This window comes from Camelina sativa, chromosome 5 (genome assembly GCF_030686135.1).
Source record: "Camelina sativa cultivar CO46 ecotype springtype chromosome 5, ASM3068613v1".
Classification (NCBI taxonomy): Eukaryota; Viridiplantae; Streptophyta; class Magnoliopsida; order Brassicales; family Brassicaceae; genus Camelina; species Camelina sativa.
The window spans coordinates 27217037-27354714 of NC_141884.1; the positions used below are offsets into that span (position 1 = coordinate 27217037).

Genomic DNA, 137678 nt, shown 5'->3' on the forward strand with positions numbered 1-137678 from the left:
TTTGTGGTGCAACCTTCAAATACACCATGTCTCCAACTTCGAATTCCACTTCTTGCCTCTTACGGTCTGCGTACTTCTTTTGGCGATCTTGAGCCTTCTTCATGCTCTCTCGAATAAACTTGATCTTTTCTGTCGTCTCATCAATTAACTTGTGATTGAAACTTGTCCGCTCTCCCACTTCTGTCCAACATAAAGGCGTTCTACACAGCCTTCCGTACATGGCTTCAAATGGCGACATGCCGGTGCTCGAGTGATAACTGTTGTTATACGCAAACTCCACCAATGGCAAATTCTTCTCCCAATCTGACGACCACTCCAACGCACACAATCGAATCATGTCCTCTATGGTTCGAATGGTTCTCTCCGTCTGCCCGTCAGTCTCTGGGTGAAACGAGGTGCTAATATGAACATCTGTTCCCAACGCCCTATGTAAATCTTGCCAGAATATTGACGCAAACTTTGGATCACGATCCGAAACAATATTCGCTGGCACTCCATGGAGCTTCAAAATCTCGTCTATGTACTTCTCTGCCAGAACTGGCGCTTGATCCGTGCTCCTCACTGGAACCAAACGGGCTACTTTGGTTAAACGATCAACCACTACGCACACTGCGTCATTGATCCTCCCTTTTCTTATAGGTAGGCCGGTAATAAAATCCATAGAGATAGAGTCCCATTTCCACGTCGGTATGGGCAAGTTGCGAAGCAATCCTGCTGGCACTTGATGCTCTACCTTGATTCGTTGACATGAATCACATTGGCTTACCCATTTTGCTACTGCTCTCTTCAGTCCAGGCCAATGATAGTACCTACGCACATCTTTATACATCTTGGTGCTCCCTGGATGTATACTCAATGCTGAGCTATGGGCGGCTCCTAATATCTCTTCTCGCAATCCGTTCCGGTCAGGTACGGTTATTCTCCCATTGAGAAGTAAAGTGTCATCATCCGCCAGATGATATCCACTAGCATTTGGTCCTTCTAACCCTTTCAACTCTTCGATGATCTTCTTCAGATTCTCGTCTTTAGGTTGTTCTTCACGAATTCGTTGTAGTAGGCTCGCTTGAGTTACGGCTTATAAACCCAACGGCTCACTGGATTCTCCCTCCAAGGCTAAAAGCCTTACCTTCTTCAATTCCTCAGTTAAGGACTCCACGTCCTTCTCAACATCCACTTGTGCTTTTCTTCGGCTTAGCGCATCCGCTACTACGTTTGCTTTGCCTGGGTGATACTGGATTCTTAAGTCGTAATCGGCTACGAACTTCATCCATCTCCTCTGACGCAAATTAAGATCCGGTTGCGTAAACAAGTACTTAAGACTTTGGTGGTCCGTAAATACTTGAACAGCTTCTCCATACAAATACGATCTCCAAATCCTCAATGCAAACACCACAGCGACCATCTCCAGGTCGTGTGTGGGGTAGTTCTCCTCATGCTTCCTTAGCTGTCTAGAGGCGTAGGCAATCACCCTATCCCCTTGCATCAAAACACATCCAACTCCAACTCTTGATGCGTCTGTAAACACAGAATATGGTTGGTCTGGTTCGGGCAGAGCTAACACCGGTGCGGTTGTCAGCGCTCCCTTCAACTTTCTGAAAGCCTCCTCTACTTCCTCACTCCATATGAAAGGTACAAAATAAAAAACTAGAATCATTATCAACACATGGGCATATATACATCATAGATTGCACTCAAGTATGTAAAACACTTACATCCTTGTATACACGAGAGAGAGTAGGATGAGACTTAAATGCATCAAGGCCCTCACTTCCACCAAATCCCTCACTTCGACCAAAACTATTTTTATACTCATAAAGACGAACGGATATCTATGATATAAGAACAAAATCGAGTGAACCACCGTACAAAAAGATTATACTGGATTGAAAACAATTAGCAGAAATACTGAGACACAGTTTAGTTTAGAATACCTGCCCTAGAGTTGTCTCATAAGCCTCAAAAAATTGAACCCGTGCCAGAGCATCAAGATCAAAATGATCCCACCTAACCAATATGTCCCTTATCGGGCAAATGAAGCGAGAGTGGAAATGGAAATTGAAATCGCGGGAACGAGAACACTAATATCAAAAATGCAGATGTTAATAGTTTGGTAGACTTTAAAACAAAACAATGAAAGTCAAATTTATATATACCACAGCGCAGTAAGAATGGTGACCGTGAACATGAGAACTCAAATGCTTGAGGAACACGAAGAGGCTGAAAGACGAAATTCTTACATCCACATACAGGACACGATGACATATCCATCTGTAGAAAGAGAGATGAAACAAAAACTTATTTCTCACTAATATCAAGAATGATGATCATGACTTGTATAGACTAATAACAGCATTCGTTGGCAACACAAACTCTCATTAAACTTCTTCAGCTACACAGATTGAACAAAATCACAAGCATAAAGGGAGACCGAATTGAATTTTTAGAAACACAGTAGATTACACCATCGTTAACAGGAATTGGTCAAATGATGCAAGTGTTGGGTTTATTATATACATCAAAATCAAAGCATACTCACCATTTGGTTAAACTCGTAAAACATCTGTTTGTGTAGCATAACTACAAAACCATAGAGGAGAGAAAGAAAATGAAAACTTACGTTTGTAATCTCAAAAAGCTCCAAATCAATATCTTTAGGGCGGATAAGAAGACCAAGCTCACAGATGAAAGACAATGGTGTGTAGAATGCCTGCAGCAACAAATTACACCTTCTCAGATTTAAAGTTTCACAAAGTAAATCACACTAAAGAACTAAATTAAAAAAAAAAAAAAAAAAAAAGACAAATCAGACAATAAGAATTGCTCGCATCTTCAAACTTTTACTCAAGCTTAGAAAGAAACCACAGATTTATGCATAGTGTTGTCCAAAACTCTCAATTCGACCCAATTTCTACAGGTTTTTAAATCAGTGAGAAAAACCTAATCTCGGATCCAAATCGACGTAAAACCTTACGAGATCGAACAACCACCAAACAAATCCAGATAATAGAAACATGGACTCGATGACTACAAGGATTGGACTGATTTTTTAACCAAAAACAAACAAACAAAAAAAAAAAAAAAAGAGGACGAAATATTTACAAACCTTGACCTGACAAACTTCTCCGAACCAAACTCGAATACAAGAGAGATTTCTCTTCGATTTCTTCTTCTGATTGATTCTCCTCTCAAATCAAACACACGATCTGTCTTCTTCGTTTCAATGTCGGAGATAACGAGACAGAAAGAGAAGGAAAAGAAACCAAAAAAATTAACATGTTAAAAGCAATAATAACGGGATTATAGATTTTTTTTTGGAATAGAGTTTTTGCCTTTGCCACGTGTCAAACTAAAAATGAGTTTCAAAAAATCTTATGTGGATGGGCTGAGAAGTCTCAAAATCTGATGTGGATGGATTAACGTTAAGCTGAAAGAGAAACCAAACTGAATGAATAAAAGAGAGTTTAAACATGAAACATAATAAGAGTATCATAGACTAAAGACGCAAGCAGCTGCCATTCCATAAACAGTTGCCACTCCATAAACAGAACTTAATAAGAGCTTGTTTATCGGTGGGTTCATACCCGGATCTTAGTGTTTTGTTGCTAAAAAAATAAATCAGAACAAAATAAAAAAGGTAAGGGAGTCTCTTATATAGTATACTCAAACTTGGGTTAAGAGACGCTACGTGTCACGGTTCTGTTGGACGAAGAAAATAATAGAAGAAAAAAAAAATTTATGCCCGATCGACGAGTTTTGACGAAGAAACTTTTTTTCTCTCTGTCTCTCTCTCTTTCTCTTGCGGTAGAAGATGGAATTGAAGAATATGGAATCAGAGAAGGTTGGGGTCGGAGGTGATGCGTATCGGAGGAGATCGAATCGATGGAGGTGATGCGTTGCGGAGGAGATTTCGCGATTAGGTAAACAAATTAGGGTTGTTTGATTTTTGATCCCAATTTAGAGTTCTTTGATTTCTGATCCTCTCTCAAGGTATCCCTTTCTCATTCTCCCTCTCTATCTCTTTCATTTGATCCCAGCTATCTTTGTTGTTGCTTCGTAGATTCCTGATTGGTGAATGACGATTTTGCTGATGTGAGAGCAATAATGGCGAATGCGGGTTCTTCATTGATGGAATAGCAACTGCGACAGGTATGTTTGGAATTATTGATATTTGTAAGCTCTTTTGGCTCAAATTGCATAAGCACCAACACCAGATGTGTATCAAAGTAGTATAATAGAACTAACCAGCTAGTAGATTTGATGTGGCAAAGAAACCAGAGTGAGGTACTCAAAGTGACGATATAATATTCAATGTTACTCAACTGATGTGCATCTATGCCATGATGTTTAAAGAAAGTCTTTTAACTTGACCTTCGTTTAGGAGAGGTTTTACTTTGTTTGCTTTATGCTGATTTTTTTCACGTCACTGGTAATCAAACAGGAAAGAGTCGGGCAAGAGATGCACTGAGAGAGCCACTTTGACAAAGCTAGATGGTGCTGCTTTGAGTCTCAAGGAGGTTTGTGTTCTTCTTCTTTGATCAATTATTTCAGAGAAAGTTACTTTTTCTCCAAAAGATGCAGAACGAAGAGGGTCAAGTCACTTTTTTATTATTATTGTAAGGAAACTTAATCAATTGATTGTTCTTGTTTGTTTTTGGATTAATAATGCAGCTTGGCTACTAACAGGTTGATCACATCAAAGGATCATGCTTCTGTGCAGCTCAACATTGGTCATCTCGATGCTGATGGGGTGTATACTGGTCAATTCACTACATTTGCTCTTTGCGGTTTTGTCCGTGCTCAGGTTTGTCAAGACAGCTTCTTTATCATAAATCTTGAGACTTGTCTGACTTTAATCTAGTATAGCAATGGAATTGGTTCTGGATCATTGTGTTAACTAGAATTGGTCATGTAATGCTTGTGTTAGTACATGAAATTGTTTAACACTTTCTTGAAACGATATAGGGTGATGATATAGGGTGATGCCGACAGTGGAGTCGACAGGCTATGGCAGAAGAAGAAGGTTGAAGCCAAACAACAGTAAGACCAACAAGCTTTGTTTTCTAGTTTCTAGATTTCTTTTTGAAATCTAGATGTGAACCTTTGTCTTCATCACAATCTTCATCACAATCTATTTCTCTTCATCAAAATCTTCTCTTTTCACCTATGTAACATATCCATCAAAAGTTAAATCATGATTCATGATGACTCTTATTTAGTATTCTCAACTACTATATCTCAAGTTTGAGTTTCATATTTACTATCTCTGGTTTAACAAGTTTGAGTTTCATATTTACTATCAAATTTCAAAAAACAATTTTTCAAAAATAAGAGACCCAAAATTAGAACTTACCATTGGATAAAATTTTAACTAAGAAATCATAGGTTCTTATTTACAAAACAATACACAATTAATTCTTAAAAAATTCAAACAGTATATAAGAGACTCCAATTATGATACTACCGATAAACTTGCTCTAACGGGTTAAAGATGTCGTCTGGCCCCACTCCATAAATAGTGTCAAGATGTCGTCTGGCCCCACATTGTAATGTGCAAGTGACCTGTTGTCCTTTAACAACCCAACTTTTCCACTTAACTTCTGTTTGCTTGGTGGAATTCGGGTCTCCCCAGCTATTTTCTTCTTCAAAGTTGCCACGGTTTGCGATAGCGACTCCACTACGATGTCTTTGACATGTAAGTTTTCAACAAAAACCGTAACTGTAGAAAAACCCTGCAAACGTACGTATGTTACTGCTACTCAGATACAAGTCAATTAAGAGGAAAAAAAAAAAAAAAAGGAAATGCAAGAGTCGGAAGAAAACAATCACCGGATGTCGTGCAAGAAATTGGTCTTCTGGAACAAGGACTGACTCTGGTAGAGGTAGTGGTGGAAGAGGAGTCATTCCGGCTATACGTGAGGCATGTTGCGCCGCATTGATTGAAAGGGGCGGATTCACAATGTCAGGTTCCTCCATTGAAGGGGGTGGAAGCTGAACGTAAGGCTGAAGAAGAGCAAGCTGAGATCGCAGTGACGGACGGCATACGAGGCGGCAGTCTTTTTAGATGAAAATTATTACATTCTTCGTCAGCCAGGGGAGAAAAACCACCCAGATAAGTATACATACCCAATTCCTCGAGACGAGGAAGAAGACGGAAAAAACCCTCAATAACAATGGGCATAGCAGGCAGGTCGTCGTCGTCTACGGATGGCTTTACTATACACGCATGCCAAACAACCTGCCGATCGAAATAATTAAACAAGCGATGACTTGGCTTCAAAAAGTCAAACAGAGGGTTCTTCGTCCTCGTATCCTCCTCCATTCTCTTGTTCAAACCCAAGTAAAAACCGATACCATACCGAATTACAAACTGCGCAGTGAGGTGAATAATATCAATCTCCTTCTGAGTGACCCCTTCAGGGAGTCTATACTCAGGGAGTGGAAACGTGACCACAGGGAGTCTATACTTGGGAGGTGCGCCTGGAGGGGGACCCCTGACTAGAGTGGGAGGAGTAGGAGGACCCTTAAGAAGATCGGGTGGTCCACACTCAGTCTCAGACTCAGCTTGAGTATCCTGAGCTCCTCCATCCTCCTGAGCACGGTATTCTCCATCCTCCGGATCTAGAGGAATCTCCATGATTGAACCATCTGCCGCCGGATCTTGTTTTGAATCATTCTGCGACATTTTATATTTTTTCTACAATTCAGAACCAAAAAACACACTAAAATCAGATTCTAAGAAAAACATGAATGATCAAATCTTAAGAACAAAAAACAAACCCCAACAAAGGCGCAAGTACGTACTGAGAGATAAGAAAAAAGAAAAGAAAAATATTTTCAAGGAACAGCCCTTACCTCAGCAACTCGACAAGGAACAGCCCCGCCGCGAGAAAACAGCCTTAACTTGACGCACACGATTTCAAAACCTAAAGCTTAGAGCACACGATTCCAAAACCTAAAGCTTAGAGAAACCCTCCTTTTATATTTACGAACGAAACTCGTGTTCTTCTTCCGGTTTCCAGTGGGCCATTTACTAATTGGGCTTATATTTTCGATCCATAAAAAATTGATAAACCACCGACTGAACTTGATAGAAAAAATAAAGCAAACTTTTTTTTTTTGTTTTGACATCCTCAAACCGCAAACGAGATGTATATGATTCAAATAATGGCCACTTCTAATTAATCTTGGACACAATTAAAGCTGGCTGCTGGTACTGGTGATCATCAGTCTCGTTAATGAAACTTCATGCATGCATGGGTATACTCTACTTTTGGAAACGCTTCTCTCGCCATATAATATTTCCCACATACAAGAACCCTCACCTATCAACGCATTTGCTAATAAACTATCGCCATTCTGAAAGCCTTGTGTGATTCAAAATGATTTGAAACTATTTCTAATACAATTTTTCAATTTTATTACTTTTCAGAGTACATTTTCATCCTTTAGATAACTGTATCTAAGGCCACCAATTCAGATACATTTAGATTTCGCATATACACTCGAAGGTCTATCTAGTCTAGCTAGTAGTGTCAGTCTATAGGGTTAGTTTTTTCGTCATATGTTTAGACTTATTTCTATTCATGTGGGGGATTGTTGGAACTGCAGTTTTCTGTAAAATTTGCAGGTTTTGGGACAATGATTTTCCGGCAAATTTCCGGCCAAATTCCGGCCAAATGGCTGATCGGACTTTTTCTGGTCGATAGTGCAATGGAAAGCTGGTAACGAGTACTACAAGATGGTATACTCATACGTCCAAAACAGAGTTGATTTGAATGAGAAATAAGAGTGTGAAGTTAGCTACTTGGGATGGTTTGGGAAATATCCCACATCGAAAATATGGTTTCACACTCTTCTAGTTTCAAAAGTGTGTAGAAGGAAGAAGGAAGTTCCCACACGCGCGCCGGACCGAACCAAACCGGGCCGGGCGCGGGCGCTAGCGCGTGGGCTCGTGGGAATTCTCGCCTCGCCGATCATTTTTTGGTCCGCTGTAGGCCCATTTAATTTTTTGGAAAGACTTGGCTTAAACTCCAAGTAAACTTGCGCAGTACTCCGAGAATATTCAGAGAATATTTTCTGAATATTCACGCGAGACCACCTCCTTCCATTATATATAGAGATGCAGCCTCTCATTATTTCTCACACTCGAAAAACACAAACCCTCCTTCTAATAAGTCCAGCCGCAGAGCTCTCTCTCTCCCTCTCCCTTGCTTTAGTCAGAGTAAGTTCTTATAGTTAGTAGTCTCGAGAGTATAACGTAGATCTGTTCGCTTGAGTTCTATTACTAGTGTGCTACTGTAATAGTTCGTGATCGGTTGTATCCTGGGATTCATAAATTGTGATTGTCCGAAAGCACTTACGGCCGATTTATTGAATTAAGGAAAGAGATATCATATCTCGCCTCCGTGATTTATTTACTACTTTATATTATGCTGTTGTGCTGTTGTAATTTGTTCTTGATTTCGTTATTTAAATATAATTCGCATATTTTCTCAATTCGATTTTTGCGCTCCCTACAGCTATGTCCGGCTTTGCTTCCGGCATGTGTTGGTCACCTTGATGATGCTATGTTCGGCTTTGATTCCGGTATGAGTTGGCCCCCTCGGCGACGTTAAGACCGGATTTCGTCTAGGGTTTCACCATCCTATTTCTCGGTGATTCATCTAGCTTTTGCATCCAGCTTATTCCGGTCAAGGGAAAATTTCTTATGGCTATGAATTCTGGGACGCTCAATTCGAAGAAATAGAGTTTCTAAGGGCTGTGCTTTGTCGGAGGAATATCAAGCTTCGACTTCAACTTCTAGTCGAAAGAAATCTCAAGATCTAGAAATCAATCAAGGCTTGGAAGTTCAAAAAAGTGCAAGAAGATCTGAAATTCATAAAAAATCCGATTTTATGATCTCGTAGAGAATATTCAAGCAAAAAAGAACTGAATCGTGTATCCTCAATAGGAATCAGAGAAGATTGAGGTTCTGATTTGAGAATCATTTAGTTCTTCATATGTTTATCATAACATTCCATATGTTTCTCTCTTTTTCCGGCAAATGATTCGTACGGCGTAGACAAGACGGTGATGACGAGCTGCACATGTGTCGGTGAAGTTCGTGAGGCAAGCTTCCACGTTCGAGAGATGTGTCATTAAGCATTTTAGTTTTCTTAGCCTAAGGGTTTTTTTTGTTGGACTTGATTTTCATTTTAGGTCCAGTTAAAAATTATGGCCCATGTTTGTTTTGGTTTACACATAACCAAGCTTTGTATGGTTTTTTTGGCTTTAATAATAATAGCACACCAGTTGACAAAAAAAAAAAAAAAAAAAAAAAAAAACAGTGAACATTTTAGCTAAACATAAATATAATTACTAATGATTTGGTCTGGTTTTTGTTTCCGAGTGGATTCAGATTTTAGTTAAAATACGTATATTTCTGGGTTTGTTTGGATTCGGTTTCAGATTTTTGGGTATAAAAGCAATTAATCCTTTTGAATCATACCATTGGTTTATTTGTATTTTAACATACATATAATTTAAGTTTTAATTTGCTAAGAAGCCTAAGATTGGCAAAAAACTCCTGGTACACTTTTGAATTATTCCAGTGAATTTTTATTAGGAAAATTTTAGTACTTTATAATTTATAAAAACATAAAAAGTGGAGATGCGGGGGATCGAACCCCGTGCCTCTCGCATGCAAAGCGAGCGCTCTACCATTTGAGCTACATCCCCATCTTTGCTTCATAACAGTTCACTTTTACTAAATTTCGAAAAACACAAACTAGTATGAGCTTTACCTCTTCTTATCTCCTCCAACCCAGCCGCTTAAGAGTGGTCGGAGCTAGATCTCCGGTGGACCGTCGCCGGAGATCGCTTGAGAGAGTGAGTAAAGAACTCTCGAGAGGCAATTACGAAACTGCTCTCTCTCTCGTCAAACAACTCAAGGGCAAACATGGCTGCCTCACAGCTTTCGGCTCTGCTAAACTGGTCTCTCTCTCTCTCATCTCTATCTCTCATGCTTTATTTTCACAAAAGCATGCCTAATCCCATTTTTTTTTTTGTGTGCTTTAGCTTCCAAAGAAATTAGATATGAGTAGCAAAACACATCTCCGGTCGTTGATTGATTCGGTCTCAAGAAGCATTGAATCTGTTTATGTTGAAGATTCAGTGAGAATATCTAAAGAGGAAGAAACAAAAACTTCACCTGAAGAAGATTGGTTCGCTGTTGTTCAGGTGAACAACATCTTTTTGAGTTTCTTTGTCACAAATTAAAAGTATGTGATTGCAAATTTATCTAAGTAGCTCTCATAGCTTCGAACTTAATATTGCCTTAATTTCTAACTTAACATTGTTGTCAAGTGATGATTGGAGAAAATTATCAAAAACGTTGTTTGTTTTGGTGATGAGATGATACAACTTTCTTGTTTTGCAGCATGAATCTGGTCATTTTCTGGTTGGTTACTTGCTTGGAGTTCTTCCAAGACACTATCAAGTGCCAACATTGGAAGCTGTTAGGCAGAATATGTCCAGTGTGACCGGGAGAGTAGAATTTGTGGGCTTCGAGTTCCTCAAACAAGTAAGTGGTTTGTTTGTTTTTCATATTTCAAATTTGTGAGCTTGTCTATGTTCCAAACCACTACAAGTTATGTTATTACCGCAGGTCGGTGCTGCAAACCAGCTAATGAAAGATGATATGGACGGCCGAATGAATCTATCGGTATCTGTATGTTATATACTTGTATATATAATATCTCTGTTGTGTATCTTCTTAACTTGACACTCTTTTGTTCTTCTACAATGTAGGATACTCAAGGCAATATCTCATCCAAGGTAACATTTCCTCAACCGCAACTGTAATGAGTGATTTTCTTTGTTATAGCTCAAAGTGTTTCTGTAATTGATTGGTGGGATCTGTTGAATGTAGACACTAAACAACTTTTCATGTGTGATACTTGGAGGAATGGTAGCCGAACATTTACTATTCGGATACTCAGAAGGTTTCTACTCAGATGTTGTCAAGGTTCACACAAACTCAAGTCAATTCTAGTGTGAGACGACTAACCATCTAGTTCTAATGTGCATTTGTGAATTGGTGTTGTTGCAGTTAAACGATGTTCTAAGATGGTTAGGATTTACAGAAACAGAAAAGGAGTCTCATATCAAATGGGCTGTTTCAAACACTGTCTACATATTACATTCTTACAGAGAAGCAAGAGTTGCACTTGCAGAAGCCATGGCTAAAGCCAGACCTATTGGTTCTTGTATCGAAGCAATTGAATCTGCTTCCACATTTTGATCTTCTTAATGAAGTAAAATAAGTATCATTCAAACCATAATCATTACTCAATTTGCAAACACATTTTTAAAAGTAATATGAAATCTCAAAACTGTTGGGAGAAGAGAGAGACCAGTCTATGTTACAAGATTAAAAACTCAAACTCAAAGAGAGAGTAAACATCATCAGATTAAAGAATCAAAACTCCTGAGAAGCAGATCCGATATCTCCTTTGTTCTTTCCAACCTTTGATGGGAGAAGTGTCTGATGAATGTTAGGCAAAACACCTCCATTAGCAATCGTAACACTTCCAAGAAGCTTGCTAAGCTCTTCATCGTTCCTTACAGCGAGCTGAATGTGACGTGGTACAATACGTGTCTTCTTGTTATCCCTTGCTGCGTTTCCAGCTAGCTCTAATACCTATATGATCATATCAAACCATCATATTAAAAATCAGACTAGAGAGACCCTAATAATCCATTTAATCATCAGTATCAGCTAAATCATGAACAATACGCAAAGATCAAGAAATCAGAAGGTTAGCAAACTTCTATTGATATAGATCAAACGAGTAATTCTCTTAAGTAATTTACAAAATACGAAACTCGATTTCGCAATTCAAATCAATATTCAAAAACAGTAATCACATCATTAAATATTCTCATCATTGACTATATATACTAAACACGATTTTGCAATTGAAAAATCAAGGCAACTAAGAAATCGAAATCGAGAGAAATGAGAAGATTGTTCGTTACCTCGGCGGCGAGGTACTCGAGAACGGCGGAGAGATAAACAGGAGCACCAGCACCGACACGTTCGGCGTATTTACCGGCTTTAAGGAATCTAGCGATCCTACCAACGGGAAACTGAAGTCCGGCCTTGGAAGATCGAGAAACGGACTTTGTAGCTTTTGGTTTGCCTCTGCCACCTTTGGTTGTTCCACTGCCGCCGCCGGAACTCATTTTTTCAAAAAAAAAAAATCGGAAAATTAATTTGAAGAGGCGATTGATTGGAAAAAAAAAAATGAAAAGGCTGGGTAATTTGTGAGTGGAGTTGATTTTAGGGTTTCTTATATATAGTGTTGAGAGAATGGATTGTCATTGGTTAGTGAAAAGTCACGCGGATTGCCAGCGTAGCACCATTGCTTTGGTTCTCGCGGGTTTTTTCTTTTTATTTTTTGGTTTGGTTACGCGTCTTTCCAAAATAGTGGGTGCAAATGGAACGAACGGTTACGATTACAGAAAATACCAAATTTTCAGTTTAGTACCAAATTAAAATTTGGTACTAAACATTTTTGTGGTATATTAAAACCATGATTTTGAAGAATTCTATGAGATTTAGAAAATTTGGAATTTTGATAGATTTTAGAGAAAGTTGATATGATTTATGGTAAAAAAATTTCAAATTCCACCTAAAACCTTGAGATTTGGATTTCTGTATTTTTAACTAAACAAATCCTCTCAAATCCTCTAGAATCCCTAAAACTTATTAAAATCCAAATCCACAAACTGTTTTGAATAACAGTGGATTTTAAAGTAGATTTTTAAATCATCAGTTCAATAACAATAGATTTCATGAGACTTTTTAAAATTCATGATTGAATAACATAGGATTTATAAATTTTACACAAATCACTTAAAATGTTAAATTGAATACACTCCCTTTATCTAAATTATCCAAATTGAACCGAGGATATCCAAAAATTTACACTGAAATGTATATATTTTTTTCAACGAAAGTTAACTTTTATTATTCAAGAATTAATATTGTCAATATACAATTGATCTTTTAACCAGAAAATAATATATATATGTATATACATCCTACTATATTAATTGAGAAGTACAAATATAAAACTAACCTTAAAATGTGTAAAAAATTACATTCAATTGCCATTAGAAAAAAATAATTAAGTTTAATTAACTAATTTAAATAAATATAATTAATTAAAAATAAAAAACACTTACGGATCAAATATTAAAAAATCTAAAAAATAATTTTCTCTCTCTAATAAATTATGGACGAAATTACTAATTATTTTTTTGAAAAAAATATATAAACCAATCAGAATTTTAAAAACTAAGAATTTATATCTAAGTATACAATACAATTATTTTTAATAACTAAATTCGAAGATTTTGTTAAGTTTTCAAATTATGATTCTCCTATCATCTTTATTTTATTTTATTTACAAATTGTTTGGAATTTTCATATAATACTTATAACTTAAAATGCATATTTTTTTCTGCATATGTTGTGATTTGATTTTTTTAAAACGAAGATATATTATTTATTGTATGAAATGTGTGTTTTAATTTCCACATTGGCAGGTTGGTAAAACTAAATTTATATAAATAATAAATTAATAATTTTTATTTACTCACAATTATAATATTAAAATTACTATTTTATATTTCACATAATAATGATGCAAATATAACAACAAACAATATAAAACTGTAATAATACATCAAAAATAAAATACTATAATATTCTAAAATAATTAGTATTCAAATAGACTAATAAATTTACATAACAATTTTAAATAAATATTATCTCAAACAAAATAATTAAAAAAAAATAATAATTTTAATTATTATATTATAATTTTTTTTTAAAATGTTGACCCGTGCTTTAAGCACGGGATATATCCTAGTACATATTATTTAACAAGTATTGGGAGTTGATCCCTTGCTATGTAGTCGCTGGAAGGAATAATTAATATGTTACATTTGGCCTTTTAAAAGTATTATAAGAATGTCATCGCATATATTTGTAAATAAATAAAAAAATCGATGAATATATTTTTAGATTTAATAACAATTAGAATTTGTATATTTTTCAATATGAACGATTCAACTAATTTTCTGTTTTGTGTGAACATAGATGATACATGGCATCCAATATCCTAACCAACAAGAAATTTCAAATTAGATTTTTTCAAAAGTTCATAAACTAAACGAAGGATATGTATAAATATCATTTTAACATTAGGCTTCTACTGGTAATCATTAGAGGAACAAAAAGAAAATGAATAAAATAACAATGAGGAACAGAATAAACAATTTTTGAGGAATGAAAAGAAAATATGTAGAGAAACAACAAAATAATAATTGGTAATAATAACAGTATTTTAAAAGTATATTAAATATTAAATAAATCAATCAATAAAAATACTAATACTACTTTTAATGTATATAAAATAACTTTTACATTTGATTTTAAAATAAAATTTGTGAATTAAGTTTTAGAGACATCATATTACTAGTAATAGTTAATATTAACCTACCATAAAATTTAATTTAAAATATTCTTTAGTTTTTATTTACGATATACACATCTTTAAATTTATTTTACTATTCATACAGTTTCCAAATAAAGTTTTCAAATTAATTTAACATGGAATTTTGTATCAAATATATTTTTTCTGCCAATATACTGTGAAAATATGAATATTATTGTATTATAAAATTAAATTATTATTAATAAACATAATTTTTATTTATTTTAAAATAAAAAATGAATTTTAATATTTATTATTTTTTTGTTCCATTTGTTCCTCATCAATTTTGGGGAGGAACATTTTTGTTCTAGTGTTCCTCATTTTATGAAGAATGTAGAGGAATGATGAGGAAATAATATTCATTATAAATGGTAAAAATTTTGAGAAATGAAGAGGAATATCATATTCCTCCTCGTTCTTTTCCTAAATTTTCAATTGAAAAAGAAAAATCGATGTCAAATTGGATGAATTTAGAAAAGTAAAAATATTACCATATGTTCTTCTTATTCAAAATTTATGATGGATGCTTAACAACACTAACCTGAGTTATTCATCAACCAATATTTCCGAATTAGGGAATAAACCATTGAAAAAATCAAAATCAATGGAAATCCTCCTCATAAAAGTTTAAAAGTATTCAAAGCATAAAAATCTACTTTGTTAAAAAAATAAAAACAAATTGATTCTAAGAAGAAAATGCGTTAATAATTAGGAAAAATACAAATCATGATTATGAATTTCACAATTTGTATAGAAAACGAAATTCCAATTTAAAGAAAAGAGGTAATTTCAGTTTCATAAAAGTCTTATGTGATTTGAAACTCAATTATCTCCCACTATCCACAAAATAATACTAAGAAGAACCCTTAACTCCACTCAGTTAACCAAATGCATAAGGCATGTTTTTCGCTCTTGAAACTAGGATTTTTCCTAAGTACTTATGAATGAATGATTGGTGCAATCAAACAAACATACATAAGTATGAATGATCATAATGGATGCAAGGTGTTTCAATACACTTATGTAGTTGTAGCATAAAAGATGTCAAACCATAAAGAGTGTGATATGTAAGCAATCAAGATGTGAACATGCATTCAAGTTAAGCCAAGTATCAAAGATGGATTTGTCACTAACAACCTACTGATCAGAAATGAAATGCAATGAACTAGACAACTTAAGCAATACTAATGCAAGATTAAACTATTGAATGATGACAATGACTAAACAAATGTAGAGACTACACTAAGCAGAGCAAGTACTAAGCAAACCATTTTTGCAAATGCAAGAAAATCAAACTAGAATGAAACAGTGCATAAACAAAACAAACAGGATGATGCTCGATCAGACACTCGACCGAACTCAGTAGAGTGTGGTCGAGTGTTGCTAAACGATGCAGAGAAGCTATTCTAAACAATTTGAACAACCCAGAGAAGCAATAAAACAACACATGAAGCAAATATAAGTGATTAAATAGACAAACAATATGCAAAACAGGTCCTAGAGATGGGATTTGTGGGTTGGTATCAAGCTACAATTACCTAGACTATTCAACAAAAATCAATCAACAAGAGCTAGCCCTAGAAAATGATCTCAAATACTTGCTAATCCACTCTCATGACAATAACAATCAGGTTTAAACACTCCTAGACCTAGTTCTCACTAGCTAAGACATGAATAAACATGCATAAGATCCAGATTCTTTGTCAAAAACCACCCTAGACAACTAATCTCTTAGGCTAGACATATTAATCTCCAATATTAGTTTATTCTAGCATCCTAAACATCTTTTGAATGATAAGAAACTTGAGATCTATCTTTAACTTCTCAGAACAAAGATAGCATATAGATCTCCTAATCTGGAAGGGAATTATAAACAAACAAGCTTGAACAGTCTAGATAATCATATATCTCTTAACCAACATATCCCATCTCTAAGATCCTAGTTCACTAGTCAGATCTACACATGGTGATGAAGAACACAAACCTAGAAAATGATGAAATAGATATAAATAAATAGATGATGATGAGATCTACAACTTAATACAAAGAAGCAAGATCAAATATTAAACAAATCAAAAGTTATGAGAATTACAAAGTGCTAAAAATACTAAAAGATGCAAAAGGAATAAGAACTCTAAAAATGGTAAAAACTAGGTTTTTAATGCTCTTTGGGTCTGACTCTCTCTCTCTCTCTCACGGCCAGAGGTACAATGTCCTTTTATAGGAGGAAGGGGAAGCCCTACTTAGCTAGAGGAAAAAATACAAAGTTGGCTGGGTAAGTGCTCGACCATGTGATCGGTTGAGTGCATCCTAAAGCTCTGATGCCCCTTGGTCGAGTCCCTCTCCTTGCTCGGTCGTGTGCCTGGTCGAGTGGGGTGGTCGAGTGACTTTGAAAGCTTGCTTTGTCCATCTTATTGGCCTTGATCAGCTTCACTGGATATCCTCTCTTCTCTTGCAGCTTACTTCCACCTTCTGAAGGACCTAATTAATCACCTGTTTATACAAACAAATATGCAAATGCATTGCAAATTCTATCCTAATGCACAAACAGAAGCTAAACTGCATTAAAATGCTAAAAAATAATTAAGGTGGTAACCAGTTCCATTTTAAACTTCCAAAGTTTTGATCTAACTCTTACTATAAAGTGATGATTTTGCTACATAAAATCTTTAAGTGGTTTTTATTCGTGGGTTCACAAAAATTAGCAGGCAAATTGATTTGATGGTTTATTGTGAAAATAGTTGCCACCTTAAAAGTTTTTTGTGAGATTTTGGTTCTGATTGGGAGAGACTTTTAAGGCTTTAAAATTAATTTAAAGTCTTAAAAGCCAAAATTTTACCAATCATGCTTTTATTGCTTTATTATGTTTAAAAGCCTTAAAAGTCTAACTGCCCATCTTTTTAGTTTATACATACAAGTTTTTAAAGTCACATATATGAGACTTATTTGGCTGTAAAAAATAAAAAAAAAATAATAATAAAACTGTAGTTATTTTTCTCTTTCTTATTATCCATGATGATTAAAACATTCATTTTCAATCTATGTATAATTTATCACAAATATATTATAATTCATTAAAAACAGATTTTTTATTTCTGTTATTTTGAGATCCATTTTTCATAATTATTTTTGCATCAACAACCATTATAACACATAATCAATTATGTCATATCTTTATATTTTTTAATTTGTTGAAAATATTTATCTATTCATTTTTTATGAGTTTTTTAGGCCTTGAATGGCATTTGATTTTGCAGTGGTTTTTGGCTTTAGATTCTACAAAATCCACTTTTGAAGCCATTCACGATTATGAAAAAATAGATTTCCTAAAATTTAGGAAAACCAGTTTTTGGAGGATTTTTGAATTTCCTTCATAAAATCTAAAAACCACATTTTGTGGGTTTCCACCGTGACTTTTTTTTCTTTTTTCTTTTTTCTAATATAAATATTTATTTTAATTTACTTATTATAGCAAAATGATACTCCGATGCAGTATATGGAAGGGATTCAGGATGAAATTTCTGCATCATTATAGAGTTTTCGATGATGATGATAGTAATTTTGCAATAATGTGTTTTCTATTTGCAATAAAAGTATTTTTTTTTTCTGCATCATTGTATTTTTTTTTATCTTTAAATAAAAATTTATAATCTTTATTTTACTATTTTTAAAATAATTATTATACATAAAAACCAAAAACTAATTAAGTTACCATTCAAGATTTTGCAAAACTAAAATCTACAGCAAAAATCAAAAACTTAAAAAATCAAAATCCAAAATCCAAAATCCAAAAACCAAAATCTAAAAACCAGTAAAAAACCAGCAACCATTCATAGCCTTAGTTTTTCAAATTTTTTTTTTTAAAATAAAATTCATTATGTTGCCACATAAATTTATTCTTAGCATAATTTATATTTATGAAAAACATACAATAAAAATAACAGTCATTAAAATTTTAACAGATAAAGTTTCTACAACAAAAGTCTCTACAACAAAATCTTTACAGTCAAAGCATCAGTGTGATATTACAACACTGCAGTGTGGAAAAAAAAACACAATGCCTTCGAGTAGTAAAAAGTAAAAACCAAACGAAATAAATCTTTATTTATTTTTTTTTTTTTTGTTGCATAGCTTTTTTCCTTTTTTCTTTCTTTTCGATGAATGAATAGAGAGAGTTACACGTGAAAAAAAAAAAAAAAATACAAAGAAACAGTCCATGGAAATCGAGAGACTGTTGATAATGAACAATTCATTTACAAGCATTTACAGAAACAGATGATAAAAGGGAATTGGTTTTAAATTGTTTTTTTCTTTTAGGGTATTAAGATCATCAGTGAGTAAGTTGCAGCAAACGGGATTAGTACGAGAACCCTTCTCCATTTGAGCTTTGAAAGCCCATAATTTCACGAGACTCAACCTGCAATTCATCCAAAAAATGTTGACTATATAGCGATAATACTATTTGCGGATTCACTTCATTCCAAAGTTACGGGACATGGGTTGGATTCTTCTTACCTTCTTCGGAGAAAGCGAAAACACCACCAAGGAGGTCGTCATCATCATCATCATCGTCATTGAGTTTTCCATCAGATGGAGAATCCTTATTTCCTGCCTCTGTAGCAGTTTCACTGGAGACTACCTCCTTGAAAAACTGCTCGAAATTAGGGGAGTCATCTATGGGGCCTCCTTCACCCTCGTCTGCTGCACTCATGCTCATATCAGAACGGTTAGAACTTACATTTGAAGCTCCACTTGTCCCGCTGCTGTTTTCAATTCTTGTTTCAGCGGGTAGGGAGGCGTTCTTTGGAAGGAGATGAGCGCCGTCTACATAATCACCGTCTTTAACAGCAGAAGAGATGGACACTACAGGTTGTTTAAATGTTACAATTCCGCTATGAGGATTTTGGTTTGGAGTTGGTGCAAAATGGGCACTTCCTCTCCTTTCCTCATTCTCGGGGTAAGCTATACCTGCTAACACTTCAATTTTAAGATTTGACAAATGCTATAACGCTCTCGCTAAGCAAGTAAATTTTGCTTTACCTTTGAATGGATGAATTTCTTTAACTTGTCCAGGATCAGAAGAAGAAGAAGAATCTGAATCTCTTTCCCCAGAAAATCCCCTGCAAGCATAAGAAGGAACCACTTCCCAATTGCATCATCGACAGACGCAATGTGTAAGATGTATGCAGTTAGTGAGGTAACTAACCTGTTGCGCATACTGGAATACACACTCTGAAAATTATCATATACTGGCAGCAGATCCTTACGCCTAATATCAACCTCATTTGCAGACACTTTCTCAATTTCTCTCTCCCCGCCACCTTGATCCATATTCAGGTTCTTGCCATTAGTGTCTGGTGAAAACATCGGATAGAACGATATCTGGAATTTATAAAATTCAAGGGCGTGTCAGACATTGTACATTCTATATAGGAAGAACACATGACCATATCGTGTTTCATCATGGATAGTAAGGAAACAGAAAAGTAGATGGTGGCACCTCTGAATTTTGCCAGATTGGTTTTCTTCCAGAATTTATCAGCACCTCTGCATTGGCAAGATAAACGTGGTGTTTCTCCAGAGGCTTTGTGAGATCTTCGCTATCAGAAGTATCAACAGTTAGCTCTGCAATTTTTCGTCCACCATAAGTAAGCCCGCATATGTTCTCCTCTCTCTCTGGCCAATCTGCTCTACGACAGACGTCCCAACACTGAACTGGTTCAACTTTCACTCTCAGTTCCTCTTCAGAGGTCAGCACAGAAGTTGCTCCACTTCGCGTATTGCTCTCAGCCTGGTCTCCTCCAAGAGATGGAACGAGTTTGTATTGAACTACGTGACCTGATGGTGTGTAAACCAGTAGATAGTCCAAGGCATTAGCTGAAGACTGCAATTCATGTGGCACAGATTGATGGAAAACAGCAGCAAGACAGCCAGAGGGAAAGGTCGGTTTTCCGACAACGGAACTTGCAGCATGGAAGAAATTGTTGCATTTGATTCGGCTAACCACAGATAGAGTAACCGAAGCTGGTGGTGGATATGAAAAATGGGTGGTCATAAATGATGGACTCGACCACCATGGCAGGGACAATGTTGGAGCAAGTGTTGGTCCATCAAGATGGGAGTTTCGTATTTCAAGAACATTTTCTCCGCCAAAAGGGGACAAAACATAAATATGGCAGGTGCCCTTAGATGAAACAATTGCAATCCACTGACTGTAGCTGCTAAAGCAAATATCTTGTATTACCTGAGGGAATATAGCACAGCAGCGTTTACAGTAGCATAAAATGTCGAAATGAAACATAGCCACCAGAGAAAAAGGAATAATAAACTTACAGCTGATGTCATGCCACGATGTAGTTTGTAAAGAGGCACATGGGAGGAGCTCCAATCATAGCTTTGAGCACCTTGTCCATTCTTTGTAGGTGACGGCATAATCCGGAAAACGTTAATATTGTTACCATGGATTGAGGCTGTTACTAGTAGAGTGCCACTTGGGTCGAAACAGAGAGCAGAAATTGGACTAGTGTGAGCCCTGAATTGTGCTATGATAGCTCGGGACTCAAAATCTTTGACAATAACCTGCCACATGTCATATTGATAAGTGGGTTATACTCCATGTCTTGAAATACGCGAGTCTAGAAACAGGTTTAAATAACCTATATTCAAAACGTTATAACATATATACTATCCTAAGCTAGGTTCTGGGGATACAAATTTGACATTCCACAACGCATACCATTTCTAGGTAAACGAACAAAGAGACCAGGTTTCAATATAATCCTAAGCTAGGTTCTGGGGATACAAATTGGACAAGTGCTTTCTCTACAAGACTAACCATTCCAGCAACATCTGAGTCTGCTGAATGAGATGCGAGCCGACCAACTTTCCGGCCAGGGCTGGACGAAAGAGAAGGACCAGGAGCGTCATGCTTGAGATCCTGACAGTACTTAGATAAAGTTTTGTAACCCTTGTCACCCAAATTGAGTAACCCAGCTGCCAGATGCTTACTAGATTCCATCGCGTATCTTGCCACTAGATTACCATTGCTTGGCGAGGTAGATGGACTGACCCCAGGAGGAGTAACATTCTGAGGGCTCAGACGACCTATACTAGATGACAAAGGACTACTGGAAGCATAAGCTAACCATCTGGGTCCGACAGCCATTGGACCATATCCGACATTAACCCCAGATATCCCTTGGTTTCCAAGCTGGGGTACAGGATACGAGAGGACGCTGAATTTGTTTTCAAGAGTTAGAGCATCAAAACAGTATATCTGCAATAAAATGAAAAAGCATTACTAGATATGCCTGTCTCAATTAACAGAAGAGTCTAAGAAAATACTAGATTACGCGTATTCAAATAAAACAAACTCTCTACCCAGCAGATCACGGTGCTACCAAAAAGAAAAATGTGTACTCCATGAAAAACAGGTAGCACGAGAAGCTAACCTGTGAACCAAGGCCAACAGCCACAATCCGAGGACTGCATCTGACCATATAGACAGTAGATCGGAATCTCAAAACATGAACATAGTTGTGAGATCTAAGGGAATAGAATCGGACAACAGTGGGGGAGAGGGCAAGGGGATCCTCATGACCATTTCTAACGGATCCATCTCTGCCAGTGACAATAGGAGTTGAACCCTTGGCCTCATCAGCAACTGCTAGAAGTATAGGATGTGATGATCTAAACCCTTCAACTCCATCACATTTAGCAGGCAGGGGCTGCATCTGCAAAAACGTAACCGGATCATCCCGCCTTGACACAAACTCGCTGACATCACTTGCATCATCGATGTCAAGGACTTGAAACCCGTTGGTATAACCTAGTAGAAGAACGTTCTTGTAGGAAGATTCACTAGTGTGCAATTTATCAAAGGAAGACCACAACACCTGCTCGACAAAACAAAAACTTAAGCATCATTGATCAACAATTTCGCATCAAATCACATTCAGAAACAACACGAGTTAAAAACTCGATCGAAATCTAAACCAGTATTCATCTATAAACAATCGAAAGAAACAGTATTTGGTTATACCATGGTTGGATCCATGAGCTAGCTCATCTACACATGTATAAAAAGACACATAACCCTAGATCTGTAACAATCATCACAATAACAAACACTTGTGAAGTTTTCAAATTTCACAACTCTTTGCCATGAGATCATTCATTCTCATAGAAGTCAAACGTATGGACTTGAATAAAAAAAAAAAAAGTCTTAAAAAATTTCCTAATCTGATCAAAACCCAATTGGAAAGAGCAAACTTCAACAGGCACTAAATTCCAAATCCAAAATCACGAATTGGGAAAGTAAAAAAAAAAAAAAAAATGAAAAATTGGAGCCAAACCTGATCCTTAAGCTCCTGAGAATCTGAAGAGAGAGAAGCAGCGACGGAGGCGCTAGCTGAGCGAACACCAGAGGAAGCAGTTCTGATACAAGTCGAGATGAATTTTAGCGAATTAGGCAAAAAGCCATTACTACCATTCTTCGTCTGATTATGATTATCTCCGTTGTTATTGATGTTGACCTTGGAGTTACTCTTCATAGTAATTATGAATTCGTCGTCGAAGAGACCACCGGAGACACACCGGAGAATAAACAACGATCGGAATCAGCATACGCCGCCGGCGATTACGTAGAACAAGGGTGAATAACTATAATAGATCGTTTAATTTAGAAATTTTCAAGCTTCACCATTATTTTTTTTAATTCGATTAAGCGGTGGCGTGGTTTTGACCTTCTTCACGGAAGAAGAAGACGAAGCGAAGAAGAAGATGTAGAAGAAACGGTTCTTTGCTTTTTTTTTTTTTTTCCCTGTTTGTTTGATTTTTTTTGTTCTCTTTGGGTTTGCTTTTTGTTTTGTTCTTTGGGCTTTTTGTGGCTTTTAAGTTTTGTTTTGCTTTTGTGTTTTTTTTGGCTACTTTGGTAATCTATCTCTACTATTAAAGCAGAAGTACTCCCTCGACTCAAAATGGACCATGACTTGGTAGGTTTTTCATTAAAAATAATTAGAAAATCACAAAATTTAATATAATTAACCTATAGTTTCATTTTTGACAAATGACCATTATGCCCTCGATCGATCACTTAAAAAATTATGGGTCAGGACGCGGATCCTAAAATATCCGACAACAGAAGGAAAAAATCTCGCGGATCTATTTGTACTCCAGATTAATCTTTTTCAGATCCAGTATATTATTTCATTCAAGATTAGTTATTTAAGATCCCCAACAGAGTTATTCGTTATAGGCAAACACTCTGATTTCATTTTCCTTTAAGGTATTTAAATGAAAACCATAAATTTTAACTACCAAAAATTTGGATATTTCCTTAATTACCGAGATCCGATCTTAACAAATAATCTTTTAAAAGGAATATTTTCTGATTCTAAGAACCATAATATTATCCTAAATAAAGCATAAATCAGGATAATCTTTCCATATATTTGTTCCCAAAATTAATTTAATAGCAAATGGAAACCAATATTGCATATTCTTAATCATTGGTATATTACTCGCATATTCCATATATTGCTAATCACTCACCTACAACCCTAGGATCTCCTTATAAGTCTATAAATACTGCTCATTCACCAGAGCTCATAACACCAAAAAAAGTGAAACATACAAGCAGAAAATTTTAATTATAATCATTTTGTTTTTTTTTTTTACTTTTCTAATACGTTCGCTCAAACTATGTTTTGATTGTAAGGATTATTTATTTCATTAATTAAGTTATTGATTTAAGTTATTAGTTAAGTTATATACTATGAGTTATTTTATTCAGCAACAATCAATTTTTTGTTTTTTTTTTCTAGCAACAATCAGTTTACATTTATGAAATTTAGAGTTTTATACAACTTATGCAATGAAAATTGGTTATTAACTATTGCATCCCTAGCTTGATCAAAATTATTGAGCTATTACGGCTGATTTTGTTGTGTATTACCGGCCACCTATCAAGCATATGCATTTTACTACAAAACTACTATCTAATATTGCAGTGTGTCTGTTTCCGTGAAAAACTACATTCTACAAACTACTTACTCTATTAGAATTTCCAATTTACTGTATAACCCCAAATATATAAATAAACACTATATAAACAAAGAAAATAAGTCAAAATAAAAAACTACATTACAAAAATATAAATTACAAAAAAAGTAACTAACAAAATATATAATCTCGTGCTGTAGCACCGGGTATCACCTAGTTGTGAAAGAGTTACTGTAGTGTTTGGCGTCTACGGATGTGTTAAATTGCTGTGGAAGCAAACAATTTTTGTACATTTGGTCATGGCTGTTTTGTGTTCACATTATTACCTATTGTTCTTCTGGTTTATTGGCATCTGAGTTTCATTAGAACCGTATAGAATCTTTTTTTGGTTCCTTGGCATCTGAATTTCATTGGACCCATAAGGAATACATATATGGATGACAATAAAGATCTTACCAGAATAGAAAGCCCAAATTAAGGAAGATAAAAGCCGATAAGTTCAAAATTTCTAGGACCAGAATATGTTCATCTATACTAATTGATGTTTTTATAGGGTTTGGTTTTAAAATATTGTGCATAGGTTGCTTGCTTTGTATGTATGTTCATGTGATTTTTAATGTCGTTATGTACTTTATTTCAGGTTTTGGATCGGATGATGTCTTTTATGGGATCATGCTTTGATGGAAACGCTTCTTCAACGCTTCTTCTCCGTGCTAACGTCTTCTTAACGGTTTTGGTCTTACTCATAAGTCTTAACGGTTTCTTAAAATTTGTTCTCTATTTTTTTCTCATCTAGTCCAGTTTCATGATTCGATTTCCTGCCTGGGGTTTTGGAGGAAGAACATCTGATGGTTCTGTGTCTCCTCATGCTTTTTACAACGTTATACGGCGACGAGGTAACGTACTAGACATAAAAAAACTGTTCTGCCTTTTTTTCTTTTTAATTGGAACTGTTATACTATATGTGTGCATACATAACATACTGATGTATAATACATTATACGGAAGTTTTTGTTTCTTTTTTATAATTTCAGAACCATGAAACATTGCATTCACCAAATCGCATGTTAAGTTGTCACATAGATTCATAGTCTCTTTTCTTTTTCAGGTTGTTGGAGTTTATGCAACGTTTCTCCAGCGGGATCCACAATTTGTACTTGTGGCACTGCTTATCCTGCTTTAGCTCAGGTTCTTTCTCAGATTCCTTCTTCTTCGGATAGAATTTGTATTAGTTTGAAACTGATTTTAGGTAGACACTGATTTTTGAGCTTGTCCTTGTTTGTTCTCGTTGTCTGTTTTTGTAACAGGAGATTTCTTGCTATTTGGCTCTGGAGCTTGGGATAATCAAAGATCAAACGTTTTGCTGATGCAAGAGACTGTAAGCTTGGGATATGATATGAGTTTCTCAATTGTGTTTCATTCCTTTGTCCCCATTTACTTTCTCGTTGATGGCTAACAGACTTTCCATTTATTCTACAATTTTTTATTGTAGGCTCAAGGACAACAACGTCGTGTCCTTGCTTGTCATCTTCACTCCGAGACAGTCTATGGACTGCTTTGATTATGTTTATGGCCAGTAATTACCTGCCCAGTAAGCTTGCTTTTCTGACTTTGTATTTTCTTATCTCTACTTCTTTTTCTACTTTATTATTCATAAACAGCCTGTGATATTTCATTATAAGTAATAAGGCCACACCCACTGATGATTTGGTGGTAGTTTCACTTCATGTTGTTGGTGTCGCGCGAGGGCTCGTCCCATAATCTTTCGCAATGCTTCAGGTTTGCATCAATCTCTAATTTTCCTACTTGCAAGCCTAATTTTTTTAAGCTATTTGCTTCACTTATTAAATTTATTTGGTTGATAATATGCCAGAGCTGGCCTGTACGTATGCCTAGGCCAGTTGCTTCAAAGCTTGCTGCTGATACTCCTCTACTTACTGGGCAGGTAATTACTCAATTAATATTTTTTTTACAACCAAGATAGTCAATTGAAGATGTGTGTTGTTGATTGCTTTCTTTTCCTGTTGTCAGCGTGTCCTTGATGCCCTTTCTCCTTCTGTTTGTGGTGGATTTGCGCAATTCCTGTTGCTTCTGGCTGTGGGAAAATTGTTATCAATCATGCACTTACCAAGGTGTGACACTTTTGGTTTTGTTCCACTTAATTAATTATTTTTAATTTCCAAATCTAATTTGTTCTTTTCTATATAGTACTCTAACTCCGATGTTGTAGGTGATGAACTTATTTGGTGATGTTAAAGGGAAAGTAGCTATAATGGTGGACAACATGATCGACACAACATGTGAGTTATAAGTTTGTATCTTTCAGTGTCCCTGCATGTGATCATGTTTTAGCTTTTATATATGTCTCAAGCTTGATCCAAATGTTTACTAAACTTAATATTTGAATTTGTTTTTTTTTTTTTTTTTGAATAAAATGTTAAATTATATTCAAAAGAAAAATAACCTTTTTACAACTAGTGCAACACTTTCAGATCATTTCCCCTTATTTGTTAGGACTGAAATAAAAATTAGAAAAGAAAGCAAAAAACAGAGGCTAAGAACGTGATTGAAACCAGAGTTGTAAAGCTTCGTCGAATCGTCGATCCCCCAGTAATCCAATAGATAGCAGCCGGTCCCTCACTTGCCTGTCGATCCAGGAGATAATAGCGACAGCAGTCTGTGGTGTGTCTCCATGCCGGCGACCATTTCGTTCACGCCATATCGTATAAACTTAATATTTGAATTTGATGTAATGCATAGTAAAAGTCTGCTTGAAAGAATAGTTTGTTTTTTCCTTCTTGATATTGCTTCTGGTTCTGGAAGTGCTGCGTGTGGGGTTATTTGTTTATTACGTTTAAATGGTGGCAATGCAGGACCTGTGGTCGCAGCTGCAAGATTTATTCCGGAACAACAGGTTAGCATAGACCCCCTTTTACATTAAATTTATAAAATGAACTTGTCAACTATTTGTTCTCATGGTTGAAAGTGTTCTTAAACGGTAACATTTTTTACCGTTTGAATTATAATATTTTTGTTGAAAAAATTAAAATACTGGAGTCTATAAATACTCTTTCTTCGGACAGAAATCTGAATCCGCTTAGTCGGTTCTTTATTTACAAATGTCAAATACACTGTTTATTATTCTCTTTGGGATTTGGTGATGAAAAGATGAAAGAGCTCGTGAGGCTTTACATCACTATCCACAGGTCAGTATTAATTTCTCCTAAAACAAGCTTCTTGTGTTTATTGTTGTTGTTTTTTCATAAAATCTGCCGCCATGATATCTTTGTTTTTCTACTGTTTTATTTTGGCTATAGTAATCATGAAGGTGAAAATTTGTTCAAGTCTTCAATCTACGTCAGAGCTTCATGAGTTTTTTGTTGTTGTTTTTGTCTATTATGTAGGTAGCGTGTGATAGTTTTATAATACAATGATTAGTTAGTTGGTGAGAACAAATTCTTAGACTCTTATTTGTCTTGTTGCAACAGGAAGTTCTTTGGATCAAATCAGCTGTGAAGGAATGTATATATGTAAATGTAATTAAAGAAAACTTATATCTATAATGCAGTAGAAGTAAAAAAAGATGTGAAATAATGTTGGTGGTTTCTATTACTCATAACTTTCGTATTTAGTTTTAGAAAACAGTACAAAAGACGTTGTTGGTTTTTCCTTTATTTTTCTTACTGGTCACAATTTTCCTTTTTCCAAATCTCATTTATTTCTTTAGGGTCAATTGCACTTACACCCACTTTGGATCAAAGTTCTTACACTTACACCCACTTTGAATGGAAGGTGTACTTTTGGATGTGTTTTGCATATGTGACTTAATTTTTTGGACAATTTTGACCTTGTATTTGATTTGGAGTAAAAACAAAAATTGGTGGAGGATAATTTGTTTTTTAATCGATTATTTCACTTTTTCTCTCCCTCTCATATTTCTCTTTTACTCTTATTTTTCTTTTGTTGTCACTTTAAGTAGTTATTATCAAAAAATTATCTTTTTATTTTTATACAATAAATTATGATTTTCTATTTTCTATATTTTAAAATCCATATTAATATATTTTAGATGAACTACTCTACATTATGATACAACGACAACATCAATTCCATATATTCATGGTCATGTGGATACCAATAGAATTTATGAGTTCTAGAGATTTAGGGTTTAGGATACAAGGACAACATCAAATCCATATGTTCATGGTCATGTGGATACCAATAAAATTTGTGGGTTCTAGAGATTTAGGGTTTAGGATACCACGACAACATCAAATCCATATGTTCATGGTCATGTGGATACCAATAGAATTTGTGGGTTCTAGAGATTTAGGTCTTAGGATACAACGACAACATCAAATCCATATGTTCATGGTCATGTGGATACCAATAGAATTTGTGGGTACTAGTAACACATGACCATAAATGTGGGTATTAGTAACACATCAAAGTTTGTTATCAATACCATAACACATGACCATAAATGTGGTACTAGCAACACATTAAATCCATATATTTAATTGTAGTCATGTAGATACCAACCGAATTTGCGAGTTATAGAGATTTAGGGTTTGGGATACAATGACAACATGAATCCATATGTTCATGGTCATGTGGATACCAATAGAATTTGTGGGTACTGGTAACAGATCAAAGTTCCTTAAAACTTATCCAAATGAATAACTACTTATGAATGCAATATTTTGTTAATCCATTATGCATCTAATTTAAGCTTAAAGTATGTGAACAAACAGTCTATTTCATATTAAAATTTTAGTTAAAGAAATTCATTAATTTCTAAATTATTTAATTAATTTAGTTTGGACTAATAAATTGTTGATTTGACTATGAAGACCAATTCAATTGTATTTGATTTAGATTAGTCTCATAAATTATTATTTTTTTTTGTGGAAAGAAAAATATTGAAAAATGTAAAAAATGTTTATTTACAAGTTTCTTAACTTTTTTTTTGTGGACAACTAAAGTTACTAAACTTAAACATAGTAATGAAAAAAAAAACAAGTGTTAAAGAAACAAAATATTAAAAGAGAAAGAGATAGTAGAGAGAGAAGTGAGAAAGAAAAAGAAAAAAAAAAGTAAAAAGAGAAGTTGGTTTAGTGGGAGGGTGTAAATTGTAATTTGACATAAGAAACGTATAGTGATAGTAGAAAGTGGGTGTGTGTGTTAATAGTTTAGGAGAAAGTGGGTGTAAGTGCAAAATTCCCATTTCTTTATTTGATTTACGCGCACTGTGGAATTAAGAAAAATGAAACAACTTTTTTGGTTTTCCTTTTGTTTTTAGATATTTTCAAATTTTATTAAGATCATCTATTTTTTTTAATGTGGTATTTACTGTCATATCTAAAATACAATTGCATCTAACGGCTGTAACAGATCATTTATTGTCTTCGTCCGCTTCAATTTCCACTCCACGGACATCAAAGTGAGTTTAAAAAAAATCTGCTTAAAATTTGATTTTTTTTTCTTTTCTTTTCATTGTTATGATTCAGGTCGGAATTTGATGTTAATTAAAGGAGACTGAGATTTTGGTTTTTTTTTTCATTGTTTTTTTCCTTCTCTAGAATTCAGTATGCTTTCTTCACACTTCATAGTATGAGGGATGATGCACACTATATGACGCAACAACAATTATTTGAAGTTTCAAACTTTGATATTTAAATTAACTAATCATGTGTGCTTTTTTTTATAGTTTGGAATGTTTCTTGAAGGTATGTGTGGAGCCTGGAAGGAGCTGAATGGCTATCAACTCTGGTGTTAGCTAAATCGTGCCAAAAGGTAAAAATGTATCAGATCCTAAGTGCATGTACTGAGTTATTTAGCTTTATTGTCTTTGTCTTACTGTATCAGATCCTAACTAGATTCTCCTTGCAGTGATCATTGTTTGAATTGCTGCAGCGTGGCCAAGTTAATTTGTATCAGATTGGAGCTCAAAGTCCAACAAAATCGTCTTTGCTTCCAATGACAGGAACTTGTGAGTTTCAAGCTTTGATATACTTAGAGAAAATTTCTTCATAGAATCGGGGATGATGCATGAGCAACAACAACAACGATGGAATGGAAATCTGATATCCTTTTTCTTGACCTGTAAGTGATCTCAGAATCCTTTTTCTTTAACCTGTTTGAAGTTAATCCTCAACCAATAATCCGGAGTTATTGAATGTGATGCAGCTTCTGGAATGTTTATCATAGAACCGCTGACAACACTTATGCCCTGTAAGTAATTCCCAATACTTGAAATGCATCTACTTTCACTATTCGTGTCTGTGTTCCTCAAAGAGTCGAAGCTTGTGTATTTCTTTGCTGAATATAGGTATTTACAATGCGCATCCTCGGGGTTTTACCATAAATGAACAAGGCGATGAAATTGACTTTCTGCAAGTGAAGGTATGTGTGGAGCCTGTTATATTAACAATTACCTCTATTAAGTTCTGTCTCAGTTGATCTTTGATCTCTCGGCGTTCCATGTTACCTCTTTTCTGGTTTCTTATTTCTCTCTGTTTCCTTATTAGGGTTTGTGAAAATTTTGATTTAGATCTTAAATTTATTATACTTTGTACTTTGGTAGTAATTTTGTATTGGATGTTTATATGTCTTGTAGGGTCTGCTTAAGGCTAGACCTGTGGTTTAAGATCACCTTTTATTTGAATGTCAGATTACTAACTGGTTTCTTTCCCCTTTATCTCTGGTTGTCTTAGCTCTCGTCATGCGACAGCTCTGTTTAGTGTTTGATCATACTCTCATATGCTTGTGACAGTGGGTTTTTTCTTATGTGAAATACTCTCGTCCTTTATAGGTATATTGAGGATGCATGGGAGGCTAGTTTTGGTCTGTCTCATGACCGTTGTTAACAACTAGTGAGGTTGCTTCTCTATATTTGTATTTTATCTTACTCTCATATGCTGGATTTTTCATCTTTGGTTGATTTAGGTTTCATGAGCTGCTTTTTCCTGGGGTTTGATTCTTGGTTATTTTTTAGTTATAGTTCACTAGTATTTAAGAGAAGTAAGCTTTGTGTTCCTGCTCACTAGTTTCCTCAAGGATTGTTCTCAATTTGGTATTGTTTCCTTTTTGTTATTATTTCTCCTCTGTATGTCTTATTGTATTTTCCATGTATTATTCTTTACTCTCATCCTTTGCAGTCTACTCACAGTCAAATGAGAGATGATCATAACTTCCTTTTAAAATGGGTTGGCACTGTATTTTCCCTCTTATTTGTGATGGATGTGTCTACTAAAGTAGTTTTTGTGGAATACCCAAATTCGGTATCCGGAGCTGGTCAACGGGTTGACTCTCTTTTTATTGCAAAACCACCAGCTAACAATCCAAAACAAATTCTTAACTTAACCAACCTACAAAAGAGAGAGGAATGAACAATTGATAATTACTCAGTGAGGGAAAGCTTCAGGGCTCCCGAAGTCTCCACACCCAAACACGCTTAAAAAATCACAAAGTCTAAACCTAAGACAAGCAACAATCACTGTGTCCTAAATCCTTTGACACACAAACATGCACACACATCACACAAATGGAACTAAGTCCCATAACCACCCTAAAGACCGGTCGGATACAACGTGTCATCACACGCTATCCTCGTGCATTATCAGATCCATCATGTTTTCGCACTTCTTCATGCACCATGCTTACAGAACCTCCATGCCTCATGCACTTCGTCCTAGCATCAATCACTCGTGCTCATGCTTACGGACCCCAAGCGCCTCTTGCACTTGTTCCTAGCATTGCACACACGTCGGCTCGTCAGGCATCCTGATCTACCCGCATTCCGCGCTCGTAGACCACCACAAAAGTACAAGGAATTCTCCTTGCAAGACTCTCTGCGGCTCACCCGCACCTACGTGCCCTTGGCACCTATCTCCTCACACACAAGCACTTATTTTACCACAACAAAAACATGCATTCACGCAACCACATCAATATCAATCAACACACATTCATTTTATATTCTCATATTTATTCTAGTTCTTATATATTATAATAAATATATATTTATGATATACACTCATCCAAATATACATTACTTATATACTATGTAACATATAGGTATACTCAGCTTAACCTTAAATTAAGTAACTATCCAAACATATTTGAATATGTAGAAAACACCAACTAGTCCTCACATTAGCCACATGAATCGAATCCTCGGTTTAGAACAAACACCAACAAAACCCACTTCAACAAGAACTCTCAATCTGCAACGGTTTAAATAGCAACAATCCATCAAACCCGTCCAAACCAAAATCTCCATTTAAATGATTCTGGTAACCTTTTAATTAAATTATTATTTTTTTTTTGACAACTAATTAAATTAATTAGACTTGATTTAATAATTAATCAAACCAAATCTTATAATTTAATAGCAATCATCAAACGTCACGATTGCACAATTCACTTCACGTCCACATGTTAATCACGATCCCATGTTCTCGGTTTAACAGAATCTCTAAACCAGACCAGAATACACGATTCACCAATATTAAATTAACCAACACACGTAACCATGCACGACACCACAAATCAACTCACAACTCATGCACGTACGTTCGATAATCAAGTTTCGGTTCTGGACTTAAATAATGAACAAACATAAATAATGAACAAACAACACAACAACAACAACAACAACAACAACAACAACAGGAGACGTAACGCTTCATCGTTTACCTCTCACGGTGATTAGTCTCGACGCACTGTTAACACGGCGGCAATACTCGTCTACGGACTACGGCGGATCAAGCTCACGGTGGTTAAGTCCTCATGCCACAACAATATAGAACAACACAAAGCGACAAATCAGACAAAGCCAGTAACTTCCTGCACAAGTTACAAAGAAGATCTAGGTTTCCTTACCCTTAACGGTCTTGACGATGACTACGACTACTCCGGTGACAACGGCTGACATCTCTAGTGACTCATCGTTGCAACTCCAATGGTAACTCACGGTGGCTGCTAATGGCGGTGAACGGCAACGACCTCGCTTCCCAACGTTCTCGGATTCCTTCACCTCTTCAAGCACAACACCAAGAAGCAACAACAACAACGACAATGGCTCCGCTGTCTCTCGTCTCTGCCACTCTCGGAGGCTGCTGGTTTTAGGTTTGATAATCCCCGATTCTATTTTGCGGCTTAATGAGAGCACACACCAAAACCCTCTTCTCCTCTGTTTAACTTCAATTGGGCCTTTAGTGGGCTGTTCTTAGTAACAAAACCCAATTGTCAAAATCCGAGATGTTACAATTCTCCCCCACTTAAAATAAATTTGTCCTCGAATTTGTGAACTAGTTTCTCTCCAACTTAGTATCCAACTCAACTGGGAGTGTCCTCCCTCTAGATGTTCTCTTCGTATGTTTCAAACTTTTCTAATCAACAACGAATCACAACTTTCCACTTGGGTTTGTTATTCAACTCTAGTTTCCATTCACTAGAATAATTCCTCTCTGCATTTGCTATTCAACTTTTGATTCAACAAATACAAATCTTTCTCTTATATTGTAGCATATCCGATGTTATCCATATGACCACTTGGAACGTCAAGTGTCATAGTTCCTTTAGCTTTCCTTTGCATAGACATAACACACGTTCTTCAAATAGTTCTAAAACTTGAATAGAATACCCGAATTTTTAATAAAAGGTTTCTCCATTACCTTGAGTTATGAAAATAATTGCTTCAGAAATAAACAACTTGTTTAACAACAACTTGTAGTATAATCGTAACTATAACCTTTTGGTCTCATGTGACATGTGGTTTTATGATCCACCATGCTTCCTTTGTGCTCACTCCTGCTAACATCCGTAGGAAGGTTTACATTTCTTTTTCCTGAAATTATCATAGTGTATTCCTTAACACTTTCCTAACATTACCGTTCTTTTTGGGTTTCACGCTTCGATGCATTTTTTTTTTCAATGTAGTACTTCTCATGTAATCCACCTTCACCACATAATGTCCGTTCTGCATTCATCGAACACCAAATAGAAATAATGTCTCCTCATAATCTTTAGTGGTCTCCATTTCACTATCCTTAGTGGATTCCTATACCACCTATCAAACTTCATACATTGTAGACGTAGCGTCTTCCTCTTCTTCCAATCCTCTATATTTTTTTTCCTTTTAGTACAACATCCATTTTCTAAGGCTCTCTCAAAAACCCCAAAATAAGAATCAACCATTTTTTTTTAACATCTTTCATCTTGACTCATCCAGCTCTACAACTACCCAAGTTGCGTCCCTACTACTAGTCGTCCGTAGCAGCCCACTATCAATCTCCATTGTCACCACACCCTTTTCCATTCGGGTTAAGACAACTTTGAATTATAAACAACATATCTCCATTGAATGACAAGCAATATTTCTTTTTAATCATCTTTAACACACATACACAGAAACGTCATTTCCGGTTCATCTTCCTCACACGATCCTTTCTAAACCTGCAACCCTAATTTGTGCCACCAGTGACTTAATAAGTTGTTTTTCATTGATTTTTTCCCCAGTTCAACTGTTTTTAATGAACAAATACTAGATCCAACATCTATCATCTTATTTTCAGCAATAAAAGTTGTTTTTTTTTCCATTTTTCCGATTTTAAAACCGATTAGAGTAAAATCCCGGCAGAGCACCACCGCCGAGCGATTAAACAGCGCCTCGGCGGTTTCGGCGGCCGCGTTTTAAAACAGGGGTCTCAACTTAGGACCGAATAAATTAATTAATTTATAGAGATTATTAATTTATCGAGTATTAATTTATGGAGGTTCTACTGTATTTCACAAATCTCTTTGTTTATCGGTTCTAGCTATCATTGTAAGCTGTTACAATGTACCGGTTATTTCTTTATGCGACCGAGAACCGTAATCTGCTTACTCGGTTTGATATGAAACCTAAAACTCTAGACAAAGGAAGATAACTTGTCGTGCAAGTACCAAATGTTTAGCAAAGAAACGTGGGAATTTATTAATTTAAAGTCTTAAACACCATAACAATATATAAAAGCACGAAAATTTGTGTATTCTACCTTTGATAGGGAGTTAAATAATAGATCATATTAATATCAAATAAATAAATTATTGACAAAGAAAAACTTAAGACATTGATTTGGTTCATGCAGGTCGATCGAATGACTTGGTAGTTGTCGCAGAGATGGGAGATGAAAAGGAAGGAGAGAAACGCGGGAGTGATGAATAAGAGAAGTCGAAGAGGAACCATATATCCAAAGATTAGAATTTGTGGGATGGGATTTGTAAAGCCGATAACTTAGAATCCTCCACATATATTCACAATCCTTTGTCTTCGTTCTCCTTCTTCGTCTTCTTCATCTTCTTCATATTCCTATTCATGTTGCTTTCATGGCTCAATTAACATGCAAGAGGATCGAAACAAACATGAAACAATGATTCGAGCTTTTTAATACTTTATTTGGTGAGAAATTAGACGATCGAAGTGAAAGAAAAGAGATGGTAGATACCTCACGGGTGTGGTCAGCGTTAACTCGTACTCTACTCCGGCCTCATTATACGAACCGGTTTGATCAGCTCATCTCTCTGCTCTCTGCATCAACGTTTCGAAGCACAACTCGTTTCCTTCTCAGACTTGTTTTCCAGGCAGCTGTTCATACCATCTGGTGTGAGCGGAATAGGCGTCGTCATGGTGAGCAGCCGCGCACCGAGGCTCAACTTATCCACACTTTGGATCGTCTAGTTCGAAATAAAGTCTCCTCTATCCAGCGGCATTGTCCTGACAAGCTGAAGGATGGTCTTCTTCTCTGGTTTCAATCGAGAGTTTAGTTTGTTTTGGCAATACTTTAAAGTCTATTTCAATCCTCTGTTTTTTCAGTAGAAGGACGCATCTATTGTACAAAGGACTTTTTTTGACTTGAATATAATTTCACATTCATTCAAAAAAAAGAAAAGAGATGGTAGATTTAATATTAACTTTATTTTCGAGTGTATGAGTACTGATTTAATTTGGTTTGCATTGATTTTCTAGCAAACGTATAATTTATTTCCGGTTTAGTTTGACTGACCAATGAATACATTTAAGTTGAATGAAAGAAAAGAAAAAAAAAAAAAAGAGGGAGAAATGAATGAATCGAGCATTAGCATAGCAGTTGGCCCTAAGAGGGGAGTTCCTGTGGAGGCGCGGTTTGAGAAAAAGTCGGTGCCTGTGGTCCCTGAAACAGCTTCAACCTCTCAGGTTCCGATCTCGGAGAATGATCAGATTCAACATAGCACAAGTGCTGTGGGACTTACCTTTACTGCAGAGGAGCAAAAGATGCTTGATGATTTTTTGGGTCCTAATGTTGAGGAGGCTGTCGTTACTGGTAACTCTTCTGTAGAATCTTTGTCAGCTCTTGCACAAGGTGTGGACAAGAGGGTGTGTAAGGATTTATTTCCTGCTACTGGTGATGCGAATGCAACAGAGCCAAGTTCTAGGGTTTTGGTGCAGCAGGAGGTGCTTTTTTCGGATGATCTCAATGCTTTGTTAGGGCCTGAGTTCCCTTCTAGGGACACTCATACATTGGGTTTTATGGACGAGATCATGGAGGAGCAAGGTGCGGTGACAGAGGAGCTTTCCCAAGAGGTTATCCTATCGGATGTGCAAGTTGTCGAAGAGAGCTCAGGGGAGGTAAACCTCTCTGATCAAGCGGTAAGTAAACCGGCTAGTGCTGTTGTGGAGGAGGGCTCTGGGGATCAGTCACGTAGTGACGAAGCAGGGGGAACAGTACCGGCTCTGCGGGTCAAACAGGTCAAGCAAAAGGGTGCTCTCCCGGGGGCTAGTACCAAGAAACGGAACTTGTGCTCCTTAACATCTCCACGCAAGAAGGTTGTTACAAAGGGTGCTGGACTGACTGGGAAAATCAGTTCTCACCAAGGAGGAAAGCCTCCAACCCCATCGGTTGATTAATGTGTTTAGTGTGTCAAGGCCTGCAAGCGTTTGTGGAGACCGGTCTTCTCTCTTGGTTGTTATTCCGGCTGCAATTTTTATTTTTTGCTTTGTTTTCTTTGATCTATCATATGTTAGGTTTCTGGAATAAGTGTTTAACGGGAGTCCCGTTTGGTTGTTTTTGTTTTTCGTTTCTGTTTTTTATTGTACCTTTGGTGTGTACTTTTCAGGGTTGTACCCGATGTATCTCTCCTTCCCGAGTAATAACATTTCCTTGCTGGCCTTTTTCTGGGTGTTTTGTCTCCTTCTGTTTCTTGTTTTTCTGTTGGGTTTGGTATGGTTTTATTCAGGTTGTGATCATGGTTAATTTGTGGACTCATGATTACGGGCTTTTAATGGGCCTGCTGAGCCTTGCATTACGGTTAATGTTAAGTTTCACCCGGTTGCTACCTTTGCATGTTTCTTTTCTCATTCTCGGGTTTCTTTTTCACTGTTGGTAGAATTTGTTTTTTTGGGCTTTGGAGGCCTCATGGTCTTCGTGTGGTCTGGTTTTATTGATATGGATTTTGTACATCTGACTTTAGGCCCTTTTGGTGGTACCAAGGTTTTTTCGGAGGTTTTGTTTTTATGGGCTTTATGCAAACTTTTGGTGGGCTTGTTTCTTAATATGTCTTCTTTACGGTGGAAGGAGGCGTTTTTGGGTGTTTTAACTCCCATAATATCATTTTATTTTTCATGAATATTGTGAGTTGGAATTGTCAAGGCCTGGGTAATAAGGCCACAATTGGTAATCTTCGGGATTTATGGTCCAAACATCGACCTGATTTTTTGTTTCTCATGGAAACCAAACAACCTACCCCCATTCTAGAAAAGTTTGTTGGTCATTTTGGGTATAAAAATTTAAAAACAATAGATCCTATTGGTTGTAGTGGTGGTATGGCTCTGTTTTATAATCAGGATGATTTTCAGGTCTCGGTATTATTTGAATCTAACAGATTAATCGACATTGAAGCGGTTTTCAAAGGCCGAATAATCCACTTAACCTTCGTTTATGGGGATCCGGTCCCCAAAAATAGGGATCTGGTGTGGGAACGGATTTTAAGAATTAGTTCTAATCGGTCCACCCCTTGGTTTTTGGTTGGGGATTTTAATGAGATGACAGGGAATCATGAAAAAAGGGGAGGGAAGCTACGTCATCCTTCCTCTTTTCTTTCTTTTAACGGGATGATTCGGGATTGTGGTTTTTTGGAGTTTCCTTATATTGGTGATTGTTTGTCTTGGAGGGGTTGGCGGGATAAGAAACCCATTCGTTGTCGGCTGGATAGAGCTTTAGGGAATGAGGATTGGCATGATTTGTTCCCGGACACGGTAACAGAGTATTTACCAATGATAGCCTCTGATCATAAGCCTCTTGTGATTACTATTGGGGCTAAAAGGCCGCGGGGGAAAAGGAATTTTATGTTTGACCGCCGCTGGATTGGAAAGACGGGGCTGATGGATGCGATTGCGTCAGGGTGGGCCGGGGACAGGGACCAGGATTCAGGTGCTTTTGTGCATAAAATTGTGAGTTGTCGGAAGGCCATTTCAAAGTGGCGTAAATCACAAGTCCCATATGGTAGGGAAACTATTGAGGATTTAAAGCGGCAGTTGGAGGTGGTTTTGGCAGATGATTCAATTCCTCCTGATACAATCTCGGATTTACAAAATTGCTTACGCCAGGCGTATGTGGATGAAGAGATTTACTGGTATCAAAAGAGTCGGAGCAAATGGATGAGATTGGGGGATAAAAATTCCAGATATTTTCATGCCTTAACAAAGCAAAGACGGGCTCGTAATCGGATCACGGGTTTGTTTAATAAGGATGACATATGGTCAACCGAGGACGTGGATATATGTAATACGGCGGTCTCTTATTTTGAGGATTTGTTTACTTCAACAAACCCGGAGAATTTTGAGGAGGTCCTACGGGAGGTCAATACGGTTATTACAGCTGAGGATAATGAGCGGCTGACAACACCCGCTACGGAGGCTGAGGTCAAGTCTGCTTTATTTATGATGCACCCGGATAAAGCCCCTGGCCCAGACGGGATGACAGCTTTGTTTTTCCAAAAAGCATGGGGTATAGTTAAGACGGATCTTGTAGATTTGGTTAATAGATTTTTAGGGGAGGGAGTTTTTGACAAGGGCCTAAATCGAACCCATATTTGCCTTATTCCAAAGGTGGCCAAGCCAACTAGAATGGCAGAATTACGGCCGATTAGTCTGTGTAACGTTGGATACAAGATTATATCAAAGATTTTATGTCAACGTCTTAAGAGGGTTTTACCAGGTCTTATCTCTGAGACTCAATCGGCTTTCGTCCCAGGTCGGCTGATCTCAGATAACATCCTTATAGCTCAAGAGATGTTTCATGGTTTGCGCACAAACCCGTCTTGTAAAGGAAAATTTATGGCCATCAAAACAGACATGAGCAAGGCATATGATAGGGTGGAGTGGGATTTTGTGGCAGCTCTGTTACAGAAGATGGGTTTCGCCGAGTCATGGGTTTCCTGGATAATGTTTTGTGTCACTTCGGTAGAGTATAGGGTTCTTATTAATGGTCAGCCGAATGGTTTGATAGTTCCACAGAGGGGGTTGCGACAAGGTGATCCTTTGTCTCCTTATTTGTTTATCCTATGCACAGAGGCTTTAATTGCTAATATACGGAAAGCAGAAAGGGATAAACTTATTACCGGGATCAAAGTGGCAAATAAATGCCCCCCTATTACGCATTTGTTGTTTGCCGATGATAGTCTGTTCTTCTGTAAGGCGGATAGAGGACAATGTCGGGTTATTTTAGATATTCTAAAACAATATGAGTCTGTCTCGGGTCAACAAATTAATTTTACAAAATCATCGGTACAATTTGGGCACAAGATTGATGAGCAGACAAGAACCGAACTTCAGGACGTTCTCGGGATCACAACCCTGGGTGGTATGGGATCGTATCTGGGCTTACCTGAGAGTTTGGGTGGGGCTAAGACTAAGGTTTTCTCCTTTGTTAGGGAGCGGATTCAGAGTCGGACGAATGGTTGGACAGCAAATTTACTATCAAAAGGGGGAAGGGAAGTGATGATTAAATCTGTGGCTACTGCTGTTCCAACTTTTGTGATGTCTTGTTTTCGTTTACCAAAAACAATAACATCCAAGCTTACCAGTGCAGTGGCAAATTTTTGGTGGAGTACTAGTGGTCAGACAGGGGGCATGCATTGGCTTGCCTGGGAGAAATTATGTGTTAGTAAACAGTTGGGTGGTCTTGGCTTTAGGAATGTGGATGACTTTAATTCAGCATTATTAGCCAAGCAACTATGGCGTCTAATAGACGTTCCAGAGTCGCTGTTTGCCAGTGTGTTTAAAAGTAGGTATTATAGGAATACGCATCCTTTGGATCCAATTAGGTCATACTCTCCCTCCTATGGGTGGAGGAGTATATGTTCTGCTCGCTCTCTGGTTAATAAAGGGCTTATTAAACGGGTTGGCTCTGGGGACACCATTTCTATATGGTCTGACCCTTGGGTACCAGCTCAATTCCCGAGACCAGCTTTAAGTAAGGGTCCGTTAAAGGACTCTTCTCTTCAAATGAATCAATTAATTGATCGGCAAACTAATACTTGGCGTTTGGATATGCTTAATGAGCATTTTGACCCACTTGATGTTGCATTCATAAGGGCTATACCTTTGGGTGGTAATCAAAAGGATGATCCTTTTGGTTGGCACTTCACGAAAACAGGGAAGTATACAGTCAAATCTGGCTATCACACTGCACGTCATGACGTGTCTCGGACTTTTGCGGCCACTGGCTCTGGCCCGGAAATTACCCCCCTGCTGGCTAGCGTGTGGAGGGCTCGTTGCCCACCTAAGATCCAACATTTTATGTGGCAGGTCTTAACTGGGTGTATTTCGGTTTCGGCAAATTTGGGACGACGGGGTATTGCTTGCGACTTACGGTGCGTGCGATGTGGCGCGGATGTGGAGACTATCAATCACGCAATCTTTGTGTGTCCTCCGGCCCGTCAGGTTTGGGCTCTAGCTCATGTACCAGTGGGACCAAATTCTTTCCCGACGGAATCAGTATATGCAAATGTTGATCATTTTTTGGGTCAGCAGAATCCTGGGGCCCATGTTGCGGCGTTTCCGTGGCTTATGTGGTTTATTTGGAAAGCACGGAATGCACGTGTTTTTGAAAATATTGTGGAGCGGCCGGAGGATATTGTTAGCTTAGCAGAGGGCGAAGCTGCAGCGTGGCAGAAGGCTCAGGTCGAGGACGACCCGGTGTCATATCCCACCATTCCAGCAGTTTTGGAGACCCCGGCTAGGGTGGCCACAACCTCCCTTCCTTCGGTTTTTTTGGGATACCGATGCTTCATAGATGGATCTTGGAAAGCAGGGGATTTGTATGCAGGTGCTGGATGGTGTTGTACCTCCGCCCAGACAGGTTTGCCGTTTTTGGGTGCCAAGAATTTCCGACGAAGTCTATCTCCATTACATTCTGAAGTTGAAGCGTTCCTTTGGGCGATGCGCTGCATGATTGGGCATGACTTCAGAGAGGTGGCTTTTTATACCGACTGCTCAGACTTGGTGAAGATGGTGTCTTCCCCTTCCGACTGGCCAGCGTTCTCGGCGTACCTTGACGACATCAAGACTGATAGGGAGGAATTCTCTTCTTTCTCTTTATCTCTAATTTCTAGAAATGCTAATGTAAGGGCGGATTCTTTGGCACGCCAAGCGCGTACATCTCCGCACCAAGTTTTATTTGTAAACGATTTCCCAACCAATTGGCTCGTTTGAGCTGATCTTTTGTTGTCAAAAAAAAAAAAAAAAAAAAAAGCATAGCAGTTGGCAAAAAAAAAAAAAAAAAAAAAAGCAAAATAGAAGAAAAAAAAGGAAATTATGCATATTCGAAAAAAAAATAAGAAGCCTTTGCTCGATATCGCGTCCTCAATCGTGTTAGTGTTTTCTGACCGTTGGAGAAGAGATCGTATGATGAGACCAAGAAAAAGAAAAAAACGTTTACATGAATCTCTCTCTAACGGTCACTTTAGAAATTTACCAAACAAAAAAAGAAAAAAAGAAAAACTTTACATGAATCTCTCCAACGGTCACTTTTGATATGGACGCGCACGCTTCTTCTCTATGATTACGTCTTCAAGGGTTTTGTTCCTCTCTCTCTCTAGTACAGTATCTTCTCTCGCTCGGTCTGTTTCGTTGGTGGTTACATTCTTCTAAACTAGTCTCTCTGATGTTTTTCTTTGAATCGATCATTGGATTTTAATTCTTTTCTAGGGTTTGGTTCCTAACTTGTTGTTTCTGTTTATTTTCCAGGATTTTATCAATCAATGATGTTATAATGGGGCGACGGAAGAGAAAACCTGAACAAGGTCGCAGTCGCAGAGAAGAGAGGCCCAAGAAAGAACAAAATTGGTAAAGCTTTTAAATTTAATCTTTCAATGATTTCTCTCTCTCTCTCTCTCTCTCTCTACGATAAGGTAACAGATAAAACAACTCGAAAAACCCTAGATCCAGATCAAGGTCACCGAATCTTCCTAACCCTTGTTGTTTGTTTGTGTTCACTTCATCATCGCTAACTCTAACATCTGCTCTTTTTTTTTTTTCCCTTGGGTCGTGAATGATGACGAAGAAGATGATCGTTGAGGCCTGAAACGATGGCGTTTTGGAAATTCTGCGAATTGGGCTTTTGGTGTTAGTTGGCGATCCATATTCTTCTTTAGGGTCCATTAATTGAGACGTCGTCATTTTTGGAGCATCGTCTTCTTCCATCCCTTTCTCTGAAATCAAAACGGAACAGAGGAGTGAGGAGTGAGGATTTGAGCTTTTGGTATTGATAAGAGGTACCTTATTCTTCTAAATCTCTACCGATTCGCTTTAATTACAGCTTTGATTGACTATTTCTCTCGTTGATGATTCAGAACACAATCGTCGCCAACGTGCTTGCTTAAGGTAACAACATAAGCTGGTTCTACAGATTTGATCGATGAATTTGCTTTTTTTTTTTGGTTACATTTACAATTTTAAGGTTTTAATTATTTTGTGAATCCGATCAAGGAGATTATCATCATTCAAGGAAGGTAGAGACCATGTACAACTAATTCCATTGAATGACACCATTCCATGAGCCAACGTCCAGGTTTTATTTCATATCATCCTTCACTTATGTCTGATTCAATTTTATTATCTGTTCCTTGTGTTGCTTTGATATTTGTTTCAGTGTTTCTCTTCATATTAGATTTTTAAAACAATTTGCAATTTGCTTAACTGGGAATTGATAATGGTGCTGGTTGTTCCTGTTCTCCTACCGTCACACCACATTGATATAAGGGTATGTCTGATTTAGCTTTATTTTATGATGGTCTCACTATCTATTGATCTTACTTGTATTCTTGTTACTGACGAGATTTTGTGACTTGTGGATTGCATTGATTCCATATGGCAGGTAATGAATTCATTCGATGCCAAGATCTTCCAATTTTAGATTGCTGATGCGCTTTGATCAGATGTTACTTTGGCGAATTGGTTTTTCTTTTGGTGTTGCATTATAGCTCAATAAATGCTCACTGACTTGCTTCGTGTTTGTGCTTTGAAGGTGGCTTTCTCCATTGCGATTTATTCTGAGCCTGCCGTCGTTAAAGTTAACGCCATACGTATCTCGGGTTAGTTATATGTTTCTTGTGTTGCTTTAAGATTTGCTAATAATGATCAGTGCTTCTTCGTATTATGAATTTTGTAAACAGTTTGCAATTTTATTAAATGGAAATTTTGTTGTTGTATTGACATGATATGAAGTGGAATTGATAATATGGTGTTGGTTGTTCCTGTTCTCCTAGTGTCATCACCACATTGATATAGGTATGTCTGATTTAGCCTTATTTTATGATGTCAAACTATTTCTCTTTGTGAATTCATCATCTTCATAAAATTGTTACCTTTATGTGTGTGTTTTGATTGCATATCCACAGCCTGACATCCTTGTTCGTGGTTTTGCTGGTTGGAATTCTAGTTTTATCTTCAAGGTCTTCCCAAAGGTACCCTCTCTTCTTATTGACACTCTTGTAGTCATTCCATCACTGCTCGAATTGGTGATGGTTTTATTTGATGGATCTTTTTTCTCTTCTCTTGTCTACATCTTCAGGTCGTAGTATTCTTCCTCTTTACTGATTTTTGTTTTCTTCTTTCTATATAAGTGAAAGCACATCTCTGTCTCTCTTTGTTGCAGATCATGAGGAACCAGGATTACTGTGTTGGAGCGGTTCGAAGAGAAAAAAAAAATCATTGTGGGAGTGCGTTTGATTCTGAGTTCAACTTTCAGGTTACCTCACATCTATACACCGTTCAGCATATCTGTTGTTTTATTTGATATCATCTTATTATTGGTCTTTTGTTTCTTGTGTTTCCCAGATGATGTTCTTGCTGTGTACACACATTCAGATGAGAGATCGATGATCCACAGATTCTTTCCTACACGAGTTTGTTCTTAAACTTTGTCGAGGCACCGGGGGGACTGATATGATAAATCTTTCTTCTGGTCTGTCATATTTTCAGGTTTCTTCTGTGCTACATCTTTTTATTACCATCCGTCTTCATTACAACCACAAGTTAACCTTTATTCTCTTGTGTCTCAGTTTTTTCTTGAAGGATGCCTTTAATCTGTCGTTGCTCCATGTTACCTCTTTCATGGTCTCTTCTTTCCCTTTGTTATATCCCAGGCAGCATCAAGAACCTGAAACCTCTTTATATATCTTTATGCTATTTACTTGTTATTATGTTGTTTCAGGTTTTGGATGATACTTTTATCGATGAGAGTGATGGCTTTTTGATGGACACGCTTCTTCTCTGTGCTACATTATTAAAGGGTTTTCTTCTTCCTCTTCACACGTCTTTTACTTATAATTTTTGTTTTGTTTTGTTCCTTACGTTTCTTTCTTCGTTTTGCAGGCCTTTTGGAAGCAAACCATGATCCAATCATCACGTATTCTATAATCCATGTTATTGTCTTCAAGCGTTCTCATGGGTTCCTTGCTCTAAACCCATCTCTATTTGATTATGTATTGTCTATTTTGTTCGGTGGTTTTTTCTAATTACATGTTATTAACTTTTCGTTTTTTTTTTCTTGGTTTAGATTTGAGGAGGATGATCCTGCGACTGATCGGTGATGGCTTTGACTGATCGTTGTCACTCTCTTACTCATGTTGCTCTTCTAGGGGTTGGTTTCTAAATTGAATCATTCAAGGCTTTGTTTATTATGTTCATGCGATTTTTAACTCTTCTTGGCTCTGTAACATCACTGTTGATATGGTATGTATTCTAATGATTTTTTAATCCTCTCTTCTTTGATTATGAAGGCTTTCTCTTATTATATATTCTACTCCTTTTTTATTATAGGGAATACGCTTTAGGGGAATGTCGATTCTTGAATGCCAGAAAACTCTTCAGCTCAATCTGGAGTAAAGCCCTTACCTGAGGGTCCTCTGTGGCTGCCGTTAACTGCAAAGGTTGGATAATCTTTTTAACATTTTCATACATAAATGGTCACGGGAATGTTTCTTACAATTTTTGTTTCCCTTATTATATGATCCTACGGTATAGTTCTGTCTCTTTTGATACAATTTTTGTTTCCCTTATTATATGATTCTAAGGTATAGTTCTGTCTCTTTTCGATATAGGGGCCAAACAAAGAGAAAATTGAGGCTCATCGTGCGGGTGTGCCAGGTTTGTAGTTCATTTCTCTGCTCTGTGTTTTTTTGACCTCTAGTTTCATGAGTCATGACTCATCAAAGCATAGCAAAATAAGCCGGTGGTAATTATAAACTGAGTGTTCTGACTTTTGCAAATATAACTCTAGTTTATACCTAATTTTACATTGCAGAGAGTTGTAATGGTGGCGACGAGAGAAGAGAGCAGACATAAACTTAAACAGGTGAGCGTTACACTGGGGTTTTGTTGCAATGTAGATCAGAACTAAATTGCGACTGAGATTTTGGGTCTAATATGTTTTTGTAGGTATGTAGAATTAGGGTTCCTGGAGCTTCAAACTCAAACCCCTATGGGTTCCTTAAAATCAGATAGAGTATCTATCTGTGGTCCAATATTACTCGGTCAGGGTTTGTTCTCAGACCTCTATTTCATTGGAAAATCCTCTTCTCTTCTCCATTGACTATCTATCATGGTTTGATTTATTGATTTAACATGTATTTGACATAAAAGTTATAAAGGATATATATTCTTGCTAGACAAAAAGTTTTGACGTTTATGATTTGTTTGAACGACAGACAGTGGCTGGCTTATGGTGATTATTTTGTTTCATATCTCACAGGAGGATTTTGAAGGCTATTGCGAGAATATCCGGTGATGTGTACATCCCTCGGGGGTGTTTCTGTCCCGATCAACTTTGGTAATGTGTGGTGTTTGACTGCATATGTCTCCCTATTTAAGTGTTCATTTGGTCTTAATTTTGATTCACTTATTAAACTGGTTTTGGTTGATAACATGTCAGAGCTGGCCTGTACGTACGCCAAGGCCAGTTGCATCAAAGCTTGCTGCCGATACTCCTCTACTTGCTGGGCAGGTAATTACTCAATTTTTTTTAAGCAGTGACAGTCAATTGAAGATGTGTGTTGTTGATTGCTTTCATTTCCTGTTGTCAGTGTGTTTTCGATCCCTTTTCACTTCTGTTCTTGGTTCCATCCCTGGTGATTCTGGCTGTGGGAAAGCTGTTATCAGTCAGGCACAGCCAAAAGATTATATATGGAAAACGTTAAACAGTGGCAAGGTAAACAAAATTATGCTCTGCTTATCCTTTTCAAAAGCCTAGATGCTCTGAAATGAAAGCTGGGAGTGATAGGCCGTCTGGGAGTAATAGACCGTTTGTAATTTGTATTGCATGCTAACCAGGACAGGCCATAACTTGAATCATTGTCCAATTAATGAATAAAAGCTTGGGATTATGTTTTGATTTTTGGCGTTGCTTGTGAATGTTGCTAGGAAATTTTTAATAAACATTTGTCGTGCAGGTCGTTCCACGATATGGCCATGTTTTTTTTTGGCGTTTCACCTCCTGGAGGAGACTTTTCAGATCATGTGACTTCTGCAACCCTTCGTATTGTTAAGGTAGTTATGTCGTTCATGGCTGCTTCCCTATCTTCTACATATTCATATATCTCGATTGAGATAAACCAGATGGTGTTTGATTTTAGAACTGCCGCAGACTCGTATTAGCATTGTTTTTCTTTTTCTTTTCTTCTGCAGGTCTTCTGAGGTTTGGACAAAAAGCTTGCCCAGAGGAAACATTCTCCCTCTGTCGATTGGTTGATTTCCTACAAAGTATTCAACGGTATGCTTACGTATTCTCAGTTCAAACCTGTCTGGTTCAAAGTATATAACAAGTTGCTTTTTTTCTTTTTCTTTAGGCATTGAAATCTTTCTATAAGAAGTTCGATCGAAATTTCATCAACATCATCAGGACAAAGGCCAGAGAGGTTTTGCAGAGGAAAAAGACGATCTTGGTGAAATTGTCCAGGTACGTGTCACTTCGGAGAATCTATCTTACTCGGCAGGGTTTGTTCTCAGACTTCTATTTTATGGCCAAATCCTCTTCTCTTCTCCATTTACTATATCACCTGATGATTTTGTTCTCTCTCTCTCTTAGGTTCCGAACCCAACACTGCAGTCAAGTAATGTCCAAGGAGCCTTCTTCAATCGGGCTCTTACTTAAGCTCCTCTCTAAACCAGAGGTTTGCATTTTATACATCTTCGCATATAATTTGGTCTCATTCCTCTCTTCTCCATCGTTGTTGCTTGTTGGTTTGGTCTAACTTCTTTTTTTTTATCTGGTGTTTCAGGATCTCCGGTTCTTGGTGTGGGGTTTTACCGCATCTTTGGCCAAAGCGTCGGGATCACAGGTTATGCTTTTTAATGGTTGTTACTTTGACGTTTGATTGAGCTTAATTCAGGTTATGCAACTTAATTTCATCTTTTTTTTTTCTTGATTAATTCAGATATGGTGCAAGTGAGGATGGTTTTTCTAAATTTCGTGTGTTGATTGATTTGTCTCACTAATTGTAGGGAAAGGAGTGTCACAAACATAGCCGCTAGCTAGCTCTACCAATGCATGAATTAGACCATGAGCAAACGCCCAAGAAGAAGACGAAGAAGAAGAAGAAGAACTCCTCAATGTTTTGTTTCAAATCATCCATCACTATTGTTTAAGTTCAACTACTTCTTTTAACCATTCTTGTTATTGCAGGATAAAGTGTCGTATTAGAACCAGTAGCTACAACACAGAGCAAGCCTCAGTAAATAACAAGTTACTCCTACCGAAGCAATCACAGAGGTAAACAAACTTCTGCGTTGCTTAGCCTTAGGGTTGATGATGACCCAAACAATAACGACATCAATAGAATTTGATAAACGAACGATCACCTTCTCTTCTCTTTTCTTGTCTTATAACTCTTGACTATCGTTGATGAATTAGCTAGATTAACTCTTGAGTATCGTTGATGAATTAGCTGGATATGGTGCCAAGTGAGTATCAGAAGAGGACGGACGTTATTTGTTTCCATGACGTTTCTTCTTCTTCTTCTTCAACTGGATTTATCTGATTTGATCGAGCAAGTAAAGGTATAACAATTCTAGGGTCTTTATTAAGGGGTTTTCTCTTTAATTGGCTCTTTCTATTAGAATTACAAATTAGCATCTGATGGTTCTACTTCTTGCACTCTTTTTGCAGATCGTGGAGATGCTTTCAAGAATTAAAACTAATTCTATTGGATTGATGGTGTTTGACCAAGTACAGGTTTACAGACCACCCGTGGCCTAACGTTGATGCTCTTAGTAGAGTGCTGCTGAACTATTACCGTCTAACCGAAAGAAAGGTACAAAACTGCATCTTTATCACTTAAGCCTGACTAACCACAGGCCTTGTTTTACTGAATCTTGGTTATAATTAATAGAGTGACCTTTTGTTTCAGATTTAGATACTACACTGTGCTTTTTGGCTGTCTCAAGGGATCTCGTCATCTGCTCACAGGTACATACACAGACATAATTTCGCGCTATTGACACTCATCTTTGAATAAACCCACACAGTTCTCTTTGAATAAACCCACACAGACATAATTTCGCGCTATTGACAGTTCTCTTTGAATAAAACCACACTCATCTTTGTGATGCTGTTTTCTCTTTCTCTTTTCAGGTGATATGGGACCGGGTTCTTGGACTGCCACTAGAGCGGCCAAAGAGTGTAAACATGTCCTCCCAAAGGTGAAACTTTGCAACTTCGTGGAACTCTTAAGCTCCTCTACATCTCTCAGAGTGAGTCTGTCCCAGCTCTTGAAAAATATTGTCCTTAGGAGTTCCAGCCCAACAAATTTGAGGGAAAGAAACAGAGAGAGATCGTTCTAGTGGCGACAAGAGAGCAACATGATGATGGTTCGAACTTACTACTCAACCGATCCATGAATTGTGAGCCGAATTTGCTTTCTAAATTTGTTCTTGTTTCTTTTTTTTTTATCGAGCTTGAGATTTTGGGTTTAATATGTTTCTGTAGGTATGGAGAATTAGGGTTCCTAGAGCTTCGAACCTCAATGCCATGGGTTCCTTATTCCAGATAAAGTATCTATCTATGGGTCAAATATTAGTCGGTCAGGGTTTGTTTTCAGACCTCTCTATTATATTATTGGCAAATCCTCTTCTCTTCTCCATTGACTATCTATCACCTGATGATTTTGTTTGCTATCTCTCTCATAGGTTCCGAGCCAGCCAAGCAATAACCCCTGTCTTGAAGGAGATTTCTGCCACGATCCAAGGTTGGTTTGTTTGTTTGATCTCTTGTCCTTCTTTGTTTAATTTTACTTTACTTAGAGAACTCTTCACTTTCATCATCGCTAATGCTAACCTCTGCTCGGTTGTTACCTTTGGTCTTGTCGTGACTCGTGAATGATGAAGAATATGATCGTTGTGGACGAAGTGGAATTGATAATGATGCTGGTTGTTCCTGTTCTCGTATGTCTGGTTTAGCCTTATTTTATGATTTCAAACTATATTTTATGTGAATTCATTATCTTCAGAAAGTTGGTACCATTGTGGGAGTTCGTTTGTTCTTCTATCTTATCCTCTCATGCAAAAGGCTCGACAAATTCAGGTATTCATTCCGTATTCCCTCCCAAATCTGTTGCAATCAGTTTGTTTTAATATTACTCCATTAAATATTTCGGGTTCCTGAGATTTGGACTGTGCTATTCGGGAGTCTTACAACATTATTTTGCTATGTTATTGAAATTTTCAGTTAACAGTAATGTCGCTGATCTTCCTAGTGATGTTGGCCTGCATGTTTTACCTTTTAAGCCTAAGACCCTATATTTTAGTGGAGGAGGATGCTTTGATCGGCTGGTGCTGGTTTTGATGGATCATTTTTGTCTTCTCTGCGCTACATCTTCAGGTAGTCTTCTTCCTCTTAACTGATTTTTTTCTAGGGTTTGGTTTCCAAATTGCGTAGGTAGCTTTATGTATGTTCATGCTAACTACTTGTTGTTATGTTGTTTCAGGTTTCGGATGATGCTTTTATCGATGAGAGTGATGGCTTTGATGGACACGTTTCTTCTCTGTGCTACTTCTTCAAAGGGTTTAGTTCTTCCTCTTAATACGTCTTTTACTTTTTTTTTTGTTCCTTACGTTTCTTTCTTCGTATTGCAGGTATTTTGGAAGAAAACCATGATCCAATCATCACGTTTCTAATCCATGTTATTGTCTTCAAGCGTTCTCATGGGTTCCTTGCTCTAAACTCATCTCTATTTGCTTCTTTATTGTCACTTTGGTTCGGTGGTTTTGTCTTATTTCTAGTTACATAATGTCGTTTTTGTTTTGTTGGTTTAGATTTGTGGACGATGATCCTGCGATTGATCGGTGATGGCTTTGACTGATCGTTGTCACTCTCTTACTCTTGTTTCTCTTCTAGAATTTGGTTTCTAAATTGATCATTCAAGGCTTTTTTATTATGTTCATGCGATGTTTAACTCTACTTGGCTCTGTTAATTTTAGATTGTGGAGGAGGATGCTTTGATCAGTTGGTGACGGTTTTGATGGCTTGTATTTGTCCTCTCTGCGGTACATCTTCAGGTAGTCTTCTTCCACTGAACCGATTTTTTCTGTTTCTTTCTATATAAAGTGAAAAGAACATCTCTGTCTCTCTTTGATGCAGATCATGAGGAACTAGGATTACTGTGTGGGAGGTTCAAAGAGAAAAAACAAAGATTGTGAGAGCGTTTAATTTCTAAGTTTAACTTTCAGGTTGCCTCGCATCTTTACACCTTTTGACACCTTACAGCGTTTGATCTGTTGTTGCTCCATGTTACCTCTTTCACGGTCTCTTCTTTCCCTTTGTTATATCCCAGGCTGAAACCTCTATATACATGTTCATGCTATTTACTTGTTATTATGTTGTTTCAATTTGTGGATGATACTTTTATCGATGAGAGTGATGGCTTTGATGGACACGCTTCTTCTCTGTGCTACATCTTTAAAAGGTTTTCTTCTTCCTCTTCACACGTCTTTTACTTATATTTTTGTTTTGTTTTGTTCCTTACGTTTCTTTCTTCGTTTTGCAGGTCTTTTGGAAGCAAACCATGATCCAATCATCACATATTCTATAATCCATGTTATTGTCTTCAAGCGTTCTCATGGGTTCCTTGCTCTAAATCCATCTGTATTTGATTTTGTATTGTCTCTTTCGTTCGGTGGTTTTTTTCTAATTACATGTTATTAACTTTTCGTTTTTTTCTTTGGTGATGGCTTTGACTGATCGTTGTCACTCTCTTACTCATGGTTCTAGGGTTTGGTTTCTAAATTGAGTCATTCAAGGCTTTGTTTATTATGTTCATGCGATTTTTAACTCTTCTTGGCTCTGTAGGGACCTGAGACGAAGTGGAGTTGACAAGTGGGGAACATCACTGTTGATATGGTATGTATTCTAATGATTTTTTTATCCTCTCTTTTTTGATTATGAAGGTTTTCTCTTATTATATATTCTAGTCCCTTTTTATTACAGGGAATACGCTTTAGGGAAATGTCGATTCCTGAATTCCAGAAAACTTTTACCTTCTGCTCAATCTAGAGTAGAGCCCTTACCTGAGGGTCCTCTGTGGCTGCCGTTAACTGCAAAGGTTGGATCATCTTTTTAACATTCTCATACATTTTTTGTTTCCCTTATTATATGATCCTAAGGTATAGTTCTGTCTCTTTTCATACAATTTTTGTTTCCCTTATTATATGATCCTAAGGTATCTTTTTGTTTTCAATATAGGTGCCAAGCAAAGAGCAAGTTCAGGCGTAGTTAAAAAGAGTTGCTCATCGTGCGGGTGTTCCAGGTTAGTAGTTCATTTCTCTGCTCTGTGTTTTTTTGACCTCTAGTTTCATGAGTCATGACTCATCAAAGCATGGAAAAATATGCTGATGGTAATTATAAACTGAGTGTTCTGATTGTTGCAAATATAACTCTAGTTTACACCTAATTTTACATTGCAGAGAGTTGTAATGGTGGCGATGAGAGAAGAGAGCAGACATAAACCTCAACAGGTGAGTGTTACACTGGGGTTTTGTTACAATGTCCTATTTTTCGGTAAGGGTTTGTTCTCAGACCTTCTCTTCTCCACCTGATGATCTTGTTCGCTCTCTCGCTCTCCCTCAGGTTCCGCGCCAGCCAACAATAGCCAAGCAATTTATGGCCAAGACGAAGTGGAATTGATAATGGTGCTGGTTGTTCGTGTTCTCGTAGTGTCACCTCGTTGATATATGTATGTCTGATTTAGCCTTATTTATGATGTCAAACTATTTTTCTATGTGAATTCATTATCTTCATAAAATTGGTACCTTGATATGTGTGTTTTGATTGCATGTCCACAGGCTGATATCCTTATTCGTGGTTATGCTGGTTGGAATTCTAGGTTTGCCTTGAAGGTCTTAGACCAAGTCTTCCCAAAGGTACACTCTGGTAGTCTTCTCTTGATCAATTGATGATGGTTCTATATGATGGATCTTTTTGGTCTGCTCTTGGCTACAGCTTCAGGTAATAATATTCTTCCTCTTAACCGATTGTTGTTTTTCTTTCTTTCTACATCTTCAGAAAAAACATCTCTGTCTCTCTTTGTTGCAGATCATGAGGAACCAGGATTACTATGTGGGAGGTTCGAAGAGAAAGAAAAATCATTGTGGGAGACTGGGAGTGCGTTTGATTTCTAAGTTTAACTTTCAGGTTACCTCACATTTATACACACCTTTTATCATATCTGTTGTTTTATTTGATATTATGGGAGTTAGTTGGTGTTAGTTGGCCCACCATAATTCTTTATTTCTTCTTTAGGGTCCATTATTTGATGAGACGTTGTCGTTTTGGAGTATCGTCTCCTTCCATCCCCTTGTCTGAAAACAAAACGGAACGGAGGACTTTAGGAGTGACGACTGAGGAGTGAGGAGTGAGGAGTGAGAGACTACTCTGAGCAAAGTGCAAGGCGCTGTCAAAAGACTTGTCTCATCATGCGGCTGTGCCAGGTTTGTATGTCTCTGCTCTGTGTGTTTTGTGACCTCTAGTTTCATGAATTAACATTGCAGGATGTACAAGGATGGTAGCATCATTCCATTCCATTAGATGAGTCCTTAGGCTATGCTGCAATTTTTTCACACATGAGCTCCTCAGATGAAAGAGCTCATGAGGCTTTATCTCACCGTCCACAGGTTTCTTCTGGATCTCTCTGTTTCTACATGTCTCAAAACTTAATCAATAAGCTAATTTGTTTTTAATGTGTATTATGATTTTGTTCGCTTTCTCAGGCTACGAGCCAGTCAACACTGCAGCCAAGCAATGGCCCCTATCTTGAAGGAGATTCTGCCACGATCCAAGGTTAGTTTGTTTGTTCTCTTGTCCTTCTTTGTGTAATTAATTACTCTACTCCCTTAATTATTTTTATCTGTCAAGTACTTGCATCTGTGCTTCTGTACAAGTAATATATCTTATTATCTCAGTATCTTGGACTCCACAGATCCATGAATTGTGAGTCGAATTTTCCTTTTTAAAGTTGTTTGTTGTTTTTCTTTTGTTTACAATTTAGATAGAGACTGAGATTTTGGGTTTAATATGTTTCTGTAGGTATGGAGAATTAGGGTTCATGGAGGTTCGAACCTCAATGCCTTGGGTTCCTTATTCCAGATAGAGTATCTATCTATGGGTCCAATATTACTCGGCCAGGGTTTGTTCTCAGACCTCTCTATTATATTATTGGCAAATCCTCTTCTCTTCTCCATTGAGTATCTATCACCTGATGATTTTGTTTGCTATCTCTCTCATAGGTTCCGAGCCAGCCAAGCAATGACCACTATCTTGGAGGAGATTTCTGCCACGATCCAAGGTTGGTTTGTTTGTTCTCTTGTACTTCTTTGTTGAATTTTACTTTCCTTAGAGAACTCTTCACTTTCCTCATCGCTAACTCTAACCTCTGCTCGGTTGTTACCTCTGGTCGTGTCGTGACTCGTGAATGATGAAGAAGATGATCGTTGTGGCTTGAAACGACAGTGTTTTGAAAATTCTAGGAACTGTGCTTTTGGTGTTAGTTGGCGGCCCATATTCTTCTTCTTCCTTCCCCTTAGTCTGAAATCAAAACGAAACAGAGAGGAGTCAGGACTGAGCTTTGGTATTGATTAGAGGTACCTCCTTATTCCTTTTTCTTCTAAATCCCTATGATTCTTTTTTTTTTGTTACTTCTTTTTTTTTGTTTTGTTTGTTCCTTACGTTTCTTTCTTTGTATTGCAGGTCTTTTGGAAGCAAACATCACGTTTCTAAACCATGTTATTGTCTTCAAGCGTTCTCATGGGTTCCTTGCTCTAAACTCATCATCTCTATTTGCTTCTTTATTGTCACTTTGGTTCGGTGGTTTTGTCTTATCTTTTAGTTACATAATGCGTTTTTGTTTTGTTGGTTTAGATTTGTGGAGGATGATCCTGCAATTGATCGGTGATGGCTTTGACTGATCGTTGTCACTCTCTTATTCTTGTTGCTCTTCTAGAATTTGGTTTCTAAATTGATCATTCAAGGCTTTTTAATTATTTTCATGCGATTTTTAACTCTACTTGGCTCTGTTAATTTTAGATTGTGGAGAAGGATGCTTTGATCGGTTGGTGACTGTTTTCATTGCTTGTATTTGTCCTCTCTGCGGTACATCTTCAGGTAGTCTTCTTCCACTTAACCGATTTTTTCTGTTTCTTTCTATATAAAGTGAAAAAACACCTCTGTCTCTCTTTGATGCAGATCATGAGGAACTAGGATTACTGTGTGGGAGGTTCAAAGAGAAAAAACAAACATTGTGGGAGAGTTTGATTTCTGAGTTTTAACTTTCAGGTTGCCTCGCATCTTTACACCTTTTTGCCTATCGGTTCAATATGTCTTTTTAACGAAAATGTATTTCTCTTTGATGCAGATCGTGAAGGCACTAGGAGGACTGATGTGATAAAATCTTACCTTTGGTCTGTCATCTTTTAAAGGTTTCTTCTTCTGTGCTACATCATTGTAGTACCATCCGTCTTCATTACAACCACAAGTTAACCTTTGTTCTGTCGTTGCTCCTTGTTGCCTCTTTGACAGTCTCCTCTTTCCCTTTGTTATATTCTTACTGTTGACACAGATCAGCTAATGTTTTTCTTTGCTTGTGTTAGATCGTGGAGGGAAGGATCGATGGTTTGAGAGTATATAACTTCGAGTTTTTTTGGTTACTTCACATCTATACTAATTGATGTTTTTATAGGGTTTGGTTTTTAAATATTGCGCATAGGTTGCTTGCTATGTATGTCATGTGATTTTTATTGTCGTTATGGTACTTATTTCAGGTTTTGGATCGGATGATGTCTTTTATGGGATCATGCTTTGATGGAAACGCTTCTTCAACGCTTCTTCTCCGTGCTAACGTCTTCTTAACGGTTTTGGTCTTACTCATAAGTCTTAACGGTTTCTTAAAATTTGTTCTCTATTTTTTTCTCATCTAGTCCAGTTTCATGATTCGATTTCCTGCCTGGGGTTTTGGAGGAAGAACATCTGATGGTTCTGTGTCTCCTCATGCTTTTTACAACGTTATACGGCGACGAGGTAACGTACTAGACATAAAAAAACTGTTCTGCCTTTTTTTCTTTTTAATTGGAACTGTTATACTATATGTGTGCATACATAACATACTGATGTATAATACATTATACGGAAGTTTTTGTTTCTTTTTTATAATTTCAGAACCATGAAACATTGCATTCACCAAATCGCATGTTAAGTTGTCACATAGATTCATAGTCTCTTTTCTTTTTCAGGTTGTTGGAGTTTATGCAACGTTTCTCCAGCGGGATCCACAATTTGTACTTGTGGCACTGCTTATCCTGCTTTAGCTCAGGTTCTTTCTCAGATTCCTTCTTCTTCGGATAGAATTTGTATTAGTTTGAAACTGATTTTAGGTAGACACTGATTTTTGAGCTTGTCCTTGTTTGTTCTCGTTGTCTGTTTTTGTAACAGGAGATTTCTTGCTATTTGGCTCTGGAGCTTGGGATAATCAAAGATCAAACGTTTTGCTGATGCAAGAGACTGTAAGCTTGGGATATGATATGAGTTTCTCAATTGTGTTTCATTCCTTTGTCCCCATTTACTTTCTCGTTGATGGCTAACAGACTTTCCATTTATTCTACAATTTTTTATTGTAGGCTCAAGGACAACAACGTCGTGTCCTTGCTTGTCATCTTCACTCCGAGACAGTCTATGGACTGCTTTGATTATGTTTATGGCCAGTAATTACCTGCCCAGTAAGCTTGCTTTTCTGACTTTGTATTTTCTTATCTCTACTTCTTTTTCTACTTTATTATTCATAAACAGCCTGTGATATTTCATTATAAGTAATAAGGCCACACCCACTGATGATTTGGTGGTAGTTTCACTTCATGTTGTTGGTGTCGCGCGAGGGCTCGTCCCATAATCTTTCGCAATGCTTCAGGTTTGCATCAATCTCTAATTTTCCTACTTGCAAGCCTAATTTTTTTAAGCTATTTGCTTCACTTATTAAATTTATTTGGTTGATAATATGCCAGAGCTGGCCTGTACGTATGCCTAGGCCAGTTGCTTCAAAGCTTGCTGCTGATACTCCTCTACTTACTGGGCAGGTAATTACTCAATTAATATTTTTTTTACAACCAAGATAGTCAATTGAAGATGTGTGTTGTTGATTGCTTTCTTTTCCTGTTGTCAGCGTGTCCTTGATGCCCTTTCTCCTTCTGTTTGTGGTGGATTTGCGCAATTCCTGTTGCTTCTGGCTGTGGGAAAATTGTTATCAATCATGCACTTACCAAGGTGTGACACTTTTGGTTTTGTTCCACTTAATTAATTATTTTTAATTTCCAAATCTAATTTGTTCTTTTCTATATAGTACTCTAACTCCGATGTTGTAGGTGATGAACTTATTTGGTGATGTTAAAGGGAAAGTAGCTATAATGGTGGACAACATGATCGACACAACATGTGAGTTATAAGTTTGTATCTTTCAGTGTCCCTGCATGTGATCATGTTTTAGCTTTTATATATGTCTCAAGCTTGATCCAAATGTTTACTAAACTTAATATTTGAATTTGTTTTTTTTTTTTTTTTTGAATAAAATGTTAAATTATATTCAAAAGAAAAATAACCTTTTTACAACTAGTGCAACACTTTCAGATCATTTCCCCTTATTTGTTAGGACTGAAATAAAAATTAGAAAAGAAAGCAAAAAACAGAGGCTAAGAACGTGATTGAAACCAGAGTTGTAAAGCTTCGTCGAATCGTCGATCCCCCAGTAATCCAATAGATAGCAGCCGGTCCCTCACTTGCCTGTCGATCCAGGAGATAATAGCGACAGCAGTCTGTGGTGTGTCTCCATGCCGGCGACCATTTCGTTCACGCCATATCGTATAAACTTAATATTTGAATTTGATGTAATGCATAGTAAAAGTCTGCTTGAAAGAATAGTTTGTTTTTTCCTTCTTGATATTGCTTCTGGTTCTGGAAGTGCTGCGTGTGGGGTTATTTGTTTATTACGTTTAAATGGTGGCAATGCAGGACCTGTGGTCGCAGCTGCAAGATTTATTCCGGAACAACAGGTTAGCATAGACCCCCTTTTACATTAAATTTATAAAATGAACTTGTCAACTATTTGTTCTCATGGTTGAAAGTGTTCTTAAACGGTAACATTTTTTACCGTTTGAATTATAATATTTTTGTTGAAAAAATTAAAATACTGGAGTCTATAAATACTCTTTCTTCGGACAGAAATCTGAATCCGCTTAGTCGGTTCTTTATTTACAAATGTCAAATACACTGTTTATTATTCTCTTTGGGATTTGGTGATGAAAAGATGAAAGAGCTCGTGAGGCTTTACATCACTATCCACAGGTCAGTATTAATTTCTCCTAAAACAAGCTTCTTGTGTTTATTGTTGTTGTTTTTTCATAAAATCTGCCGCCATGATATCTTTGTTTTTCTACTGTTTTATTTTGGCTATAGTAATCATGAAGGTGAAAATTTGTTCAAGTCTTCAATCTACGTCAGAGCTTCATGAGTTTTTTGTTGTTGTTTTTGTCTATTATGTAGGTAGCGTGTGATAGTTTTATAATACAATGATTAGTTAGTTGGTGAGAACAAATTCTTAGACTCTTATTTGTCTTGTTGCAACAGGAAGTTCTTTGGATCAAATCAGCTGTGAAGGAATGTGGAGAAAACATATCGAAAGAGCAGTTAATATGTTTGGAAGACATTAAACAATAGCAAGGTAAAAACACACACAATTCCTCTACATGATCCCAGGGCAAAGAGAGTTTGCCTTGAAGCATTTACCTGATGACCCTCTTTTGCAGCTGGTACTTTCTTTTTTCCTTCTATTCTGTTGTGCTCTCAAAATTCTATCAATGTCCAGTGGCTTACAAATCTTTCCTACTCTGTAGGTGTCAAAGCTTTACGATGTTGTGCCACCCTGTTCTCACCGAGCTTGGAAAGGTAGTATCTCTATCATTTCTAGTATAACAGGGGGAACGTTTCATGTAATGGATTACGTTGAAAGTATGACAAAGCTTGCGAACTCCTTAAATATTCCACTAACAACTCTACAACACCTATATACAAGGCTTGCGAACTCCTTTGCCGATCATTTCGAATTTGAATATACTTACAAATGCTATGATGGCTTGTTATAGGTGAAGAACCCGTGACCAAATGTTGATGCTCGCAGTGGGGTCTTGCTGGACCACTATGGTCGAACCGAAGCAAGCAGATATTTCTTTTAAAGTAACTTCGCGCCTTAAGACAAATACCTAATGTTGTGCGTTTTGTAGGTACTACACCGTTCTCTTTGGTGTTTGAAGGAGTCTTGGCATCTGCTCTCAGGTATATCTATATATTTACACAATGAGTAAATAAGGGAAAGAAAAAAGTCATTAGGAGGCATTGACTTAGGAGGCATTGAAAGACAAATAATTTTACTGTCCAACTATCAAAAAGTATCAAACCGGTTATTACAAGATCGATCAAAACCTTTTATACTTATAACGAATTAGCCAGAAAATTGGCAGCGCTTAAAACTTTTGGATCAGAAGCAATGGCCGATAATATCATATCATCCCCATTGTCTAATTTGGCTCCTTAACTCTATCCACCTGAAACACACACATAACCTCAGCGATACAGTGTGCATCAGATTAGAGTTTTGAACAGAGGACACAAACCTCATTGAGGTTTCGAGCAGACTTGGAGGTTAACGATAAGTGTGTATCACTTCTAATGTTCTTGTGATTAGTGGATTTTTTTTTTAAATCGTCTTTCAGTCCTAAAGAACAAATAAAGAAAAGGACTAATAAGACATTATAGTAATCATAAGGAGCCGGCTGGAGCCCTTCTCAAGGATTCAGCAAGCAGGAAGCATTCTCAGTCCTCAAGGGGATTCACTTCTCATCACGTGGTTTGGCAATTTTCAGAACTAATATGCTCTGGTCGTCGTGGTTTGTATTTTTCTTTTGTGGTGATGTTTGTAGGGGAGAGTCCACTTGGATCAGTTAAAGTGGCAATAGCAGGTTTGTTTTTGTACAACAGGAGAAGGTTTGTTTCTTCCTGTCGGGCCTGTGGCTCTTTTGGGATTTTGTGTGTAATTTTCTTAATTAATGGAAAGTTACTTAAAAAAAAAAAAGGACTAATGTCGTTTCATAATTCATCAAAATACAGTGTACGTGTCTACTATTAATTAAATATAAATTTAACTTTCTATTGTCAAATTCAGTGGTCATGGCCGGTACAACTGGTTTTTAATTGCTACCTTCTCATTCAAATTATCTATCGGATTGCGACGTTGGTTATTATTTCTTACAGATTGGGTTCGTAATAATCATTATTTCTACCTTCTCTAACAATAGAAAAAATTTAAGTCATGGTTCTATAATTTAAATTTGATTATGAAATACATTATATATATAAATATATATATGTTGGTATCAACAACACTACGAACAAGGTGGAGGATCTTTCGGTGTTCAAATATTACTATTACGTGACTATTAGTAGTAACAAAACTTTATATTAGAATTAGTAAAAGAGTTATCTTGATAGAAGAAAAAATTATCTCGAGAGCTGGTGCTTATGATTTCCCAAATTGTATTAAACTTCAGGGTAGAAAAAGTATTAAACTTGTGAAACCTTAACATTTTTAATATTTGAATTATACAAAAAAAACGAATTAATTTTTAACTTGAGTGCGTTTACGATTTTCCATATTGTTTAAAAACGTTTTGATTTAACCTGAGAGTAGGAAAATATAAACACTGTGTAACGGTAATTTGTTTTACCGTTTGAATTATAATATTTTTGTTGAAAAAATTTCAAATACTGGAGTCTATAAATACTCTTTCTTCGAACAGAAATCTGAATCCGCTTAGTCGGTTCTTTATTTACAAATGTCAAATACAATGCTTAGTATTCTCTTTGTCGGTTGTTCTTAACTCAACTTATCTGTTTTGATAAAAAAAGTGAAAAAGCTTCTCTCTCTAAAAATCTTTCAAAGAGAGAGAAAGCTTTCCCGTTTGTTTTGCCGTCCAGATTTATTGACTACTTATGGATTTTCTTTCAGCATCATCTGGTTTCTCTAACAGTGGTGGCTGGCTTCCATTTCCAACAGCGTCCGGTTTCCTTAACGGCGGTGTTTGGCTTGCCGTCCGGTGTGGTATCCGTCTTTTGTCCGGCATAGATTGGCTTTCATAGCAGTGAATGGTTGGCTCTTGTCTAGCATCCTCGGCTCATACAGTGGTAATGGCTAGCTTAAGGTTTCAACCCGACGTAGTTCGGTTTCTTTCTCTTTTTGCCTTCTCTCTTCTCCGGCATGTCCGGTTTGCTTTTCCTTTTGGTTTTTTTTATCACGGTTTCCTTTAGATCGTTGATTGTTTTTAGTGAAAATCTCATCGGATATGTGTGTTGGTGATAGCGATTCAGTGGCATCTCTTCAAATGTCAAATACACTGTTTATTATTCTCTTTGTTCGGTTGTTCTGAACTCAACTTATATATATATATATATATATATATATATATATATATATATATCTTAACATCCGAGAGAAAAGCAAACCCAAAGGCACAGGTAAAATAGTCTAGTTTGTTTAACATTATATATCAAAAGCCGATCACCAAAATAAACAAAAACAGGGTAGACGAAACACAAATAACGAACATATGCTCCAAAACGTAAATGAATTGATTGGCACGTTTGCAAACTTAATTAGAGAATTGATGCAATCACTATTCATAATTGCCAAAATAAAATAAAAATAACTAATGCTCTTTCATATTCATCAAAGTACACTGTACGTGTTTTCCGATTCGGTGCCCATGGCCGGTACTACTGGTTTTTCATTGCAACCATCTCATTCAAATTATCTATCGGATAGCAACGTTGAATATTTCTTACAGATTGAGTTCGTAATAATCATTATTTCTACTTTCTCTAATGGTGAAAAATATAAAGTAATGGTTCTATAATTCAATTTGATTATGATACATATATGAAAATGTATTGTCATTTTTAAACATTTAGATTGGGTATTCTTTAAAAAATCCAAAAAATACCTTATTTATTTTTTTAGAAGTTTAAAGACCAAATATGTGCAGTTTAATACCCAAAAAATTAAATTTTTGTCATTTTTCAACCTACGATCTCTTAACAAAAAAAATATTCCAATTTTACTGTTATTCATTTATATAAATTATGAATACATAAATGAATGATATGGAATTAATTTAAATTTTAGTTTGATCTGAATAAAAATAATTGTTATTAATATTTTATTTTATCGTTATTTGATTTCTTTAACTCAAATTATATTACAATTTATCACCAAATAAAAAAAATTTGAAAACACTATCAACTAATACTTTTCTGGGCATAGTATCCACAATTTCTTGGATTGAAAGTGTTTCACCATCAGCTAATAAGTCTGCCTCCCTATATAAAACATCGAGTTGCCTGGCTGGCCCAATGGACCAACAGACATACCATTTCCGATCCAAAGTGGTCAAAGTAAGCTCGGTTCAGCTTCTCGATGATGTCTGTGTGAAAAATATTTATGATCGGTGCCCCGACCTGAATTCAATAAAAACACTAATCAAACTAGATTCTTAAAAATAAAAACGGAAAATTTCATATTTAACCTTCAAAGTGACTAAAAGTAGCAGTTTAAACCTCCTAAGTATTATAATAACACTCTAAACCACCAAACTAATTATACTAACATAACAAACCTCTAAACCTCTAATTTTAGAAAAATTTCAAAGTTTTTTTTATTTGGCAATAAAATATAATATAATTTTAGTTAAAGCAATAAAATAATGATAAAATGAAATATTAATAATTATTATTTTTTTCCAGATAAAATTAAAACTAAAATTAATTCCATGTCATTTATATGTTAATAATTAATATGAATGAATAAGGGTAAAATTGGAACATATTTTTTGTTGAGAGATCGTAGATATGAAAATGACAATATTTATTTTTTTAGTATTAAATTGCACTTTTTTATTAATATGAATGTTGTTTTTTCAACCAAAATAGATCGGGGTATTAAACTTCTAAATAAAAGCCTTTTCCCATTCTTTATATAAGGCTAACCCTATTTTTTGTCCATGATCATTGAGGTTGTGTAGAGTAAATCGTTTTAACCAACCAAGAGCCTAAATCTACATAAAACTTTTTTTACGTTTTTGTGTACAATACTTGTGTAAAAAAAGTTCAACGAAATATTTAATTAACATCGTACTTTCAAGGTAGATGATATAATAGGCTGCGAGCATATAAATGGATCCATGGTGAGTTAAGGCCCAGTAGTAATAATATCAATTTTATATGTATTTTGAGTTTGAAAGAAAAAATGTATATATGTAAATGTAATTAAAGAAAACTTATATCTATAATGCAGTAGAAGTAAAAAAAAAAAGATGTGAAATAATGTTGGTAGTTTCTATTACTCATAACTTTCGTATTTAGTTTTAGAAAACAGTACAAAAGACGTTGTTGGTTTTTCCTTTATTTTTTTTACTGGTCACAATTTTCCTTTTACCAAATCTCATTTATTTCTTTAGGGTCAATTGCACTTACACCCACTTTGGATCAAAGTTCTTACACTTACACCCACTTTGAATGGAAGGTGTACTTTTGGATGTGTTTTGCATATGTGACTTAATTTTTTGGACAATTTTGACCTTGTATTTGATTTGGAGTAAAAACAAAAATTGGTGGAGGATAATTTATTTTTTAATCGATCATTTCACTTTTTCTCTCCCTCTCATAGTTCTCTTTTACTCTTATTTTTCTTTTGTTGTCACTTTAAGTAGTTATTATAAAAAAAATATCTATTTATTTTTATACAATAAATTATGATTTTCTATTTTCTATATTTTAAAATCCATATTAATATATTTTAGATGAACTACTCTACATTATGATACAACGACAACATCAATTCCATATATTCATGGTCATGTGGATACCAATAGAATTTATGGGTTCTAGGGATTTAGGGTTTAGGATACAAGGACAACATCAAATCCATATGTTCATGGTCATGTAGATACCAATAGATTTTGTGGGTTCTAGAGATTTAGGGTTTAGGATACAACGACAACATCAAATCCATATGTTCATGGTCATGTGGATACCAATAAAATTTGTGGGTTCTAGAGATTTAGGGTTTAGGATACCACGACAACATCAAATCCATATGTTCATGGTCATGTGGATACCAATAGAATTTGTGGGTTCTAGAGATTTAGGTCTTAGGATACAACGACAACATCAAATCCATATGTTCATGGTCATGTGGATACCAATAGAATTTGTGGGTACTAGTAACACATGACCATAAATGTGGGTATTAGTAACACATCAAAGTTTGTTATCAATACCATAACACATGATCATAAATGTGGTACTAGCAACACATTAAATCCATATATTTAATTGTAGTCATGTAGATACCAACCGAATTTGCGAGTTATAGAGATTTAGGGTTTGGGATACAATGACAACATGAATCCATATGTTCATGGTCATGTGGATACCAATAGAATTTGTGGGTACTGGTAACAGATCAAAGTTCCTTAAAACTTATCCAAATGAATAACTACTTATGAATGCAATATTTAGTTAATCCATTATGCATCTAATTTAAGCTTAAAGTATGTGAACAAACAGTCTATTTCATATTAAAATTTTAGTTAAAGAAATTCATTAATTTCTAAATTATTTAATTAATTTAGTTTGGACTAATAAATTGTTGATTTGACTATGAAGACCAATTCAATTGTATTTGATTTAGATTAGTCTCATAAATTATTTTTTTTTTGTGGAAAGAAAAATATTGAAAAATGTAAAAAATGTTTATTTACAAGTTTCTTAACTTTTTTTTTTGTGGACAACTAAAGTTACTAAACTTAAACATAGTAATGAAAAAAAAACAAGTGTTAAAGAAACAAAATATTAAAAGAGAAAGAGATAGTAGAGAGAGAAGTGAGAAAGAAAAAGAAAAAAAAAAGTAAAAAGAGAAGTTGGTTTAGTTGGAGGGTGTAAATTGTAATTTGACATAAGAAAAGTATAGTGATAGTAGAAAGTGGGTGTGTGTGTTAATAGTTTAGGAGAAAGTGGGTGTAAGTGCAAAATTCCCATTTCTTTATTTGATTTACGCGCGCACTGTGGAATTAAGAAAAATGAAACAACTTTTTTGGTTTTCCTTTTGTTTTTAGATATTTTCAAATTTTATTAAGATCATCTATTTTTTTAATGTGGTATTTACTGTCATATCTAAAATACAATTGCATCTAACGGCTGTAACAGATCATTTATTGTCTTCGTCCGCTTCAATTTCCACTCCACGGACATCAAAGTGAGTTTTAAAAAAATCTGCTTAAAGTTTGATTTTTTTTCTTTTCTTTTCATTGTTATGATTCAGGTCAGAATTTGATGTTAATTAAAGGAGACTGAGATTTTGGTTTTCTTTTCATTGTTTTTTCCTTCTCTAGAATTCAGTATGCTTTCTTCACACTTCATAGTATGAGGGATGATGCACACTATATGACGCAACAACAATTATTTGAAGTTTCAAACTTTGCTATTTAAATTAACTAATCATGTGTGCTTTTTTTTATAGTTTGGAATGTTTCTTGAAGGTATGTGTGGAGCCTGGAAGGAGCTGAATGGCTATCAACTCTGGTGTTAGCTAAATCGTGCCAAAAGGTAAAAATGTATCAGATCCTAAGTGCATGTACTCAGTTATTTAGCTTTATTGTCTTGACTCTTACTGTATCAGATCCTAACTAGATTCTCCTTGCAGTGATCATTGTTTGAATTGCTGCAGCGTGGCCAAGTTAATTTGTATCAGATTGGAGCTCAAAGTCCAACAAAATCGTCTTTGCTTCCAATGACAGGAACTTGTGAGTTTCAAGCTTTGATATACTTAGAGAAAATTTCTTCATAGAATCGGGGTTGATGCATGAGCAACAACAACAACGATGGAATGGAAATCTGATATCCTTTTTCTTGACCTGTAAGTGATCTCAGAATCCTTTTTCTTTAACCTGTTTGAAGTTAATCCTCAACCAATAATCCGGAGTTATTGAATGTGATGCAGCTTCTGGAATGTTTATCATAGAACCGCGGACAACACTTATGCCCTGTAAGTAATTCCCAATACTTGAAATGCATCTACTTTCACTATTCGTGTCTGTGTTCCTCAAAGAGTCGAAGCTTGTGTCTTTCTTTGCTGAATATAGGTATTTACAATGCGCATCCTCGGGGTTTTACCATAAATGAACAAGGCGATGAAATTGACTTTCTGCAAGTGAAGGTATGTGTGGAGCCTGTTATATTAACAATTACCTCTATTAAATTCTGTCTCAGTTGATCTTTGATCTCTCGGCGTTCCATGTTACCTCTTTTCTGGTTTCTTATTTCTCTCTGTTTCCTTATTAGGGTTTGTGAAAATTTTGATTTAGATCTTAAATTTATTATACTTTGTACTTTGGTAGTAATTTTGTATTGGATGTTTATATGTCTTGTAGGGTCTGCTTAAGGCTAGACCTGTGGTTTAAGATCACCTTTTATTTGAATGTCAGATTACTAACTGGTTTCTTTCCCCTTTATCTCTGGTTGTCTTAGCTCTCGTCATGCGACAGCTCTGTTTAGTGTTTGATCATACTCTCATATGCTTGTGACGTGGGTTTTTTCTTATGTGAAATACTCTCGTCCTTTATAGGTATATTGAGGATGCATGGGAGGCTAGTTTTGGTCTGTCTCATGACCGTTGTTAACAACTAGTGAGGTTGCTTCTCTATATTTGTATTTTATCTTACTCTCATATGCTGGATTTTTCATCTTTGGTTGATTTAGGTTTCATGAGCTGCTTTTTCCTGGGGTTTGATTCTTGGTTATTTTTTAGTTATAGTTCACTAGTATTTAAGAGAAGTAAGCTTTGTGTTCCTCCTCACTAGTTTCCTCAAGGATTGTTCTCAATTTGGTATTGTTTCCTTTTTGTTATTATTTCTCCTCTGTATGTCTTATTGTATTTTCCATGTATTATTCTTTACTCTCATCCTTTGCAGTCTACTCACAGTCAAATGAGAGATGATCATAACTTCCTTTTAAAATGGGTTGGCACTGTATTTTCTGTCTTATTTGTGATGGATGTGTCTACTAAAGTAGTTTTTGTGGAATACCCAAACTCGGTATCCGGAGCTGGTCAACGGGTTGACTCCCTGGCCCGGCCCAAAACGCTCTTTTTATTGCAAAACCACCAGCTAACAATGCAAAACAAACTCTTAACTTAACCAACCTGCAAAAGAGAGAGGAATGAACAATTGATAATTACTCAGTGAGGGAAAGCTTCAGGGCTCCCGAAGTCTCCACACCCAAACACGCTTAAAAAATCACAAAGTCTAAACCTAAGACAAGCAACAATCACTGTGTCCTAAATCCTTTGACACACAAACATGCGCACACATCACACAAATGGAACTAAGTCCCATAACCACCCTAAAGACGGGTCGGATACAACGTGTCATCACACGCTATCCTCGTGCATTATCAGATCCATCATGTTTTCGCACTTCTTCATGCACCATGCTTACGGAACCTCCATGCCTCATGCACTTCGTCCTAGCATCAATCACTCGTGCTCATGCTTACGGACCCCAAGCGCCTCTTGCACTTGTTCCTAGCATTGCACACACGTCGGCTCGTCAGGCATCCTGATCTACCCGCATTTCGAGCTCGTAGACCACCACAAAACTACAAGGAATTCTCCTTGCAAGACTCTCTGCGGCTCACCCGCACCTACGTGCCCTTGGCACCTATCTCCTCACACACAAGCACTTATTTTACCATAACAAAAACATGCATTCACGCAACCACATCAATATCAATCAACACACATTCATTTTATATTCTCATATTTATTCTAGTTCTTATATATTATAATAAATATATATTTATATGATATATACTCATCCAAATATACGTTACTTATATACTATGTAACATATAGGTATACTCAGCTTAACCTTAAATTAAGTAACTATCCAAACATATTTGAATATGTAGAAAACACCAACTAGTCCTCACCTTAGCCACATGAATCGAATCCTCGGTTTAGAACAAACACCAACAAAACCCACTTCAACAAGAACTCTCAATCTGCAACGGTTTAAATAGCAACAATCCATCAAACCCGTCCAAACCAAAATCTCCATTTTAAATGATTCTGGTAACCTTTTAATTAAATTTTTTTTTTTTTTTTTGACAACTAATTAAATTAATTAGACTTGATTTAATAATTAATCAAACCAAATCTTATAATTTAATAGCAATCATCAAACGTCACGATTGCACAATTCACTTCACGTCCACATGTTAATCACGATCCCATGTTCTCGGTTTAACAGAATCTCTAAACCAGACCAGAATACACGATTCACCAATATTAAATTAACCAACACACGTAACCATGCACGACACCACAAATCAACTCACAACTCATGCACGTACGTTCGATAATCAAGTTTCGGTTCTGGACTTAAATAATGAACAAACAACACAACAACAACAACAACAACACGAGACGTAACGCTTCATCGTTTACCTCTCACGGTGATTAGTCTCGACGCACTGTTAACACGGCGGCAATACTCGTCTACGGACTACGGCGGATCAAGCTCACGGTGGTTAAGTCCTCATGCCACAACAATATAGAACAACACAAAGCGACAAATCAGACAAAGCCAGTAACTTCCTGCACAAGTTACAAAGAAGATCTAGGTTTCCTTACCCTTAACGGTCTTGACGATGACTACGACTACTCCGGTGACAACGGCTGACATCTCTAGTGACTCATCGTTGCAACTCCAATGGTAACTCACGGTGGCTGCTAATGGCGGTGAACGGCAACGACCTCGCTTCCCAACGTTCTCGGATTCCTTCACCTCTTCAAGCACAACACCAAGAAGCAACAACAACAACGACAATGGCTCCGCTGTCTCTCGTCTCTGCCACTCTCGGAGGCTGCTGGATTTAGGTTTGATAATCCCCGATTCTATTTTGTGGCTTAATGAGAGCACACACCAAAACCCTCTTCTCCTCTGCTTTAACTTCAATTGGGCCTTTAGTGGGCTGTTCTTAGTAACAAAACCCAATTGTCAAAATCCGGGATGTTACAATTCTCTCCCACTTAAAATAAATTTGTCCTCGAATTTGTGAAGTAGTTTCTCTCCAACTCAGTATCCAACTCAACTGGGAGTGTCCTCCCTCTAGATGTTCTCTTCGAATGTTTCAAACTTTTCTAATCAACAACGAATCACAACTTTCCACTTGGGTTTGTTATTCAACTCTAGTTTCCATTCACTAGAATAATTCCTCTCTGCATTTGCTATTCAACTTTTGATTCAACAAATACAAATCTTTATCTTATATTGTAGCATATCCGATGTTATCCATATGACCACTTGGAACGTCAAGTGTCATAGTTCCTTTAGCTTTCCTTCGCATAGACATAACACACATTCTTCAAATAGTTCTAAAACTTGAATAGAATACCCGAATTTTCAATAAAAGGTTTCTCCATTACCTTGAGTTATGAAAATAATTGCTTCAGAAATAAACAACTTGTTTAACAACAACTTGTAGTATAATCGTAACTATAACCTTTTGGTCTCATGTGACATGTGGTTTTATGATCCACCATGCTTCCTTTGTGCTCACTCTTGCTAACATCCGTAGGAAGGTTTACATTTCTTTTTCCTGAAATTATCATAGTGTATTCCTTAACACTTTCCTAACATTTCCGTTCTTTTTGGGTTTCACGCTTCTATGCATTTTTTTCTTTCAATGTAGTACTTCTCATGTAATCCACCTTCACCACATAATGTCCGTTCTGCATTCATCGAACACCAAATAGAAATAATGTCTCCTCATAATCTTTAGTGGTCTCCATTTCACTATCCTTAGTGGATTCCTATACCACCTATCAAACTTCATACATTGTAGACGTAGCGTCTTCCTCTTCTTCCAATCCTCTATATTTTTTTTCCTTTTAGTACAACATCCATTTTCTAAGGCTCTCTCAAAAACCCCAAAATAAGAATCAACCATTTTTTTTTAACATCTTTCATCTTGACTCATCCAGCTCTACAACTACCCAAGTTGCGTCCCTACTACTAGTCGTCCGTAGCAGCCCACTATCAATCTCCATTGTCACCACACCCTTTTCCATTCGGGTTAAGACAACTTTGAATTATAAACAACATATCTCCATTGAATGACAAGCAATATTTCTTTTTAATCATCTTTAACACACATACACAGAAACGTCATTTCCGGTTCATCTTCCTCACACGATCCTTTCTAAACCTGCAACCCTAATTTTGCCGCCAGTGACTTAATAAGTTGTTTTTCATCGATTTTTCCCCCAGTTCAACTGTTTTTGATGAACAAATACTAGATCCAACATCTATCATCTTATTTTCAGCAATAAAAGTTGATTTTTTCCATTTTTCCGATTTTAAAACCGATTAGAGTAAAATCCCGGCAGAGCACCACCGCCGAGCGATTAAACAGCGCCTCGGCGGTTTCGGCGGCCGCGTTTTAAAACAGGGGTCTCAACTTAGGACCGAATAAATTAATTAATTTATAGAGATTATTAATTTATCGAGTATTAATTTATGGAGGTTCTACTGTATTTCACAAATCTCTTTGTTTATCGGTTCTAGCTATCATTGTAAGCTGTTACAATGTACCGGTTATTTCTTTATGCGACCCGAGAACCGTAATCTGCTTACTCGGTTTGATATGAAACCTAAAACTCTAGACAAAGGAAGATAACTTGTCGTGCAAGTACCAAATGTTTAGCAAAGAAACGTGGGAATTTATTAATTTAAAGTCTTAAACACCATAACAATATATAAAAGCACGCAAATCTGTGTATTCTACCTTTGATAGGGAGTTAAATAATAGATCATATTAATATCAAATAAATAAATTATTGACAAAGAAAAACTTAAGATATTGATTTGGTTCATGCAGGTCGATCGAATGACTTGGTAGTTGTCGCAGAGATGGGAGATGAAAAGGAAGGAGAGAAACGCGGGAGTGATGAATAAGAGGAGTCGAAGAGGAACCATATATCCAAAGATTAGAATTTGTGGGATGGGATTTGTAAAGCCGATAACTTAGAATCCTCCACATATATTCACAATCCTTTGTCTTCGTTCTCCTTCTTCGTCTTCTTCATCTTCTTCATATTCCTATTCATGTTGCTTTCATGGCTCAATTAGCATGCAAGAGGATCGAAACAAACATGAAACAATGATTCGAGCTTTTTAATACTTTATTTGGTGAGAAATTAGACGATCGAAGTGAAAGAAAAGAGATGGTAGATACCTCACGGGTGTGGTCAGCGTTAACTCGTACTCTACTCCGGCCTCATTATACGAACCGGTTTGATCAGCTCATCTCTCTGCTCTCTGCATCAACGTTTCGAAGCACAACTCGTTTCCTTCTCAGACTTGTTTTCCAGGCAGCTGTTCATACCATCTGGTGTGAGCGGAATAGGCGTCGTCATGGTGAGCAGCCGCGCACCGAGGCTCAACTTATCCACACTTTGGATCGTCTAGTTCGAAATAAAGTCTCCTCTATCCAGCGGCATTGTCCTGACAAGCTGAAGGATGGTCTTCTTCTCTGGTTTCAATCGAGAGTTTAGTTTGTTTTGGCAATACTTTAAAGTCTATTTCAATCCTCTGTTTTTTCAGTAGAAGGACGCATCTATTGTACAAAGGACTTTTTTTGACTTGAATATAATTTCACATTCATTCAAAAAAAAGAAAAGAGATGGTAGATTTAATATTAACTTTATTTTCGAGTGTATGAGTACTGATTTAATTTGGTTTGCATTGATTTTCTAGCAAACGTATAATTTATTTCCGGTTTAGTTTGACTGACCAATGAATACATTTAAGTTGAATGAAAGAAAAGAAAAAAAAAAAAAAGAGGGAGAAATGAATGAATCGAGCATTAGCATAGCAGTTGGCAAAAAAAAAAAAAAAAAAAAAAGCAAAATAGAAGAAAAAAAAGGAAATTATGCATATTCGAAAAAAAAATAAGAAGCCTTTGCTCGATATCGCGTCCTCAATCGTGTTAGTGTTTTCTGACCGTTGGAGAAGAGATCGTATGATGAGACCAAGAAAAAGAAAAAAACGTTTACATGAATCTCTCTCTAACGGTCACTTTAGAAATTTACCAAACAAAAAAAGAAAAAAAGAAAAACTTTACATGAATCTCTCCAACGGTCACTTTTGATATGGACGCGCACGCTTCTTCTCTATGATTACGTCTTCAAGGGTTTTGTTCCTCTCTCTCTCTAGTACAGTATCTTCTCTCGCTCGGTCTGTTTCGTTGGTGGTTACATTCTTCTAAACTAGTCTCTCTGATGTTTTTCTTTGAATCGATCATTGGATTTTAATTCTTTTCTAGGGTTTGGTTCCTAACTTGTTGTTTCTGTTTATTTTCCAGGATTTTATCAATCAATGATGTTATAATGGGGCGACGGAAGAGAAAACCTGAACAAGGTCGCAGTCGCAGAGAAGAGAGGCCCAAGAAAGAACAAAATTGGTAAAGCTTTTAAATTTAATCTTTCAATGATTTCTCTCTCTCTCTCTCTCTCTCTCTACGATAAGGTAACAGATAAAACAACTCGAAAAACCCTAGATCCAGATCAAGGTCACCGAATCTTCCTAACCCTTGTTGTTTGTTTGTGTTCACTTCATCATCGCTAACTCTAACATCTGCTCTTTTTTTTTTTTCCCTTGGGTCGTGAATGATGACGAAGAAGATGATCGTTGAGGCCTGAAACGATGGCGTTTTGGAAATTCTGCGAATTGGGCTTTTGGTGTTAGTTGGCGATCCATATTCTTCTTTAGGGTCCATTAATTGAGACGTCGTCATTTTTGGAGCATCGTCTTCTTCCATCCCTTTCTCTGAAATCAAAACGGAACAGAGGAGTGAGGAGTGAGGATTTGAGCTTTTGGTATTGATAAGAGGTACCTTATTCTTCTAAATCTCTACCGATTCGCTTTAATTACAGCTTTGATTGACTATTTCTCTCGTTGATGATTCAGAACACAATCGTCGCCAACGTGCTTGCTTAAGGTAACAACATAAGCTGGTTCTACAGATTTGATCGATGAATTTGCTTTTTTTTTTTGGTTACATTTACAATTTTAAGGTTTTAATTATTTTGTGAATCCGATCAAGGAGATTATCATCATTCAAGGAAGGTAGAGACCATGTACAACTAATTCCATTGAATGACACCATTCCATGAGCCAACGTCCAGGTTTTATTTCATATCATCCTTCACTTATGTCTGATTCAATTTTATTATCTGTTCCTTGTGTTGCTTTGATATTTGTTTCAGTGTTTCTCTTCATATTAGATTTTTAAAACAATTTGCAATTTGCTTAACTGGGAATTGATAATGGTGCTGGTTGTTCCTGTTCTCCTACCGTCACACCACATTGATATAAGGGTATGTCTGATTTAGCTTTATTTTATGATGGTCTCACTATCTATTGATCTTACTTGTATTCTTGTTACTGACGAGATTTTGTGACTTGTGGATTGCATTGATTCCATATGGCAGGTAATGAATTCATTCGATGCCAAGATCTTCCAATTTTAGATTGCTGATGCGCTTTGATCAGATGTTACTTTGGCGAATTGGTTTTTCTTTTGGTGTTGCATTATAGCTCAATAAATGCTCACTGACTTGCTTCGTGTTTGTGCTTTGAAGGTGGCTTTCTCCATTGCGATTTATTCTGAGCCTGCCGTCGTTAAAGTTAACGCCATACGTATCTCGGGTTAGTTATATGTTTCTTGTGTTGCTTTAAGATTTGCTAATAATGATCAGTGCTTCTTCGTATTATGAATTTTGTAAACAGTTTGCAATTTTATTAAATGGAAATTTTGTTGTTGTATTGACATGATATGAAGTGGAATTGATAATATGGTGTTGGTTGTTCCTGTTCTCCTAGTGTCATCACCACATTGATATAGGTATGTCTGATTTAGCCTTATTTTATGATGTCAAACTATTTCTCTTTGTGAATTCATCATCTTCATAAAATTGTTACCTTTATGTGTGTGTTTTGATTGCATATCCACAGCCTGACATCCTTGTTCGTGGTTTTGCTGGTTGGAATTCTAGTTTTATCTTCAAGGTCTTCCCAAAGGTACCCTCTCTTCTTATTGACACTCTTGTAGTCATTCCATCACTGCTCGAATTGGTGATGGTTTTATTTGATGGATCTTTTTTCTCTTCTCTTGTCTACATCTTCAGGTCGTAGTATTCTTCCTCTTTACTGATTTTTGTTTTCTTCTTTCTATATAAGTGAAAGCACATCTCTGTCTCTCTTTGTTGCAGATCATGAGGAACCAGGATTACTGTGTTGGAGCGGTTCGAAGAGAAAAAAAAAATCATTGTGGGAGTGCGTTTGATTCTGAGTTCAACTTTCAGGTTACCTCACATCTATACACCGTTCAGCATATCTGTTGTTTTATTTGATATCATCTTATTATTGGTCTTTTGTTTCTTGTGTTTCCCAGATGATGTTCTTGCTGTGTACACACATTCAGATGAGAGATCGATGATCCACAGATTCTTTCCTACACGAGTTTGTTCTTAAACTTTGTCGAGGCACCGGGGGGACTGATATGATAAATCTTTCTTCTGGTCTGTCATATTTTCAGGTTTCTTCTGTGCTACATCTTTTTATTACCATCCGTCTTCATTACAACCACAAGTTAACCTTTATTCTCTTGTGTCTCAGTTTTTTCTTGAAGGATGCCTTTAATCTGTCGTTGCTCCATGTTACCTCTTTCATGGTCTCTTCTTTCCCTTTGTTATATCCCAGGCAGCATCAAGAACCTGAAACCTCTTTATATATCTTTATGCTATTTACTTGTTATTATGTTGTTTCAGGTTTTGGATGATACTTTTATCGATGAGAGTGATGGCTTTTTGATGGACACGCTTCTTCTCTGTGCTACATTATTAAAGGGTTTTCTTCTTCCTCTTCACACGTCTTTTACTTATAATTTTTGTTTTGTTTTGTTCCTTACGTTTCTTTCTTCGTTTTGCAGGCCTTTTGGAAGCAAACCATGATCCAATCATCACGTATTCTATAATCCATGTTATTGTCTTCAAGCGTTCTCATGGGTTCCTTGCTCTAAACCCATCTCTATTTGATTATGTATTGTCTATTTTGTTCGGTGGTTTTTTCTAATTACATGTTATTAACTTTTCGTTTTTTTTTTCTTGGTTTAGATTTGAGGAGGATGATCCTGCGACTGATCGGTGATGGCTTTGACTGATCGTTGTCACTCTCTTACTCATGTTGCTCTTCTAGGGGTTGGTTTCTAAATTGAATCATTCAAGGCTTTGTTTATTATGTTCATGCGATTTTTAACTCTTCTTGGCTCTGTAACATCACTGTTGATATGGTATGTATTCTAATGATTTTTTAATCCTCTCTTCTTTGATTATGAAGGCTTTCTCTTATTATATATTCTACTCCTTTTTTATTATAGGGAATACGCTTTAGGGGAATGTCGATTCTTGAATGCCAGAAAACTCTTCAGCTCAATCTGGAGTAAAGCCCTTACCTGAGGGTCCTCTGTGGCTGCCGTTAACTGCAAAGGTTGGATAATCTTTTTAACATTTTCATACATAAATGGTCACGGGAATGTTTCTTACAATTTTTGTTTCCCTTATTATATGATCCTACGGTATAGTTCTGTCTCTTTTGATACAATTTTTGTTTCCCTTATTATATGATTCTAAGGTATAGTTCTGTCTCTTTTCGATATAGGGGCCAAACAAAGAGCAAGTTGAGGCTCATCGTGCGGGTGTGCCAGGTTTGTAGTTCATTTCTCTGCTCTGTGTTTTTTTGACCTCTAGTTTCATGAGTCATGACTCATCAAAGCATAGCAAAATAAGCCGGTGGTAATTATAAACTGAGTGTTCTGACTTTTGCAAATATAACTCTAGTTTATACCTAATTTTACATTGCAGAGAGTTGTAATGGTGGCGACGAGAGAAGAGAGCAGACATAAACTTAAACAGGTGAGCGTTACACTGGGGTTTTGTTGCAATGTAGATCAGAACTAAATTGCGACTGAGATTTTGGGTCTAATATGTTTTTGTAGGTATGTAGAATTAGGGTTCTGGAGCTTCAAACTCAAACCCCTATGGGTTCCTTAAAATCAGATAGAGTATCTATCTGTGGTCCAATATTACTCGGTCAGGGTTTGTTCTCAGACCTCTATTTCATTGGAAAATCCTCTTCTCTTCTCCATTGACTATCTATCATGGTTTGATTTATTGATTTAACATGTATTTGACATAAAAGTTATAAAGGATATATATTCTTGCTAGACAAAAAGTTTTGACGTTTATGATTTGTTTGAACGACAGACAGTGGCTGGCTTATGGTGATTATTTTGTTTCATATCTCACAGGAGGATTTTGAAGGCTATTGCGAGAATATCCGGTGATGTGTACATCCCTCGGGGGTGTTTCTGTCCCGATCAACTTTGGTAATGTGTGGTGTTTGACTGCATATTTCTCCCTATTTAAGTGTTCATTTGGTCTTAATTTTGATTCACTTATTAAACTGGTTTTGGTTGATAACATGTCAGAGCTGGCCTGTACGTACGCCTAGGCCAGTTGCATCAAAGCTTGCTGCCGATACTCCTCTACTTGCTGGGCAGGTAATTACTCAATTTTTTTTAAGCAGTGACAGTCAATTGAAGATGTGTGTTGTTGATTGCTTTCATTTCCTGTTGTCAGTGTGTTTTCGATCCCTTTTCACTTCTGTTCTTGGTTCCATCCCTGGTGATTCTGGCTGTGGGAAAGCTGTTATCAGTCAGGCACAGCCAAAAGATTATATATGGAAAACGTTAAACAGTGGCAAGGTAAACAAAATTATGCTCTGCTTATCCTTTTCAAAAGCCTAGATGCTCTGAAATGAAAGCTGGGAGTGATAGGCCGTCTGGGAGTAATAGACCGTTTGTAATTTGTATTGCATGCTAACCAGGACAGGCCATAACTTGAATCATTGTCCAATTAATGAATAAAAGCTTGGGATTATGTTTTGATTTTTGGCGTTGCTTGTGAATGTTGCTAGGAAATTTTTAATAAACATTTGTCGTGCAGGTCGTTCCACGATATGGCCATGTTTTTTTTTGGCGTTTCACCTCCTGGAGGAGACTTTTCAGATCATGTGACTTCTGCAACCCTTCGTATTGTTAAGGTAGTTATGTCGTTCATGGCTGCTTCCCTATCTTCTACATATTCATATATCTCGATTGAGATAAACCAGATGGTGTTTGATTTTAGAACTGCCGCAGACTCGTATTAGCATTGTTTTTCTTTTTCTTTTCTTCTGCAGGTCTTCTGAGGTTTGGACAAAAAGCTTGCCCAGAGGAAACATTCTCCCTCTGTCGATTGGTTGATTTCCTACAAAGTATTCAACGGTATGCTTACGTATTCTCAGTTCAAACCTGTCTGGCTCAAAGTATATAACAAGTTGCTTTTTTTCTTTTTCTTTAGGCATTGAAATCTTTCTATAAGAAGTTCGATCGAAATTTCATCAACATCATCAGGACAAAGGCCAGAGAGGTTTTGCAGAGGAAAAAGACGATCTTGGTGAAATTGTCCAGGTACGTGTCAATTCGGAGAATCTATCTTACTCGGCAGGGTTTGTTCTCAGACTTCTATTTTATGGCCAAATCCTCTTCTCTTCTCCATTTACTATATCACCTGATGATTTTGTTCTCTCTCTCTCTTAGGTTCCGAACCCAACACTGCAGTCAAGTAATGTCCAAGGAGCCTTCTTCAATCGGGCTCTTACTTAAGCTCCTCTCTAAACCAGAGGTTTGCATTTTATACATCTTCGCATATAATTTGGTCTCATTCCTCTCTTCTCCATCGTTGTTGCTTGTTGGTTTGGTCTAACTTCTTTTTTTTTATCTGGTGTTTCAGGATCTCCGGTTCTTGGTGTGGGGTTTTACCGCATCTTTGGCCAAAGCGTCGGGATCACAGGTTATGCTTTTTAATGGTTGTTACTTTGACGTTTGATTGAGCTTAATTCAGGTTATGCAACTTAATTTCATCTTTTTTTTTTTCTTGATTAATTCAGATATGGTGCAAGTGAGGATGGTTTTTCTAAATTTCGTGTGTTGATTGATTTGTCTCACTAATTGTAGGGAAAGGAGTGTCACAAACATAGCCGCTAGCTAGCTCTACCAATGCATGAATTAGACCATGAGCAAACGCCCAAGAAGAAGACGAAGAAGAAGAAGAAGAACTCCTCAATGTTTTGTTTCAAATCATCCATCACTATTGTTTAAGTTCAACTACTTCTTTTAACCATTCTTGTTATTGCAGGATAAAGTGTCGTATTAGAACCAGTAGCTACAACACAGAGCAAGCCTCAGTAAATAACAAGTTACTCCTACCGAAGCAATCACAGAGGTAAACAAACTTCTGCGTTGCTTAGCCTTAGGGTTGATGATGACCCAAACAATAACGACATCAATAGAATTTGATAAACGAACGATCACCTTCTCTTCTCTTTTCTTGTCTTATAACTCTTGAGTATCGTTGATGAATTAGCTAGATTAACTCTTGAGTATCGTTGATGAATTAGCTGGATATGGTGCCAAGTGAGTATCAGAGGAGGACGGACGTTATTTGTTTCCATGACGTTTCTTCTTCTTCTTCTTCAACTGGATTTATCTGATTTGATCGAGCAAGTAAAGGTATAACAATTCTAGGGTCTTTATTAAGGGGTTTTCTCTTTAATTGGCTCTTTCTATTAGAATTACAAATTAGCATCTGATGGTTCTACTTCTTGCACTCTTTTTGCAGATCGTGGAGATGCTTTCAAGAATTAAAACTAATTCTATTGGATTGATGGTGTTTGACCAAGTACAGGTTTACAGACCACCCGTGGCCTAACGTTGATGCTCTTAGTAGAGTGCTGCTGAACTATTACCGTCTAACAGAAAGAAAGGTACAAAACTGCATCTTTATCACTTAAGTCTGACTAACCACAGGCCTTGTTTTACTGAATCTTGGTTATAATTAATAGAGTGACCTTTTGTTTCAGATTTAGATACTACACTGTGCTTTTTGGCTGTCTCAAGGGATCTCGTCATCTGCTCACAGGTACATACACAGACATAATTTCGCGCTATTGACACTCATCTTTGAATAAACCCACACAGTTCTCTTTGAATAAACCCACACAGACATAATTTCGCGCTATTGACAGTTCTCTTTGAATAAAACCACACTCATCTTTGTGATGCTGTTTTCTCTTTCTCTTTTCAGGTGATATGGGACCGGGTTCTTGGACTGCCACTAGAGCGGCCAAAGAGTGTAAACATGTCCTCCCAAAGGTGAAACTTTGCAACTTCGTGGAACTCTTAAGCTCCTCTACATCTCTCAGAGTGAGTCTGTCCCAGCTCTTGAAAAATATTGTCCTTAGGAGTTCCAGCCCAACAAATTTGAGAGAAAGAAACAGAGAGAGATCGTTCTAGTGGCGACAAGAGAGCAACATGATGATGGTTCGAACTTACTACTCAACCGATCCATGAATTGTGAGCCGAATTTGCTTTCTAAATTTGTTCTTGTTTCTTTTTTTTTATCGAGCTTGAGATTTTGGGTTTAATATGTTTCTATAGGTATGGAGAATTAGGGTTCCTAGAGCTTCGAACCTCAATGCCATGGGTTCCTTATTCCAGATAAAGTATCTATCTATGGGTCAAATATTAGTCGGTCAGGGTTTGTTTTCAGACCTCTCTATTATATTATTGGCAAATCCTCTTCTCTTCTCCATTGACTATCTATCACCTGATGATTTTGTTTGCTATCTCTCTCATAGGTTCCGAGCCAGCCAAGCAATAACCCCTGTCTTGAAGGAGATTTCTGCCACGATCCAAGGTTGGTTTGTTTGTTTGATCTCTTGTCCTTCTTTGTTTAATTTTACTTTACTTAGAGAACTCTTCACTTTCATCATCGCTAATGCTAACCTCTGCTCGGTTGTTACCTTTGGTCTTGTCGTGACTCGTGAATGATGAAGAATATGATCGTTGTGGACGAAGTGGAATTGATAATGATGCTGGTTGTTCCTGTTCTCGTATGTCTGGTTTAGCCTTATTTTATGATTTCAAACTATATTTTATGTGAATTCATTATCTTCAGAAAGTTGGTACCATTGTGGGAGTTCGTTTGTTCTTCTATCTTATCCTCTCATGCAAAAGGCTCGACAAATTCAGGTATTCATTCCGTATTCCCTCCCAAATCTGTTGCAATCAGTTTGTTTTAATATTACTCCATTAAATATTTCGGGTTCCTGAGATTTGGACTGTGCTATTCGGGAGTCTTACAACATTATTTTGCTATGTTATTGAAATTTTCAGTTAACAGTAATGTCGCTGATCTTCCTAGTGATGTTGGCCTGCATGTTTTACCTTTTAAGCCTAAGACCCTATATTTTAGTGGAGGAGGATGCTTTGATCGGCTGGTGATGGTTTTGATGGATCGTTTTTGTCTTCTCTGCGCTACATCTTCAGGTAGTCTTCTTCCTCTTAACTGATTTTTTTCTAGGGTTTGGTTTCCAAATTGCGTAGGTAGCTTTATGTATGTTCATGCTAACTACTTGTTGTTATGTTGTTTCAGGTTTCGGATGATGCTTTTATCGATGAGAGTGATGGCTTTGATGGACACGTTTCTTCTCTGTGCTACTTCTTCAAAGGGTTTAGTTCTTCCTCTTAACACGTCTTTTACTTTCTTTTTTTTTTGTTCCTTACGTTTCTTTCTTCGTATTGCAGGTATTTTGGAAGCAAACCATGATCCAATCATCACGTTTCTAATCCATGTTATTGTCTTCAAGCGTTCTCATGGGTTCCTTGCTCTAAACTCATCTCTATTTGCTTCTTTATTGTCACTTTGGTTCGGTGGTTTTGTCTTATTTCTAGTTACATAATGTCGTTTTTGTTTTGTTGGTTTAGATTTGTGGACGATGATCCTGCGATTGATCGGTGATGGCTTTGACTGATCGTTGTCACTCTCTTACTCTTGTTTCTCTTCTAGAATTTGGTTTCTAAATTGATCATTCAAGGCTTTTTTATTATGTTCATGCGATGTTTAACTCTACTTGGCTCTGTTAATTTTAGATTGTGGAGGAGGATGCTTTGATCAGTTGGTGACGGTTTTGATGGCTTGTATTTGTCCTCTCTGCGGTACATCTTCAGGTAGTCTTCTTCCACTGAACCGATTTTTTCTGTTTCTTTCTATATAAAGTGAAAAGAACATCTCTGTCTCTCTTTGATGCAGATCATGAGGAACTAGGATTACTGTGTGGGAGGTTCAAAGAGAAAAAACAAAGATTGTGAGAGCGTTTAATTTCTGAGTTTAACTTTCAGGTTGCCTCGCATCTTTAAAGATCTGCATCTTTAAAATTGGTCTGCTCTTGGCTACAGCTTCAGGTAATAATATTCTTCCTCTTAACCGATTGTTGTTTTTCTTTCTTTCTACATCTTCAGAAAAAACATCTCTGTCTCTCTTTGTTGCAGATCATGAGGAACCAGGATTACTATGTGGGAGGTTCGAAGAGAAAGAAAAATCATTGTGGGAGACTGGGAGTGCGTTTGATTTCTAAGTTTAACTTTCAGGTTACCTCACATTTATACACACCTTTTATCATATCTGTTGTTTTATTTGATATTATGGGAGTTAGTTGGTGTTAGTTGGCCCACCATAATTCTTTATTTCTTCTTTAGGGTCCATTATTTGATGAGACGTTGTCGTTTTGGAGTATCGTCTCCTTCCATCCCCTTGTCTGAAAACAAAACGGAACGGAGGACTTTAGGAGTGACGACTGAGGAGTGAGGAGTGAGGAGTGAGAGACTACTCTGAGCAAAGTGCAAGGCGCTGTCAAAAGACTTGTCTCATCATGCGGCTGTGCCAGGTTTGTATGTCTCTGCTCTGTGTGTTTTGTGACCTCTAGTTTCATGAATTAACATTGCAGGATGTACAAGGATGGTAGCATCATTCCATTCCATTAGATGAGTCCTTAGGCTATGCTGCAATTTTTTCACACATGAGCTCCTCAGATGAAAGAGCTCATGAGGCTTTATCTCACCGTCCACAGGTTTCTTCTGGATCTCTCTGTTTCTACATGTCTCAAAACTTAATCAATAAGCTAATTTGTTTTTAATGTGTATTATGATGTTGTTCGCTCTCTCAGGCTACGAGCCAGTCAACACTGCAGCCAAGCAATGGCCCCTATCTTGAAGGAGATTCTGCCACGATCCAAGGTTAGTTTGTTTGTTCTCTTGTCCTTCTTTGTGTAATTAATTACTCTACTCCCTTAATTATTTTTATCTGTCAAGTACTTGCATCTGTGCTTCTGTACAAGTAATATATCTTATTATCTCAGTATCTTGGACTCCACAGATCCATGAATTGTGAGTCGAATTTTCCTTTTTAAAGTTGTTTGTTGTTTTTCTTTTGTTTACAATTTAGATAGAGACTGAGATTTTGGGTTTAATATGTTTCTGTAGGTATGGAGAATTAGGGTTCATGGAGGTTCGAACCTCAATGCCTTGGGTTCCTTATTCCAGATAGAGTATCTATCTATGGGTCCAATATTACTCGGCCAGGGTTTGTTCTCAGACCTCTCTATTATATTATTGGCAAATCCTCTTCTCTTCTCCATTGAGTATCTATCACCTGATGATTTTGTTTGCTATCTCTCTCATAGGTTCCGAGCCAGCCAAGCAATGACCACTATCTTGGAGGAGATTTCTGCCACGATCCAAGGTTGGTTTGTTTGTTCTCTTGTACTTCTTTGTTGAATTTTACTTTACTTAGAGAACTCTTCACTTTCCTCATCGCTAACTCTAACCTCTGCTCGGTTGTTACCTCTGGTCGTGTCGTGACTCGTGAATGATGAAGAAGATGATCGTTGTGGCTTGAAACGACAGTGTTTTGAAAATTCTAGGAACTGTGCTTTTGGTGTTAGTTGGCGGCCCATATTCTTCTTCTTCCTTCCCCTTAGTCTGAAATCAAAACGAAACAGAGAGGAGTCAGGACTGAGCTTTGGTATTGATTAGAGGTACCTCCTTATTCCTTTTTCTTCTAAATCCCTATGATTCTTTTTTTTTTGTTACTTCTTTTTTTTTGTTTTGTTTGTTCCTTACGTTTCTTTCTTTGTATTGCAGGTCTTTTGGAAGCAAACATCACGTTTCTAAACCATGTTATTGTCTTCAAGCGTTCTCATGGGTTCCTTGCTCTAAACTCATCATCTCTATTTGCTTCTTTATTGTCACTTTGGTTCGGTGGTTTTGTCTTATCTTTTAGTTACATAATGCGTTTTTGTTTTGTTGGTTTAGATTTGTGGAGGATGATCCTGCAATTGATCGGTGATGGCTTTGACTGATCGTTGTCACTCTCTTATTCTTGTTGCTCTTCTAGAATTTGGTTTCTAAATTGATCATTCAAGGCTTTTTAATTATTTTCATGCGATTTTTAACTCTACTTGGCTCTGTTAATTTTAGATTGTGGAGAAGGATGCTTTGATCGGTTGGTGACTGTTTTCATTGCTTGTATTTGTCCTCTCTGCGGTACATCTTCAGGTAGTCTTCTTCCACTTAACCGATTTTTTCTGTTTCTTTCTATATAAAGTGAAAAAACACCTCTGTCTCTCTTTGATGCAGATCATGAGGAACTAGGATTACTGTGTGGGAGGTTCAAAGAGAAAAAACAAACATTGTGGGAGAGTTTGATTTCTGAGTTTTAACTTTCAGGTTGCCTCGCATCTTTACACCTTTTTGCCTATCGGTTCAATATGTCTTTTTAACGAAAATGTATTTCTCTTTGATGCAGATCGTGAAGGCACTAGGAGGACTGATGTGATAAAATCTTACCTTTGGTCTGTCATCTTTTAAAGGTTTCTTCTTCTGTGCTACATCATTGTAGTACCATCCGTCTTCATTACAACCACAAGTTAACCTTTGTTCTGTCGTTGCTCCTTGTTGCCTCTTTGACAGTCTCCTCTTTCCCTTTGTTATATTCTTACTGTTGACACAGATCAGCTAATGTTTTTCTTTGCTTGTGTTAGATCGTGGAGGGAAGGATCGATGGTTTGAGAGTATATAACTTCGAGTTTTTTTGGTTACTTCACATCTATACTAATTGATGTTTTTATAGGGTTTGGTTTTTAAATATTGCGCATAGGTTGCTTGCTATGTATGTCATGTGATTTTTATTGTCGTTATGGTACTTATTTCAGGTTTTGGATCGGATGATGTCTTTTATGGGATCATGCTTTGATGGAAACGCTTCTTCAACGCTTCTTCTCCGTGCTAACGTCTTCTTAACGGTTTTGGTCTTACTCATAAGTCTTAACGGTTTCTTAAAATTTGTTCTCTATTTTTTTCTCATCTAGTCCAGTTTCATGATTCGATTTCCTGCCTGGGGTTTTGGAGGAAGAACATCTGATGGTTCTGTGTCTCCTCATGCTTTTTACAACGTTATACGGCGACGAGGTAACGTACTAGACATAAAAAAACTGTTCTGCCTTTTTTTCTTTTTAATTGGAACTGTTATACTATATGTGTGCATACATAACATACTGATGTATAATACATTATACGGAAGTTTTTGTTTCTTTTTTATAATTTCAGAACCATGAAACATTGCATTCACCAAATCGCATGTTAAGTTGTCACATAGATTCATAGTCTCTTTTCTTTTTCAGGTTGTTGGAGTTTATGCAACGTTTCTCCAGCGGGATCCACAATTTGTACTTGTGGCACTGCTTATCCTGCTTTAGCTCAGGTTCTTTCTCAGATTCCTTCTTCTTCGGATAGAATTTGTATTAGTTTGAAACTGATTTTAGGTAGACACTGATTTTTGAGCTTGTCCTTGTTTGTTCTCGTTGTCTGTTTTTGTAACAGGAGATTTCTTGCTATTTGGCTCTGGAGCTTGGGATAATCAAAGATCAAACGTTTTGCTGATGCAAGAGACTGTAAGCTTGGGATATGATATGAGTTTCTCAATTGTGTTTCATTCCTTTGTCCCCATTTACTTTCTCGTTGATGGCTAACAGACTTTCCATTTATTCTACAATTTTTTATTGTAGGCTCAAGGACAACAACGTCGTGTCCTTGCTTGTCATCTTCACTCCGAGACAGTCTATGGACTGCTTTGATTATGTTTATGGCCAGTAATTACCTGCCCAGTAAGCTTGCTTTTCTGACTTTGTATTTTCTTATCTCTACTTCTTTTTCTACTTTATTATTCATAAACAGCCTGTGATATTTCATTATAAGTAATAAGGCCACACCCACTGATGATTTGGTGGTAGTTTCACTTCATGTTGTTGGTGTCGCGCGAGGGCTCGTCCCATAATCTTTCGCAATGCTTCAGGTTTGCATCAATCTCTAATTTTCCTACTTGCAAGCCTAATTTTTTTAAGCTATTTGCTTCACTTATTAAATTTATTTGGTTGATAATATGCCAGAGCTGGCCTGTACGTATGCCTAGGCCAGTTGCTTCAAAGCTTGCTGCTGATACTCCTCTACTTACTGGGCAGGTAATTACTCAATTAATATTTTTTTTACAACCAAGATAGTCAATTGAAGATGTGTGTTGTTGATTGCTTTCTTTTCCTGTTGTCAGCGTGTCCTTGATGCCCTTTCTCCTTCTGTTTGTGGTGGATTTGCGCAATTCCTGTTGCTTCTGGCTGTGGGAAAATTGTTATCAATCATGCACTTACCAAGGTGTGACACTTTTGGTTTTGTTCCACTTAATTAATTATTTTTAATTTCCAAATCTAATTTGTTCTTTTCTATATAGTACTCTAACTCCGATGTTGTAGGTGATGAACTTATTTGGTGATGTTAAAGGGAAAGTAGCTATAATGGTGGACAACATGATCGACACAACATGTGAGTTATAAGTTTGTATCTTTCAGTGTCCCTGCATGTGATCATGTTTTAGCTTTTATATATGTCTCAAGCTTGATCCAAATGTTTACTAAACTTAATATTTGAATTTGTTTTTTTTTTTTTTTGAATAAAATGTTAAATTATATTCAAAAGAAAAATAACCTTTTTACAACTAGTGCAACACTTTCAGATCATTTCCCCTTATTTGTTAGGACTGAAATAAAAATTAGAAAAGAAAGCAAAAAACAGAGGCTAAGAACGTGATTGAAACCAGAGTTGTAAAGCTTCGTCGAATCATCGATCCCCCAGTAATCCAATAGATAGCAGCCGGTCCCTCACTTGCCTGTCGATCCAGGAGATAATAGCGACAGCAGTCTGTGGTGTGTCTCCATGCCGGCGACCATTTCGTTCACGCCATATCGTATAAACTTAATATTTGAATTTGATGTAATGCATAGTAAAAGTCTGCTTGAAAGAATAGTTTGTTTTTTCCTTCTTGATATTGCTTCTGGTTCTGGAAGTGCTGCGTGTGGGGTTATTTGTTTATTACGTTTAAATGGTGGCAATGCAGGACCTGTGGTCGCAGCTGCAAGATTTATTCCGGAACAACAGGTTAGCATAGACCCCCTTTTACATTAAATTTATAAAATGAACTTGTCAACTATTTGTTCTCATGGTTGAAAGTGTTCTTAAACGGTAACATTTTTTACCGTTTGAATTATAATATTTTTGTTGAAAAAATTAAAATACTGGAGTCTATAAATACTCTTTCTTCGGACAGAAATCTGAATCCGCTTAGTCGGTTCTTTATTTACAAATGTCAAATACACTGTTTATTATTCTCTTTGGGATTTGGTGATGAAAAGATGAAAGAGCTCGTGAGGCTTTACATCACTATCCACAGGTCAGTATTAATTTCTCCTAAAACAAGCTTCTTGTGTTTATTGTTGTTGTTTTTTCATAAAATCTGCCGCCATGATATCTTTGTTTTTCTACTGTTTTATTTTGGCTATAGTAATCATGAAGGTGAAAATTTGTTCAAGTCTTCAATCTACGTCAGAGCTTCATGAGTTTTTTGTTGTTGTTTTTGTCTATTATGTAGGTAGCGTGTGATAGTTTTATAATACAATGATTAGTTAGTTGGTGAGAACAAATTCTTAGACTCTTATTTGTCTTGTTGCAACAGGAAGTTCTTTGGATCAAATCAGCTGTGAAGGAATGTGGAGAAAACATATCGAAAGAGCAGTTAATATGTTTGGAAGACATTAAACAATAGCAAGGTAAAAACACACACAATTCCTCTACATGATCCCAGGGCAAAGAGAGTTTGCCTTGAAGCATTTACCTGATGACCCTCTTTTGCAGCTGGTACTTTCTTTTTTCCTTCTATTCTGTTGTGCTCTCAAAATTCTATCAATGTCCAGTGGCTTACAAATCTTTCCTACTCTGTAGGTGTCAAAGCTTTACGATGTTGTGCCACCCTGTTCTCACCGAGCTTGGAAAGGTAGTATCTCTATCATTTCTAGTATAACAGGGGGAACGTTTCATGTAATGGATTACGTTGAAAGTATGACAAAGCTTGCGAACTCCTTAAATATTCCACTAACAACTCTACAACACCTATATACAAGGCTTGCGAACTCCTTTGCCGATCATTTCGAATTTGAATATACTTACAAATGCTATGATGGCTTGTTATAGGTGAAGAACCCGTGACCAAATGTTGATGCTCGCAGTGGGGTCTTGCTGGACCACTATGGTCGAACCGAAGCAAGCAGATATTTCTTTTAAAGTAACTTCGCGCCTTAAGACAAATACCTAATGTTGTGCGTTTTGTAGGTACTACACCGTTCTCTTTGGTGTTTGAAGGAGTCTTGGCATCTGCTCTCAGGTATATCTATATATTTACACAATGAGTAAATAAGGGAAAGAAAAAAGTCATTAGGAGGCATTGACTTAGGAGGCATTGAAAGACAAATAATTTTACTGTCCAACTATCAAAAAGTATCAAACCGGTTATTACAAGATCGATCAAAACCTTTTATACTTATAACGAATTAGCCAGAAAATTGGCAGCGCTTAAAACTTTTGGATCAGAAGCAATGGCCGATAATATCATATCATCCCCATTGTCTAATTTGGCTCCTTAACTCTATCCACCTGAAACACACACATAACCTCAGCGATACAGTGTGCATCAGATTAGAGTTTTGAACAGAGGACACAAACCTCATTGAGGTTTCGAGCAGACTTGGAGGTTAACGATAAGTGTGTATCACTTCTAATGTTCTTGTGATTAGTGGATTTTTTTTTTAAATCGTCTTTCAGTCCTAAAGAACAAATAAAGAAAAGGACTAATAAGACATTATAGTAATCATAAGGAGCCGGCTGGAGCCCTTCTCAAGGATTCAGCAAGCAGGAAGCATTCTCAGTCCTCAAGGGGATTCACTTCTCATCACGTGGTTTGGCAATTTTCAGAACTAATATGCTCTGGTCGTCGTGGTTTGTATTTTTCTTTTGTGGTGATGTTTGTAGGGGAGAGTCCACTTGGATCAGTTAAAGTGGCAATAGCAGGTTTGTTTTTGTACAACAGGAGAAGGTTTGTTTCTTCCTGTCGGGCCTGTGGCTCTTTTGGGATTTTGTGTGTAATTTTCTTAATTAATGGAAAGTTACTTAAAAAAAAAAAAAGGACTAATGTCGTTTCATAATTCATCAAAATACAGTGTACGTGTCTACTATTAATTAAATATAAATTTAACTTTCTATTGTCAAATTCAGTGGTCATGGCCGGTACAACTGGTTTTTAATTGCTACCTTCTCATTCAAATTATCTATCGGATTGCGACGTTGGTTATTATTTCTTACAGATTGGGTTCGTAATAATCATTATTTCTACCTTCTCTAACAATAGAAAAAATTTAAGTCATGGTTCTATAATTTAAATTTGATTATGAAATACATTATATATATATATATATATATATATATATATATGTTGGTATCAACAACACTACGAACAAGGTGGAGGATCTTTCGGTGTTCAAATATTACTATTACGTGACTATTAGTAGTAACAAAACTTTATATTAGAATTAGTAAAAGAGTTATCTTGATAGAAGAAAAAATTATCTCGAGAGCTGGAGCTTATGATTTCCCAAATTGTATTAAACTTCAGGGTAGAAAAAGTATTAAACTTGTGAAACCTTAACATTTTTAATATTTGAATTATACAAAAAAAACGAATTAATTTTTAACTTGAGTGCGTTTACGATTTTCCATATTGTTTAAAAACGTTTTGATTTAACCTGAGAGTAGGAAAATATGAACACTGTGTAACGGTAATTTGTTTTACCGTTTGAATTATAATATTTTTGTTGAAAAAATTTCAAATACTGGAGTCTATAAATACTCTTTCTTCGAACAGAAATCTGAATCCGCTTAGTCGGTTCTTTATTTACAAATGTCAAATACACTGCTTAGTATTCTCTTTGTCGGTTGTTCTTAACTCAACTTATCTGTTTTGATAAAAAAAGTGAAAAAGCTTCTCTCTCTAAAAATCTTTCAAAGAGAGAGAAAGCTTTCCCGTTTGTTTTGCCGTCCAGATTTATTGACTACTTATGGATTTTCTTTCAGCATCATATGGTTTCTCTAACAGTGGTGGCTGGCTTCCATTTCCAACAGCGTCCGGTTTCCTTAACGGCGGTGTTTGGCTTGCCGTCCGGTGTAGTATCCGTCTTTTGTCCGGCATAGATTGGCTTTCATAGCAGTGCATGGTTGGCTCTTGTCTAGCATCCTCGGCTCATACAGTGGTAATGGCTAGCTTAAGGTTTCAACCCGACGTAGTTCGGTTTCTTTCTCTTTTTGCCTTCTCTCTTCTCCGGCATGTCCGGTTTGCTTTTCCTTTTGGTTTTTTTTATCACGGTTTCCTTTAGATCGTTGATTGTTTTTAGTGAAAATCTCATCGAATATGTGTGTTGGTGATAGCGATTCAGTGGCATCTCTTCGAATATGTGTGGTACAACAAACCACACAAAAAATTACATATCAAAAGCCGATCACAAAAATAAACAAAAACAGGGTAGACGAAACACAAATAACGAACATATGCTCCAAAACGTAAAAGAATTGATTGGCACGTTTGCAAACTTAATTAGAGAATTGATGCAATCACTATTCATAATTGCCAAAATAAAATAAAAAGAACCCTTTCATATTCATCAAAGTACCAGTTGTCCGATTCGGTGGCCATGGCCGGTACAACTGGTTTTTTATTGCAACCATCTCATTCAAATTATCTATCGGATAGCAACGTTGAATATTTCTTACAGATTGGGTTCGTAATAATAATTATTTCTACCTTCTCTAACGGTGAAAAATATAAAGTAATGGTTCTATAATTCAATTTGATTATGATACATATATGAAAATGTATTGTCATTTTTAAACACTTAGATTGGGTATTCTTTAAAAAAGCCAAAAAAATACCTTATCTATTTTTTTCAGAAGTTTAAATACCAAATATGTGCAGTTTAATACCAAAAAAAAATAATTTTTTTGGTCATTTTTCAACCTACGATGTCTTAACAAAAAAAATAATCCAATTTTACTGTTATTCATTTATATTAATTATGAATACATAAATGATATGGAATTAATTTAAATTTTAGTTTTATCTGAATAAAAATAATAATTATTAATATTTTATTTTATCGTTATTTAATTTCTTTAACTCAAATTATATTACATTTTATTACCAAATAAAAAAAATTAGAAAACACCATCAACTTTTCTAGGCATAGTATCCATGATTTCTTGGATTGAAATTGTTTCACCATCAGCTAATAAGTCTGCCTCCCTATATAAAGCATCGAGTTGCCTGGCTGGCCCAATGGACCAACATAAATCCCATTTCTGACCCAAAGTGGTCAAAGTAAGCTCGGTTCAGCCTCTCGATGATGTCCGTGTGAAAAATATTTACGGTCGATGCCCCAACCTGAATTCAATAAAAGCACTAATCAAACTAGGTTCTTTTTTTCTGACAACAAAGAACAAGATTGGCTCAAACAAGCCAATGCGAAGGAACGTTGTTTACATAGGTAATTAAATGCGGTAATGTGCGAAAACGTCGCGCAAGATTGTCCGTTTGACCATTCTGAGAGCGAGGGACATAGACCAAAGAAAAAGAAACAAACTCCTCCTTATCCACCTGAATGTCCTCCAAGTAAGGCGTAAATACTGGCCACTCGGAAGGCGAAGACACCATCTTCACTAAATCGGAGCAGTCGGTGAGAAAAGTAACAGATTGATTATCGGCCCCAATCATACAGCACATAGCCCAAACAAGGGCTTCAATCTCGGCATGAAGAGGAGATAAACTACGGCGATGGTTGGCAGCACCCATGGTAGGGGCATCACCCCAGGGCGAAGTACAAAACCATCCTCTACCCGCAAAACGATCTGTCGCTTTCCAAGAGCCATCTACAAAACAAGTATAGCTCGATAGAGACCTAGGAACCCCTACACTCCCAATTCCAGGACGTCGTACCTCGGCCGGTGCAGTGGTAACTAATACCAGATCATCCTCTTGAGCCAAAACCCATGATTTGGCCTCATCCTCTGCTAACCGCAAAATGGCTAAGGAATTGGAATCAAGGTTACCAAAAAGCTTATCATTTCGTGCTTTCCAGACATACCACATAATCCAAGGGAAAATGTCAGAATCTGGAACATCCTTAAACCGCCAAAACAGAGAGTCCATATTTGTTAAAACAGAGTCCATGGGGAAAAAACCCGGGGTTGTCGGAAACTGCGACAAAGCCCAAACCTGTCTAGCTGGCGGACACTGGAAGAGAGTATGATTAATCGTCTCTTCCGGGGAGCCACACAAACCACATACTGCATCACAGCTCATACCCCGTTTACGGAGGTTTGCTGTAACCGCTACACAACCGGAAAGCACTTGCCACATAAAATGCCGTAGCTTCGGTGGACACCTGATTTTCCATACAAAAGACTGAAGAGGCACAATGCTTGGTCCAAATACTTCCGAATCAGAAGGAGTCGTTATATTTGAACAAAGAAAATGGTACCCTGACTTAACCGAATATTTACCAGACTTGGTAAAAAGCCAGCCAAATAGATCCAGAGTATCCGGTTGTCGTATCGGCAAAGCGGAAATTATAGTCACATCTTCCGGTACAAAGGTAGCCGTAAGCTGAGCCATATCCCAGGAATTTGAACTCCTGTCAATAAAATTTATAACTCGAAGCGAGGGGTCAAAAGACGACCCTGTGCTTAGTGCTGGTCTTGGGGATTGGGCAGGGATCCATGGGTCGGCCCATACAGAAATGGAAGCCCCAGATCCTACCCGTGTAATAAGTCCTTTATTAACCAGAGAGCAAGCAGAAATCATACTCCGCCACCCATATGAGGGGGAATAAGATTTAATTGGATCCAAACGATCAGAATGCCGGTAATAGCGTCCCTTAAATACTCTTGCAAAAAGGGAATCTGGTACTGTGATCAAACGCCAGAGTTGCTTTGCCAGCAGCGCGGTGTTATAATCATCCAAATTCCGGAAACCCAGTCCGCCTGTGTCTTTTCCAAAGCAGAGTTTATCCCACGCGACCCAGTGTAACCCGCGGGATTGTCCAGACGAGCTCCACCAGAAGTTAGAGATTGCACTAGTCAATTTCCTCGTAACCGTCTTAGGTAACCGAAAGCACGACATAACGAAAGTAGGAACAGCCGTAGCAACAGACTTGATCATTACCTTCTTACCACCTTTTGACAGAAGTCTAGCCGGCCATCCACTAGCCCGCGCTTGCAACTTGTCTTGTACAAACGAGAATATTTTCGTCTTAGCACCCCCTAAACTTTCCGGAATACCTAAGTAAGATCCCATACCACCCAGGTTTGTGATTCCGAGTACCCCTTTCAATTCCTCCCTAAGATCAATATCCACCGTATGTCCAAACTGGATCGAGGATTTCTGAAAATTAATTTGTTGGCCCGAAACCCTTTCATATTTCCCAAGTATCCCTAAGACCACCTCACATTGCTCCTTTGTAGCCAGACAGAAGAAAAGGCTGTCATCCGCAAATAAGAGATGGGAGATGGTAGGACTAGCTGTCGACACCCTAATCCCAATAAGAAGTTTCAGCTGCTCCGCCTTCCGAAAATGAGCAATAAGCACCTCTGTACACAAAATAAAAAGGTAGGGTGATAAAGGTTCCCCTTGACAAAGCCACCGAGAAGGTTTGATGGACCCATATGCCTGACCATTTATCAAGACCTTATACTGTACTGATGTCACACAGCACATGATCCACGATATCTGTTTGTCGCAAAAACCGAATTGCCGGAGTAGATGTTCAACAAATGACCACTCCACGTGATCATAAGCCTTGCTCATATCCGTCTTTATAGCCATAAACTTTCCTAAAAAAGAAAAATGGGAAAACTTCATATTTTAACCTTCAAAGTGGTTAAAAGTAGCAGTTTAAACCTCATAAGTAATACAATAACACTCTAAACCACCAAACTAATTATACTAACATAACAAACCTCTAAACCGCTAACTTTTAAAAAAAAATCAAAGATTTTTTTTTGTATTTGGTAATAAAATATAATATAATTTTAGTTAAAGCAATAAAATAATGATAAAATGAAATATTAATAATTATTATTTTTGTCCAAATAAAATTAAAACTAAAATTAATTCCATGTTATTTTCATGTTAATAATTAATATAAATGAATAAAGGAAAAATTAGAATATATTTTTTTTGTTGAGAGATCGTAAATATGAAAATGACAACATTTAATTTTTTGGTATTAAATTGCACGTTTTTATTAATATTAATATTATTTTTTTCAACCAAAAAAGATCGGAGTATTAAACTTCTAAATAAAGGCCTTTTCCCATTCTTTATATAAGGCTAACCTTATTTTTTGTCCATGATCATTGAGGTTGTGTAGAGTAAATCTTTTTAACCAACCAAGAGCCTAAATTTACATAATTTTTTTTTATGTTTCTGTGTACAAAACTTGTGTAAAAAAGTTTCAACGAAATATTTAATTAACATCGTACTTTCAAGGTAGATATAATGGGCATAATGGGCTGCGAGCATATAAATAGATCCATGGTGAGTTGAGGTCCAGTAGTAATAATATCAATTTTATATGTATTTTGAGTTTGAAAGGAAAAAAGTATATATGTAAATGTAATTAAAGAAAACTTATATCTATAATGCATAAGAAGTAAAAAAAAAAGATGTGAAAACAGTACAAAAGACGTTGTTTTCCATTTTTTTTATTGGTCACAATTTTCCTTTTTTTTTTTTTTTTTCAAATCTCATTTATTTCTTTATTTGATTTACGCGAACTGTGAAATTAAGAAAAAGGAAACAACGTTTTTGGTTTTCTTTTTGTTTTTAGATATCTCCAAATTTTATTAAGATCATTTTTTTTAATGCGTTATTCACCGTCAGATCTAAAATTCAATTGCATCTAACGGCTATAATAGATCATTTATTATCTTCGTCCGCTTCAATTTCCACTCCACAGACATCAAAGTGAGTTTTAAAAAAATCTGCTTAAAGTTTGGTTTTTTTTTCTTCTCATTGTTATGATTCAGGTCGGAATTTGAGGTTAATTAAAGGAGAATGAGATTTTGGTTTTCTTTTCATTGTTTTTTCCTTCTCTAGAATTCAGAATATGCTTTCTTCACACTTCATAGTGTGACAACCCGTCCCGTTGACCCCACTAGCCCACCGCTAGCTTGCCCCCATAGGTCCGAAGCTGGCCCTGTAGGGCATCGATCCTAACCCCTCACTGGGCAAATGGAACTATTCATCCAAATCCACTGTAGGTTATTGGTGCGCCAGGCGTTCCTCGAACCTTGGTCCCCACCCTTTAACAACCTTCCCACAGGACAAGTTGTCACCAGTTGATCTGCAGCTCAATTGGTGACAGCTTGTCCTGTGGGAAGGTTGTTAAAGGGTGAGGACCAGGGTTCAAGGAACGCCTGGCGCACCAATAACCTACTGGTGGATTGGGATATCCACAGTGATGGGTTAGGATCGATGCCCTGCAGGGCCAGCTTGGAGTCTGTTAGGACGGCTAGCAGGAGGCTAGCAGGGTCCACGGACGGTCCGTTGGGGCAGCTAGCGGGGGGCTAGTGGGGTCCATGGTATGGGTTGTTACAATAAAAATCGATATTTTATGTGACAACCCGTCCTATTGACCTCACTAGCCCACCGCTAGCTTGCTCCCATAGGTCCGAAGCTGGCCTTGCAGGGCATGGGAAATGGAACTATTCATCCAAATCCACAGTAGGTTATTGGTGCGCCAGACGTTCCTCAAACCCTGGTCCCCACCCTTTAACAACCTTCCCACAGGACAAGTTGCCACCAATTGACCTGCAGGGCCATCTTGGGGTCCGTTGGGGCGGCTAGCAGTAAAGCTAGTGGGGTCCACAGGACGGGTTGTCACACATAGTTTGAGGGATGATGCACACTATATGACGCAACAACAATTATATGAAGTTTCAAACTTTGACATTTAAATTAACTAATCATGTGTGCTTTTTTTTTATATAGTTTGGAATGTTTCTTGAAGGTATGTGTAGAGCCTGGAAGGATCTGAATGGCTATCAACTCTGGTGTTAGCTAAATCGTGCCAAAAGGTAAATGTATCAGATCCTAAGTGCATATACTGAGTTATTTAGCTTTACTGTCTTGACTCTTACTGTATCAGATCCTAACTTGATTCTCCTTGCATTGATCATTGTTTGAATTGCTGCAGCGTGGCCAAGTTAATTTGTATCAGATTGGAGCTCAAAGTCTAACAAAATCGTCTTTGCTTCAAATGACAGGAACTTGTAAGTTTCAAGCTTTGATATACTTAGAGAAAATTTCTTCATAGAATAGGGGATGATGCATCAACAACAACAACAACGATGTAAGTGATCTCATAATCCTTTTTCTTTAACCTGTTTGAAGTTAATCCTCAACCAATAATCCGGAGTTATTGAATATGATGCAGCTTCTAGAATGTTTATCATAGAACCGCGGACAACACTTATGCCTTGTAAGTAATTCCCAATACTTGAATTGCATCTACTTTCACTATTCGTGTCTGTGTTCCTCAAAGAGTCGAAGCTTGTGTCTTTCTTTGCTGAATATAGGTACTTACAATGCGCATCCTCGGGGTTTTACCATAAATGAACAAGGCGATGAAGTTGGCTTTCTGCAAGTGAGGTATTGTGTTTTCGCATTTACTAGACTTTTAAATTTACTAGAAAAGTTTGAAGTCTGGTTAATGTAGGAGTTGCTCAATTGTATTCTTGTTTCTGATTCTGCTTAAGTTGATCACATTGCTCTTGTTACATTTGATATTGCTTGGCAAAGGTGCGGTAAACTTGTAGGTAAATTCTTGATAACTGCTTAAAAGTATAAAATTTCCAGCTCAATTAGAAAATGATGTGAAAGGTCCAGAATTCAGGTTTTTTTACTGAAATAGTCACATCAATGGCTTAAGAGGATCTTGAGGTTGAAGTTAGTCATCATATCTTATTGGACACCTAGGACATGTTTTTTTCTTTTCTTAAAGCCAATCCAATTGTGAGATATTTTTTGCCAGCTCCTCATGTATTGACTGCCATGATTTACAAAATGCATTTTAACTTTGTGATGTTCATGTTGGATACTATTCTGATTGGGGTGATGTTTGCTGATACTCTTTCTGATGTCGCGGCCAGAGGTTCTCCCAATTGCCAAAAATGTGGTTCAGCGAGCTGGATCTTTGGAAGGTCCTCACTCCTAATGTTGTTTCATCTCATTTGCAAGAACTTACTGTTTTCTGCTTAGAATCGTGTGGGTGGGGTGTATTTGGTTGTAATCAAAGAGGTTATTTCTTAGCCACTGAAATTTCTAAGACATTGCATCTTTGCTCTGTATCAGGAGTGGAATTTAGCTTACGGGAGATGCCTATTGGAAGTGCTGCTGTGGGAGTTCCCTTTCCGGAGGAGACCATCCCGGCTGCAAAAGAATCAGATGTAGTGCTTCTTGGAGCCATTGGAGGGTATGTCTTCTCTCTTGTCCCAACCTATGTTTTTGGCTCTAATTTTTTTTTGGGAATTACTGTTTCTCAAATCTTCATATATATTGGTATAATTTAAGGTACAAGTGGGATAACAATGAAAAGCATATGAGGCCTGATAAGGGGTTACTTCAGCATAGTGCAGGTCATAAAGTATTTGCAAATCTTAGACATACATTTCTGCTAAAGGTAAATATCCTCTCAGAAATTTCTTGGTAGTCTGAACTTTGTTTCTTGTGTGAACTTCATTTTTTTTTTTTTTTTAACAGTTAATGGATGCTTCCGCCTTGAAGAGAGAGGTAGCATAATGTGTTGATCTAATGATTGTAAAAGATCTTACATGAGGTCAGTTTAATTAGTTTATTAAAATTTTAAACTGATTGTAGTTCTTATTTTTCTCATTATGTAGTGTGACAATATCTTTATATACGCATGATAAGGTATTTATTTTGGAGAGCCAAGGGGGATAAAGACCAGTGCAAATGGCGAAGAAGTTGGGTTCAACACTGAGGTTTATGCTACCCACGAGGTACATGACTGAAAATTTCAGATATAGATTTCCGTGGATAGATTGTTAAGTACTACGGACTAATATTTTAACGCATTTCTTATGTTCCCCATATTGATAGAATTGCTCATGTTGCCTTCAAGACAGCTCGGAAACAGCGTGAAAAGCTGTGTTCTGTTGACAAAGTTAATGTCTTGGAAGTATGGTTGACAATACATTTTCCTTTACTTGTTTCCCTCTCTTCTGTTTCTTGTGGAACTCATATAACACTGATGCCAATGCAATTTTTTCTCGGCAGGCCATTATTTTATGGATGAAACGAGTAACAACACTAGCCTCTGAATATCTTGATGTTGAGATGTCACATATGTATGTTGACAATGCTGCGATGCAGCTTGTTTGTGACCGCAACCAGGTACGTGTATTTGACAACTAGTCAGCGTTGATAACGGTTTGGAAATTGTGTAAATACTTACAGCGAGTTGATTATTTCGTATGTGCAGTTTACATCATTGCTACAAACAACAAATTAAATTTGGTGATATATTATCCAGTGAAGCTTCAGTGATCACATGAAACATTGGAATGCTGCCATCTTCTAGTCTCAGTGATTCGATATAATATAAAACAATATGATCTCTGAGTATCCAGTAGTATGATCTTGTCTAAACATAAAACCCTTCATGTTTAATACGGCGACCTGGACTCTTTGAACCTTTACATTGTGAATAGAGAGAATATGATTGTATTATTATTGTTGTGTATTATCAAATAGAATGATATAACTTATATATAAGCACAATCCATAATCAAAGGACATATATAATTAAAGGATTGCATAGAATAATATAATTAATGTATATTAGAGTGATATATGGGATTTGAGTAATCATAAGGTGATATGATGATACTCTTTCCTTAATACATGGTTCTGCACCCGATACTGCTTGACCGGTTCTAACTTTATTTTCAGATCAATTGGTTCCTACTACAGCTTTCCAGGTCTCTCTGTGTGTCAAATGTAAATGGAATTTTGGGTGGTGGTTTCCTCGCTGCTGGATTATATTTGAGTAAACACTTACATACTTGTCATTTTCTCATATTTTATCTCACCATTATATTCAAAGTTTAATGTGATTTGTTATCTGCAGATTGTATTGTTACATGAGGCTTCCTTCAACATTGGCGCATCTATAGAGAATGGAGATATTGATTCAGGATGCTAAGGCAAAGGCGACAGCATTCAGTACTTGTAGTTTATTATGCTGAATTTGTAATGCATCTCATCGTGTGCATGGGGTACTTCCTTTGAGTTTGCTAAGGAGGGTAGAGGGACTCCTGCAGAAAAATAAGTAATCAAAGAAGTGAAGAGTTATAAGAAAATCCTTGATGACCCCGTGAAACTAACATTCTTTATAACCAAGAGGTTTTCGGGTTCCTGAGAGATTTGGACTAGGCCATTTGGGAGTTTTACAACATTATTTTGCTATGTTATTGAAATTTTCAGTTAACAGTAATATCGCTGATCTTCCTAGTGATGTTGGCCTGCATGTTTTAACTTTTAAGCCTAAGACCCTATATTTTAGTGGAGGAGGATGCTTTGATCGGCTGGTGATGGTTTTGATGGATCTTTTTTGTCTTCTCTGGGCTACATCTTCAGGTAGTCTTCTTCCTCTTAACTGATTTTTTTTCTAGGGTTTGGTTTCCAAATTGCATACGTAGCTTTATGTATGTTCATGCTAACTACTTGTTGTTATGTTGTTTCAGGTTTCGGATGATGCTTTCATGGATGAGAGTGATGGCTTTGATCGACAAGTTTCTTCTCTGTGCTACTTCTTCAAAGGGTTTTGTTCTTCCTCTTAACACGTCTTTTACTTCTTCTTTTTTTTTGTTTGTTTGTTCCTTACGTTTCTTTCTTCGTATTGCAGGTCATTTGGAAGCAAACCATGATCCAATCATCACGTTTCTAATCCATGTTATTGTCTTCGAGCGTTCTCATGGGTTCCTTGCTCTAAACTCATCTCTATTTGCTTCTTTATTGTCACTTTGGTTCGGTGGTTTCGTCTTATCTCTTCTAGTTACATAATGTCGTTTTTGTTTTGTTGGTTTAGATTTGTGGAGGATGATCCTGAGATTGATCGGTGATGGCATTGACTGATCGTTGTCACTCTCTTACTCTTGTTGCTCTTCTTGAGTTTGGTTTCTAAATTGATCATTCAAGGCTTTTTTATTATGTTCATGCGAGTTTTAAAACTACTTGGCTCTGTTAATTTTAGATTCTGGAAGAGGATGCTTTGATCGGTTGGTGACTGTTTTGATGGCTTGTCCTCTCTGCGGTTCATCTCTGCGGTTCATCTTCAGGTAGTCTTCTTCCACTTAACCGATTTTTTTTTTTTGGCTTAAAACTTAACCGATTTTTTCTGTTTCTTTCTATATAAAGTGAAAACAACATCTGTCTCTCTTTGATACAGATCATGAGGAACTAGGCTTACTGTGTAGCCATGTGGGAGGTTCAAAGAGAAAAAACAAACATTGTGGGAGCGTTTGGTTTCTGAGTTTAACTTTCAGGTTGCCTCGCATATTTACACCTTTTTGCCTAGCAGTTGTTTTATTCAATATTAGCTATATTTTTTTACTGTTCACAGATAAGCTAATGTTTTTCTTTGCTTGTATTCGGACGTGGACTGTCGAGAATGTGAAGGAGGTATGTGGTTCCATTTTGTTAACTTTTCATCTACAGTATTCCATGTTACCTCGTTGGTGGTTTCTTCTCTTTTCCTTGGAGGTATGGTCATTTTTTCTTCCCCTTTTTACTCTTTTTCTCTGTCTGGTTTCTTTTCTCTCTCTATGTGAATTTGAATGATGCAAGTAGAAGTTCTGCTTAGACTTTTTTGCCTAGATCCCTTTCAAGTCTACAAGTTGTCTCAACATGGCTGAACTTGGGGCTTCCATCTTTTTGGGTTTATTTGTCTTGACGCCTTTGTCTATCTGTAATTTTCTTCTGATTGTTATATTTTTATTGGGTATTTTTAAGCTTTGATTTCCTCATTGGTTGCCGCAAGGAATGATCTAAACTGGTATGTTTCATTTTTGTTATGATTTCTCTTCTGTGTGTCTTCTAGCTGGATATCTTCATCCATCACTTGATTCTGATCTTTTGCAGTTTATTAGCAGTCAGATGAAAGATGATCATAAGTTCTTTTTTTTTTATATGGGTTTGTACTTCTTTTTTGTCCTTTTCAATATGGATATGTCTACTAATGTAGTTTTTGTATTGAATATATTGGTGTCTTTTAGGATTGTTCTAGTATGAGCTCATCTTATTATGCAGAAAGCTAGACATATTCTTGTTACACAGGTTAACAGTAAGATATGGACAGTGCCATTGGGGAGTCTTCAACATTATTTCGCCTTGTTATATGCTTGTGATTGTGGTTTTTTTTTGTTTTAATCCTACGCTTATATGCTTTTGATGGTGGTTTAAATGCTTGTGTTTGGGATGGTGTTTTCTCTTTCTGTGTGAATTCATTATCTTCGTATAAGAATTTGAGTGATGCAAGTAGAACTTCTGTTTGGACTTGTTTGCCTAGATTCCTTTAAATTCTACAGTTTGTCTCAAACTTGGGGCTTCCATCTTTGGTTGATTCAAGTGTAATGAGCTTCTTTTTCCTGGCTTTGATTGATTGGTTGTGTCACACGTTTTTCTCTTTTGCGGGTGTCCTTTTCCCCAAATTCAATTCCTAAGCAGATTGTTTGTGTTCTATATGAACGATACAGATTGTGGAGGCAATGGGATTTTTATGTTGAGTTGAATCTATCTTCTCGCCTATCATTTTTTTTTTCCCGAATAACACAACTTCCTGTTATATTAACTACTAGGGGAGCCGGGAGGCTCGTGCTACAGCACACGGGATTATATATTTTGGTAGTTACTTTTTTTTGTAATCTGTATTTTTGTAATGTAGTTTTTTATTTTGACTTATTTTCTTTGTTTATATAGTGTTTATTTGTATATTTGGGGTTATACGGTAAATTGGAAATCCTAATAGAGTAAGTAGTTTGTAGAATGTAGCTTTTCACGGAAACAGACACACCACAATATTGGATAGTAGTTTTGTAAGAGAATAGACACTCCGCAATATCGGATAGTAGTTTTGTAAGAGGATAGACACACTGCAATATCGGAAAGTAGTTTTGTAAGAGGATGGGTTTTTTTTTTATATTTTGGTTTGTCGTCAAAAGAGGATAAATTGCTAGTTAAATTTTAGTGTGAGATATTTTAATGGTTAGGAAACGTATTTATAGTGAGATTATGTATATTTAGGTTATCATTTAGAAGTTAATATTTGATATATCAAATCTCAGCAAAATTGTAAAAAACCAATTTAATTTAAAGTTTGATAAAAATACATGTTTTAACCGGTTTAACTCAAACTTTTTTATATTTTAAAATTTTAAGAGTAAAAATATTAATATTACTTAAATATTTTATAGACTTTAAATATATTATAATATTTTAAACATTCGACGGAGTTCAAATATTTATAATAATTTAAACATTCTATAAAAATTTAAATATTTATAATATCTTAAACTTTTTCAAAAATTATATTATATTATGTTTACTTTTTAAAAGTTTAAATATGCTCAAATATAAAACCAAATTAAACTGTTAAATTTGGATACATGATAAATCGAGCTTCCTGCTCATTTGTACTCAAAACATATTAGTCATATATTTATAGTGATTATGAACCATATTCCAAAATATTTAGTCGATGTGGGATATACAATACACCTTTTCTGTAAATTAGTTTACAACTTTACATATATATAATTTCTGCGTTTTTTATTCTTTCCATCTATACTAATCATAATTAATTACTATAATTTTGTTAAGAAACTATTAAAAAATCTAAACTAAATGATGATTTTTATTTATTTAATTGTATTAAGTTGATTTGTTGTTTTCGTAAATATCTCACAATATAAAAGCAAATTAAATAAGTTTACATATATATACAATTTCGTATTTAATCTATTGATTATTTTGGAAGCAACAAAGTCACAATCGATAAGTATTAAAGATTTCTCATTATTATTAATATTCGTAATAATTATAGGGATTAAGTATGGTAGTAGTTAATATTTGATATTATTGAAGCCATTATATACTCGGATACTAGTAATTATTTATAGGGATTATACCTCTGTTTGGTGACGGGAATAATTATTCTTGAATCAAACCAAATACACGATCTAAATAGTATCAACCTGGATTACAAACGGATCCGCGTGTTTTGAAGTCTTCTATTGTCAGGTCATACAGGATCCGTGTCTCAACCCAGTGGTAAATGAAACTTGCACTTTTGTGTGGTGATGAATGATGAATGCTGACAGAGATGATGAATGATGAACAGGTGGAATGCAAGGAGTTCAATTACCCTTTATGTAGTTGTAGCATAAAGGATGTCAAACCATAATGAGTGTGATGCAAGCAATCAGGATGTGAACACTTATCTAAGTTAAGCCAAATATGATGATGGTTTATAACTAACAACCTAATGACAATAATGAAATGCATAATGTAAAACTACTAAGACAAGATACTAAATGCAAAGGAAACAGAATGATCAAAGCAATATTGAAACTAACAAGAACAAGTACTAAACTAATGCAAGACAAGTAATAAAACAGGATTAAAAAGAAATGAAATGAATGCAACAAGAATGAAACTAAAATGAAACAGGAAATGAAACAGGACATAGATGCAGAACATAAACAACAAACTCTGGGATGAGCTCGAGCAAGCACTCGATCGGATGCTCGATCGAGTACTAGGTCGAGTGGGTTGAATACTCAGAACAGAAACAGAGACAATAATCAAAACAGAGCAAAACACAAGTAAATCAAATAGCAAGCGGATGATAGTAATTAAACAGAGAAATCAATAGACAAAGAAGGTCCTAAGGATGGATTCATGGGCTGGACTTGGATTATGGTTATCTAAACTGGTCAACAAACCTCAATCAAACATGAGCTATCTCTAGACAATGATCTTCTAATACTTGCTAATCCACTCTCATGGCAATAACAATCAAGCTTAGATACTCCTAGACCTAGTTCTCACTAGCTAAGAACATATAAAAGCAGGCAATAAACAACCAGATCATCAATGTCAAAAGTCACTTTAAACATCTAATCTCTTAGCATGCTTCATGATAATCTCTAGCATTAGCCTTATCTAACAACTTAGACATTGGTGTGATGCTAAGAAGCTTAAGATCTATCCTTACCCTCTCAGTATAAGAACAGCCATCTAATCTAGAAGAGATCTATAAACAAACAAGCTTGACCAATCTAAACAACCATAACTTTTATCCAGCCTAATCCATCCTTAAATTCCTAACACACTACTCACAATCACTAAACATGATGAACAAAATCATAAACCCAGAAATCAATGAAACTTGCATGATTAGATAGATGAGATAGAGATCTACAATATTGAAGAAGAAATCAAACTCAAAATCTCAATACTTAGAAAGTTATGGAACCAACAAGTATCAAAGATTTCTTGAGACAAATACAAAAGTGGCTAATGATCTAAGCAAAAGAAAGCAAAAAGTAGATAATTCCCAAAAGGGTAAATACTAGGTCTAGATTTTATTTATCTAAAAGTGGCTCTCCTCTGGTGGCTGCAGGGTACAAGACTTTATATAGAAAAGAGGGGAAGCCCTAAAATGGCTAGAAGACAAAATAGAGGGGCGGCTCGGTCAACTCGACCATGTGCTCGGTCGAGTGCTTGGTCGAGTGACCTCTTCTTCTGCTTCTTCCAACCGGTCGAGTCCTTCTCCGTACACGGTCGAGTGTCTGGTCGAGTGAGGGGTGGAGTGGACTTCCGGACCTTGATTCTTCAGCTCTAGCTCCCTTGTTTTCTTCACTTGATAGCTTCAATCCTCTTCAGCATTCCTTCCATACTCCTTAGGATCCAAAATCACCTGTTTATGCAATGAACTATGCAAATGCAATGCAAATCTACTCTAATGCATAAACAGTCCTAAAGCTACACAATAATGGCCAAAATAGATAGGAAATCATGCAAAAGATGTAAATAAACTAAGGGAAAACAAGGTAAAATATATGAACATCAACACCCCCAAACTTAGTCTTTGCTTGCCCTCAAGCAAATAAACAAGACATAAGAAGGTAGGTAAGGTTTGAAAATGGGATCTCAGCTCCTAAAGCTTGCTAATAAACTAGCTAGAATCAATGTCCAAGTTACTAGTACTATGATGCAAGTTGAATGAGCTGTAATTAAAGATTTTAGTCAAGCCTACCACAACCTTAACTGATTCAAGCCTTAGACATCAACATGCATTCAAATCAACCATTTCCTTTGACATTCATTAATCAAGAACATGAATCAACTTATGCAATGCTTAAACTCATTTGGCTTGGTAATAAAAGGTTTAGAGACAATGATGGTCTCTCTTTAGAGTGGGGCTTATCAATATCAAGGTTCTCTCATAAAAATGGATTGAGCTTTAGAAGAAGGCTAAAGGTAAGAACTAATAGACACATACAAGAACAAACCCTTGTCTACCCAAAGGTACCCAAAGTGTTTGATCCTAACATTCTAATCCTAAATTGTCCTAGTTCTACCCTTTAACTTCATTTTTTCTCTTATAACCTTTTCTCTTTTGTTTTTAAGCCTTTGGAGAGGTTTCTTATTTGAATCATCTAGTGGAATGGGGGTTTCTTACTTATTTGCTATGGTTCCCTTTTCTTCTTACTCTTTAAGACATAAAAGCTTTTTTCTATACTCTTCTTTTCTTTGACTAGAACCATCTTTAACAATCTCATACTTCCCATTCTTTCACTAGAGCTTAAATTCTCTTAAACACATTTTCCTCCTAAAGACTCTAATCTTTTCTTTCTCTTTTTCTCTTTTCTTTCTCTTTTTCTCTTTTCTTTTCTTTTCAAAACAACCAAGTCCCAAACCCAACAAGTAAACCACCTAGTCCTATCTAGTTTGAAAATTGCAAACTAGAACTACACAAGGCTTTACTCTTGTCAGCTCAAACCTAACACTTTCTACCAAGCTCAATCCCAAAAAGACCTCACACACACAAGAATAAACATAGCTTGAAAGAAGGGTTGGTTAAGGGTGGGGGAAACTGATTTAAAAGTGAAATCAGCTACTTGGATCAACAAGAGTGGTAAAAAGGAGAAAGATGATCCAAATATGTATATGATATCCATGAGTTTAAAGCAATGCACAAATTGATAATTAAAAGTCAATATTAGGTTCTTATAAATAGGAAATGGCATCAAATCACAACATGCTTCAATTTAGACCATAATGCAGTTTAGGAATTCAAGTCTTGGTTCAATCTTATGCTTTTAACCACTCAACTAGCATCAAAGTACTATTAACTTGGGCATTGATCCTAGTTTAGTGAATCTAAACAAGCTAACAAGGCAAAATTCATCATAGATCCCTAATGCAAAATATGAAACAGTCCTATATGAAACATGCTAAACAAAATCCTAATATGCAATGCAAACTACATGAACTCTCTCTTTTTTTAATAAAGATTTTTGCAAAATTTTTCAATTTTTTTGGTTTTTTCTATGCCTTAGATGCAATGCAAATATAAACATGAATAAGAAAACAAAACACAACATCAAACACTATCTCAAACCCTCCCCCAAACTTAAATTATACAGTCCACTGTGTAAGAGAAATTTGTAAGAGGATTCAAGACTCAAAACAAAATAAAACTAGAGATGCAATGGTATTTACAAAGGAAAGGTGATGTTGGTACCTCAAGGGTTGTGGAAGAAACTGTCCACATCCTCATTCATGCTCTCATAGGTGTAGTTGGGGTCTTGTTGCTGAGTTGGGGATGGAGAAGGAGGCAACTCGACTATGGCCATCGACTGGTACTCGGTCGAGTGCTCGGTCGAGTTGGTGGTGGAAAAATTGCTGGCCTTGTTGATGGTAGTATTGATGCAGGAGGGCTGGATCCATGAAGTATTGGGGTGGGATGGGAGAGTAAACTTGGCCATAAGGATAGCATGGATAGCCTGCTGGAGCTGGGAAACCAGAGGGAGGTCTGGGCAGGTACTCGGCCGAGTGCATTGAAGGTGCTCGGTCGAGTGGGTGCTCGAGTGCCTTGGAAACTGTTGTTATGGGCGACTTGAACCTCTCCTCCTCTGAATTGGCTCATGCATCGAAGCTCTTGCTGGTTCCACTGGGTTTTCAGCTCTAGACAATGCTCTAGTTGAGCTACTCCTCCTCAAAGGGCTAGATGGTGCTGGTGATGAGTTCCCACTCTTCAATTCAGCAATCTCCTTCCTTAAATCCTTGATGGACTTAGTCATCCTTCCCATCTTCTTCTTCAGCTTGTCAAAGTTCTTCCCATGCCACTTGTTCCACTTTTGTAGAAGTGTCAACCTCTTGCTAGTCTCTCTCACTCCTCTACTATCTCTTGGGCTTGGCTCATAATCTTTAAAATAAAATTGATCTTCCCCATCAGCCATCTTTACATCTCCAGTTTGGTCTACTCTTACTTGAGCTGTCCCATCAAACAAAAATTCAGCAGCTGGCCAAAAATCAATGTTTAGCCCTTCACTTATGGTGGTAAGTGCCTTGTTGGGTAGAAAAAGTTGAGCTTTCCCTAGTGTTGGATGCTCAATGTTGAAGAGGTGCTTCGCATGGTGCATCTCGTTGGCTAGAATGAGAGTGGAGGTGAGGTAGTTGGTGTCAATCCATCTCGGCATGGCCTTCTCTCCTTTAAGTGGTACCTTGGCAGCTACTAGTATTGGAGTGATGATGCCTCCAATGGTTAGAACTCCAGTTGGGCCCCTCTTGTATAGCTTGTTCAGCCAGCTTCTATAGTAGATCAATTGGTCAATGAGGACCATAGCAAGATCAGTCTCCACACTGCTCCCAAGGATAATGGTTCCATCTCTTGCTTGAAGGATGATGCCATTGAGTGCTACATCAATCATCTTAAGCTCTCCCTCATTCAAATTTCCAGTCTCCTTTCTAGCAAAGAAAGTGTTTGCTAAGGCTTTGTGGAAGTACCTTAGGACTGGACTCTTTATCTTTGAGCTCTTGGAATTGGAGGATGAGTAGATGTTGCTATCTCCAATGGTTTCCCAAACAGCAAAGAGCTCTTCCCTTGGTATAACCGTACTCCTTTCACTACCAACTTCAAATCCATAGATGTTGGCTATCTTCTTGAATGAAAGCTCATATTTCTTTCCCTTGATGGTGAAGTCACAACAACCAGCTCCCAACTCTTGATCACTCTTTGGGAAGAAGTGGAACTTGATGGTGGCTAAGAACTCACAGATCTCTTCTCTATACCCTTCCATGCACAATCCCATGAACTTGCTTAGATTGCACTTCTCAAAGAGAAACTCTACATCTTCAGGAATCCCCAGCTTCTCCATGGTCTCCTGTGTGGGTATCTAGTCCCTTGAAAGTTCATCCTCATGAAAGCTTCATAGAGCTGTTTTGGAGTTAACCCACCAGATTCTTCTTCCTCTTCTTCCTCTTCTTCCTCTTCTTCTTCTTTACTCTCACTTTCAACCTCTTCTTGTTGAACTTCAGCTGCTGGCCTTTTTCCCTTTGCCTTGTTCCTCCTCATATGTTCTTGAAGAGTGAACTCCATCTCTTCTTCACTTTCAGTTCGCTCAGGATCCTCCTCAACTGGCTGATGTTTCTTCTTCGTCACGCCACTCGACCGCGTACTTGAACTGGCACTCGGTCGTTTGCCTGCTCGAGTGGTTGGTCGAGTACTTCCACCAGCTTCTCTTCTTGATGCAAGCTGAGCATCACGTCGATCCAAGGAGCGATCAGCAGCTTGTTGTTATGTTCTTGTAGACCTTGAAGACATTATGAAAGAGAACTGAAGGGAATAGACTCGAAGCTCAAAGTTAATAGGTTAGTAACCCAAAAACCAAAAGAACTAAGCTTGAGCAAGAAGATGAACTTGAGAGAGATTTTAAGCTAGATTTTGATTGTTTTAAGCAAATGAGAGAGTGTGAGAAGCATAAGATCGAGTTTAGCTCCTTATAAAGAGGCTAGGGGGACAAAGAGACAAGAGTGGTGCATCCGTACCATTCAAATTTGAATTGGGAATCTTTGACTCACTTTTGCTGCCACTCGACCCCACGTGGTCGAGTGCTTGACCAAAATTTGAAAATTGAACTTCTTTCTCCCTCCACTCGATCGTAAAAGAGAAATGGGACCCGAGTGGGCTTGGGCTTCTATGCCACTCGATCGAGTACCTCTTGTGGGCTGGTCGAGTGGCCTCATGAATTCACTTCTACAAGTCCAATTCTCTCCAAACCCATCTACACTCTCATAAAACAGCCTGCCCAACACAAACATAAAAGAAAAGAAATCAAAACTACAAGGAAAATTAAACATATGTACAATGATACCTTAGGGACTTCCTTCCTCCCTAGTGAGCTTGTTTAAAGTCACTAAGCTTGACTTTGATGCCTTTTCAGGATTGGTTTAGAGACCAAGGAGGTGATGAGATCCTCCTTGGTACAACTTGATCAATGTGAAGCTGATCCTTGATCACTTCACCCTTTAAACTTGAACTTTGTTTCTTCTTAATCTTGAGCCTTGGTCTTGCTTTCTTCAAAGACCTCTTGTTGAGTTGCACTTGAAGATCCTTCACTAGATCACTCAACTCTTGAACTGAACCCTTGAGCTTTTCCACTGATTCCTCATGAGATGAGAGCTTAGCTTTTGAAGTTTCCACTTCACTTGAGACCTCATATTCACCTTTGTCCTTGATAGTAAAAGGTTGACCTTTGATGGAGGGTAAGTTGGTTGGGTTATTGATATCAAATTTCATGGTTAAACCCTCAGCTATATTCAAGCTTATCAACCCTTCCTTGACATCTATAACAGCTCCAGCAGTGGCTAAGAATGGCCTCCCTAGAATGATAGGGTCTTCAAGCTCCTTATCCATCTCTATAACCACAAAGTCAGTAGGAATTCTTGCCTTGCCTTTCTTGACTGGAAGGCTTTCCAGTTTACCTACCACATCCTTGTTTGATCCATCAGCTAGACTTATGTGAAGGTTGGTGGACTTGAATTCAGTGTGCCCAAGCTTTTGTGCTATAGAGTAAGGCATTACACTGATAGATGCTCCCAAGTCACACAAGCACTTGTTGAAGTGTAGATAGCTAAATGAGCAAGGCAGATTGAATAGACCTGGGTCTTCAAGTTTAGTTGGGATGATAACTCCCTCAATCTCCTCAAGATCCTTCTTGTCTTGATTATGAGCTTTCTGCTTTGACATCTCATGTAGCATATCTTGGTAGAGAGGGTATGGAGCATACTGTTCCAAAGCAGGTCCTCTCTCTTCTTCTTTAAATGCAATGACAACCTCTTCTTTCAAAGTCATCACTTCCTTCTTTTCAATGACTTCCTCTTGTTGTAAAGCCATCATTTCTCTTTTCTCAATAATTTCCCTTAGTTCCTTCAGCTTTAGTGCCTTGAAACGTCTTGGGAATGGTAGAGGTGGTTTGTAGGCAGGAGGAATGTATCTAACAGGCTTAATAGCTTCAGTGGCAACTACTCGATCGGTCACTCGATCAGGCACTCGATCGTGTGTGTGGTCAAGCACCTGGTCGAGTGCTTTGACGGCTTCAGACTGCTTTGAAAAACCTTTACTCTGGGCTTCAATAAGTGACAAATCCTCCCCAGCTTGAACTTCATTGTCCTCATTGACAGCTTCCTCATGGAGATAAATAGCTTTAGCAGTAAACTCCCTTGGGTTTTGAATTGCTTTTCCAGGAATTTGATTAGGCTTTGGAGCTGAAGTAGAAGCAATGTTGCTCTCCATGTACTTCACTCTAGAGTTCAGACTTTCAAACTTGATGTTGAGATCATTATATTGAGAAGTCAGCTTTTGGTTCAGCTCAGTAAACTTCTTGGCATCCTCAATCTGCCCATTTGCTTGCCCAAGCAACATCTGTTGCATCATAGCTCTCAGATCTGGTTCTTGGCCTTGGGAGGTCTGAAACCCTGGAGGGGGACACAATTGAGGCTGGAACCCTTGGTGTTGTTGCTTGGGTGCATAGTTGTTTTGTTGTTGGGGCTGTTGAGGTGGATATACTTGATCTTGTGGATTGGCTACATTGGTTCTTCTATAGGAGAGGTTGTTGTTCTTGAATCCTCCTCCTTGATTGTAACCCTTGAATCCTCCTTGGTTTTGCATGTAGCAGAGCTCAGCAAACTCTCTCTCCCCATCTTGAACTTAAGAGTCTTCTTCACCAATGAAGTGAATAGTCTTTTGTTGGCTGAGTAGAATTCTATCTAGCTTCTCATTGACTACTTTCAAGTCCTTCTTGTACTTTTCCTCTTGATCATTAGAGACAAACCTTACTGTTCTGTCATAGTCTTCATTATAATTTCCATCTGATTGAGCTAGATTCTTTACCAACTCCCAGCCTTCTTCTACATTTTTGTTGAGGAAGTTGCCATTGGAGGCTGTGTCTAGAAGCATCCTTATCGTAGGCAGAACTCCTCTATACAAAGTGCTGAGCAAAGACTCATTGCTGAATCCATGGTGTGGACATTGAGTTTGGAAGCCCTTGAATCTCTCCCATGCTTCACAAAAGCTTTCATTATTCCTTTGTGTAAAACCAGAAATCTCATTCCTCAACCTTGTAGTGATAGCACCAGTTGGAAGTGTCTTCTCCCATAGATGAGCTTTGTCTCCAAGTGAGAAAGGAAACAACCTAAGCTTGAAGCCATCTTCACTAACACCATTGATCTTGGTGAGGCCACATATCCTATCAAACTCATCAAGATGATCCAATGGGTCTTCCATTGGCAAACCATGGAACTTATTTGCTTGAATCATAGAGATCAGACCACTCTTGATCTCATAGTTGTTGTTGGCAACTGCATGAGGAACTATACCAGCTCTTTGGTTATGTGTATTTGGAGCATCTCCTGCACCAATGTTCCTTGGCCTTTGATTTTGATTATCTTGTTGCTCCATTAGCAACTGATTTTCTTGTTCCTGAAGAATTCTTGTTCTCTGCTGTCTCAAATCTCTTTGTAGGCAATTGATGTGATCAAGAAGCCTCTGAAGATTCTGATTACCCTTGGATCTTGTTTGCATCAACTGACTCGATCACTGACTCGGACAGGCACTCGGTCGAGCACTGGCTCGAGTTGAAGACTGAATCGACTGAGATGAGAAGACTGATTGAATCCGGGTTGTGGCTCGATCAGGTACTCGATCGTGCATACAGTCGAGTGGTTGGTCGAGTTGGTACCTGAGACTGAAAACAACCAAGCAGATGAAGAATCTTAATCAGTAGTGATCAAAGGAACAATAGAACTTAATCTTAGACTTATGTAGATCCTAAATGTCACAAACAAACACTCAAATGGCAACGGCGCCAAATTGAAACTTGTACTTTTGTGTGGTGATGAATGATGAATGATGACATAGATGATGAATGGTGAACAGGTTGAATGCAAGGAGTTCAATTACCCTTATGTAGTTGTAGCATAAAAGATGTCAAACCATAATGAGTGTGATGCAAGCAATCAGGATGTGAACACTTATCTAAGTTAAGCCAAATATGATGATGGTTTATAACTAATAACCTAATGACAATAATGAAATGCAGAATGTAAAACTACTAAGACAAGATACTAAATGCAAAGTAAACAGAATGATCAAAGCAGTAATGAAACTAACAAGAACAAGTACTAAACTAATGCAAGACAAGTAATGAAACAGGATTAAACAGAAATGAAATGAATGCAACATGAATGAAACTAAAATGAAACATGAAATGAAACATGAAAGATGCAAAACATAAACAACAAACTCTAGGACGAGCTCAAGCAAGCACTCGATCGGATGCTCGATCGAGTACTAGGTCAAGTGGGTTGAGTACTCAGAACAGAAACAGAGACAACATTCAAAATAGAGCAAAACACAAGTAAATCAAATAGCAAGCGGATGATAGTAATTAAACAGAGAAATCAATAGACAAAGAAGGTCCTAAGGATGGATTCATGAGCTGGACTTGGATTATGGTTATCTAAACTGGTCAACAAACCTCAATCAAACATGAGCTATCTCTAAACAATGATCTTCTAATACTTGCTAATCCACTCTCATGGCAATAACAATCAAGCTTATATACTCCTAGACCTAGTTTTGCCTTTTTATTTTCTTAGATTTTGTACCCTTTTTAAGAAAACTCTTAGATTCTTCAATATTGTTGGTTCCATAACTTTCAATATATTAAGAATTTGGGTTTGATTCCTTTTGCAACATTGTAGATCTTGTTCTTATCTTTCATTTGATGCAAGTTTCGAGATTTTCTGGGTTTATGACTTTGATGTTCATCATGTGTTCATGTGAGTAGTGCTTAGGATCTTGAGGATGGGTTAGGCTGGGCTGTGTTTGAGGTTTGTTTGCTTTGGTCAAGCTTGATTGTGGTAGAATCTCTTCTAGGCTAGATGTTCCTAATGCTAATCCTGAACTGAGAGGTTAGGGTTTGATTTCAAGCATCTTAGCATCACACCAATGTTTAAGGAGCATGGATAAGGCTAGATCTAGAGCTATAGGCTTGCTAAGAGATTAGAGGTCTTGTTTGGTATGAGATGTATTGCTTAATGCCTGCTTGTGTAGATTCTTTACTTTGTGAGAACAAGTCTAGAGATGCATAGGTTTGATTGATTCTTGCCATGAGAGTGGAAGAAACTTGTCTTAGATTTATATGTCTAGAGATTAGCTCATAGCTTTGCTTGAGATTTGTTGGCCAAAGTGTGATAACCTCATTCATTAGTCTAGCCCATGAATCCCTCCTCAAGGCCTTCTTTGTTTATTGATTTTTAAGTCTTAATCCTGTTGCTTGCTTGTTGTTTGATTCGTTTTTGCATTGCTCTGTTTTTATTGTGTTGCTCTGTTTCCCGGATTTATCTAGCTTGACCCTGCACTCGATCTACAATCGATCGAGTGCTAGCTCGAGTTCATCCCCAGAACTCTTGTTTTTGTTTTGTGTTTGTCTTATCTTACTTTATGCATTTTATATTTCATCATAGGACTGTTAGTGACAAACATCCTTTGCATTTGACTTGACTTAGGCATAATAAGTACATCCTTAGTGATTACATAACACTCAGATTGGATTGACACCTATTATTCTACAACTGCATAAGGGGAATTGAAACACCCATCGATCCATTCCATATCTCACCTTTGCATACATTCATCACCAACACCAAAAAGATCTTGTTTCAATTTGGCGCCGTTGCCCATTTGAGTGTGTTTTTGTGACATTTAGGATCCATATTAGTCTACGATTAAGTTCGTTTATACACTTGTGAAGTTGCTGGACTCGAATCTTCTGTTGGTGGGTTGTCTTGAGTTTCAGGTACCCACTCGACCAACCACTCGACCACCACTCGACCGAGTAGTGATCGAGCACTTGATCAAGTCAGAAGCCGTGTACATTTGGACACCACTTCCCAGTCGACTCAACCACCCACACGAGCCTGAGCTCAATTGTGAACCTGTTCGAGTCTGTACTCGTGTTTGTTGATGCACACAAGGTCTAAGGGGAAAAACAATCTTCAAAGGCCTATTGACAACATCCATAGGATGCAAAAGGGTTTGGGAAATCAGAGAAGAAGAGTAGTTCAAGTTCAGCAAGAGGATCCAGTGATCATGGAGCAACAAGCTAACCATGAGCAAAGACCTAGGCACATTGGTGCTGGAGATGCACCCAACACCCACAACCAAAGGGCTGGTATTGTGCCTCCAACAGTGCCAAACAACAACTTTGAGATCAAAAGTGGATTGATCTCCATGATTCAAGCCAACAAGTTCCATGTGTTTCCAATGGAGGATCCACTAGATCATCTTGATGAGTTTGACAGAATCTGTGGTCTTACAAAGATCAATGGAGTGAGTGAAGATGGATTCTAGTTGAGGCTCTTCCCATTCTCACTTGGAGATAAGGCACACCTTTGGGAGAAGACTCTTCCTACTGGAGCAATAACCACATGGGATGCTTGCAAGAAGGCTTTCTTGGCAAAAATTTTCTCAAATGCAAGGACTGCTAGATTGAGGAATGAAATTTCTGGGTTTGCTCAAAGAAACAATGAAAGCTTTTGTGAAGCTTGGGAGAGGTTTAAAGGATTCCAGACTTAATGCCCTCATCATGGCTTCAGCAATGAGTCACTCTTGAGTACATTGTATAGAGGAGTGCTTCCCAAGATCAGGATGCTTCTTGACACAGCTTCTAATGGCAACTTCCTCAACAAGAATGTGGAAGAAGGCTGGGAGTTAGTTGAGAATCTTGCTCAGTCAGATGGCAACTATAATGAGGACTATGACAGAACCATAAGGTCATCATCAACTGATCAAGAGGACAAGTACAAGAAGGACTTGAAGATGGTCAATGAGAAGCTTGACAAGATCCTTCTTAGCCAACAAAAGTCTATTCACTTCATTGGTGAAGAAGAGGTTCCAGTTCAAGAGGGGGAGACTGAATTTGATGAGTTGTGCTACATGCAAAACCAGGGAGGATTCAAAGGCTACAACCAAGGGGGTTTCAAGAACAACAATCTCTCTTATAGGAGTACCAATGTGGCTAAACCTCAAGACCAAGTGTATCCACCTCAACAGCCTCAACAGCAACAAAACTATGTCCCCAAACAACAACATCAAGTGTTCCAGCCTCAGTTGTGTCCCCCACCAGGGTTTCAGACTAACCAAGGCCAGGAACAAGACTTAAGAGCCATGATGCAACAGTTGTTGATTAGGCAAACACAAGGAAAGATTGAGGAAGCCAAACAGTTTGCTGGGGTGAATCAAAGGCTCACATCCTAGTATAATGACCTTAACATGAAGTTTGAAGGTCTCAACTCTAGAGTGAAGTATATGGAGAGCAACATTGCCTCTACTTCTGCTCCTAAACCCAACCAACTCCCTGGAAAAGCTGTTCAAAATCCAAGGGAGTTCACTGCCAAAGCCATCCATATCTCTGATGAGGAAGTCACTGAGGATAGTGATGTTCAAGATGGGGAGGATTGGTCAGTTATTGAAGCTTTGAGTGAAGTTTGTGCAGAGAAATCTGAATCTGCCATTGCACTCGACCAGGTACTCGAGCCAGCACTCGACCGAGTGCCTGATCGAGTGGTCGATCGAGCTGAAGGATCGGGAGCTGTTAAACCTGCTAAGTACATTCCTCCTGCCTACAAACCACCTCTACCATTCCCAGGACGTTTCAAAGCACAGAGGATCAAGGAATTAAGGGAAATAATTGAGAAAAAGGAGGTGTTGGCTAAGCAACAAGAGGATGAGAAAGCTTTGAAGGAAGAAGTTGTGGTTGAGAAACAAGAGGAAGTGATGGCTATTCAAGAGATCATCATTGCTTACCAAGAAGAGGAGAGAGGACCTCCCTTGGAACAGTATGAACCTTATCCTCTCTATAGAGATTTTTTGCTTGATTTGTCAAAGAAGAAGGCTCAAGCTCAAGATGAGAAGGATCTTGAGAACCTTGGAGGAGTGATCATCCCAATTAAGCTTAAGGATCCAGGACCATTCTATCTGCCTTGCACAATCAGTTACCTCCACTACAACCAATGCCTTTGTGATTTGGGAGCTTCAACTAGTGTGATGCCATACTCCATAGCTCAAAAGCTTGGGAGAACTGATTTCAAATCCACCAACCTCCATGTATGCCTAGATGATGGGTCAAACAGAGAAGTAGTTGGAAGGTTGGAGAATGTCCCACTCAAGATAGGGAAGGCAAGGGTTCATACAGATTTTGTGGTATTGGAGATGGACAAGGAACCTGAAGATCCTATCATCCTTGGGAGGCCATTCTTAGCCACTGTTGGAGCAGTCATTGATGTCAAGGAAGGTCTTGTGACCTTGAATATTGCTGAGGTTATAGTTATGAAGTTCAATATCTATAACCTAACCAACCTTCCTACCATTGATGATCAGCCTTTTACTATCAAAGACAAAGGTGGTCAAGAGGTCTTAAGTGATAAGGCAACTCCAAAGGCTGAGCTCTCTCTTCAAGAAGATTCTGTGGAAAAGCTTAAGAGGTCAGTTCAAGAGCTGTCTAGTATGGTTGAGGATCTCCAAGTTAAGCTGAACAAGAGGTCTTTGAGGAAAGCATGACCAAGGCTCAAAATCAAGAAAAAGTATGGTTTGTGTGTTAAGGGTGAGGTGATCAAGGATCACCTTCACAGTGACCAAGAGGTTCCTGGGAGGATTTCATCACCTCCTTGGTATCTAGACCAAGTCTAAGAAGGAAACCAAAGTCAAGCTTAGTGACTTTAAACAAGCTCACTAGGGAGGAAGTCCCTAAGGTATCCCTGTATATATTGCTTTGGAATTTTGGTATTTTGATTTTTGCTTTAGTGTTTTCATGATCAGGGAAGCAAAGGAGTCTGAATAGAAGAGGAAGGGACAGGTAATGGACACTCGCGGTCCAGCTCGACCCCCCCACTCGGACACGCACTCGACCGAATCACGGTCGATCGCCATCGTCGAGCTGCCCCAAACTCCATCTCCAAGTCACCAACAAGACCCCAACTACTCCTATGACAGCATGTAGATGGATGTGGACAACTTCTTCCACAATCCCTAAGGTACCACCATCACCTTCACTTGTAAATATCATTGCATTTAATATTTTGTTTAGTTCTCTTAGTCTTGAATCCTCAATCAAATTTCTTTCACACAAGGGACTGTGTGAATTAAGTTTGGGGGAGGGTTTGAGATAGCATTTGACATTGTGTTTGGTGTTCTTATTTCAAATTTTTAGCATCTTCATATTAGTATTTGCATAAGCATCTAAGGCATAGAAAAACCCTAAAAATTTGAAATTTTTTTGAAAAAATCTTTATAATAAAAGAGTGTTCATGTAGTTTGCATTGCATATTAGGATCTTGTTTAGCATGTTTCATTTAGGATTGTATAATATTTGCATTAGGGATCTATGATGAGTATTTCCTTGTTAGCTTGTTTATTCACTAGACTAGGATCAATGCCCAAGTTAATAGTACTTTGATGCTAGTTGAGTAGTTAGAAGCAGAAGATTGAACCAAGTCTTGAATTCCTGCATTTTATTTGGTCTAAATTGAAGCATGTTGTGATTTGATGCCATTTCCTACTTATAAGAACCTAATATTGACTTTCAATTATCAACTTGTGCATTGCTTTAAACTCATGGATACCATATACATATTTGGATCATCTTTTTCCTTTTACCACTCTTGTTGATCCAAGTAGCTGATTTCCTCATTAAGAATCAGTTTCCCTACCCTTAACCTATCATTCTTTCAAGCCAAATTTATTCTTGAGTATGTAAGGCCTATTTTGGGATTGAGCTTGGTAGAAAGTGTTAGGTTTGAACTGACAAGAGTAAGACCTTGTGTAGTTCTAGTTTGCATTTTTCAAACTAGATAGGACTAGGTAGTTCACTTGTTGGGTTTGGGACTTGGCTGTTTTGAAAAGAAAAGAGGAAAAAGAAAAACAAAAAGGGTAGAGTCTTTAAAGAGGAGAATGTGTTTAAGCAAAGTCTAGTGAAAGGATGGGAAGTAAAGATTATTGAAATTGGTTCTAGTTAAAGAAAAGAAAGAAAGAAAAAAGAAAAGTCTAGCAAAAAGCTTGTATATCTTAAGAATAAGAAGAAAAGAGAACCATAGCAAATAAGTAAGAATCCCCCATCCCACTAGAAAGATCAAATAAGAAACCTCTCCTAAGACTAGAAAACCAAAAGAGAAAAGGGTGAAAGAGAAAAGAAGAAGTTAAAGGGTAGCACTAGGATCATTTGGGTTTAGATTGATAGGATAAACACTTTGGGTGCCTTTGGGTAGACAAGGTTTTATTCTTGTATGTGTCTAGGTGTTCTTACCTTTAGCATTCTTCTAAAGCTCAATCCATTTTTTATGAGAGAACCTTGACATTGACAAGCCCCACTCTAAGAGACCATCATTGTCTCAAAATCCTTTATTACCAAGCCAAATGAGTTTAAGCTTTGCATAGAATTGATTCATGTTCTTGATTAATGAATGTTAAAGGAAATGGTTGATTTGAATGCATGTGGATAACTAGGGATCAAATCAGTAAAGGTTGTGATATGCTTGTCTAAAATCTTTAAGTACAGCTCATTCACCTTGCATCATATTATTTGTAACTTGGACATTGATTCTAGATGGTCTATTTGTAAGATTTAGGAGCTGAGATCTCACTTTAAAACCTCACTTACCTTCTTATGTCTTGTTTATTTGCTTGAGGGCAAGCAAAGACTAAGTTTAGGGGTTTTGATGTTCATATATTTTACCATGTTTTCCCCTAAATATTCACATCTTTTGCATCTTTTGCTATCCACTTTCACCATTATTGCATAGCTTTAGGACTAATCATGCATTAGAGTTTAGTTGCATTGCATTTGCATCTTTTGATGCATAATCAGGTGATTTTGGAGCTTAAGGAGCACGGAAGCAATGCTGAGGATGAAGTGAAGCAATCATGAAGGGAAAGCAAGAGAGTCAAGGCTGAAGAACCAAGGTCCGAGGTCCAGCTCGACCCCACACTCGACCAGACACTCGACCGTGTGGAGAGATGGACTCGACCGAGTGGAACCAAGACGACAGAAGCCAGCTCGACCTGTCACTCAACCGAGCACGTGGTCGAGTTGACCGAGCCGTTGACTATTTTGTCTTTTAGTGTTTTTAGGGCTTCCACCTCCTCTCCTATATAAAGCCTTGTACCTGCAGTCACCAAAGAGTCAAACCTTTTTTAGAGAGTCAGAAACCTAGTTTTTACTTTTTAGGGAATTATTTCCTTTGCCTTTTTATTTTCTTAGATTTTGTACCCTTTTTAAGAAAACTCTTATATTCTTCAATATTGTTGGTTCCATAACTTTCAATATATTAAGAATTTGGGTTTGATTCCTTTTGCAACATTGTAGATCTTGTTCTTATCTTTCATTTGACGCAAGTTTCGAGATTTTCTGGGTTTATGACTTTGATGTTCATCATGTGTTCATGTGAGTAGTGCTTAGGATCTTGAGGATGGGTTAGGCTGGGCTGTGTTTGAGGTTTGTTTGCTTTGGTCAAGCTTGATTGTGGTAGAATCTCTTCTAGGCTAGATGTTCCTAATGCTAATCCTGAACTGAGAGGTTAGGGTTTGATTTCAAGCATCTTAGCATCACACCAATGTTTAAGGAGCATAGATAAGGCTAGATCTAGAGCTTACCATTAGGCTTGCTAAGAGATTAGAGGTCTTGTTTGGTATGTGATGTATTGCTTAATGCCTGCTTGTGTAGATTCTTTACTTTGTGAGAACAAGTCTAGAGATGCATAGGTTTGATTGATTCTTGCCATGAGAGTGGAAGAAACTTGTCTTAGATTTATATGTCAAGCAAAGCTTTGAGCTAATCTCTAGGAAAAAAAAAAGAGAAAGAAAAAAAATTCTTGCTATAGTCTCGTAGAAAGAAAGAAAAAAAAATAAAGAGAAAAGAGAAAGAGCTAGAAATTCAAAGTCAAAAAGTCTAAACCTTAGGGAGTAAAAAAACAAAAAAAAGAGTTAAAATCAAGGATGTGGGTAATTTAATTCTAAGGGGTTTAAATAGAAAAAAAAATGAATGAGAAAAGGGTAGATCATCAAGAGTTAAGCTTTGTATGCCCAAATTGTTCTCAGTTTTAGATAGTTTTCACAACTGTCTAGCAATTTATTTTTTGAGAGAAAACCACCTAAAGAATTTGTTTGAAACCACCTTACCAAAAAGCCTTACCCTTGAAACGGATTGAGCTTGATTCACCTTCCATTTGCAAGAATTCGCCAAACACTTAATTGAATGTGAAAGAGATGTTCTTTATCTTTAGTTTGAGGTTGAGCTAGATTGATGCATGGTAACAAGCATAGAAAAATATTTGTAAGTATGTTGATTGATCTTAGCACCATTAAACTATCTTTAAGGATTATAGCTTGAATCCTTCGATTAGCATCTTAAGGTTATGAGTCCCTGCTTTCAAACTGCACCCTCTTACTTCCTTGCTAGAGGATTAGCTAGATTTAAGTTTGGGGGTCTGATAACTCTCTAATTTACATGTTTTTAGCATCCTTTTTTGTCTATATTTTGCATTGTTCATACCTCTAACTTAGCATTTTTAGGTCATTAACTGTACGAATTCATTTTTAGAGCATTCGGGTGTTGCATTTCTACATTTGCATATTTTGGATGAAAACAGGTGCTAAAGAGCCAAAAATGGGGAAAGACAAGGATAACTCAAGCATGTACCCGAAGGAGCCATCGAGCTACAAGAAAAACTCCGAACCCCAACATGATCGAAGAGGATCCAAGAGCATGAAGAGCAACCCGAAGCTCCACCCGAGGAGTAACCCGACTTCACCCTCGTGTACCCCATCGAGTAGACCATCGGGCAAGTCTAGGAAGCTAGGTCAAATGGGTTTCGATATATAAACCCCCTCTTTCCTAGCTCGCAAACGAGCACGCCGCAGACCCTCAAACCAGAAAGCGAGAGCTTCTGTGATAGAACTGAGCGACTCAACACTTTTCTTCTTGTTTTGCATTTTTATTTTGTAGTTTTCTTATATTTTTATCCGATACTCTTTCTACTCTACTCTATCTTTTAATACAATGTCATTTTCATTCATTTTGATTGCTTTGTTATTCGTTTCTATGTCCGAGTAGTGTAGTAAAGTTTCTAGGGATGGGATATATGATTTTGTGTTCTTGATCGGTTAGGATGCTTTAGTTGATTGTAAATGATTGATAGATTTCCTTCTAGAATTGTGTTCTTAATGCTGTCAACAGACCGAAAGGTTGAGATTAGATCTAGGGCGTTTACAAATGCTACAGGCCGAAAGGAGTAGATAAAATACTTGATTTAGCCAATGCTAGAGGTTTACTTAACTCTGAGTAAGAAATTAGATGAGTTTAAGTCTACTGACAATAATGAATCGTTCTTAATGCCTGCTTGTTCATATTGCTAGTGCGACAGTGTGGTAGTGTGTTCAAGGTTGATTGTTGCTAATGCGAAAGTGTGGTGACAAGGTCTTAGAGGTTCATTGTCTAGGAAATAATTGCTTAAGGCATGTTAGGCATCTGTACTGGTCTAGAACACTTAGGATTCGATTACCCCCGTCCTTAGGAACTTTCGTATTTTATTTGTTTACATTTTCTTTACTTACTCGACTACCTACCCGATCAGGTACACGATAACCTGCATCGAGTAATACCTCGAGCTGTTCATATCTCACTTGCAAACTCGATCACCCCACTCGATCCCGTACTCGATTGCTTGCGTCGAGTGCTTAGGTCGTGTGGTTTACTTGTTTATATTCTTTTATTTTGTTTATTTTAGGATTGTTAGAACCAAAACCCTAATTGCTTGGCTTGATTTGTATTGTACTGATCATATCCTTCCTACTAGCAATACACAGCATTTGGATTGATACCCCTTTGTACTACAACTGCATAGGGGATTGATACCCTGGGTGAAAACCTGTCTATCATTGTTCATATCCCATTTGCTTACTCGATCACCCCCCCCCCCCGATCCTGTACTCGAATGCTTGCATCGAGTGCTTAGGTCGTGTGGTTTCTTGTTTATAGTCTTTTCTTTTGTTAGTTTAGGATTGTTAGATCAAAACCATTAATTGCCTGGCTTGACTTGTAATGTTCTGATCATATCCTTCCTGCTAGTGAAAAACAACCATTTGGATTGATAACCCTTTGTACTACAACTGCATAGGGAATTGATACCCTGGGTGAAAAACCTGTCTATCAATTTGGCGCCGTTGCCATTTGGTTGTGTTTATTTTGCTATGTTTAGGATTTCAGCACTTGCTAGATCAAGTTCTTTTGTTTATATTGGTTCGGAATCTGACTTGTTTGCGTTCGCTTTGTTTGTTTTTAAATCTCAGGTACAACCCGAGCATCCACCCGACCCATCACTCGATCACCTGCTTCGAGTAGACCCTCGTGTACACACTCGGACACCTACCTGTGTATGCAAACACGATCCAGAGATAGCCAGAACCTGAGTCCTTTCATCGATAACATCGACAGACCAAGGCTACTCATACAACAACAAGTTCAACCGGAACCAGCAATCATTGAGGAGACAATAAACAATCAGAACGGTCCACCAGCTCCTCAAGCAAGGACCAACATAGGAGCAGGAGATGCTCCATCTACTCACATTCAACGGAATGGCATTGTGCCACCTGCTGTGCAGAACAACAATTTTGAGATAAAGAGTATTCTCATCCATATGATACAGAGTAATAAGTTTCATGGATTGCCAATGGAGGACCCATTGGATCATCTGGATGAATTTGATAGGCTCTGTAGCCTCACTAATATCAATGGAGTCAGTGAAGATGGATTCAAGCTCAGGCTTTTCGCATTCTCTTTGGGAGAAAAAGCACACATCTGGGAGAAATCACTCCCCAAGGAGTCCATCACCACTTCCACTACAAGAAAACATGGGTTTTGCGACTACGATCGGCGACTATACACATAGTCGTTAAATTTAGCGGCCATTTACCCACTAATTTGCGACTGTTTTATGACTACTCAAACATAGTCACTATTTAGTCGCTAATAAGCGACTAAATGCGTTTGTCACTATTTTAGTCGCTAAATGGCGACTATTTGGCAACATTTACGGGGAGTCGAAAGCTTAGTCGCAAAATAGTCGCTAATTTAGCGACTAAAAGGTAGTTGCTTGTGTAGTCGTAAATTTGGCGACTATTTTGCGACATTTTCGGCGGGCCGCAAAAATTAGTCGCAAAATAGTCGCTAAAAGTTGGTTTAAAACACGTTTTTAGCATTCGGAGTAGGTGTACCTATATTTGGTGACTACGTAATATCGTCACTTTTTAGTTGCTAAATATGCCTATATAAACTGAGCTCACCAATCGTTTTACTCACTCATAGAAACACAAAGCAACACAAGAAAAACAAAAAAACCGAGATCATAGAGATTTATAATAATGTCAGGAAGTTACAATTATAGTAATTTCCGAGAGTGGATGTACAAGAGGATCGATGAGGTGTCGAGAAATTTTACAGAAGAGTTCAGAGCCGGGATAGAGCAGTTCATGCAATTTGCAAATAGCCAGCCTTTTGCACAAGAAAACGGGGGTAAGTTTTTTTGCCCTTGTAGTAGGTGCAAAAATGGGAAGCGTTTTCTAGGGACTAGAATTTGGAATCATCTTTTTAGTTATGGGTTTATGCCAGATTATTATGTTTGGTATAAGCATGGGGAAGAAATTAATATGGATATAGGAACGAGTACTGTTGATCCGATATTTATTAGTGGGTGTGAGGAAGTGGGTAATGTAGTAGAAGATAGATATGTGGATATGGTGAATGATGCATTTACTTCTAATGTGGGTTATGATGATAATTATTAATGGGATGGGGGTTATCAGAGTGTAGAAGAACCAATACTTTTTTTTTTTTTTTTTTTGAAGAACCAGTACTTAACCATTTAAAAAAATTCTATGACTTGTTAGAAAGTGCAAAAAGTCCAATATATGATGGTAGTCGTGAAGGTCAGTCACAATTATCTTTAGCTGCTAGAGTTATGCAAAATAAGGCAGATTATAATATGAGTGAAAAGTTAGTGGATTAAGTATGTGAAATGTTGAGTGATTATTTACCGGAGGGAAACTAGGCTACGGGTTCTCATTACGAGACAGAGAAATTAATGCGCAATTTAGGACTCCTATATCATACAATTGATGGTTGTATAAACAATTGTATGTTATACTGGAAAGATGCCAAAAAGGAAGAAAAATGTTTGTTTTGTGATGCACCAAGATGGAAGCCTAAGAATGATGGACGCAGAACCAAAGTACCATATAGTCGTATGTGGTACTTACCTATTGGTGATAGACTGAAGAGAATGTATCAGAGTCACAAGACTGCAGCAGCAATGCGATGGCATGCCGAGCACCACGCAAAGGTGGGAGAAATGAGTCATCCGTCTGATGCAGCGAAGTGGAAGTATTTTCAAGAACAAAATCCTCAATTTGCTGAAGAACCACGTAACGTGTATTTGGGATTGTCTACTTATGGGTTCAATCCATTTGGGATGTCTCGTCACCATTCATTATGGCCAGTGATATTGACGCCATATAATCTACCCCCTGGTATGTGCATGGATGGTGAGTACTTGTTTCTTACAATTCTGAATTCTGGTCCAAACCATCCGCGAGCTAGTCTTGATGTCTTTCTCCAACCTCTTATTGATGAGCTAAAAGAGTTGTGGTCTACCGGAGTCGATGCATACGATGTGTCCTTGGGCCAAAATTTCAACCTAAAAGCAGTGCTGATGTGGACGATAAGCAACTTTCCTACGTATGGCATGTTATCTGGATGGACAACACATGGTAAATTGTCTTGTCCAGTTTGCATGGACGATATAAAGTCTTTTTATCTACCGAATGGAAGGAAGACATGTTGGTTTGATTGTCATCGGAGATTTCTTCCTCCTGATCATCCTCTGAGGAGGAATAAAAAAGACTTCTTGAAGGGAAATGACGCTACAAGAGATTATCCACCAGAGTCCTTGACCGGTGAGCAAGTTTATTCTAAGCGGTTGAATTGTGTAAATCCTCCAAGAACCAAGGACGTCGGTGAAAATGGTCATGAAAGGAAGATGCATGGATATGGAAAGGACCATAACTGGCACAAGGAAAACATTTTATGGTCGCTACCGTACTGGAAGGACCTTAATCTCCGACATAATATTGATGTGATGCATACATAGAAGAATTTTTTGGACAGCATCATGTACATTCTTATGCGTGTGAAAGGTAAATCAAAAGATTTCGTCATGTCAAGGTTGGATATAGCAAAGTTCTATTCTCGGCCACACTTACATCTTGATAGTAGGGGTAAAGCACCTTTGCCGCCCTATACATTGACAGACGAAGCCAGAACAAGCTTATTGGAATGTGTGAAATACTTGGTGAAATTCCCAGATGGCTATTCAGCAAACTTAGCTAGTTGTGTTGATATGGAAAATGGAAAGTTTTCAGGCATGAAGACCATGACTGCCATGTTTTCATGGAGCGGTTACTTCCATTTATCTTTGCAGAACTCCTTGACCGGAATGTCCACCTTGCGTTATCAGGTATTTTAATTAATTATTTAAAGTTCTATATATATATATGAAGTGAGTAATTGTATTGAAGTTTGACTAAATATAATATTGTAGGGGCTGGAGCATTTTTCCGGGACTTATGCTCGAGAACTTTGCAAACAAGTCGACTTCAAATTCTAAAACAGAACATTTTTTTAATCCTCTGCAATTTGGAAAAGATATTTCCAGCATCCTTTTTGATGTGATGGAGCACCTGCCTATACATCTTCCCTACGAAGCTGAATTGGGAGGCCCTGTCCAATATAGGTGGATGTATCCTTTTGAAAGGTTTTTCAAAAAATTGAAAGGAAAAGCAAAGAACAAAAGATATGCGGCTGGATCAATTGTTGAATCATATATCAATGACGAGATTGCTTATTTCTCTGAGCACTACTTTGCTGCGAATATACGAACAAAATCAAGGTAAACAATTAAGAGAATTTTTTTTATGTGATATTTAATTTAATTATGTGGAAATTATGCGGATGCATCTGACGCTGCAGATTTCTATGAAACAATAACTGATATCATAGAACTTGAGTATGAGGGGATGCTTGGGTTGAAGATCACACTATTTAAGTGCAAGTGGTATGACCCTATAATTGGTAGAGGCACTCGGAGAAGTAATGGTGGCGTTGTAGACGTTCTTTCAACCAGAAAGTACAATAAAAACGAACCATTTATTCTAGGTATGTATTTAAACGAAAAATTATTTATTGTCATCATCACATTTATATAGAATATGTGTAACTTTTACATGTTGATTGCAAAACAGCATCTCAAGCCTCACAGGTTTGTTATATTCCGTACCCATACGTTAAGAAACCGAAGCATTTATGGCTCAATGTTCTAAAGGTTAATCCGAGGGGAAACACTGATGGAGAACCGAGTCTTTTGCAAACAGAAAATGATGATGTTGTATTGATGACCACAATTGAAGATGTCATAGTAGACAATTTGGAAAGGAGAGAACCAATAAACATTGACTACAATGTTGCAGACGCGGAACCTAAAGATGAATTTATGTGTAATTTATCGTCTTCGGAAGATGATGAAGAAGACGACGAAGAACCCTGAAGTCACTTTTGGTGCTTTAAGATATGTAAAATAAATTATGTATTTTAATAAAATCTAATGGTTATTTTAATAAACATTTGGAAGGCCTTGTTATTTTTTTTAAGATTATTGTTTTATACAATCATTATAACATTTTATGTGTTTTAAAAAACAGAAAAAAATATATGACATTGGGGTTATTCGAACCCAGGTCTGATGATTAGAGTCATAGTGCATTAACCATCTAAACCAATTTCTCTTTTGTGTAAATTGATAAAATGTATCGGTTATATTGTGTAACACTTGTCTTATATTTTGGGCAAAACACATTTGGGCCAAAATATTTCGATCCGATCCGTTAACTAAAAACCTAAACCTAACACTCGATCCATTAGAAAAACAAAACCTAAACCTAACACTCGATCTCTCCTTCTTCCTCACTTCCGCATCTACTTCGTTTCCCCTAACCCTAATCGATTCGATCTCTCTTTCTTCCTCACTTCCACATCAATCTTCCCCTCACCCTAATCGATTCGATCTCTCCTTCTTCCTCACTTCCACATCAATCTTCCCCTAACCCTAATCGATTCGATCTCTCCTTCTTCCATTAATTTAAATCAATCTTCTACAATCTTCTACAATCAATCCTCATCTCACTTCCTCATCTCAATCTCACTTCTTCCTCAGCTCATGTCGAATCCTGCGGTTAAGAAAACAAAAAGGAGAAAGGTTGCACCCAACCTCTCTCAGAGAGTTTCCGCATCTAACCCAGCCGTTCATCTCACAACCTCTTAGAGAGCCGTACCGTCTAACCCATCCACAGCCGTGAATCGAACCAACCCGCTACCACCGCGGTACAATTTCACCCCGACTGCTCGAATTCCTCCGCCGTTCACACCATCAGAGGAAGAACGATTTATGCCCCAACAAGTATGACCACAGCATTTCTGGAACTTCCCACCGCCACAGACCCTTTTCCAGAGCTCCGGCAATCGAGTTCCTGATCCACCTGTTTCGTCGCCTGAGGTTCAGAACTATGATGCGAATCCACCATAGGATCATATGCGGTCTCCAACGCATCACTCCCATGGAAGTTAACCATCTTCGCAAGGAAACAACTATGAGCCTCAACTCCAGGATGAAATGATGCAATCTCTAACCGCCCTCCTCACGATGCATGGCCGTGAGACGTTTACGACAGTTCTATCTCCTACCCCACTGGAGAACACGACTTGGTATGTTTTGCTTCTTTGTTTAAAACAAAATTAGTGTTCCACTTGGTATTTTATGGTTTGTGAATTGTGTGGAATTTGATGGTTTGATTAAAACACGACTTGTTTGTTTGATTCAGACATAATATTTGACTCGTTTAATTAAGTGAATGTAGTTTGTTTAAGTATGTGACTCATTTGTGAATGTAGTTTGTTTAAGGATGTGACTCATTTGTTCTCATAGTGTATAATTGTTTAAGTATACACAAACAATTATGTGACTCGTTTAATTAAGACAAAGCTTAAGTATGTTTTGCTTTCTAATATGACAAACAATTAGCATTCGATTATCTGAGTTAGTTAAGAACTTTGACTGAGCTTTCTAACTATCAAACTAACTACAATTTGTTTGCATGTGTGTGTGGAGGTTTGATCGGGACAAAAAAGGCCAACTTGTTCGGAAGATTACCAAGATTTTTACAAACAAATTCGATGGTCCATATTATACTTGGTCTTGTGTGCCTCCCGATAGAAAAGAGAGATACTTCATGGAGTTTGCGGTAGGAATAGAACACTGTAACCTGTTTTATACTTATGTTTATTGCTTGTTTTCACTAACATAATTCCTTCTCTCTTTGTTATGTAGAAAACTCACACCTGGGATACATTGATAACAGGGACCGTTCAAGAACATTTCAACACCATCTGTAACCGCCGGATGAAGGGCATGGTTAGCGATGCAAGGACGGCTCAAATAAAACCAACATGGATTGAAGGTGACCTCTGGAAAGTGATGGTTGCTAATTGGGATATTGAAGAACAACAGCAAAGGAGTTCCACCTATTCCAACTGTAGTATGTCTGACGGTAATGGTCTCGGTCCTCACATCCACTTATCAGGCCCTAAGTCATATAGGGAAATCCAAGATGATCTGGTACTAAATCATTTCTAGTTTGTTAGTTTCATTTATCAACATTTCTATATTATCTAGTACTAACAATTGTTTAATTTCTAACATTGCAGGAAGAGGAGTTGGGAAGAGAGATCAGTATGGGTGAAGTTTTTTTCAAAACACATACAAAGCCGGATGGTTCTTATGTTGATGGCGAGGCAGAGAAAATTCATCAAGCTTATCAGCAGAAGTTGCAAGAGAAGATGGCTGAGCTCGAGGCAGATTCAACTCTTTCAGATGGTACTTCACACCGTCGGGAGCTCACCACCGATGAATGTACTGCCATATTTCTTGAGGTAAAGTAGCCTAACACTCGATCATACATTTCTTTTGCTCTTAAGCTCTTTAGCTCTTTACTTACTGTTTTTCTTTTTCTAAAAACAGTGCACTGAGAGGGATTCACGTGGAACTCCTTATGGTGTTGGAAGCCTCAAAGATACTCTTGGCAAAGGCAAGGGCAACCAACCATCACAAACGGAAGCCTTTCTCACACTGCAAGAGCAACTGAAGGCAGCCCAACGCCAGATTGAAGTTCAGGCTGAAATCCAGGCGACTCTCAAAGCTGAAGCTGCTGCTCGAGAACAAAAAACTGCTCTCCTTGTGGCTGAGCAAAAGCAAGAGTTGACAATGATGGCAAAGTTTATGCGCCACACTAATCCAGCCTACATGGAGTTTATAGCCTCTCAATCAGCTGAGGAGGACAATCTTCCATCATCAACTCCATGATCAACTCCACAACCTTGCATTTTGTTTCTCAACTCATGAACTAAGTTCTTGTATTAAGTTTGTATGTGTTATATACTTGTTCTTTCTATGCTTTTGGTTTGATCTCTATTTTGAACTTGTGTTTGTGAAGGTTTTAATACAATTATGATTATGTTTTTGGAAGGTGTTTTCATTAGATTTTTCATTTACTAATTCAGTATTAAAGCATGATTAAAATCAGGATTGCAAAAACAATAAAAACCAGTAAATTTCATTATTTTATAAAACAAAGTAGGCGATATATAATCGTCATTTAGTCTGCAAATTGTCGTTAAATAGAGGTAAATAGGCGTAGAATAAAACGACTAATTTCAGACTAAAGTATTGCAAGTTTTATTCATGTATATACGTCGTAACTTTGATGCAGATTAGTCGCTAAATTTAGCGACTAATACACGACTAATGCTATTATAATCGTTAAATTGTCGGCAAATTGTCACAATATTTGGTTACTAAGTGATGACAATGCAGCGACAAATTAACGACAACACTACATAGTCGTTAAATAGTCGTTATTTAGCGACTATTTAACGACTATACGAATTAGCGACAAAATTTTACCTACAACAGTAATTAGTCGCTAAATAGTCGTATATGATCATTTAACGACTATTTAGCGACTATTTGCACAGACGCCGTTGGCCTGTTTTCTTGTAGTGTTGGGAAGCGTGCAAGAAGGCATTCCTGGCCAAATTCTTCTCCAACTCCAGAACCGCAAGGCTGCGAAATGACATTTCCGGCTTTGTACAGAAGAACAATGAGACGTTTAGTGAAGCTTGGGAACGTTTCAAGGGATACACTACGAAATGTCCACATCATGGCTTCAGTAATGCTTCATTGTTGAGCACGCTTTACAGAGGAGTGATCCCCAAGATATGGATGTTGTTGGACACCGCAAGTAATGGTTACTTTCTCAACAAGGATGTTGATGAAGGTTGGGACCTAGTGGAGAACTTGGCTCAGTCTGATGGCAACTACAATGAGGAGTACGATCGCGCTGTGCGAACTACAGGAGAGGAAGATGCCAAGTACAAGAGGGACATGAAAGCCCTCAATGACAAGCTTGATAAACTACTCAACCAGCAGCAGCAGCATGTTCATGCAATATAAGAGGAAGAGCAGTTTCTACAACAAGATGGGGAGACTATACAGATAGAGGATGTTAACTACATCAACAACCAGGGAGGTTACAACAAAGGGTACAACAACTTCAAGCCGAATCCGAATCTATCCTATCGGAACCCGAATCTTGCCAACCCTCAAGACCAAACTTACCCATCTACAGTTCAAGGAAACCAGGTACACCAGAAGCCCTTTGTCTAGTACAATCAAGGATATGCACCTAAGCCACAGTACTCTGGCAACTACAACCAACCACCTGGATTCCAACAACCACAAGGTCCACCAAACCAATTACAAGAAGCTGAGTTATGAGGCCTCATTCAGCAAATGATTCAGAATCAGGCTTCAGCATCTATGGACATCGCGAAACGGTTCGCAGAGATGAGCAACAAGATTGATTCAGGATACAATGATTTCAATGCCAAGTACGAATCGCTCAACACAAAGGTTTGATACCTGGAAGGCCACCACAACAACCAACCAGCTCTAAAGATTAACCAACTCCCAGGTAAGGCTGTTCAAAGCCCCAAGGATTATGCAACTGCCCAAGCCATCTTCCTTGATGATGTCTATGAGGACTACCTCACTGGGGACAGTGATGATCAAGATGGGGAGGATGTGGAACACCCAATGAAAAAAGAGGCTAAGTACTATATATCCGAGTATGAACCCGAGCTTTCACCCGAGGAGACTGATCGAGTTGATGATCGAGCAATGGTTCTAGAATCCGAAACTGAAGAACAACCCGAAGTGGAACCCTATGACCTACACGATGGTGTTGATCGGATGATGCATCGAGTAGATGTTGAGAAACGAGATCAGCCTCCACCACCGGCAACACTAGAAGGGGAGTTAGAGGAAAGGTTAAATGCTGCACTTGACATCCAGCTGGAAGAACTTGCAGAGCGAATGGCTAAGCGTAAAGCTCCACCACCTAAGCTTTTTCCCCCACACAAACTTTAGGAGGAAGCTGCCAAGGAAGCAGCTCAATTGGAGAATGAGGTTAAGGAAGCTGTCAAGGAGATTGGTTTTGAGATTCTCAGGAGTGGAGTGTGCTTGGATCCTGAGCTGCGAATTGAGAAAAAACTAGAAGATCCTGGGTCTTTCACTTTGCCGTGTTCGATAGGACTTCAGATCTTCAAGAATTGTTTGTGCAACCTTGGAGCTTTAGTTAGCATTATGCCACTGTCAGTTGCCAACAAGATGGGATTAACTGATTTTAAACCAAGTAATTTGTATTTGGTTCTGGCTAATAGAACAGTGAGGCATCCGATTGGGATCCTAGAAAATCTGCCTCTCAGGATTGGAAGAGTGGAAATGCCTACTGACTTCATGATATGGACAAGGAACCAGAAGATCCACTGATTCTAGGGAGACCATTCTTGGCAACAGTTGGTGCTGTGATCGAGGTGAAACAAGGTAAGATCAAAATAGAGCATAGTGAGCATTTCAAGATGAAGTTTGATGTGAAGAAAGGGACTAAGAGGCCAACCATTGATGGTCAAGCTTTTTCCACTAAGACCAAACAGAGGAAGGTGCAACATCTTGAAGAGGTCAACACAACATTTGCCTTAGAACCTAGACAAAACCTGGAAAATCTGTTGAACCAGCCTGCTACAGTGGAGAGGATTCCAGAACCTCCTCCACATGGACCCCATGCTTGAGGAGCATGAAGACTCAAGCTTAGTGACTTTAAACAAGCTCACTTGGGAGGAAGTCCCAAAGGTATCTTTTTTTTTGTTTTAATTTTGATTTATTTGTTTTATTTAATTTTTTTTTTTTTGAATTTTCATTAAAAAAATGGAAAAAAGGAAAATTAGGGAACCCGAGGGTCAACCCGACACCGTTCTCGATGCGCCTGATCGTGTCTCTGCTTGGGTGACGAGTAGAGTCTGAATTCCACAAGAAAGCCCACTCTCGGCGAAACCCACCAACCAAACCCTACTCTATTTAAGGGTATCGAACCCTTCTCCCTCATTATCACCGATAAGTTGTCTCTAAACCCAAAAGTTTCTTTAGCTTCCATACTTTCTATTCTCTCTACAACTCGAGTTTTATTCAATTTCTTTGGGACTAACCCTATTAACCTCGAGACTTAGCCTTATTCTTCTCAAGGATTCAAACATGGAGCCAATCGCGAAAACCTATCAAAGGAAGGGAAGAAGATCAACCTCCACCGCTGCTACAACCGGAGGTGAAGCCGTCGAAGCTCGAGAGTCTCAAGGGAGAGGAAACATTCCACATTCCCAACCGCTGGCTGGACGTTTTACCTCCCCAACCCGATGCTCAACCTGATCCACCACCCGATCCGATGCTCGTGTAACTGATTGAGTAGGCCCCCGAGTTCGCTCACCGAGTCCAATGGCCAGTGCTGTCCGCCGTTCTCCTCGACGTAGGGACCTGTCTACGTTCGAAAGAACCCTTACCGACCCCATGGAGGTCCATTCTGATGCTGGAGGAGAAGAGCAAGGGGAGATCCAAACCTCTCGATCAAGAAGCAGAGCTGCGGTTGCAAGAGGGAAGAGACCGGCTTCAGAGAAGGCTGAGAGGGTAGTTGAGAGAGCAGTTGAGGAAGAGAATCAACAGGAAGAGGAGGAGGACCGAGAGAGAGAAGAGGAGCAGAGAGAGAGGACATGCCAAGCCTCGCGGAGGCTGAAGCAAAAGGAAGTAGACACTCCGGCGAGACTATTCAAAGTCTTCTGGAAGATGAGCTTTGTTGGTACCCAATACCCTCACTGCGAGACCATGAAGATGTTGGGAATCGCTAGGGATGTTGAGTTTCTGTTTGATATGTGCCACTTGGGCCATATGATGCGAGCCCACCTCGAAGCATATGAGGAGGAGACGGTCCATTTCCTTTCGACCTTGAAGCTGCATTATTTCGAGGACCACCCGACCCTACTACCCGATGGGGGGATCAGGTTCATCACCTTCTCCGTGAGGAACAAAGACTACCGACTCAGTTTCAAGGAGATGGAGAAGCTATATGGCTTCAAAGCTGGTAGTGGAGAAGGAATGGAGGTTAGCAAGGAGGAAATGAGGTCCCTATGGCTGACAATAGGAGACAAGCTCCCCTACAAATCCACAAGCTCCAAATCCGCTCAAATAAGGAGCCCTGTCTTGAGGTATTTTCACAAGTCCCTTGCATGCACTCTTTTTGCTAGAAAAGAGACTGGGAATGTGAATGATCATGTGCTTTGTGTGGAGTTTTGGACAATGCTAGGGATGGTACACCACTCGTTTGAGATGTTGCTGATACTAGTATGGTGTTTGTGCTACTCGATCAATTCCTCTATCTGAAATCATGGGCCGTTAAAAGAAGAGAAGGAGGCGGAGAGATCTCCATTGGAGGACTAGTCACACCAATCCTAGTGGCTTGCGATGTACCCTTGAAGGGAATAGTGCACGAACCGAGATGTCTGGATGCGGATTACCTCATGCTGGCGAGATTTTTGGCCCATGAAAGGCCTAATGACATGATGCTGTTCAAGTTCGTCCATCCAACCGCCGGAACTGCCCAAATGGTCCTACCTAATGTCATATGCACCAAGGTTTGGCTGGGAAACAACATTAACTTCGCACCACCTTTGGAGGAGCTGTACAACCCGTAGGAGGAGTCCGAAGCTGAGAAGAGAGAGGAGATCGGGCAGAGACAGGGAGATAGCTCGGAGGAATTCGACTTTGAGGAGTATGTGTGCTCTCAAAAGCAACCGGTTAGAGTGAGGGAAGCTCACAAGATGATCGGCTGGCTGAAGAGGATGAACAAGTTCTTGGCGAAGAAGGTAAGGACCTGACTGGTTCGGTGAAGACCATGGGAAGCCAGATCAAGGAGCTGCAAGACAAAGGAAGTTGTGCCTCAGCTCCTACCTCGGCACAAGCACCAACTTGGATGGGGAGAAGCAGACCGCTAGGAGGAACTCGAGGACTGCCACCTCTAGAACCATACAGAGCATCATCATACGAGCCCCAAGCTGAGGAGAACATCACCTGACCTGAGGCATCGCAGAGAAGCCATTTTGACGCTTACCCGACGCCCAACCCGATGGGATACATGATGAACTATCCGATGCACCCATCGAGCACCCAATCGGGTGATTACGCAGGTATTTTCCCTCCGCCTTACCAGATGCCATTCACGATGACGTACACGATGCACCCTGCGAGTGAATACACGGGTGATCATTCGGGACCTCTTCCGCCATTTCCGTTGTACTACCCGATGCCCTACCTAATGAGCTACGCGATCCCACCCTCGATCAACCCCTCGGATGCTGGTCCGAGTAAGTCATATGTGCGTATTTCTGAGCTCTGTGACGAGCAAACACCGGCACCTGCTGAATCCGGAGACGACCCTGGCTACATGTTGGCGATTATGGAGGCTGCTGCAACCTCCTTCTTCTCCAACCCATGAGGTACCATTTCATCCAACCCTTGCATATATCATTGCATTTAGTTTAATTCATTTTGTGTGATTCTTGGATTCTTTTTCCAACTTTTATTTACACTGGGACTGTGTAATTTAAGTTTGGGGGAGGGTCCTAGAATGTATTTAACATTGTGTTTTATTTTCTTCTTTTTATTATTTCAAATTTTTGCATGCTAGTTTTATTCATTCGAGTCTGCATCTATGTGCATCAAAAAACCCAAAAAATTTGAATTTTTTTTTTTTAAAAATAATAAAAAAAAGAGTGTTCATGTAGTTGCATTTACATATTAGGATTGAGTCTAGTTTGTTTCATATAGGATTGTTGCATATGCATCTTAGGGGACAATGATTAAAACTACCTTGTTTAAAATCAAACCTTAGGATTGAAGCTATAGCCCATAGTCACAGTTCATTGTTGCTAGATCAATCTTTGGAAAAAAATGAAAAATCTTTGCTTAGACCCTTGTGTCGTTTGAATGCTTCCTCCACTTGCTTGAACATTAGAACATCTCTATATTATTGGATTTAATTTGAACATTAATTGTCTTGCTTATGGAACTTGAATACTTGCTCATGATAACTCTAAACTCGAGTTAGCACTCCATTTTTACCAATCTTTTTGTTTAACCCGATTCATTTGTCCTACCCATGAACCCAAACCATTCTTTCAAACCTTGTTGTGAATTGTTGAGTGAGGCCTCTTTCATTGTGCTATAGGTTGTAAAACCTTGAGAGTATTGAGAACGGAAAAGAACTGCCTCTTGATTTAGCTAAGTTTGAATTTGAACTAGCTAATAGATTCGGTTTTAAAAGATTGGTGGCTAGTATGTTTACTTGGGGGTGGGATGTGGAATATAAAAAAAGAAAAGAAAGTCCCAAAGGTTAGAATTAATTAGCTCTAAATCTCTAAGTGAAAAAAAAAAAAAAAAAAAAAAAAAAAAGAGAAAAGATCTTGCTATAGTCTCCAAGAAAGAAAGAAGTTTAGCAAAGAGAGAAAAAATAAAAAAAAAAGAGAGCTAAAAGTTTAAACCTTAGGGAGTAAAAAAAGGAGTTAAAATCAAGGTTGTGGGTAGTTTGATTCTAGAGGGTTGAAATAATAAAAAAAAAAAAAAGTGAATGAGAAAAGGGTAGATCATCAAGAGTTAAGCTTTGTATGCCCAAATTGTTCTCAGTCTTAGATAGTTTTCACAACTGTCTAACATTCCTTCTTTTGAGAGAAAACCACCCAAAGAATTTGTTTGAAACCACCTTACTAAAAAGCCTTACCCTTGAAACCGATTGAGCTTGATTCACCTTCCATTTGCAAGAATTTGCCAAACACTTAATTGAATGTGAAAGAGATGTTCTTTATCTTTAGTTGGAGGTTGAACTAGATCGATGCATGGTAATAAGCATAGAAAAATATTTGTAAGTATGTTTATTGATCTTAGAACCATTAAACTATCTTTAAGGACTATAGCTTGAATCCTTCGCTTAGCATATTAAAGTTATGAGTCCCCACTTTCAAACCGCACCCTCTTACTTCCTTGCTAGAGGACTAGCAAGATTTAAGTTTGGGGGTCTGATAACTCTCTAATTTATATGTTCTTAGCATCCTTTTTTGTCCATATTTTGCATTGTTCATACCTCTAACTTAGCATTTTTAGGTCTTTAACTGTAGGAATTCACTTTTA

The 137678-nt window shown here is 37.4% G+C and overlaps 12 protein-coding genes and 4 non-coding genes across 37 annotated transcripts; 9 read left to right on the forward strand and 7 right to left on the reverse strand.

Moving 5' to 3' along the window:
• The first annotated feature begins 3808 nt into the window (after window positions 1-3808).
• On the forward strand, window positions 3809-5257 carry LOC104789622 (small ribosomal subunit protein eS21z-like). Its single transcript, XM_087512596.1, has 5 exons — window positions 3809-3838; window positions 4095-4146; window positions 4505-4514; window positions 4669-4801; window positions 4976-5257. The coding sequence occupies exons 1-5, from the start codon at window positions 3809-3811 to the stop codon at window positions 5039-5041; spliced, it is 291 nt and encodes a 96-aa protein (XP_087368722.1). The 3' UTR covers window positions 5042-5257.
• A 217-nt stretch (window positions 5258-5474) lies between these two features.
• Window positions 5475-6682, reverse strand: LOC147944453 (uncharacterized). Its single transcript, XM_087512597.1, has 3 exons — window positions 6124-6682; window positions 5827-6053; window positions 5475-5729 (listed from the first exon to the last, which is right to left on the reverse strand). The coding sequence occupies exons 1-3, from the start codon at window positions 6680-6682 to the stop codon at window positions 5475-5477; spliced, it is 1041 nt and encodes a 346-aa protein (XP_087368723.1).
• Window positions 6683-9644: 2962 nt separating this feature from the next.
• On the reverse strand, window positions 9645-9717 carry TRNAA-UGC (transfer RNA alanine (anticodon UGC)). The gene has a single exon. It is a non-coding gene; the product is annotated as a tRNA-Ala (tRNA).
• On the forward strand, window positions 9674-11384 carry LOC104787674 (uncharacterized). 4 transcript variants are annotated; one of them, XM_010513279.3, is made up of 7 exons: window positions 9674-9972; window positions 10057-10218; window positions 10418-10561; window positions 10646-10702; window positions 10789-10815; window positions 10910-11005; window positions 11090-11384. In XM_010513279.3, the coding sequence occupies exons 1-7, from the start codon at window positions 9772-9774 to the stop codon at window positions 11279-11281; spliced, it is 879 nt and encodes a 292-aa protein (XP_010511581.2). In that variant the 5' UTR covers window positions 9674-9771; the 3' UTR covers window positions 11282-11384. The 4 variants fall into 4 exon arrangements, 2 of the variants coding, with proteins under 2 accessions (XP_010511581.2, XP_010511580.2); XM_010513278.2 differs by having other exon boundaries at window positions 9721-9972; window positions 10646-10708; XR_015557557.1 differs by having other exon boundaries at window positions 9725-9972; window positions 10646-10708; window positions 10944-11005.
• On the reverse strand, window positions 11291-12403 carry LOC104787672 (putative histone H2AXb). Its single transcript, XM_010513277.3, has 2 exons — window positions 12019-12403; window positions 11291-11680 (listed from the first exon to the last, which is right to left on the reverse strand). Exons 1-2 carry the CDS (start codon window positions 12223-12225, stop codon window positions 11459-11461), a joined length of 429 nt encoding a protein of 142 aa, XP_010511579.1. The 5' UTR covers window positions 12226-12403; the 3' UTR covers window positions 11291-11458.
• Window positions 12404-18624: 6221 nt separating this feature from the next.
• LOC104787669 (autophagy-related protein 18h) lies at window positions 18625-23446 on the reverse strand. Its single transcript, XM_087450869.1, has 9 exons — window positions 22901-23446; window positions 21998-22441; window positions 21382-21822; window positions 20880-21125; window positions 20047-20790; window positions 19753-19928; window positions 19587-19666; window positions 19062-19514; window positions 18625-18963 (listed from the first exon to the last, which is right to left on the reverse strand). The coding sequence occupies exons 1-9, from the start codon at window positions 23096-23098 to the stop codon at window positions 18959-18961; spliced, it is 2787 nt and encodes a 928-aa protein (XP_087306995.1). The 5' UTR covers window positions 23099-23446; the 3' UTR covers window positions 18625-18958.
• Window positions 23447-25179: 1733 nt separating this feature from the next.
• On the forward strand, window positions 25180-28257 carry LOC104775333 (2-methylcitrate synthase, mitochondrial-like). 11 transcript variants are annotated; one of them, XR_015557565.1, is made up of 12 exons: window positions 25305-25444; window positions 25657-25736; window positions 25856-25926; window positions 26041-26139; window positions 26231-26327; window positions 26422-26493; window positions 26580-26680; window positions 26779-26848; window positions 27422-27462; window positions 27632-27754; window positions 27866-27948; window positions 28037-28257. XR_015557565.1 is itself a non-coding variant. In XM_087450871.1 (12 exons), exons 8-11 carry the CDS (start codon window positions 27241-27243, stop codon window positions 27918-27920), a joined length of 276 nt encoding a protein of 91 aa, XP_087306997.1. In that variant the 5' UTR covers window positions 25305-25444; window positions 25657-25736; window positions 25856-25926; window positions 26041-26139; window positions 26266-26327; window positions 26422-26493; window positions 26580-26680; window positions 26779-27240; the 3' UTR covers window positions 27921-27948; window positions 28037-28200. The 11 variants fall into 11 exon arrangements, 2 of the variants coding, with proteins under 2 accessions (XP_087306997.1, XP_087306998.1); XR_015557562.1 differs by having other exon boundaries at window positions 26266-26327; XR_015557564.1 differs by having other exon boundaries at window positions 26266-26327; window positions 27717-27754; window positions 28037-28200.
• A 7772-nt stretch (window positions 28258-36029) lies between these two features.
• Window positions 36030-36359, forward strand: LOC147944454 (uncharacterized). Its single transcript, XM_087512598.1, has one exon. The coding sequence runs from the start codon at window positions 36030-36032 to the stop codon at window positions 36357-36359; it is 330 nt and encodes a 109-aa protein (XP_087368724.1).
• Window positions 36360-36654: 295 nt separating this feature from the next.
• LOC147944455 (uncharacterized) lies at window positions 36655-37479 on the forward strand. The gene has a single exon (XM_087512599.1). It carries the CDS (start codon window positions 36655-36657, stop codon window positions 37477-37479), a length of 825 nt encoding a protein of 274 aa, XP_087368725.1.
• A 5730-nt stretch (window positions 37480-43209) lies between these two features.
• Window positions 43210-60800, forward strand: LOC104774178 (uncharacterized). 6 transcript variants are annotated; one of them, XM_087450880.1, is made up of 64 exons: window positions 43210-43346; window positions 43425-43455; window positions 43564-43642; window positions 43742-43834; window positions 44099-44165; window positions 44299-44361; window positions 44472-44537; window positions 44729-44821; window positions 44911-45054; window positions 45135-45189; window positions 45287-45365; window positions 45448-45523; window positions 45632-45715; window positions 45895-46004; window positions 46176-46221; window positions 46379-46429; window positions 46826-46903; window positions 47006-47077; window positions 47157-47281; window positions 47523-47619; window positions 47758-47842; window positions 47919-48028; window positions 48158-48242; window positions 48351-48461; window positions 48574-48683; window positions 48755-48841; window positions 49017-49128; window positions 49238-49382; window positions 49479-49537; window positions 49703-49971; window positions 50057-50156; window positions 50257-50315; window positions 50455-50496; window positions 50577-50650; window positions 50795-50947; window positions 51054-51130; window positions 51202-51274; window positions 51382-51411; window positions 51547-51624; window positions 51707-52031; window positions 52113-52188; window positions 52415-52465; window positions 52553-52667; window positions 52808-52871; window positions 53029-53079; window positions 53192-53297; window positions 53407-53569; window positions 53657-53755; window positions 53864-54051; window positions 54112-54234; window positions 54331-54400; window positions 54647-54746; window positions 54847-54905; window positions 55044-55200; window positions 55307-55720; window positions 55802-55891; window positions 55971-56632; window positions 56845-56924; window positions 57044-57114; window positions 57229-57327; window positions 57454-57515; window positions 57610-57681; window positions 57768-57868; window positions 57967-58210. In XM_087450880.1, exons 40-44 carry the CDS (start codon window positions 51962-51964, stop codon window positions 52835-52837), a joined length of 342 nt encoding a protein of 113 aa, XP_087307006.1. In that variant the 5' UTR covers window positions 43210-43346; window positions 43425-43455; window positions 43564-43642; window positions 43742-43834; window positions 44099-44165; window positions 44299-44361; window positions 44472-44537; window positions 44729-44821; window positions 44911-45054; window positions 45135-45189; window positions 45287-45365; window positions 45448-45523; window positions 45632-45715; window positions 45895-46004; window positions 46176-46221; window positions 46379-46429; window positions 46826-46903; window positions 47006-47077; window positions 47157-47281; window positions 47523-47619; window positions 47758-47842; window positions 47919-48028; window positions 48158-48242; window positions 48351-48461; window positions 48574-48683; window positions 48755-48841; window positions 49017-49128; window positions 49238-49382; window positions 49479-49537; window positions 49703-49971; window positions 50057-50156; window positions 50257-50315; window positions 50455-50496; window positions 50577-50650; window positions 50795-50947; window positions 51054-51130; window positions 51202-51274; window positions 51382-51411; window positions 51547-51624; window positions 51707-51961; the 3' UTR covers window positions 52838-52871; window positions 53029-53079; window positions 53192-53297; window positions 53407-53569; window positions 53657-53755; window positions 53864-54051; window positions 54112-54234; window positions 54331-54400; window positions 54647-54746; window positions 54847-54905; window positions 55044-55200; window positions 55307-55720; window positions 55802-55891; window positions 55971-56632; window positions 56845-56924; window positions 57044-57114; window positions 57229-57327; window positions 57454-57515; window positions 57610-57681; window positions 57768-57868; window positions 57967-58210. The 6 variants fall into 6 exon arrangements, 5 of the variants coding, with proteins under 5 accessions (XP_087307006.1, XP_087307005.1, XP_087307003.1 ...); XR_015557568.1 differs by lacking the exons at window positions 43210-43346; window positions 43425-43455; window positions 43564-43642; ... (34 more) ...; window positions 51382-51411; window positions 51547-51624 and adding exons at window positions 54523-54550; window positions 58251-58485; window positions 58610-58650; ... (4 more) ...; window positions 59878-59929; window positions 60367-60800 and having other exon boundaries at window positions 51895-52031; window positions 52113-52222; window positions 55307-55367; ... (5 more) ...; window positions 56538-56632; window positions 57967-58036; XM_087450879.1 differs by lacking the exons at window positions 50795-50947; window positions 51054-51130; window positions 51202-51274; ... (25 more) ...; window positions 57768-57868; window positions 57967-58210 and adding an exon at window positions 46513-46607 and having other exon boundaries at window positions 45632-45807; window positions 50057-50150; window positions 50455-50650.
• Window positions 60801-72858: 12058 nt separating this feature from the next.
• On the forward strand, window positions 72859-89411 carry LOC147944456 (uncharacterized). Of its 4 annotated transcripts, XM_087450876.1 has the most exons (63): window positions 72859-73015; window positions 73130-73228; window positions 73449-73656; window positions 73735-73765; window positions 73874-74144; window positions 74409-74475; window positions 74609-74671; window positions 74782-74847; window positions 75039-75131; window positions 75221-75364; window positions 75445-75499; window positions 75597-75675; window positions 75758-75833; window positions 75942-76117; window positions 76205-76314; window positions 76486-76531; window positions 76689-76739; window positions 77135-77212; window positions 77315-77386; window positions 77466-77590; window positions 77832-77928; window positions 78067-78151; window positions 78228-78337; window positions 78467-78551; window positions 78660-78770; window positions 78884-78993; window positions 79065-79151; window positions 79327-79438; window positions 79548-79692; window positions 79789-79847; window positions 80013-80281; window positions 80366-80459; window positions 80566-80624; window positions 80764-80959; window positions 81104-81256; window positions 81363-81439; window positions 81515-81937; window positions 82020-82171; window positions 82259-82357; window positions 82466-82836; window positions 82933-83002; window positions 83249-83348; window positions 83449-83507; window positions 83646-83802; window positions 83909-83969; window positions 84080-84109; window positions 84245-84322; window positions 84404-84493; window positions 84573-84636; window positions 84808-84860; window positions 84979-85068; window positions 85140-85234; window positions 85447-85526; window positions 85646-85716; window positions 85831-85929; window positions 86056-86117; window positions 86212-86283; window positions 86370-86470; window positions 86569-86638; window positions 86851-87085; window positions 87210-87250; window positions 87825-88006; window positions 88091-89411. In XM_087450876.1, the coding sequence occupies exons 40-43, from the start codon at window positions 82799-82801 to the stop codon at window positions 83469-83471; spliced, it is 231 nt and encodes a 76-aa protein (XP_087307002.1). In that variant the 5' UTR covers window positions 72859-73015; window positions 73130-73228; window positions 73449-73656; window positions 73735-73765; window positions 73874-74144; window positions 74409-74475; window positions 74609-74671; window positions 74782-74847; window positions 75039-75131; window positions 75221-75364; window positions 75445-75499; window positions 75597-75675; window positions 75758-75833; window positions 75942-76117; window positions 76205-76314; window positions 76486-76531; window positions 76689-76739; window positions 77135-77212; window positions 77315-77386; window positions 77466-77590; window positions 77832-77928; window positions 78067-78151; window positions 78228-78337; window positions 78467-78551; window positions 78660-78770; window positions 78884-78993; window positions 79065-79151; window positions 79327-79438; window positions 79548-79692; window positions 79789-79847; window positions 80013-80281; window positions 80366-80459; window positions 80566-80624; window positions 80764-80959; window positions 81104-81256; window positions 81363-81439; window positions 81515-81937; window positions 82020-82171; window positions 82259-82357; window positions 82466-82798; the 3' UTR covers window positions 83472-83507; window positions 83646-83802; window positions 83909-83969; window positions 84080-84109; window positions 84245-84322; window positions 84404-84493; window positions 84573-84636; window positions 84808-84860; window positions 84979-85068; window positions 85140-85234; window positions 85447-85526; window positions 85646-85716; window positions 85831-85929; window positions 86056-86117; window positions 86212-86283; window positions 86370-86470; window positions 86569-86638; window positions 86851-87085; window positions 87210-87250; window positions 87825-88006; window positions 88091-89411. The 4 variants fall into 4 exon arrangements, with proteins under 4 accessions (XP_087307002.1, XP_087306999.1, XP_087307000.1 ...); XM_087450873.1 differs by lacking the exons at window positions 72859-73015; window positions 73130-73228; window positions 86851-87085 and having other exon boundaries at window positions 73286-73656; window positions 73874-73952; window positions 74052-74144; ... (1 more) ...; window positions 84573-85234; window positions 87210-88006; XM_087450874.1 differs by lacking the exons at window positions 72859-73015; window positions 73130-73228; window positions 86851-87085 and having other exon boundaries at window positions 73286-73656; window positions 73874-73952; window positions 74052-74144; ... (2 more) ...; window positions 84573-85234; window positions 87210-88006.
• Window positions 89412-91697: 2286 nt separating this feature from the next.
• LOC104789557 (uncharacterized) lies at window positions 91698-94070 on the reverse strand. The gene has a single exon (XM_010515234.1). It carries the CDS (start codon window positions 94068-94070, stop codon window positions 91698-91700), a length of 2373 nt encoding a protein of 790 aa, XP_010513536.1.
• Window positions 94071-97606: 3536 nt separating this feature from the next.
• LOC104789555 (3-isopropylmalate dehydrogenase 2, chloroplastic-like) lies at window positions 97607-98269 on the forward strand. Its single transcript, XM_087452786.1, has 4 exons — window positions 97607-97722; window positions 97821-97929; window positions 98010-98085; window positions 98181-98269. The coding sequence occupies exons 1-3, from the start codon at window positions 97625-97627 to the stop codon at window positions 98046-98048; spliced, it is 246 nt and encodes an 81-aa protein (XP_087308912.1). The 5' UTR covers window positions 97607-97624; the 3' UTR covers window positions 98049-98085; window positions 98181-98269.
• Window positions 98270-111850: 13581 nt separating this feature from the next.
• LOC147944457 (small nucleolar RNA R71) lies at window positions 111851-111957 on the forward strand. The gene has a single exon (XR_015558595.1). It is a non-coding gene; the product is annotated as a small nucleolar RNA R71 (small nucleolar RNA).
• A 3429-nt stretch (window positions 111958-115386) lies between these two features.
• LOC147944458 (small nucleolar RNA R71) lies at window positions 115387-115493 on the reverse strand. Its single transcript, XR_015558663.1, has one exon. It is a non-coding gene; the product is annotated as a small nucleolar RNA R71 (small nucleolar RNA).
• Window positions 115494-131174: 15681 nt separating this feature from the next.
• LOC147944459 (small nucleolar RNA R71) lies at window positions 131175-131281 on the reverse strand. The gene has a single exon (XR_015558661.1). It is a non-coding gene; the product is annotated as a small nucleolar RNA R71 (small nucleolar RNA).
• Between the last annotated feature and the right edge of the window lie 6397 nt (window positions 131282-137678).

What these genes read in the sequence shown, in the direction of transcription:
- LOC147944453 (XM_087512597.1), bottom strand. Translation starts at nt 6,682, where the DNA reads ATGTCGCAGAATGATTCAAAACAAGATCCGGCGGCAGATGGTTCAATC. An exon ending in TCCTCGTCTCGAGGAATTGG is followed by an intron (nt 6,054 to 6,123) that starts GTATGTATACTT and finishes TCATCTAAAAAG; the next exon opens with ACTGCCGCCTCGTATGCCGT. An exon ending in AATTTCTTGCACGACATCCG is followed by an intron (nt 5,730 to 5,826) that starts GTGATTGTTTTC and finishes GTACGTTTGCAG; the next exon opens with GGTTTTTCTACAGTTACGGT.
- LOC104774178 (XM_087450880.1), top strand. Translation starts at nt 51,962, where the DNA reads ATGATACTTTTATCGATGAGAGTGATGGCTTTGATGGACACGCTTCTT. An exon ending in CTGTGCTACATCTTTAAAAG is followed by an intron (nt 52,032 to 52,112) that starts GTTTTCTTCTTC and finishes TTCGTTTTGCAG; the next exon opens with GTCTTTTGGAAGCAAACCAT. An exon ending in GGCTGCCGTTAACTGCAAAG is followed by an intron (nt 52,668 to 52,807) that starts GTTGGATCATCT and finishes TTTTCAATATAG; the next exon opens with GTGCCAAGCAAAGAGCAAGT.
- LOC147944455 (XM_087512599.1), top strand. Translation starts at nt 36,655, where the DNA reads ATGAATGAATCGAGCATTAGCATAGCAGTTGGCCCTAAGAGGGGAGTT.
- LOC104787672 (XM_010513277.3), bottom strand. Translation starts at nt 12,225, where the DNA reads ATGAGTTCCGGCGGCGGCAGTGGAACAACCAAAGGTGGCAGAGGCAAA. An exon ending in TCGAGTACCTCGCCGCCGAG is followed by an intron (nt 11,681 to 12,018) that starts GTAACGAACAAT and finishes ATGATCATATAG; the next exon opens with GTATTAGAGCTAGCTGGAAA.
- LOC104787674 (XM_010513278.2), top strand. Translation starts at nt 9,772, where the DNA reads ATGAGCTTTACCTCTTCTTATCTCCTCCAACCCAGCCGCTTAAGAGTG. An exon ending in CTTTCGGCTCTGCTAAACTG is followed by an intron (nt 9,973 to 10,056) that starts GTCTCTCTCTCT and finishes TGTGTGCTTTAG; the next exon opens with CTTCCAAAGAAATTAGATAT. An exon ending in GCTTCGAGTTCCTCAAACAA is followed by an intron (nt 10,562 to 10,645) that starts GTAAGTGGTTTG and finishes TTATTACCGCAG; the next exon opens with GTCGGTGCTGCAAACCAGCT.
- LOC147944454 (XM_087512598.1), top strand. Translation starts at nt 36,030, where the DNA reads ATGGTAGATACCTCACGGGTGTGGTCAGCGTTAACTCGTACTCTACTC.
- LOC104789557 (XM_010515234.1), bottom strand. Translation starts at nt 94,070, where the DNA reads ATGGCTATAAAGACGGATATGAGCAAGGCTTATGATCACGTGGAGTGG.
- LOC104789622 (XM_087512596.1), top strand. Translation starts at nt 3,809, where the DNA reads ATGGAATTGAAGAATATGGAATCAGAGAAG. An exon ending in AGAATATGGAATCAGAGAAG is followed by an intron (nt 3,839 to 4,094) that starts GTTGGGGTCGGA and finishes TGCTGATGTGAG; the next exon opens with AGCAATAATGGCGAATGCGG. An exon ending in GCGGTTTTGTCCGTGCTCAG is followed by an intron (nt 4,802 to 4,975) that starts GTTTGTCAAGAC and finishes GTGATGATATAG; the next exon opens with GGTGATGCCGACAGTGGAGT.
- LOC104789555 (XM_087452786.1), top strand. Translation starts at nt 97,625, where the DNA reads ATGCCTATTGGAAGTGCTGCTGTGGGAGTTCCCTTTCCGGAGGAGACC. An exon ending in CTTCTTGGAGCCATTGGAGG is followed by an intron (nt 97,723 to 97,820) that starts GTATGTCTTCTC and finishes GTATAATTTAAG; the next exon opens with GTACAAGTGGGATAACAATG. An exon ending in GACATACATTTCTGCTAAAG is followed by an intron (nt 97,930 to 98,009) that starts GTAAATATCCTC and finishes TTTTTTTAACAG; the next exon opens with TTAATGGATGCTTCCGCCTT.
- LOC147944456 (XM_087450873.1), top strand. Translation starts at nt 78,926, where the DNA reads ATGCATGAATTAGACCATGAGCAAACGCCCAAGAAGAAGACGAAGAAG. An exon ending in AAGAAGAAGAACTCCTCAAT is followed by an intron (nt 78,994 to 79,064) that starts GTTTTGTTTCAA and finishes TTGTTATTGCAG; the next exon opens with GATAAAGTGTCGTATTAGAA. An exon ending in CTACCGAAGCAATCACAGAG is followed by an intron (nt 79,152 to 79,326) that starts GTAAACAAACTT and finishes TTGATGAATTAG; the next exon opens with CTGGATATGGTGCCAAGTGA.
- LOC104787669 (XM_087450869.1), bottom strand. Translation starts at nt 23,098, where the DNA reads ATGAAGAGTAACTCCAAGGTCAACATCAATAACAACGGAGATAATCAT. An exon ending in CTCAGGAGCTTAAGGATCAG is followed by an intron (nt 22,442 to 22,900) that starts GTTTGGCTCCAA and finishes TTTGTCGAGCAG; the next exon opens with GTGTTGTGGTCTTCCTTTGA. An exon ending in CAATCTGGCAAAATTCAGAG is followed by an intron (nt 19,929 to 20,046) that starts GTGCCACCATCT and finishes TATAAATTCCAG; the next exon opens with ATATCGTTCTATCCGATGTT.
- LOC104775333 (XM_087450871.1), top strand. Translation starts at nt 27,241, where the DNA reads ATGCCGGCGACCATTTCGTTCACGCCATATCGTATAAACTTAATATTT. An exon ending in ACTTAATATTTGAATTTGAT is followed by an intron (nt 27,298 to 27,421) that starts GTAATGCATAGT and finishes GTGGCAATGCAG; the next exon opens with GACCTGTGGTCGCAGCTGCA. An exon ending in CTTTACATCACTATCCACAG is followed by an intron (nt 27,755 to 27,865) that starts GTCAGTATTAAT and finishes TTTTGGCTATAG; the next exon opens with TAATCATGAAGGTGAAAATT.